This window comes from Oncorhynchus nerka, linkage group LG12 (assembly GCF_034236695.1).
Source record: "Oncorhynchus nerka isolate Pitt River linkage group LG12, Oner_Uvic_2.0, whole genome shotgun sequence".
In the NCBI taxonomy this organism is placed as follows: Eukaryota; Metazoa; Chordata; class Actinopteri; order Salmoniformes; family Salmonidae; genus Oncorhynchus; species Oncorhynchus nerka.
In genome coordinates, this window is record NC_088407.1 from 75,936,395 (window position 1) to 76,080,573 (window position 144,179).

The 144,179-nt window shown below is 43.1% G+C and overlaps 2 protein-coding genes across 2 annotated transcripts in view; both read right to left on the bottom strand.

Annotated features, from left to right (window-relative positions):
* Positions 1–52,372: 52,372 nt before the first annotated feature.
* Positions 52,373–118,347, bottom strand: LOC115138831 (dicer 1, ribonuclease type III). The gene is made up of 38 exons (XM_065025800.1): positions 118,199–118,347; positions 98,023–98,080; positions 97,815–97,882; positions 96,983–97,186; positions 96,560–96,722; positions 96,119–96,249; positions 95,613–95,747; positions 95,136–95,296; positions 94,644–94,812; positions 94,128–94,286; positions 89,981–90,294; positions 89,639–89,771; positions 89,068–89,189; positions 88,758–88,878; positions 88,333–88,487; positions 88,036–88,168; positions 87,662–87,737; positions 87,231–87,370; positions 85,778–85,957; positions 83,999–84,212; positions 82,143–82,296; positions 81,624–81,806; positions 79,545–79,650; positions 79,176–79,351; positions 76,366–77,174; positions 76,218–76,298; positions 76,087–76,149; positions 75,372–75,703; positions 74,857–75,009; positions 74,367–74,519; positions 71,307–71,456; positions 69,042–69,292; positions 59,828–60,083; positions 59,247–59,499; positions 58,756–59,024; positions 56,835–56,997; positions 56,559–56,634; positions 52,373–54,653 (listed from the first exon to the last, which is right to left on the bottom strand). Exons 4-38 carry the CDS (start codon positions 97,094–97,096, stop codon positions 54,488–54,490), a joined length of 6,414 nt encoding a protein of 2,137 aa, XP_064881872.1. The 5' UTR covers positions 97,097–97,186; positions 97,815–97,882; positions 98,023–98,080; positions 118,199–118,347; the 3' UTR covers positions 52,373–54,487.
* A 9,065-nt stretch (positions 118,348–127,412) lies between these two features.
* The window catches only part of LOC115138725 (calmin-like), a 58,962-nt gene continuing 42,195 nt past the window's right edge, over positions 127,413–144,179 (bottom strand). The window contains exons 3-13 of the mRNA XM_029675866.2: positions 143,553–143,648; positions 143,102–143,185; positions 142,458–142,550; positions 142,127–142,320; positions 141,533–141,726; positions 141,168–141,250; positions 138,446–141,043; positions 137,521–137,720; positions 136,931–137,021; positions 136,632–136,690; positions 127,413–131,614 (exon numbers count right to left, since the gene is read on the bottom strand). Of these exons, the coding sequence (XP_029531726.2) occupies positions 131,473–131,614; positions 136,632–136,690; positions 136,931–137,021; positions 137,521–137,720; positions 138,446–141,043; positions 141,168–141,250; positions 141,533–141,726; positions 142,127–142,320; positions 142,458–142,550; positions 143,102–143,185; positions 143,553–143,648 (3,834 nt within the window). The 3' untranslated portion in view covers positions 127,413–131,472. The remainder of the gene's footprint in view (positions 131,615–136,631; positions 136,691–136,930; positions 137,022–137,520; positions 137,721–138,445; positions 141,044–141,167; positions 141,251–141,532; positions 141,727–142,126; positions 142,321–142,457; positions 142,551–143,101; positions 143,186–143,552; positions 143,649–144,179) is intronic.

Genomic DNA, 144,179 nt, shown 5'->3' on the forward strand with positions numbered 1-144,179 from the left:
GTAACAACCCATACAACAGGCCCCTGTCTTTCCATGTGACAAGTACCCCTGTTTTCATCCGCCTAATAGCCTTAGCTCATTTCTAAAGATTTGTATGCTAATGAATGCGTGATTAATTAAATAAATGCTGCCTGAGCATGGTGATGGGTGGGTAAAGATGTCCAGGGGCTAGCTCAAGGTTAAAAAAGTCACTGGCAGCCAGGCTTGCTACTCCAACTCCTTCCCAGTACATCATTAGAAGGCCAGCCTGCCATACCCTCTACTCATACTGAGCAGCGAGGTCATGACAACTTCCAGAGGGTTCGTTTTCATATCATTCATCCTTTTGTTTGTTTTAAAAAATTCGGAGTATCCTTACAGTTTTACATCTTTCTAAACTCAATTCGCTTCTTAAATGCACATTTTTTCGCTTCTTGAATTGAGAGGTAGACAAACTGTAGAATCGCTCAGTTTAAATGTGACTTTAGTTTTTTTTATAGAAGCGGTTAAACTGCTGTTTAGGATGCTTTGTTTGCACTGCAGGTCTTAATTAACAATACACCAGAATGTTCTATAGGACTCCTGGCTGTCAAAGTTTAAGAGCTCCTAGGGGTTAAATCTGTCATTTTACTTTAGTTTTATAAGAGAAGCCTTGGGGGAGCTTGACACTTCAGTCCAGCCAACACACAACTCCCCAAGAAATGGGAGACTTCGTTTTTCTGGACTCCGGAGACATAATTTCCAGAGGACAACCTTCCTCTTTCCTTGATAACTCTTCCCCCAGGGACGTTGGTAGTTAAATGGTAGATACAGTACAGATGGATTCCAAGACCTTATGAGAACATAGATATCACAACCTGCCTCCGGGAATACTCCAGTAACCTTTCAGACTGGAGCCGTCTTGATGACTTAGGATGTCAAACTGATAAGATACTGTGACAGGGGAAAATATATGCCTAATATTTGTAATAGTGAAACATCATCAGGAGGGGGGGGGGGTAAAAAGTAGACCCTTCTCTATCATAAACCAGTTATTCTGCCTCTTAATCAGACGCCATTTTAAAGATTCTACTGGGACTTTTTCTTTGTCAATACATCAGCTTCATGCAATAAATTCTACCTACGTGCGACGCAGCTAGAGTAGCGGGGGGGAAAAAAGCCTAAATGTTGGACTGTGTTTTATGAAGTCCAAGTTCAGTGAGAGTGCAGGATAAACTGGGGGCCCAGCACAGTCTGGGTTTCATCTGATTTGCGGTGGCAATAAAATAAAACAAAACGTAAAGATCCCGGGCCCACATGCCGGTCGTCTCAGATGTGTTTTGGATTGAAAATAGGATTAATGTGCTAAAGTGTGATTAGAATGGTTAAACACGATTAATTGGAACGGACTCCTATCGTCAGGGGAAGCTGGGGGCCCAATTTTCTGGAAACACTCCAGCTCCACCAACCAAGTGAACAAAGCACACCAACTGTCCAGGATTTTCCATGTCTCCCTCCGCCTGTGTGTGTGTGTGTGCCTTTTCCCCCTTTCCTTTTGCCTTTTCTCATAGCCAGCTTGTCTCAGAGCAGATTAAGTACAGCTGAGAATGTTGGTGTAGGCCTGCAGCGCGCCATCCTCTGGGAAAAGGCAGGAACCGCGAGCCTGGACTTGGCTCGGCCTGTCAGTTGAAAACTGCCATGCACCCAGGGCAGAGGTCCAGGTGGATCGTCTGGGGAGAGGGGAGTAATTTGGGGTTATTTAAAATGATCTATTAAACCCTGAACTTTAATCAGGGTTGCTACTATACTGACAGCCATGATTTACTTACAAATCAGTAGGATAGGGATGGGAGGGGACGGAGAGAGGCTCAGAATAGAACATTTGATTTGAATCATTTTTGGGGCTAGGGTGGGGTGGGGTCGGGCAGTGCATTAAGAGGGTGGAGGACGAGACTGGTGGTATTGGCATAGTCAACATTCCTTTCCAATAGACCCGCCTGATCATCACCACTTAAAACCTACTATTTAGCATTAGCCCTTAACCTTGGTTTATAGAATAGGTAGAAGTAAATCACCCCCAATCACTGATACAGGGTCAGATATTTTCAATCAACCAAATGGTTAAAGCTAGGAATGAAAAATGTCCAATCTGATCCTAGATCTGTGGTTAAGGGCAAATCCAGTTCTACCTACTCCATATAATACACCAGCCCCAGTGGAGGCTATAGGAACATGTGGAGTCCAACGTGGTTTCCATGTGTTTGATACTGTTCCATTAATTCCATTCCAGCCATTACAATGAGCCCATCCTCCTATAGCTCCTCCCACGAGCCTTTTCTGACTAACCCCCTACTTTATATAATATATGCCCTATCGGCCCTGAATAAAAGTAGTGCACTATATAGGGAATAGGGGGTCATTTGTGACGCACTCGAGTAGGGGTACATCCCAATGGGCCCTGGTGGTCAAAAGTAGTGCACTATATAGGAAAAAGGGTGCCATATGAGACGCATATTCTAACCCACTCAGCATAGTGTAGTGTGTAGGTGGTGACCTAGGTAGTGTCACAGAGAGGGCCGAAGCACTCACTCAGGGAGCAGAACCACTTGTTTGAGTTATGTGTAAACACAGCTGCCCTCTGACAGACACCCAAAGTCAAACTGGTTTACCGTGGTTCCTCGGAGTCATAAAGCAGGAACCAGTGCTCACAGGTCATTAGTGCAGGCTGTCTGTCAGTCTGCCCTGGGCCCTGTCAACGGGCTTGGGGCAACACAGGAGTGTGTGATGTAATCCACAGTATGCAAAGATACATAAATGAAGAAAACAAGTACATGTGTGGATAATGAAGGAACGATTGAACAGAAATTAATTTACACAAATATATTTTTATATTAGAATTATTGATCTGGGTAGATTATTGAGAACATATTATTTTACAATAAAGACCTGGCAAAAAACATACATAAATTAGGCATAATGTAGTAGTCATCTCAGATCAATCTCTGGTAACAGTGTTCAAATTACTATATGATTATAACGATATTTTAAGTACAATGTAACAAGGACTGTCATTTCTCATTCTTCCACTGTACTTAGAGAAGTAAAAACAGTCTTAAAATAATTTTGAAAAAATGACTGGGTGTGTATATCATCACACACACACAGTATTGGGCCTCTTTATTACATTCCAGTGGATGGTTACAGTGCACCTTGAAAGGTCAGAGGTTGAGAAAAGACAAGATGACAAGTGTCCTATAAGTGTGCTGTCCTTAGCGGTTACATAACCTATAGCTTTCCTTTCCTATATAGTGCACTACTTTTGACCAGGACTCATAGTGCTCTGGTCAAAAGTAGTGCATTATATAGGGAACAGAGTGCCATTTGGGACACATCCAAAAGCCTTGACCCTCCTACGCATTCATCTGCTGCAGTAAGGAACCTGCTCTAAGGACAGGAGGAAGATCCTGACTATGTCATAAAAGTATATGGTGTCTGGCAGCTAAGGCCAATAAACGGCTGTTGAACCCCGTAAAACCTTTATGAGTTCCTGCACCGCACGGACGGGGTGAAACAACGGGAGAATGGGAGTGAAACAACCCAGAACATGAACAAGGCACAGACAAACCTGGGAGGATTAGGCTTGAACAAAAAGGGATCATATATTTACTGTCAGACTGAATCGGCTGTGTCCTCAGTCTTCTCTGGGCTATTTACTGTCAGACTGGATCGGCTGTGTCCTCAGTCTTCTCTGGGCTATTTACTGTCAGACTGGATCGGCTGTGTCCTCAGTCTTCTCTGGGCTATTTACTGTCAGACTGGATCGGCTGTGTCCTCAGTCTTCTCTGGCTATTTACTGTCAGACTGGATCGGCTGTGTCCTCAGTCTTCTCTGGGCTATTTGGTGGATGAGTGGAGATTGAAAAGTAGGGCCTACTGACCACACAGAGAAGCTGACAGACCCAACATGGGTTTTTAGAATGGCCTCTGACCCCTGATCTGAAAATAAGTGTTTCCATCAGTCAATAAGTCCATGTACGCATCCCTAATGACGCCATTTAACGTGCAGTAGTGCACTATATAGGGAATAGGACTCCATTTGGTATGCATCACGTCAAGGATCTAACCAGTTACTCGCATGAAAAGTCCAAGCCAAATACTAAAACCATCTAACTTGGCAAACAACTGTCTTGGTATAAATCATGGCTTCTTGAGCGTGTTAGCTGAATTAACTAATTGAATAGAAAACGAGAGACATGCGTACAGTACAAACAAACTGAACAATCTGTCAGATTTGCAATGCTGACACCCCTGGCTTCTCCCTCCAGCCCTAATCCTGCCGTCATCCCAAATGGCATCCTATCCTCTATATAGTGTACTACTTTTTACCAAGGCCCAAAGGGTGCCATTTGGGACACAACCCCTGACTCCACACTAAATGGACGTCGGTGCTGTATGTGTATATGAAGGGACAAGCCACAATTTAAAGCTGAGGTGTTTCTACATATTAGATTTAAAAGGTTCTGCAGTTTCCTAAAGAGCCAAGCATTAGCAAGTTATAGGCTTTGGCCCCAAAGCCAGTGGTTGCCCTGGCTTAACAGCAGAGTAATATGCTCTGTCAGGAGAATTCAGACAGGCCCTGACTTAAAGGAAGGCTCTGTTGATGCCTGTCTGTAAATGCCTGGGTCATGGCCATGGCTCCACTACAGACGACTGAGGGACTTCAAAACCTCATAAAATGAAGTATCAAGGGTATTTCTCCCACCTCTGGATTTTGTAAAAATCAAGATCTGGTTCCTACTTTTTTCTTTTCTTTCCTCTCCCTCAACAGTGGTACTTTTCATGTGAGTGAGAGCAGAGCAAGGCAAGGCTCACTCAGCACGTGGTGGGGAATGACTTTGCTAAGTATTTTTTCTGCGAGGGATCCACTAATGACCTGGCCAATGGGTCTGCTAGGGAAACGTCTTGACTAAAAGCACTACAGCCTTGGGTCTGCTAGGGAAACGTCTTGACTAAAAGCACTACAGCCTTGGGTCTGGGTCTGCCTGAGTGACTGAACTGAATGTCTTATGTAAGTGTTAATGCTAAAATGTCACATAAGTTGGCTCATTCCAGTATAGGCCACAGTATAAAATAACAGTACATAAACCTGAATGAGACTGCTCACACACACAGAGTTTGCTTCTTCACAGATATAAAGTACAATGTCTGTTTCAAACAGTACTTCTCATTTTACGAAAATTGAATTAGAAAACTGTGACAAGAACTGTGGTTTCAGGGGAAAGTCGCAGGGAACAAAACTAATTTGCAAAAACATATGAAACAAGTCAAATTATTCCAGAAACCAAGAATTTCAATGAGCTATTTGGAAATAGCCATGAAGAACATGTCTACATTTATATGATTAATGCAGGAGGTTAATGATTTTCCCCTTCCAAAGCTCAGGTTCACCAAACAATGCATGGGTTATGTCCCAAATGGCTTCCTATTCCCTACGTAGTGAACTACTTTTGACCAGAGCCCCTATGGGTCTCCCTAGCTGTTAAAGAGGATAGGACGGTGATCTCCCTAGCTGTTAAATGGGATAGGATGGTGGTCTCCCTAGCTGTTAAATGGGATAGGATGGTGGTCTCCCTAGCTGTTAAATGGGATAGGATGGTGGTCTCCCTAGCTGTTAAAGGGGATAGGACGGTGATCTCCCTAGCTGTTAAATGGGATAGGACGGTGGTCTCCCTAGCTGTTAAATGGGATAGGATGGTGGTCTCCCTAGCTGTTAAAGGGGATAGGATGGTGGTCTCCCTAGCTGTTAAAGGGGATAGGATGGTGGTCTCCCTAGCTGTTAAATGGGATAGGATGGTGGTCTCCCTAGCTGTTAAAGGGGATAGGATGGTGGTCTCCCTAGCTGTTAAAGGCGATAGGATGTTGGTCTCAAGCGGAAAGAAAGAAAGCATTCTCTTATTCACATCTGCAACACATCAAGGAAGCAGCGGGATGCAAAGTGGACATGTCTTCACTCAGTGTCAGGTGAGGCTCGGCTGGCTGGCTGGCTGGCTGGCTGGCTGGCTGAGGGCAAGAGAGAAACGGCAGCACTTTGCTCCACTGCAAGTAATTTGGATTGCAGTTGGCACCATTTACTGACGTTGATGGCGACGTGTTAAAGTCTGCATCCCAAATAGTGCCCTGTTCCCTTTTTAGACAAAAGTAGTGCATTATGTAGGGAATAGGGTGTCCTTTGGAACGCAAGCATATATGTTTGGTTAGAAAAATGTATTTGCCTCTATTTGTTATTGACTCTATTTCATCTTTCACTTTTTGTCCATAAACGTGTTTGTTTTTTGGTGTCTTAACCTGCTTTTGCTCAAATCAAGACCATATGAAGAATATACATTTTATATACAGGGACACAAAACATGTTACCATCAGTGGGTCATTGTAATGACTGTTAGTCTCTACCCACAACACTGAGAAGAAGCTGATATGGGGTGGCAGGGTAGCCTAGTGGTTAGAGCGTTGCACTAGTAACCAGAAGGTTGCAAGTTCAAACCCCTGAGCTGACAAGGTACAAATCTGTCGTTCTGCCCCTGAACAGGCAGTTAACCGACTGTTCCTAGGCTATAATTGAAAATAAGAATTTGTTCTAGTTAAATAAAAGGTCAAATATATTTTTTTAATGTAATACAAACAATCAATACGGATAGGGTTGCACCAACATGGTTTATAAGAAATCAGAGATCTGTTGCACCACTTCATTTTAAACCTGGATAAATTCATCTAAGGTTAAATCTTTAAACTATGATTAGTGACACTTGTGATAATGAATGACCATAGCATTATCACGTTTTATAACGAATGACCATAGCATTATCATGTATTATAATGAATGACCATAGCATTATCATGTATTATAATGAATGACCATAGCATTACCATGTGTCAATTAATTACCATTGCATCATCATGTGTTATAATGAATTACCATAGCATTATCATGTGTTATAATGAATTACCATAGCATTGTGTTCTAATTCTAATTCTGTACACTTCTTTCTGAGGATGACCTTGGGATTTTGTGCCGTTTGAGATGAGTGGCTTACTGAAGACAACACAGCTAATAATTTAATGACTTTCTCATGTTGTTTTGGGTATTTCGGCCGTTATTAAATGTAATCAGATTACAGATTGTCTGTTTATAAAGTCACCTTCCAAAGCAGATAGTTTGTACGCCCCAAATGGCACCGTATTCCCCAAATAGTGCACTACTTTTGACCATAGAGCTCTGGTCAAAAGTAGTGCACTATAAAGGGAATATGTTGCCGTTTGGGACCATCAGTATCTGTGTACAATGCATAAAACTAGGTGTGAAGAAGGATTTAATCCAGAGTGTGTGTTGACCACAACCAAATGAATCTAAGAGCATGCTGTGATAGTTTTACAGAATACCTATTTATTTAACACGTAAGAAGGACAATTATTAATTATGAAGAAATGTCTTTTAATTTCTCATGCAAATACCAACTTTCTTTCCCCAGATGTTTTGACTGTCTCTACCAAACCGAAACAGATCTTGATTCATAATCACTGTCGACAGACACGGTGCATACATACATTTCTACGGCTTGCAATCTTTGAGAAACGTTACAGACAAACCAAAGGCCTAGTCCCAAAGTATACAGAGTAGTACTGACCGAGACGGCCTCTTATACAAGTAATGCATCCATTTCCTTATCCCTGACCTTTGACCTTCTCAGTCTAGTGACATATCTACTGCGTGTTCAATGTTAACGCTCCCTCAAGGCTACATAGCAGTTCCATAGAGTCGCGCTTTATCAGGAACATATTAATTATTCTGATTGATTTGGAGGCTTTGCTTTCCAAACATCCTCTGTTGTGACAGTGCAGGACAAGCCTCATCCCAGACATGCAGACACTGTTACCCCTAAATGACATCTCCTAAGATGTCTTCAGCTGAGTTTTAGAGAGCACCCTTGACTTGAATATCAATCCAACAGCTATGGAACGCAAATCCACATTGCCCCTCTTCCTCCCTCCATCAGTCCGTCCATCCTTCCCCCTGCTGTTTGGTTGAAGGAATTATCCATAACCTGAGATGGGGAGATGACTTAAAATGAAAAAATGCTGGGGCCCCTACTCACTATATATTTACTCTGGTGCTGGGTCCCCAACTCACTATATATTTACTCTGGTGTCGGGGCCCCCAACTCACTATATATTTACTCTGGTGTCGGGGCCCCCAACTCACTATATATTTACTCTGCATCTGCCCCTAATAGGGAAACAAACACACATATCGCTGCTTCTTATTTTAGGACAATTGTTACAACGGGGAGGAAATGGTGCTCGCTCTCTCTTTCTCTTTCTCTAGACCCACGAGGAGGCTGGAGCGAGGCTCCTGGGTAAAGCTTGAATAACAAATGAGTGTTGCTGTGGATTTGGCTAATCATCCCGGCGGGGCCCTGCCTGCCTAGGCTGCAGCCCCCCGCACATTACGCGACTTATCGCAGAGCAGAGTCCAAGCACTTGAACTGCAGACCCCTGTCCCTAATTAACGACGGCCGCAAATGAAAAGCAGCTGGCTGTAATTACATAATTAAAGTGCCTTTGGGGGGAAAGAGGCATAATTTCTGCAGCCATCGCCATAAATCTTGTGCTGTCCAAACCTATACTTTAACATGAACTTTTCCCCAGCAGGTTACTGCATTACTCACAGAAAAAACAGTATCCCTTTGTGTTTTGGTTGGACCTGCTTAATAACAAAGAGTAGGTTGGGCAGGCGGGCGGCGGGCCGGAGAGGGAGCTCTCTTTACCCATGAACGAATCAGAGGTTCTAACGCACGGTGCACTGACACCTTCACTTAGCTCCATGTGTGAACTTTTTTTCTTCTGTTTTAACACAACTCAGGTCTGCTGTTTGACTGGGTGCGCCATGTGCACCAGAGAAAACCTCACTTCTGATAATATTGAGTTGTCTGGATAAAGCATGTTCCAAAGCTGGAACATCAGCTTCATAAAACACACATTTTATTACAGTATGCTAAGAGGAATTGTAGACTTTGGAGAAATAGATAAAACATTTTAATGTTCATAATGTTAACAAATAATGATAACTACAGCAACCATGTGTTTATAAATGTGGATATGGACTTTACCACTTCAGCATGGTTTTGTGGCACAGTCGATGCCATGCAGGGCTAACAGGCCAGAAGGTTAAAGGTTCACTGACCACCATGGACAAGCTCACTCTCCTTGCCTTTCTCATTGCACTACAATCAGAGCCGGCTGCAGACAATGATCAGCCAGGGGGAAATTTAACATTTTGGTGCTATATTTATAAATTATATAAAATATATGCAACAAATTTTCCACCAGCAGGTTTCTACACCAATACACCACACACAACCATTAAGCAACACATAACTGATAACCAATTACTGACTTTGAGCACTTATCATTGTGTGTTTAACACATCAAGTACAGTATGTCAAGCTCAACAAACAGAAAATAGATCCCTCCCTATTCAGAGTGGAGCGGGTCAGCAGGTAGCCTACAGGAGACTATTGAAGGAGCCTAAATCAGATTAAAACATTATGACTAGATGTGTTTATGCCGCACATAAAAAGGTCATACATTTTAAAACTTAAAGGACAAATATTTAGGCTATATTGAAGCGTTAGGTTCTAGGTTGAGGAATGGTCGCTCTGATCGGAAAGGAGGCAGAATGTGTGTTAAGCTTTCCTGAATAACTGGGCCTGCTGGGAGCACAGGCCTATGTGGCCACACTATATAGGACGACTTGGGAGAATGATGATCAACAGACAGCGCATCAGTATCAGAAGCAAAACTACAGCCAGGCTGGCCTGCTACTGTGCCTTTCTGTAATCTGTCCAGAGTACACCCACAACAGCCTAGAGTAGAATTGTACTCAAGTGTACTTACTTGAAAACGATAATGCAAATATTCATTGGATTGTAGTGTCGTAGGCTAATCTAGGTAGGATAATTGTATTGTCCCTAAAGGGGGGACAATACAAGGGGAGCTTTTTGAGCTGTGTGTCTTCACTGTTCTTTAATGTGTAATGACACACCTGGACTCTCATGATTGTATGTATGTTTGCTAGTTATACCTATTGCAGACCTGGACAAACATGCATAAGGGAAGTACCAAAACACCTCGATAGGAGAGGAGCCTGCAATCAGAATAGGAAATGTGGCTATAAGGTAGACATATATACTGAACAAAAATAGTAAAACCTTTAAAATGGTTTTGTGAGTTACACTTCATAGAAGAAAATCAGTCAATTGAAATAAATCCATTAGGCCCTAATCTATTGGTTTCACATGACTTGGTAGGGGTGCAGCCATGGGTGGGGGCCTTGGAGGACATACAGTGCATTCGGAAAGTATTCAGACCCTTGACTTTTTCCACATTTTGTTACGTTACAGCCTTATTCTAAAGTGTATTAAAATGTTTTCCCCTCATCTACACACAATACCCCATAATGAAAAACAAACAGTTTTCTAGAAATGTTAGCAAATTTATTAAAAACAAAAAAATATGTAATTTACATAAGTATACAGATCCTTTACTCAGTACTTTGTTGATGCACCTTTGGCAGTGACTTCAGCCTCAAGTCTTCTTGGGTATGACACTACAATCTTGGCACACCTGTATTTGCCGATTTTCTCCCATTCTTCTCTGCAGATCCTATAAAGCTCTGTCAAGTTGGATGGGGAGCATCGCTGCACAGCTATTTTCAAGTCTCTCCGGAGACGTTTGATCAGGTTCAAGTCCAGGCTCTGGCAGAGCCACTCAAGGAATTTCAGAGACTTGTCCTGTAGGAACTCCTGCGTTGTCTTAGGCTCGTTGTCCTGTTTGAAGGTGAACCCTCGCCCCAGTCGGAGGTTCTGAGGGCTATGGAGCAGGTTTTCATCAAGGATCTCTCTGTACTTTGCTCTATTCGTCTTTCCCTCGATCCTGACTAGTCTCCCAGTCCCTGCCGCTGAAAAACATCCCCACAGCATGATGCCACCCCCACCATGCTTCACTATAGGGATGGTGCCAGGTTTCCTCCAGACGGAACACTTGGCATTCAGGGCAAAAAGTTACATCTTGATTTCATCAGAAAAGAGAAACTTGTTTCACATGGTCTGAGAGTTCTTTGGGTGCTTTTGGCAAACTCCAAGCAGGCTGTCATGTGCCTTTTATTGAGGAGTGGCTTCTGACTGGCCACTCTACCATAAGGTCCTGATTGGTGGAGTGCTACAGAGATAGTTGTCCTTCTGGAAGGTTCTCCCATCTCCACAGAGGAACTCTGGAGCTCTGTCAGAGTGACCGTCGGGTTCTTGTTCACCTCCCTGCAATTTCGAGTCTCATAGCAAAGGGTATGAATACTCATCTCAATAAGGTATTTTTGTTTTAAATTTGTATAAATAAAAAGATTGCGCATATTTTCAAAGCGCGCATTGGAATTCGGTAAGAAGGACCACACATCTTTGCATCCTCGACTTGCATGTTCTGTTAATATGAATTACCATAATCGAAATGGGATTTCCTTCATTCTGTCCACCGTTGCTGGACGCCCTAATGAGGTTATGCCCCCAATGCATATGGGTAAATTAAAATGTCTAGTGCCACATTTTCCTAACAGAAACCCTAGTAGCTAGCTATGTTGTGCTAGCTAGCGAATATGCTAACGTTAGCTAGCAAAACATGGTAGTATGACTGAAGAAAAGGACCAACATTTGTTATGAAATTGATACGACTGAAGAAAGGACCGAAAAATGTGCAAAAATAAAATAAACCTCTTTTTGCTTTGTCATTATGGGGTATTATATGTAGATTGATGACAAAACATTTTTGTTAATCAATTTTAGAATAAGGCTGTAACGTTACAAAATGTGGAAAAGGGGAAGGGGTCTGAATACATTCCTGATGCACTGTAAGCCCACCCACTGGTCCAGCCAATCAGAATGAGTTTTTCCCCACAAAAGGGCTTTATTACATACAGAAATACTCTTCAGCACCCACTCAGACAATCCCGCAGGTGAAGAAGCAGGATGTGGAGGTCTTGGGCTGGCGTGGTTACATATGGTCTGCGGTTGGAGGCCGGTTGGACGTACTGCCAAATTCTCTAAAAACAACATTGGAGGCAGCTTATGGTAGAGAAATGAACATTCAATTCTCTGGCAACAGCTCTGGTGGACATTCCTGCATTCAGCATGTCAATTGCACACTCCCTCTAAAACTTGAGACATCTGTGGCATTGTGTTGTGTGATAAAAACTGCACATTTTAAAGTGGCCTTTTATTGTCCCCAGCACAAGGTGCACCTGTGTAATCACCATGCTGTTTAATAAGCTTCTTGATATGTCACACCTGTCAGGTGGATAGATTATCTTGGCAAAGGAGAAATGCTCACTAACAGGGACGTAAACAAATTTGTGCAGAACATTTTAGAGAAATAAACTTTTTGTGCATATGGAACATTTCGGAGATTTTCTATTTCAGCGCATGAAACACTTTGCAAGTAGCATTTTGTTCAGTGTAGTTAATCCTGCAAAATGGCAAATATAAATCAGGGAAAAAATGAACTACCCTCCCCAAAGCAAAACAAACTTGTTAGACAACTCTCCCGTATTTTGGACCATTTCTACGTTTTGGAGAAAAAAATATTAAAAGTTCTACCTGATGACATTATCAAAAGTTAAAACATTTTAAAAACAGTGATTTGAAAATTCAAAAAGGCACTCGCACATCTGAGCTATTTTTTTGCAGGTGCATGGTTGCAGTTGAATAACATGAGAAAAACAGTGATTTTCAAATAATATGAGATTTTTTTTCTTTTTTTTTTCACCTTTATTTAACCAGGTAAGCAAGTTGAGAACAAGTTCTCATTTACAATTGCGACCTGGCCAAGATAAAGCAAAGCAGTTCGACACATACAACGACACAGAGTTACACATGGAGTAAAACAAACATACAGTCAATAATACAGTAAAAAAAAACAAGTCTATATACAATGTGAGCAAATTAGGTGAGAAGGGAGGTAAAGGCAAAAAAGGCCATGGTGGCAAAGTAAATACAATATAGCAAGTAAAACACTGGAATGGTAGTTTTGCAATGGAAGAATGTGCAAAGTAGAAATAAAAATAATGGGGTGCAAAGGAGCAAAATAAATAAATAAATTAAATACAGTTGGGAAAGAGGTAGTTGTTTGGGCTAAATTATAGGTGGGCTATGTACAGGTGCAGTAATCTGTAAGATGCTCTGACAGTTGGTGCTTAAAGCTAGTGAGGGAGATAAGTGTTTCCAATTTAAGAGATTTTGTAGTTCGTTCCAGTCATTGGCAGCAGAGAACTGGAAGGAGAGGCGGCCAAAGAAAGAATTGGTTTTGGGGGTGACTAGAGATATACCTGCTGGAGCGTGTGCTACAGGTGGGAGATGCTATGGTGACCAGCGAGCTGAGATAAGGGGGACTTTACCTAGCAGGGTCTTGTAGATGACATGGAGCCAGTGGGTTTGGCGACGAGTATGAAGCGAGGGCCAGCCAACGAGAGCGTACAGGTCGCAATGGTGGGTAGTATATGGGGATTTGGTGACAAAACGGATTGCACTGTGATAGACTGCATCCAATTTGTTGAGTAGGGTATTGGAGGCTATTTTGTAAATGACATCGCCAAAGTCGAGGATTGGTAGGATGGTCAATTTTACAAGGGTATGTTTGGCAGCATGAGTGAAGGATGCTTTGTTGCGAAATAGGAAGCCAATTCTAGATTTAACTTTGGATTGGAGATGTTTGATATGGGTCTGGAAGGAGAGTTTACAGTCTAACCAGACACCTAAGTATTTGTAGTTGTCCACGTATTCTAAGTCAGAGCCGTCCAGAGTAGTGATGTTGGACAGGCGGGTAGGTGCAGGTAGCGATCGGTTGAAGAGCATGCATTTAGTTTTACTTGTATTTAAGAGCAATTGGAGGCCACGGAAGGAGAGTTGTATGGCATTGAAGCTTGCCTGGAGGGTTGTTAACACAGTGTCCAAAGAAGGGCCGGAAGTATACAGAATGGTGTCGTCTGCGTAGAGGTGGATCAGAGACTCACCAGCAGCAAGAGCGACCTCATTGATGTATACAGAGAAGAGAGTCGGTCCAAGAATTGAACCCTGTGGCACCCCCATAGAGACTGCCAGAGGTCCGGACAGCAGACCCTCCGATTTGACACACTGAACTCTATCAGAGAAGTAGTTGGTGAACCAGGCGAGGCAATCATTTGAGAAACCAAGGCTGTCGAGTCTGCCGATGAGGATGCAGTGGTTGACAGAGTCGAAAGCCTTGGCCAGATCAATGAATACGGCTGCAGAGTAATGTTTCTTATCGATGGCGGTTAAGATATCGTTTAGGACCTTGAGCGTGGCTGAGGTGCACCCATGACCAGCTCTGAAACCAGATTGCATAGCAGAGAAGGTATGGTGAGATTCGAAATGGTCGGTAATCTGTTTGTTGACTTGGCTTTCGAAGACCTTAGAAAGGCATGGTAGGATAGATATAGGTCTGTAACAGTTTGGGTCAAGAGTGTCCCCCTTTGAAGAGGGGATGACCGCAGCTGCTTTCAATCTTTGGGAATCTCAGATGACACGAAAGAGAGGTTGAACAGGCTAGTAATAGGGGTGGCAACAATTTCGGCAGATAATTTTAGAAAGAAAGGGTCCAGATTGTCTAGCCCGGCTGATTTGTAGGGGTCCAGATTTTCAGCTCTTTCAGAACTTCAGCTGAATGGATTTGGGAGAAGGAGAAATGGGGAAGGCTTGGGCGAGTTGCTGTTGGGGGTGCAGTGCTGTTGACCGGGGTAGGAGTAGCCAGGTGGAAAGCATGGCCAGCCGTAGAAAAATGCTTATTGAAATTCTCAATTATGGTGGATTTATCAGTGGTGACAGTGTTTCCTATCTTCAGTGCAGTGGGCAGCTGGGAGGAGGTGTTCTTATTCTCCATGGACTTTACAGTGTCCCAGAACTTTTTTGAGTTAGTGTTGCAGGAAGCAAATTTCTGCTTGAAAAAGCTAGCCTTGGCTTTTCTAACTGCCTGTGTATAACGGTTTCTAGCTTCCCTGAACAGCTGCATATCACGGGGGCTGTTCGATGCTAATGCAGAACGCCATAGGATGTTTTTGTGTTGGTTAAGGGCAGTCAGGTCTGGGGAGAACCAAGGGCTATATCTGTTCCTGGTTCTAATTTTCTTGAATGGGGCATGTTTATTTAAGATTGTTAGGAAGGCATTTAAAAAAAATATCCAGGCATCCTCTACTGACGGGATGAGATCAATATCCTTCCAGGACACCCCGGCCAGGTCGATTAGAAAGGCCTGCTCGCTGAAGTGTTTCAGGGAGCGTTTTACAGTGATGAGTGGAGGTCGTTTGACCGCTGACCCATTACGGATGCAGGCAGAGATCGCTGAGATCTTGGTTGAAGACAGCAGATGTGTATTTAGAGGGGAAGTTGGTTAGGATGATATCTATGAGGGTGCCCGTGTTTAAGGCTTTGGGGGGGTACCTGGTAGGTTCATTGATAATTTGTGTGAGATTGAGGGCATCAAGTTTAGATTGTAGGATGGCTGGGGTGTTAAGCATGTTCCAGTTTAGGTCGCCTAGCAGCACGAGCTCTGAAGATAGATGGGGGGCAATCAGTTCACATATGGTGTCCAGAGCACAGCTGGGGGCAGAGGGTGGTCTATAGCAGGCGGCAACGGTGAGAGACTTGTTTTTAGAGAGGTGGATTTTTAAAAGTAGAAGTTCAAATTGTTTGGGTACAGACCTGGATAGTAGGACAGAACTCTGCAGGCTATCTTTGCAGTAGATTGCAACACCGCCCCCTTTGGCAGTTCTATCTTGTCTGAAAATGTTGTAGTTTAGAATTTTTGGTGGTCTTCCTAAGCCAGGATTCAGACACAGCTAGAACATCCGGGTTGGCAGAGTGTGCTAAAGCAGTGAAAAGAACAAACTTAGGGAGGAGGCTTCTAATGTTAACATGCATGAAACCAAGGCTATTACGGTTACAGAAGTCATCAAAAGAGAGCGCCTGGGGAATAGGAGTGGAGCTAGGCACTGCAGGGCCTGGATTCACCTCTACATCGCCAGAGGAACATAGGAGGAGAAGAATAAGGGTACGGCTAAAAGCAATAAGAATTGGTCGTCTAGAACGTCTGGAACAGAGAGTAAAAGGAGGTTTCTGGGGGCGATAAAATAGCATCAAGGTATAATGTACAGACAAAGGTATGGTAGGATGTGAATACAGTGGAGGTAAACCTAGGTATTGAGTGATGAAGAGAGATATATTGTCTCTAGAAACATCATTGAAACCAGGAGATGTCATTGCATGTGTGGGTGGTGGAACTAATAAGTTGGATAAGGTATAGTGAGCAGGACTAGAGGCTCTACAGTGAAATAAGCCAATAAACACTAACCAGAACAGCAATGGACAAGACATATTGACATTAAGGAGAGGCATCCTTAGTCGAGTGATCAAAAGGGTCCAGGGAGTGGAGAGGTTGGTTTGGGGGTCACGGCGATTTAGACAGCTAGCCAGGACATCGGTAGCAAGCTAGCATAGGATGGAGGTCTGTTGTTCGCCACCTCTTGCGTTCCGTCAGTAGATTAGTGGAGTTCCGTGTTGTAGAGGGGATTAGTCCAAATCACACAACAACAAAAAAATAAAAACAATAGATATAGTTATAGAGGCCCAAGAAGAAACATAATAATAATAAAAATAAATAAATTGTCCGATTGTCTATTCTGAGAGCAGCCGGTATGACAGCTAACGGTTAGCAGGCCGCAGATGGGCATTCAGGTAACGTCGCGACGGAGGAGCCAGCCGGATCTCCTTCGGGTAGATAACGTCGGCAGTCCAGTTGTGAAGGCCCGGTGGGAAGCCAAGATATCTTCCCTTGCGTTAGTAACTCGTTGCATGTTTTGAAGATCACTGCTTCTCCCTGTGATGTCACGAGAGAAGCATTTAAAGACCTTTCTTATCTTTTTAAAACAGATCATAGAAACGCTCCGTTTTCACATACTGTATATATACACACACACTGGTTTGGTGCTGGAGATGATGAATAAGACAAAATGCACAATATTTTGTCAGCCTGTGTCCTGAATGATTAATAGTTATTTTTTTCAAAATTATTTTTGCGACCCAAATAATTTCATACAATGAGGGGCTACTATCTTGTAATGGACCCGTTACCATGAAAGCTTTCATTTGTTTTCGGAACACTTAAAGGGTTAGAAAAGCCACTCCACTCCCCATCATCAATCATTTGTCACTTAACAGAAGTGTTATATTATGGGCGTAATGAAAATATGCTCAACTTTAAATGGATCCAGTTGGACAGGCTCTGAATCCCTGCTTACTGTTTTCAGTGTGAAGACAATTACAAGTAGTCCTCTGGTACATGACTTGTCCAGTCAGACATGAAGGATATTATTAGCACCAAGCACAACAGTTATTATGCTAGTTCTCAGACGTATGTAATTGAAAAGGACAGTGTAGTTTCAAAAAAGAAAAACTTCTGATTTATGGTGGTTCTTATAGCTTATGTTATGTTAGCAAAGTAGTCTGAGAAGGTCCACAAATTAGACAATGCTCTTCCTCTTTTTTTTAATGAGTAAAAAGATTTTCAGAATTTTATCTGGACAATATGTTTAAGGAGCAGAGTGGATAACAAAACAAATGCGCAAATATTTCTGAACAATGGTATTCCATGGCAGAAAAATATATACAGCGAGGTGTGAAATGATTCACACCCTTTATAAAGATGAGCAAAAACTACTGTATATAAATGGTAACACTTTACACATTATGACATGGTCATAACCAGCAACTTGCTGACAAGTTGTCAGAACCTGTTATAATATGGTCATAACACTGCCATGACATATATTTAGACTTGTGAAATATAATTTAGTTATTTTATGACTGGCTACGACACCTACATTACAGTGTAAAACTGGGGGGAAAATATCCTGTTTTCAATATTGCAACCTTGTCATACACGTCGATTCAGACCATCCCAAACGTTCTCAATGGGTGACATGTCTGGTGAGTATGCAGGCCATGGAAGAAATGGGACATTTTCAGCTTCCAGTAATTGTGTGCAGATCCTTGCGACGGGGTTGTGAATTATCAAGCTGAAACATGAGGTGATGGCGGCGGATAAATGGCACAACAATGGGCCTCAGGATCTCGTCACGGTATCTGTGCATTCAAATTGCCATCGTTAAAATGCAAGTTTGTTCGTTGTCCATAGCTTACGCCTGCCCATACCATAACCCTGGCACTCTGTTCACAACGCTGACATCAGCAAACCCACGTCATACATGTGGTCTGCCATCTGCCCAGTACAGTTGAAACCAGGATTCATCCGTGAAGAGCACACATGCCAGTTAACATCGAAGGTGAGCATTCTCCCACGGAAGTTGGTTACAACGCCAAACTACAGTCAGGTAAAGACCCTGGTGAGGACGATGAGCACACGGATGAGCTTCACGGAGACGGTTTCTGACAGTTTGTGCAGAAATTCTTTGGTTGTGCAAACCCACAGTTTCATCAGCTGTCCGGGTGGCTCGTCTCAGACTATGTGGAGGTCCTGGGCTGGCGTGGGTAAACGTGGTCTGCGGTTGTAAGGCCGGTTGAACGCATTGCCAAATTCTCTAAAATGACGCTGGAGGAGGCTTATGGTAGAGAAATTAACATTCAACCATTCCTGCAGTTAGCATACCAATTGTATGCTCTCTCAAAACTGAAATACATCTGTGGCATTGTGTTGTGTGACAAAACTACACATTTTAGAGTGGCCTTTTATTGTCCACAGCACAAGGTGCACCTGTGTAGTGATCATAATGTTTACATTTGTACATGCAAGTCATTTACAGCCACATATTACAGGCATAGAAAATACATTTTTCCTCAATAACGTAGCTATCAGTAGAGTCAGAATTAGATGGCGGGGAGGTCAAGTGCAAGTGCTGGTTAATTATTCAATTTTTCGGGGGGGTTGAGGTGAGGAGGAAGATTATTTACTATACTTTTTGAAGGTAGGGTTTCAGATGTGTTCGGGAAGATGGGCAGGGACTCTGCTGTCCTAGCATCAGGTTGTAGCTGGTTCCACCATTGAGGTGTCAGGACAGAAAAGAGCTTGGACTGGGCTGAGAAGGAGCTTCCCTCGTGTAGGGGTGGGAGGGCCAAGAGACTGGAGGTGGCAGAACAGAGTGCTCGGGTTGGGGTGTAGGGTTTCAGCATAGCCTGAAGGTAGGGAGGGGCAGTTCCTCTTTATGCTCCGTAGGTAAGCACCATGGTCTTATAGTGGATATGAGCTTCGACTGGAAGCCAGTGGAGTGTGCGATAGAGCGGGGCGACACGAGAGAACTTGGGAAGGTTGAAAACCAGTCAGACTGCAGCTTTCTGGATAAGTTGCAGGGGTTTGATGGCACAAGCGTGGAGCCCAGCCAACAGCGAGTTGCAGTAGTCCAGACGGGAGATGGCTTTAGCAGTCGATACAAAGGGAGAGAAGGTAGAGAGGAGGGAGTGAAAGGATGATAGGTCCTTCAGAAGTACATTTTTTCCTCCATTTTCACACAGCTGCCTGCAGCCTTGTTCTGTAAGCACGCAATGAGTCACTCAGCCACGCAGCAGGAGGGGAGGGCCGTGGTGGCCAGAAGGAAAGAGGACAGTGTGAGTCATAGGATGCAGAAAGGGAGGAGAGTAGGGTCAAAGAGACATAATCAGGAGGGAGAAGGATTTTGCAGAAAGGAGAGATGATAGGATAGAAGAGGAGAGTAGTGGGAGGGTTGGAGGAAAGGGAGACAGAAAAGAAAAGTTATCAGAGACCTGGACGGGGGTTGCAGTTTAATCAGCTTCTTGATGTCACATCTGTCAGGTGGATCGATTATATTGGCAAAGGAGAAATGCTAAGTAACAGGGATTCAGTATAATTCCATTTGATATTATTTCTCTCTCTACTTACAATTTTAAGTTCTTGCAAAAACTTGCTACATGGCTCCCTTTTTAGAGGATTGTGGGTCATGTTAAGCAGTTTGTTGTGCCAAGAGGTGTAATGGATAATGAACAGATATCAAAATCGTCAGGCAAATTTATGTTCAATGATGATACCATCCATTCCCAACAACAAGGCAAATGCAGCACCATGCAATACTTGCAGTTTGTCTCCAGTTACTGCTGGTGGATTAAGCACTGTGCTCAACAAAGTGGGCTTAAATGGAAAATTATGAAATACATTACACAATGTCATGATACACTATTTTGGCTTTAAAAAATATTTGTGATACATTAACTCATATTATCCAGAAATTCAAATACCTTATTCAACGTTTTATTTTGCTTAATACATCTGCTTAATAATATTGTGTGTACATTTGTTGCCTTAATTTTATTAAGTAGATTCAACACTTCCTTTTTTACAGTGCAGATTCAAAATGCTTGTCAGCTGACTTTGAGCCAATCAGAGAGCATGAACCCCCAAATGGAGAGCCAACAGGAGTGACAACTAAAAAGGAATAAAGAGAGAGCATTTTCTCCGTCAATCCACGGTTAAATGTCATGTGCAAGTCACACTTCATATATGCTATGATGGCGATGGGATGGTAGCTAGCTAAGTGCACAGATGCAATGCACACAACACTAAATACTTGCTCCAAGCTAGCCAACCACTGTAGCTAGTATTGACATTATAATTAAATCACAATGGATTAGTTCCATGAAACTGCTGCATGTGTTAGATGTCCTTAGCTAGCTAGCAGGATTTCCGTTAGCCGGCAATAACCAGCAATTGGCCGATATTTTTTTTTTAAAGCCGATAAATACAATTGGCGCTGGCCATTTGTCAGAGAGAATAAGAAAAAAAATCCCATTGAGAAATAATACTTTTTAGCTTATTAATTGATGGAAATACCAGTCGGTGTAAATACATGACTGGTCAAGTTATTAGTCTATTAGTCAATTTGCATAATTTATGAAATTAAATTTGCTCCTGTATATTTGTTATGTATTTTATTTATCACACACGTACAGCATACAGATATAGGAGCTTTGAGCGGAAAACCTGCCAGACAGCCGCTTTGCAGTGAGCTGGAGGCTGTAAGCATTTTGAAAACATATACTTAATTGTTTGAAACCTGAACGTTTTACTATATATGAGGCATGTCTTACCTTGCTTCAAAGTAGCCTAGCCAAAATCAGACCATTGTCACGCCTGCTCCCGCTCTCCCTGCCTGGCTCTCGAGGGTGCCAGGCTGCCGTGCATTATGCACTCCTGACACCATCATTACGCACACCTGCTTCCCTCGTCACGGGCATCAGCGATTCATTGCACTCACCTGGACTCAATCACTTGTCTTATTTCCTCCCCTATATCTGTCTGTTCTCCAGCTCTGTTCCCGGCTTCAGCATTAATTGTCATGTGTCCGTTGTATTACCCAGTTCTGACGCTGTTCCTGTCCTGTTCCATGTCTGTGTAAATGAAATGTTCACTCTCTGTACCTGCTTCTAATCTCCAGTGTCGGTTCTTACAACCATATCCTTGGGAGGTCATTATTTTATATGGACTTTCTTTCATTGTCCGGTAGCCAAAGGCACAATCCTAGTCATATTAGCAACCCATGTCCCTGAATCTGTTTGGAATAGGCCATTTCTTTTAAAACAAGCTGACCAATAGAAAAGGTCAACTTTTCAACAATGGGGGATAGTAGATTGACAAACTGTAGGGTCGTGGTTTTGTTTGTTACTCGTCTTGTTGGCTGAGGAAAAGTAAATTGTTGGCAGTTATTCTAATATTTTCAAAGTGCGCATTAGAATTCGGTAAGAAGGACCACACATTGTTGCATCCTCGACTTGCATATTCTGTTAATATGAATTACCATAATCGAAATGTGATTTCCTTCATTCTGAGCACCGTTGGTGGACGCCCTAATCAGGTTATGCACCCAATGCATATGGGTAAATTAAAATGTCTAGTGCCACATTTTCCTAACAGAAACCCTAGTAGCTAGTTAGTGAATATGCTAACGTTAGCTAGCGAGAAAAGTAAGGACCCACATTTGTATTGAAATTGACACAACTGAAGAAAAGTAAGGACCCACTTTTATGAAATTGATACGACTGAAGAAAAGTTGGCTACTTTTGAGGTGTGGTGTGGTGACTCCAGAATCGTCCAATTCGCCATGTACTGATTTTTTTCGAATATTGAAAATGGCCCCATTAGCCATTTCTAAACACACAGATAAATAGGCTGAACATATTCAGAAGGAAAGTACATCTCTGGGAAAAGACGTGAGGTAAACGGTGTGCAGTTCGAGGGATTATGAGAATCGTAACTGTTCAAGGTTTTAACTCTGCTCTCATCTATGACCAAAACAAGGGCAAATGGTGGTCCCATTTTCTGCGTTCCAATTTTTTTGTAATTTAGGAGGCGCTCTTATCCAGAGCGACTTACATGAGTGATTAGAGTAAAGTGCCCCGGCAGATTTTACACCTAGTCGGTTAGGGGATTCGAGCCAGCGACCTTTCAGTTACTGTGCCCAGGAATAGAGTACCTTCTGGGACAACGTCACTGATTTCCTTTGGCTCTTCATTGAACTGTTCTCTGTGTGTTTTCTTTCCCCTCATCAGTCATACCCACAATTCTAGGTGATGTTATTTCTATTGGAAGCAGTTCAAAAAGGTGGCTCAGTCAAGTACAATGCTATGAGGGGATCCTACATAACGGTATCCATGGTGGCAAGGGCCAAATGCGAAGCAGATTTCCACTTATTTATGTTACGTTACTTTGTGACTTTAAACAGCGCCAGCCCAATTACAAGCCCAGTGCACGTTCTCCCGTATGGAACGGTTCGGTGCTGCGCCTGAACGCCGCCCGCTCGGGTCTCTATCTCCTGGACTGACGGTGTATTGTAAATGTGTTTTCTCTGGTTAAGGTAGTGCTGTTTTTGTAACCACGCTTGTTGACACATCAGCGTGCTGCTATGCGGAGGACCTGATTGGGACCATGAGTGTTCCATCGACGGCGGTCGTTTCAGAGGCCTGAGAGACTTCAGGGAAGATGTTCTGAATTAGATTTGAATTACAACCACTAAATGCCCCTGTCACAGCTCGTTATGGTTGACACTGCCCATGTGCATTTAGCTGACTCGGGTCTTATAGGAAGGCCCACAGCTTAAACAAATTCCTACTCCAAAGGCATAGCCCCTGAAATTGTCACTGTGTAAAAGGGTAATAGAGAGCTATTTCTCAGCTCACAATCCTAATCCTCACACAGCTTTATCTTGTAAAATAGGCCCTACAATCCTGGTGGAACATTTGTAATTTTTTTTAAAGATAAAAGAAAATGGAATTAGTTTGATTTTGACAAAATAAAATCTGTTTTGATTTTAAAGAACAGTATTTTATTTTATTAAATTTTTAAACATTTGAATGTTCTTTTCCATTGAATACGAGACGGGTACTTTTCTTTTGATCTTAGTACACAAAAGAGGGGAAGAGGGAAATAACATGTCTTTAGTATAATCAAAAACATATTAGTTGATTTAATGAAAACTGCACACACAAGAAAACAAAACAAAATGGCCTTCATTTGACCGATATCAACAAAGTTAAACAATTATTTAAATGATAGATTAAATAATAACAAAAATCAGAACCATCATTTTGCCAGACTGGGACAACTTGTCCCCTTCATCTTCATGTCCTGACATGATGAGAAACTACCTCGCTCTGTGACACAGAGCAACACACAACTCTCTCAAAGCAAAGATCTTTCAAGATGGAGCTAAATCACTCTGCCTCGGCTCTACTCAGCATCTAGCTACAAATGTTTAATCTCCAGCTCCATGACAACTTAATTGACCCAGGGCTATACACTATGGGGGAAGAAGCAGGTATCCTAAACAGTCAAAGTCTCCCAGAAAAATGAAAGGTCAAAGAAATACATTAAAATTCTTGTGTGAAATGGTGAAAATAAACAATGTGCCTGAGCAGGGATCAACAATCCCAGAGCGGACTCTGCAGATTATCATGCCTCTGGACTCCCAACAGAGACACAGTTTAGACCCGTTCTCCCTCTCATGTTCCCTCCATCGCTAGTGACAGCCCAGGTGTTCCTCTTTGGCAAGAAGACATCTGCTCTCTCTGATGTGGGCGTACCCAAACAACAGAATGATGTGGGCGTACCCAAACAACAGAATGATGTGGGCGTACCCAAACAACAGAATGATGTGGGCGTACCCAAACAACAGAATGGTGTGGGCGTACCCAAACAACAGAATGATGTGGGCGTACCCAAACAACAGAATGATGTGGGCGTACCCAAACAACAGAATGGTGTGGGCGTACCCAAACAACAGAATGATGTGGGCGTACCCAAACAACAAAATGATGTGGGCGTACCCAAACAACAGAATGATGTGGGCGTACCCAAACAACAGAATGGTGTGGGCGTACCCAAACAACAGAATGGTGTGGGCGTACCCAAACAACAGAATGGTGTGGGCGTATACCGGTCATTACAAATATTAATGTGCGTCAACCACTGATTGGCCTGCTCATCCTCCTCTATGAGGAAATAGGAAGCATTTTTGAAATGTCAGAGTTTGAGGTGGGGTTTTTGAAGGGTTTCCCCCTCCAATTTATGCTTTGGCCACAAATAAGATTATAGGATGTGTCAACATTATTTTTACAATATGAACTTTTAAAAGTTTTCACTGGACCGTTACTTTAAAGTATGCCTTTTAAAGGGGGACTGCACTTCACTGGACAGTTACTTTAAAGTATGCCTTTTAAAGGGGGACTGCACTTCCTGATTTGGCCATGACTGATGCGAAGAGAGAGTTGTCTTGGGGTTGTGGTTTGATGTGGGTGTTATGTTCGCATATCGTACCCTGGCAGGTGCTGTTGTTTTTCCCTCTTGAGTCACCATAGCAACAACATAGCCACTTCCTCAAAATAGTCACTTCCTTAAAGTCAGAATGAATCTAAGATAAATCAAGAAATCTGTCATATTTTGGCTGCACGCTCAGGACTGATTTCTGAGAACAATAATGTCTACATCAGCGGTACTCAACTCCTACGCTATGAGGTCCGGAGCCTGCTGGTTTTCTGTTCTACCTGATAATTAATTGCACACACCTGGGATCCCAGGTCTAAATCAGTCCCTGATTAGATGGGAACGATGAAAAAATGCAGGGAAACTGTCTTCAAGGTCCAGAGTTGAGTTTGAGTGGTCTATTATGTTATCATCTGCAAGCTGTCAAACTATCGTAAAACAAGCAGAAGTTACACGCTGTTTATCAGTGCCCAAAATCATTCGCTAGCTAGCGGAGATCCAACTCGGTGTTTGTCAATGAAGCTAGCTAGCAGGCACATTGAGCAGCCAGGGCACAATTAGCTTATCAAGTCACTGGGTGGGACACAAGATGCCTGTGAATGGGTTTTGGAATATTGACAAGTTGCAGTTGGGATACAAGTGCGCTCTGATTGCCACTTTTTTTTTGACAAAATGAGAATTGAGACAGATTTGAGTGATTGACAGCATCAAACACACCAGTAGGTTGTCACTCCATAAAGGGCTTAGGGCCAATTGATTGTCGTAACAAATAAAATAAATAGAAATTTGTACAAAATTATTAGCGGACCGATATAGCCGCCTGCAGCGTTGGAAAAGTAGTGCACTGGGCCTTTACTACTCCTGTATTAGTGGACCGATACGGCTGTCAATGAAAAATTCGCAACACCCACAAACAAGTTCCACATGGCTATGGGCCAAGGGTTATTCAACATAACACTGGCGACATGTTGTCTTATCTAAACTAGTCTGAGGCGCTGCGTAATTGGCAGGTCTGTCTCACTGTCGGGAGGTTGTGGATGCTATGATTGGATAGAGAATGCACAGCTGATAGAACGCAATCAGCACTGCTGCTTCTCTCGTGTTAGTGAGCACTGGGCAAGATCGTAATCCATAACCAACTGTCCAGTAAATCGTGACGAACTCACTCACAAATCAAAATGATCCTATTTACACTTTGTAGCACAATGTTTCTATCGATGCCACATAGGCCATTTAAAACCAGAGAAGTTGGTTCTAAGGAGCAGTTGACCTTTAAAGGATCTGTCCTACTGGGTCACCAGCTCAGAAACAGAGGAGTTCTATACACACTAAAGGAGAGCCAATCTTACTGTAGCCAAATTACCAGTTGGGAATAAGAACTGCAATAACATAATTATGTGCTTTCCTTGTTTGATTGGCGTTGCGTGGCAAGAATACAACTAAAATGTTCCTTATCATTGCCAATAGGACAGTAAAAGTGGGTATGAAATAGACAGTGTATATATGCAGTTTCATAAGGCTTTATAAGAGATATTGGGTTTCCATAATTCAGTTTATTGTGTTTATAACAGCTCTCAAGAGTTCTGATGTAATTCAAGTCTAAAATACGGCTCCAGCAACACCTCTTTACTACCTCAGGTAACCCTCCGTTTAAACCTGCACCCCCTAAAACTAACCCTACCCCCGAACCCTGACCCTAACCCAAAACCTTGTAACTATCTCAGGTAACCCTCCCTTTAACCTTCTCTAAACCTAAACTCCTCTAACCCCAAACTCCTCTAACCCTAAACTCCTCTAACCCTAAACTCCTCTAACCCAAACCTCCACTAACCCTAACCTCCACTAACCCTAAACTCTTCTAACCTTCTATAAATCTAACCTACTCTAACCCTAAACTCCTCTAACCCTAAACTCCTCTAACCCTAAACTCCTCTAACCCAAACCTCCACTAACCCTAACCTCCACTAACCCTAAATTCTTCTAACCCTAACACTAACCTTCTATAAATCTAACCTACTCTAACCCTAAACTCCTCTAACCCTAAACTCCTCTAACCCAAACCTCCACTAACCCTAACCTCCACTAACCCTAAACTCTTCTAACCCTAAACCTAACACTAACCTTCTATAAATCTAACCTACTCTAACCCTAAACTCATCTAACCCTAAACTCCTCTAACCCAAACCTCCACTAACCCTAACCTCCTCTAACCCTAAACTCTTCTAACCCTAAACCTAACACTAACCTTCTCTAAACCTAACCTCCTCTAAACCTAACACCAATCTCTGTCCATAACTTCCTCTAACACTAACCTCCTCTAACCCTAACCTCTTCTAACACTAACCTCCTCTAACCCTAACCTCCTCTAACCCTAACCTCCTCTAACCCTAACCTCTTCTAACCCTAACCTCCTCTAACCCTAACCTCCTCTAACACTAACCTCTCACCCTAACCTCTTCTAACCCTAACCTCCTCCAACCCTAACCTCCTCCAACCCTAACCTCCTCCAACCCTAACCTCCTCCAACCCTAACCTCCTCCATCCCTAACCTCCTTTAACCCTAAACACCTCTAACCCTAACCTCCTCTAACCCTAATCTCCTCTAACCCTAATCTCCTCTAACCCTAACCTCCTCTAACCCTAACCTCCTCTAACCCTAACCTCCTCTAACCCTAACCTCCTCAAACCCTAACCTCCTCTAACCCTAAACTCCTCTAACCCTAACCTCCTCTAACCCTAACCTCCTCTAACCCTAACCTCCTCTAACCCTGAGACAACTACCTCAAATCAAATCAAATGTATTTGTCACATACACATGGTTAGTAGATGTTAATGCGAGTGTAGCGAAATGCTTGTGCTTCTAGTTCTGACAATGCAGTAATAACCAACGAGTAATCTAACTAACAATTCCAAAACTACTACCTTATACACACAAGTGTAAAGGGATAAAGAATATGTACATAAAGATATATGAATGAGTGATGGTACAGAGCGGCATAGGCAAGATGCAGAAGATGGTATCGAGTACAGTATATACATATGAGATTTTTTTATTTACCTTTATTTAACCAGGTAGGCAAGTTGAGAACAAGTTCTCATTTACAATTGCGACCTGGCCAAGATAAAGCAAAGCAGTTCGACAGATACAACGACACAGAGTTACACATGGAGTAAAACAAACATACAGTCAATAATACAGTATAAACAAGTCTATATACAATGTGAGCAAATGAGGTGAGAAGGGAGGTAAAGGCAAAAAAGGCCATGGTGGCAAAGTAAATACAATTGGAATGGTAGTTTTGCAATGGAAGAATGTGCAAAGTAGAAATAAAAATAATGGAGTGCAAAGGAGCAAAATAAATAAATAAATTAAATACAGTTGGGAAAGAGGTAGTTGTTTGGGCTAAATTATAGGTGGGCTATGTACAGGTGCAGTAATCTGTGAGCTGCTCTGACAGTTGGTGCTTAAAGCTAGTGAGGGAGATAAGTGTTTCCAGTTTCAGAGATTTTTGTAGTTTGTTCCAGTCATTGGCAGCAGAGAACTGGAAGGAGAGGCGGCCAAAGAAATAATTGGTTTTGGGGGTGACTAGAGAGATATACCTGCTGGAGCGTCTGCTACAGGTGGGAGATGCTATGGTGACCAGCGAGCTGAGATAAGAGGGGACTTTACCTAGCAGGGTCTTGTAGAGACCATGGAGCCAGTGGGTTTGGCGACGAGTATGAAGCGAGGGCCAGCCAACGAGAGCATACAGGTCGCAATGGTGGGTAGTATATGGGGCTTTGGTGACAAAACGGATTGCACTGTGATAGACTGCATCCAATTTGTTGAGTAGGGTATTGGAGGCTATTTTGTAAATGACATCGCCAAAGTCGAGGATTGGTAGGATGGTCAGTTTTACAAGGGTATGTTTGGCAGCATGAGTGAAGGATGCTTTGTTGCGAAATAGGAAGCCAATTCTAGATTTAACTTTGGATTGGAGATGTTTGATATGGGTCTGGAAGGAGAGTTTACAGTCTAACCAGACACCTAAGTATTTGTAGTTGTCCACGTATTCTAAGTCAGAGCCATCAAGAGTAGTGATGTTGGACAGGCGGGTAGGTGCAGGTAGCGATCGGTTGAAGAGCATGCATTTAGTTTTACTTGTATTTAAGAGCAATTGGAGGCCACGGAAGGAGAGTTGTATGGCATTGAAGCTTGCCTGGAGGGTTGTTAACATAGTGTCCAAAGAAGGGCCGGAAGTATACAGAATGGTGTCGTCTGCGTAGAGGTGGATCAGAGACTCACCAGCAGCAAGAGCGACCTCATTGATGTATACAGAGAAGAGAGTCGGTCCAAGAATTGAACCCTGTGGCACCCCCATAGAGACTGCCAGAGGTCCGGACAGCAGACCCTCCGATTTGACACACTGAACTCTATCAGAGAAGTAGTTGGTGAACCAGGCGAGGCAATCATTTGAGAAACCAAGGCTGTCGAGTCTGCCGATGAGGATGTGGTGAATGACAGAGTCGAAAGCCTTGGCCAGATCAATGAATACGGCTGCACAGTAATGTTTCTTATCGATGGCGGTTAAAGATATCGTTTATGACCTTGAGCGTGGCTGAGGTGCACCCATGACCAGCTCTGAAACCAGATTGCATAGCAGAGAAGGTATGGTGAGATTCGAAATGGTCGGTAATCTGTTTGTTGACTTGGCTTTCGAAGACCTTAGAAAGGCATGGTAGGATAGATATAGGTCTGTAGCAGTTTGGGTCAAGAGTGTCTCCCCCTTTGAAGAGGGGGATGACCGCAGCTGCTTTCCAATCTTTGGGAATCTCAGACGACACGAAAGAGAGGTTGAACAGGCTAGTAATAGGGGTGGCAACAATTTCGGCAGATAATTTTAGAAAGAAAGGGTCCAGATTGTCTAGCCCGGCTGATTTGTAGGGGTCCAGATTTTGCAGCTCTTTCAGAACATCAGCTGAATGGATTTGGGAGAAGGAGAAATGGGGAAGGCTTGGGCGAGTTGCTGTTGGGGGTGCAGTGCTGTTGACCGGGGTAGGAGTAGCCAGGTGGAAAGCATGGCCAGCCGTAGAAAAATGCTTATTGAAATGCTCAATTATGGTGGATTTATCAGTGGTGACAGTGTTTCCTTTCCTATCCTCAGTGCAGTGGGCAGCTGGGAGGAGGTGTTCTTATTCTCCATGGACTTTACAGTGTCCCAGAACTTTTTTGAGTTAGTGTTGCAGGAAGCACATTTCTGCTTGAAAAAGCTAGCCTTGGCTTTTCTAACTGCCTGTGTATAATGGTTTCTAGCTTCCCTGAACAGCTGCATATCACAGGGGCTGTTCGATGCTAATGCAGAACGCCATAGGATGTTTTTGTGTTGGTTAAGGGCAGTCAGGTCTGGGGAGAACCAAGGGCTATATCTGTTCCTGGTTCTAAATTTCTTGAATGGGGCATGTTTATTTAAGATGGTTAAGGAAGGCATTTAAAAAAAATATCCAGGCATCCTCTACTGACGGGATGAGATCAATATCCTTCCAGGATACCCCGGCCAGGTCGATTAGAAAGTCCTGCTCGCTGAAGTGTTTCAGGGAGCGTTTTACAGTGATGAGTGGAGGTCGTTTGACCGCTGACCAATTACGGATGCAGGCAATGATCGCTGAGATCTTGGTTGAAGACAGCAGAGGTGTATTTAGAGGGGAAGTTGGTTAGGATGATATCTATGAGGGTGCCCGTGTTTAAGGCTTTGGGGAGGTACCTGGTAGGTTCATTGATAATTTGTGTGAGATTGAGGGCATCAAGTTTAGATTGTAGGATGGCTGGGGTGTTTAGCATGTTCCAGTTTAGGTCGCTTAGCAGCACGAGCTCTGAAGATAGATGGGGGGCAATCAGTTCACATATGGTGTCCAGAGCACAGCTGGGGGCAGAGGGTGGTCTATAGCAGGCGGCAACTTTGAGAGGTGGATTTTTAAAAGTAGAAGTTCAAATTGTTTGGGTACAGACCTGGATAGTAGGACAGAACTCTGCAGGCTATCTTTGCAGTAGATTGCAACACCGCCCCCTTTGGCAGTTCTATCTTGTCTGAAAATGTTGTAGTTTGGAATTAAAATTTCTGAATTTTTGGTGGTCTTCCTAAGCCAGGATTCAGACACAGCTAGAACATCCAGGTTGGCAGAGTGTGCTAAAGCAGTGAATAGAACAAACTTAAGGAGGAGGCTTCTAATGTTAACATGCATGAAACCAAGGCTATTACGGTTACAGAAGTCGTCAAAAGAGAGCGCCTGGGGAATAGGAGTGGAGCTAGGCACTGCAGGGTCTGGATTCACCTCTACATCGCCAGAGGAACATAGGAGGAGTAGAATAAGGGTGCGGCTAAAAGCAATAAGAATTGGTCGTCTAGAACGTCTGGAACAGAGAGTAAAAGGAGGTTTCTGGGGGCGATAAAATAGCATCAAGGTATAATGTACAGACAAAGGTGTGGTAGGATGTGAATACAGTGGAGGTAAACCTAGGTATTGAGTGATGAAGAGAGAGATATTGTCTCTAGAAACATCATTGAAACCAGGAGATGTCATTGCATGTGTGGGTGGTGGAACTAATAGGTTGGATAAGGTATAGTGAGCAGGACTAGAGGCTCTACAGTGAAATAAGCTAATAAACACTAACCAGAACAGCAATGGACAAGACATATTGACATTAAGGAGAGGCATGCTTAGTCGAGTGATCAAAAGGGTCCAGTGAGTGGAGAGGTTGGTTGGGGGTCACGGCAATTTAGACAGCTAGCCAGGCCATCGGTAGCAAGCTAGCATAGGATGGAGGTCTGTTGTTAGCCACCTCTTGCGTTCCGTCAGTAGATTAGTGGGGTTCCGTGTGGTAGAGGGGATTATTCCAAATCACACAACAACAACAAAAATAAAAACAATAGATATAGTTATAGAGGCCCAAGAAGAAAACATAATAATAATAAAAATAAATCAATTGTCCGATTGTCTATTCAGATAGCAGCCGGTAAGACAGCTAACGGTTAGCAGGCCACAGATGGGCATTCAGGTAACGTCGCGACGGAGGAGCCAGCCGGATCTCCTTCGGGTAGATAATGTCGGCAGTCCAGTTGTGAAGGCCCGGTGGGGCTCCGCGTAGGCAGTAAAACGGGTCCGGATAGGTGACTGCAGCCCAGGAGTGATTGATGGAACTCAGGAGTGATTGACGGAGCTGGCTAGCTCCGGAATAATTATGTTTGCTCCGGAATCGACGAAAGCCGATAGTCACACGGATAGCAGCTAGCTAGCTGTGAGATCCGGGTATGAATGTCCAGAGAGCAGTTGAAATCCGGTATGTTCCGTTCCGAGCCGCGCTGCGCCGTACAAAACTGGCGATAGATTTTCGAGCTAAAGGATAGATGATACCACAAACCGTGGTTAGCTGAATACTAACGATTTGCCAGGAAAGAAGCTAACTAGCTTCTGAACTAGCTTCTGATTAGCTTCTGGACTAGCTTCTGGGCTAGCTTCTGGCTAGCTTCTGGCTAGTTTCTGGCTAGCTTCTTGGAGTTTCTGGCTAGCTTCTTGGAGGATTACAGATTTGAGGTAAATAATACTTTTTTATAAATATAAATTGGTGAGGCGGGTTGCAGGAGAGTGTTTTGAAGATGAGTTGATGGAAAATAAAAATAAAATGTATGTGAAAAAAGTTGTAAATATATATATACACGACACGACAAGACGAGGACAAAAGACGTCTGAACTGCTATGCCATCTTGGTTTGTAATGGAACGTGTGTATGTGTGTGGTGAGTATGTAAACAAAGTGGCATAGTTTAAAGTGGCTAGTGATACATGTATTCCATAAAGATGCAGTAGATATATAGAGTACAGTATATACATATACATATGAGATCAATAATATAGGGTATGTAAACATTATATTAGGTAGCATTGTTTAAAGTGGCTAGTGATATATTTTACATAATTTCCCATCCATTCCCATTATTAAAGTGGCTGGAGTTGAGTCAGTGTGTTGGCAGCAGCCACTCAATGTTAGTGGTGGCTGTTTAACAGTCTGATGGCCTTGAGATAGAAGCTGTTTTTCAGTCTCTCGGTCCCAGCTTTGATGCACCTGTACTGACCTCGCCTTCTGGATGATAGCGGGGTGAACAGGCAGTGGCTCGGGTGGTTGTTGTCCTTGATGATCTTTATGGCCTTCCTGTGACATCGGGTGGTGTAGGTGTCCTGGAGGGCAGGTAGTTTGCCCCCGGTGATGCGTTGTGCAGACCTCACTACCCTCTGGAGAGCCTTACGGTTGTGGGCAGAGCAGTTGCCGTACCAGGCGGTGATACAGCCCGACAGGATGCTCTCGATTGTGCATCTGTAGAAGTTTGTGAGTGCTTTTGGTGACAAGCCAAATTTCTTCAGCCTCCTGAGGTTGAAGAGGCACTGCTGCGCCTTCTTCACGATGCTGTCTGTGTGGGTGGACCAATTCAGTTTGTCTGTGATGGGTAAGCCGAGGAACTTAAAACTTACTACCCTGTCCACTACTGTCCCATCGATGTGGATAGGGGGGTGTTCCCTCTGCTGTTTCCTGAAGTCCACAATCATCTCCTTAGTTTTGTTGACGTTGAGTGTGAGGTTATTTTCCTGACACCACACTCCGAGTATAAGTATACATTAAATACAGCATGTGCAAATTAGATTACTCAGTAATATACACAGAGCGATGGCCTTGTTGGTTCCTCGCCAGCCCTGGTGAAAAATGTTTAACAAAACAGTTACTGAATTTAACGCACAGCTGAATTATCAGGGGCAGCATTAGCCCGGGGTTGAGCCAGCCATTAATATCGCACAACTTCATTAAAACACCACAGAGGACAACACTGTACCATAACACACAGCACAATGGACGAGACAGTCCAAGTTAAAGAAGGTGTGTGTGTGCGTGTGAAACACATGGCTTAGTTAATACTCTTATTCTTTATTTGGGGAGCAGTAGGTTGTAGTGAGCCATGAGCTGGTTCCAAAAAGCAGCCTATTCCCTATATTTTCACCTAATAGTGCACTATAATAAATAACTGGGTGCCATTTGGAGTGCAGATGTGGTAGTGGTGGTGTTCAGTATGGGTGTTGTATGGGGACCATTGAGTTTCAGGGCTACAAAGCCATCCCATCTGAAAACACTTCATTAATGCCTCCCTGAGCCACGTCAGCCGTGCTTCCCCCATTCCCCCTATGGCCGCTCCAAACAGGCCTTAAACAGTTGAAGTCGTGAGCTGAGCCGAGAGGCCCCAGAGTCTAGTGGGGTGAGTGAATTTGCTGAAAGTGGGTCTGATTTGGCTTGTTTGTGCCTGATAATCAACTAGTGCACTCTCAGCTTACATTGTTGTTGGTGAGCAGCGGTCAGCCAAATGAGCTTTGATACAGTTTAGGAGTATTGTATCAACAACCAATTGGGAGTTTAGAGGGATTAACTGAAAAGGCCAAACGAGGCCTGCTGTTTTGAAAACTCAAAGTTGGTTTGAGCTCTGAGGATTGAAAAAACATACTATAGTTTGAGGGAAAATGCTTTAAATTGGTATTATGTTTTTGTTGTTACAGTGTACAATATCCTTTTCAAATGAATGTTTGTAATAATGTATGTGTAAACTCAGAATAGTATCTTCTTTCATATTCAAATCCCTGCCACTGCAGGCACTTTTCAATCCCCCAAAAGCTCTATAATTATGATTATTGTACTAAACATTTCTGCTGGACTCATTCTTAGTTCTAGTAATTCTGAACTCCACTTTGATTCATCAAATTAGCAGAAATAATGGAACAAATTCCTACCCTGAGTGATGATCTAACCTGCATAGCAACAATCAGAGACCTCACGCAAGTGCTGCACCCACCCACAGCAACTCAATCCAATATCCCAGTGTGTGTGGGCCAACATGGAACACTCTACAGTAGGGAAAATGTCACTTTAATAATACTGTCATTTTATACATGGAAATATCTTTCTTTCAAATAATGCATATGTGGTGTTAGGCTCCCCCAGTGAGGGTACTTGAATGTGTATCTGTGTCTGGCTGGCACACAGACACTCCTAAATCTATCCCAGGTTGGGTCGCTCTACTCTCTCCCACAAAAATGCATGGTTGTTAAAGAGAAAAATACATAGACGAGAGGCTAGGATATCAGATTAACATCAAGTAGCACCAGATTCCCTGGTATTTTGTTATTATTGAGATTTTGGTATTAAATCGCCGCTTCAAAGTAGCTAATTACACTAAGTCCTGATTTCATGGTCACAGCTGTATTGCATTACCAATCACAACAACTATACTTAGACAGCGGTGGTTTTCTCCCTCTGCTTGCCAGGGAGGAGATGTTGTGGCTTATCACTGTGGTATCCATGTCACTGAAGCCCAGGCTCCATCCCAAATGGTACCCTATTCCATACATAGCGTACTACTTTTCCTAAAGTAGTGCCATATTTAGGGAATAGGGTGTCATTTGGAATACAGTCCAGAAACCCTGGGCAGAACCTTCCAGACTAACTGATCACCATCCCAAATGATGGACTGCCAGCTCCAGTCAAAGTCAAATAAAACAGACAAGGCAGGGCCACGTTGTTTTGTTCCATCCCTGCATGGATTGGTTTCAGAACAGGAGGATGACAATTGAAAACTGCCTTCTGGCAATTGCTTTCTATACCTCTCGAGATATTCTGAATATTGTAGAGTTCCCAGGAGTGGTTGATCATACCACCCCTGACCTTCCCCTCACACCCAAGTACCCCTCCCCCTCTCAGATCCAATCACAATGACTTGGGCTTTATACCAAACTGCACCCTATACACTATTTTTGACCAGAGCACTGTGTAGGGAACAGGATGCCATTTGGGATGCATCCCAGGTGTGTTATGAACCTCTCTTAACCACAGAGGCTTGATGTTAGGCATTAATGCTGATCCATTCCAGCAACAGTAGGACACAGGTTGGTAGTTCTGTGTGTGTGTATATTCTCTCAACACTGGACACTATGAGAGAGAAGGGATGAAGGACATGAAAGGATAACATCTTCAAGAAAATAAACTCCTTTCCATTCATCATTCATCTCAATTGGACTTCCTGGATTTAATAAAGGTTTAATTGTGCAGCTCTGTTCAGACCTTTGCATCTCTCTATAGACAATAGACAATCAGTCAGTTAGATTTTCTGGCATTGGATTTTCAACTGTGGGCTGTTCAGTGTCACAAATTATCAGACTACAAGCAATAAAAAGTCTGCACTGGTTTCAAACACCTTACAAACTATTCATGTACCCAAGTGTTAGGTGTAGCCTTTTCACAATTGAGCATACACAGTAAGATATGTCTGAAGGGAATGCAAGGCTCAAAACACACACACACACCAGTGAATATGAATGCAAATCTCCATCTCCATCAGCCAAACAGATTTCATCATTTTAAACTGTGTTATTCACTAACCAGTCAAATGAGAGAGACATGTCATGTCTCAGGCCATCTTAAAACACTAACTGCAAATTGAAATAAGGCAACCAAAGGCAAAATGTGTTTATTTATTATTTTGTGCCTCTCTCTCCTTCATCTCTACATTTCAAAAAGCCAAAAAGGGAAGGGAAGAGGGGAGCGAGGGGGGGGGAACAGGGCAGCGAAGGAAGGGAAGAGGGGGGGAGCGAGGGGAAGGGGGAACAGGGCAGCGAGGGAAGGGAAGAGGGAGGGCGAGGGGAAGGGGGACAGGGCAGCGAGGAAGGGAAGAGGTGAGCGAGGAGGGGGGGAACAGGGCAGCGAAGGGAAGGGGGAAAGAGGAGGGGGGGACAGGGCAGCGAGGAAGGGAAGAGGTGAGCGAGGAGGGGGGGAACAGGGCAGCGAGGGAAGGAAAGAGGTGAGGGAAGGAAAGAGGTGAGCGAGGAGGGGGGAACAGGGCAGCGAGGGAAGGGAAGAGGTGAGCGAGGAGGGGGGGGGGATGAATGAGGGAGAGATGTAAGGGGTATTGGTTGTCTTCAAACAAACCAACTGTGATACTAAACAAATCACCAGCTGCTGAGGCCTCACTAACAGACTACATTATCTCCTAAACACAGTCAGCAACCTCATTCTCTCATTTACTAACTACAGTAACAACCTCATTCTCTCATTTACTAGCTACAGTCAGCAACCTCATTCTCTCATTTACTAACTACAGTAACGACCTCATTCTCTCATTTACTAGCTACAGTAACAACCTCATTCTCTCATTTACTAACTACAGTAACAACCTCATTCTCTCATTTACTAACTACAGTAACAACCTCATTCTCTCATTTACTAACTACAGTAACAACCTCATTCTCTCATTTACTAACTACAGTAACAACCTCATTCTCTCATTTACTAACTACAGTAACAACCTCATTCTCTCATTTACTAACTACAGTAACAACCTCATTCTCTCATTTACTAACTACAGTAACAACCTCATTCTCTCATTTACTAACTACAGTAACAACCTCATTCTCTCATTTACTAACTACAGTAACAACCTCATTCTCTCATTTACTAACTACAGTAACAACCTCATTCTCTCATTTACTAGCTACAGTAACAACCTCATTCTCTCATTTACTAGCTACAGTAACAACCTCATTCTCTCATTTACTAGCTACAGTAACAACCTCATTCTCTCATTTACTAGCTACAGTAACAACCTCATTCTCTCATTTACTAACTACAGTAACAACCTCATTCTCTCATTTACTAGCTACAGTAACAACCTCATTCTCTCATTTACTAGCTACAGTAACACTAATTAAGGCTTCGGTTACATAGTTTATTCTCATACCTCAGCATTTTCTTTTCTTAGACGATTATTATTACTGTAGGTAAGTGCGTACAGTCGATTAGGGATGGTTCACTCCAGTTCTCGGGGACGTGGTTAATTATCACACTATTTCCCCATCCCTTTAGCGAACACACCTGACTAAACAAATTGCATTCTAAACTGAAGGCCATGATCAGTTGATCACTTAGGTGTGTTAGCAGAGGCTGGGGCAAAAGTGTCACCGGACTTCTAGTGACCATCTCTGACGTAGACAGAAAGGAAGAGATGAAGCGAGAGGTTTTACTCAGCCCAAAATCTGTCCACGAAAAGAAGCCCACAAAGTGAGGAAGTTTTGGTAAAGGTCAATGAGACAGTCTCGAATTAGGTCATGTTTTTGTATTGGTCATTTGATTGAATAGAAGTTTCGTAATGGTTACATTGTTATGGAGTAGCCTAGTGGGTAGCCTAGTGGTTAGAGTGTTGGACTAGTAACCAAAAGGTTGCAAGTTTGAATCCCCGAGCTGACAAGGTACAAATCTGTCGTTCTGCCCCTGAACAGGCAGTTAACCCACTGTTCCTAGGCCGTCATTGAAAATAAGAATTTGTTCTTAACTGACTTGCCTAGTAAAATAAAGGTAAAAAAAAAAAAAATGAATGCACTGATATGTGGATGAATGCGGCATTTCGTCAACTTAAAATGTTTTCAGAAAAACATATCAGAGTTGTGCCTGTTGTCAGAGATAAGAGGACTCATCATGGGTATAATCTGTTTTAGCATGGACATAGCCATTGAGGGCTTCCTCCATTTTAAAGTAGTCAACTGGGTAGAGATTTGTATGAGTTGGGAGCAAACAGCCAATGAAGAAGAACATTAACTACTTTAAAATGGAGATAGCCTCAATGGCACTGCCCATGCTGTCACAGATATTAAGAGTCCTCTATCTATACTTGACACCTTTGTAGAGTCCATGCCCCGACGAACTGAGGCTGTTCCGAGGGCAAAAGGAGAACCCTTTATTTCTAAGAGTGTAGAAGTCCCTCCCTTCCAGTCACAATCTAAAGCCACAATGACACCCAATCTTCAAACACATTGTCTGTGTTCCAAATGACACCCTAGTGCACTGTAAAATAAGGTGCCGTTTGGAACACAACCATTGAAATGAAGACAATTCTATTAGCTGGCTTCAAGATTTTCTACAGATTGTAACTCCCCCTCCCCCAAACACAGTACGCACAGCTACCCCTGAACTGATTGGCCAACTAATGACATCTCATGGGCATCTTTTTAATTGAGGTTCTAACCAGTTATAAGAGCACAGTATGAAGCTGCTCAACACGCTGTTCTCCAATCCCGTGTATATCTTTACGTGTCACTCAACATGAGGTTGTCTAATGATAGATCATGCTGTTATTATAGGACAACAAACAGTGTGTGTTGTTGATTGATAGGCTGATTGGATCAATAACAAACTAAACCAATCACAGAACAGATGGTGGGATGACAGTACTGTTGAGAGGCTGATCTCTTGCCTGCCCCCTAGACCCACGCAAACACACCCACGCACACACACACAGAGAGAGAGAGAGAGAAACACACATGTCTGGATGTGGTTAGCAGTGAGGAAGGCCAGACCTACTATAACTGAAGGGCCATCAGTAAGCCTAGGAATTAACAACCCATTGCTGGTATGTGCATTGTATTTGTCAGACTGCGATTTACTGTTTTCCTCCAAAGAGAGTGAAACAAAGACAGAAAAATGAGCAAGGCTGTCCTGTCTGTGTTTATTCATATCTATTTAATGTATATGTGTACAGTGTGTATGTTGGAGCCGTTCTTGCATACAGTTGTCGCAGCACAACCTCAGCCTTTGACGAGGAGAGAAAAACAAGATGCCGGGGTCGGGAGGGCAAGTTGTGCAAAGCGCGTGCTCGCTGAGTGACACAGTTCAGCACTAGCAAGGGGCCCGCGTTGCAGAGGTCAGAGCAAGGTTTTGGAAAAGGAGCGGGCGTAGAAACAATGCACGCCCCCCTCCGAACCCCTCCTGCATATTTATTCCTCATCTGGTTTTACAGAGTAAAGTATAAATGGGTCAGATGACGCGGCGAGAGCCTGCACATTGTCAACACAGGTAATAAGTCTCTATAACCCTCTCATTCCCACACACAGCCCTTTCAACAAATCACACTGCCCTTGGATAACACCACAGAGTAGACTGCAGCATAGAGACGTAGCCTATCGTGAGTCTTAAATGACACCCATAGGGCTCTGTAGGGCATTATATGGGGAATAGGGTGCAATTTGGGACTGACTCCTGACACTGAAAATAAACAACATATACACTCCAAAACGACAAGTATGGATGTTAAATCCACGGCAGTATTTCAGACATTTTAAAAAGCTGTGCTCCAATTCCACTTCCAATGAACCAGGACACCCAAACGTTCCTGACGAGTCTCCTCGCGCACTCCATCCACAGAGGCATATTATTCGTTCCTTTCCTTTGCCTGATACCTCGTTCTGCAGTACACACCCTTCAGGCTTATGCAGAGATCAGTGAGTGCATCTCAAATGGCACCCTATTCCCTATGGGCCCTAGTTAAAAGTAGTGCACTATATAGGGAATAGGGTGCAATTTGAGACTTATTCAGTACCCTGTGGCCTCTGCATTCAACCTCTGCTCCGAGGTTTAGGGCTGTAGTAAATAGTGTCAGCAGGCACCTCAGCTACGCCTCACGGCCCAGGGAGGGTAGACTGTACAATATACAGGGTGCTAGTGACGAGCCTCAGGCCGGTGTGAGAGAGTGACGTCAGCACATCAAGCAGGCCGGAGGGAAGGAAAGGTAGAGGAGGGAGGACAGGATAAAGAGGGCCCTTTAAAAAGAGGCAATCTGGGATTGGTTCATACATTTTTAGCAGTTAGAAGGCTTTGTTGTTTGAAAAAACAGATTGTCCCTTTAATCTGCTGTAAACGCAGAGCATCAAGGTTAGGTGAACGAGGTCTGGATTCTGTCCTGCATAATTGCATCATGCCTCAAATAGAAGACCCTCAATAGGGATAGACACAGGAAATGGTGGGCTTAGAAAAGTATCTAAAGTGCCTTCAGAAAGTATTCATACCCCTTGATTTATTCCACATCTTGTTTTGTTACAGCCTGAATTCAAAATATCTACACACAATACCACCTAATGACAAAGTGAGAAAAAAAATTGTTGACATTTTTGCAAATGTATTGAAAATTAAATACAGAAATCTGATTTACACAAGTATTCACACCCGAGTCAATACTTTGTAGAAGCACCTTTAGTGGTGATTATAGCTGTGTCTACACCTTGATTGTACAATATTTGCACATTATTCTTTTTTAAATTATTCAAGCTCTATCAAGTTGATTGTTGATAATTGCTAGACAGACATTTACAAGTCTTGCCGTAGATTTTCAAGCCGATTTAAGTCAAAACTGTAGGTCTCTAAGCAACATTCAATGTCGTCTCGGTAAGCAACTCCAATGTAAATTTGGCCTTGTGTTTTAGGATATTGTCATGCTGAAAGCTGAATTAGTCTCCCAGTGTCTGTTAGAAAGCAGACAACCAGGTGTTTCTCTAGGATTTTGCCTGTGCCTATAGCTGTATTCTGTTTTTTTTATCCCCCCCAAAAAAGAACACTCTAGTCCTTGCCAATGACAAGCATACCCATAACATGATGCAGCCAACCCCGTGCTTTAAAATATTTTGAGTGGTATTCAGTGAAGTGATGGATTTGCCCTAAACATAACGCTTTGTATTCAGGACAAAAAGTAAATTACACATTTTTGCAGTATTGCTTAATTAACTGCCTTGTTGCAAATAAGATGCATGTTTTGGAATATTTTTTATTTTGTACAGGCTTCCTTCTTTTTACTCTGTCATTTAGGTTAGTATTATGGCTTAACTACAATGTTGTTGATCCATCCTCAGTTTTTTCCTACCACAGCCATTAAACTCTGTAACTGTTTTAAAGTCACCATTGGCCTCATGGTGAAATCCCTGAGCACTTTCATTCCTCTCCGGCAACTGAGTTAGGTTGACGCCTGTATCTTTGTAGTGACTGGGTGTATTGACACACTATCCAAAGCCTAATTAATAACTTCTCCATGTTCAAAGCGATATTGAGCGCCTTTTTTTAACACATTTACCAATCGGTGCCCTTCTTCGCGGGGCATTGAAAAACATCCCTGGACTTTGTGGTTGAATCTGCGCTTGAAATTCACTACTCGATTGGAACCTTGGAAATAATTGCACGTGTGGGGTGCAGAGATTGTGTAGTCATTCAAAAATTATGTTAACCACTATTACTCAACACGGAATGACTCCATGCAACTTATGTGATTTATTAAGCACATTTCTACTCCTGAACTTATTTAGGCTTGCCATAGCAAAATGGTTTAATATCGACAAGACATTTCAGCCTTTAATTTATTATTAATTTCTAATATTTTCTAAAAACAAAATTCCACTTTGACTTTATGGGGTATTGTGTGTAGATCAGTGACACTTACATTTTAAATTCAGGCTGTAACACAAAATGTGGAAAACGTCAAGGGGTGTGAATATTTTCTAAAGGCACTGCCTTGAAATGGGAGATCTGGCTCTTCAAGAGCCATGTTCTTAAGACAACCCTTAAACATTTGATCTGATGTTACGTTAAACAAAAAGTGCATTGCTGTGGAGCGAGAGAATGTAACTCCAAAGCTATAACCGCTCAGTTAAAAATACAATTCTGAGAGTAAACGTAAGATATATATCTTGGATTAATACTGTGCAGGTGCAATAAAGTGTTTATCAAAATATCTGGTGAGACGTCTGTACATGAGGTCATTTCTCTCCTCACCAAGCAGGAAAAACACTTTTTCCCTGCGCTTGGCAAGCAGGATCACATTGTAAGCACAAAAACTGAACACAACCCCATAAAGAGGCCAGAGAAAGTGTAAAAGTAAACAGAGACTCACTAGCCTGTTTATTAGGTACACCACCCCATTCACGAAAATGGATCGCTCCTACAGTGAGTCACATGGCCGTGGCTTGCTACATAAAGCAGGGAGAGGTGTTCGATTGAGCGTTAGAATGGGCAAAAGCGATTGACATTACATTACATTACATTTAAGTCATTTAGCAGACGCTCTTATCCAGAGCGACTTACAAATTGGTGCGTTCACCTTAAGACATCCAGTGGAACAGCCACTTTACAATAGTGCATCTAAATCTTTTAAGGGGGGTGAGAAGGATTACTTTATCCTATCCTAGGTATTCCTGAAAGAGGTGGGGTTTCAGGTGTCTCCGGAAGGTGGTGATTGACTCCGCTGTCCTGGCGTCGTGAGGGAGTTTGTTCCACCATTGGGGGGCCAGAGCAGCGAACAGTTTTGACTGGGCTGCGCGGGAACTGTACTTCCTCAGTGGTAGGGAGGCGAGCAGGCCAGAGGTGGATGAACGCAGTGCCCTTGTTTGGGTGTAGGGCCTGATCAGAGCCTGGAGGTACTGAGGTGCCGTTCCCCTCACAGCTCCGTAGGCAAGCACCATGGTCTTGTAGCGGATGCGAGCTTCAACTGGAAGCCAGTGGAGAGAGCGGAGGAGCGGGGTGACGTGAGAGAACTTGGGAAGGTTGAACACCAGATGGGCTGCGGCGTTCTGGATGAGTTGTAGGGGTTTAATGGCACAGGCAGGGAGCCCAGCCAACAGCGAGTTGCAGTAATCCAGACGGGGAGATGACAAGTGCCTGGATTAGGACCTGCGCTGCTTCCTGTGTGAGGCAGGGTCGTACTCTGCGGATGTTGTAGAGCATGAACCTACAAGAACGGGCCACCGCCTTGATGTTAGTTGAGAACGACAGGGTGTTGTCCAGGATCACGCCAAGGTTCTTAGCGCTCTGGGAGGAGGACACAATGGAGTTGTCAACCGTGATGGCGAGATCATGGAGCGGGCAGTCCTTCCCGGGAGGAAGAGCAGCTCCGTCTTGCCGAGGTTCAGCTTGAGGTGGTGATCCGTCATCCACACTGATATGTCTGCCAGACATGCAGAGATGCGATTCGCCACCTGGTCATCAGAAGGGGGAAAGGAGAAGATTAATTGTGTGTCGTCTGCATAGCAATGATAGGAGAGACCATGTGAGGTTATGACAGAGCCAAGTGACTTGGTGTATAGCGAGAATAGGAGAGGGCCTAGAACAGAGCCCTGGGGGACGCCAGTGGTGAGAGCGCGTGGTGAGGAGACAGATTCTCGCCACGCCACCTGGTAGGAGCGACCTGTCAGGTAGGACGCAATCCAAGCGTGGGCCGCGCCGGAGATGCCCAACTCGGGCTGAAAATTGACCTGAGCAACTTTGATGGTGGTATGATCGTCGGTGACAGGCGCTCCAGATCCAGTATCTCAGAAACAGCCGCCATCCTGGGCTTTTTACACACAAGTGTCTAGGGTTTACCGATAATGACGCAACAAATTTAAAAAAAACTCCAGTTAGTGGCAGTCCTGTGGTTGAAAACTGCTTGTTGAAGGAGAATGACAAGAATGGTGCAAGCTAACAGGCGGGCTGCAGACAGACAGATAACAGTGCAGTACAACAGGGGTGTGCAGAACGGGCAATTGCAGCAGACGACCACACCGGGTTCCACTCCTATCAGCTAAAAACAAGACGAGGCTCCAGTGGACACACGGTCACCAACACTAGACAATTGAGGAGTGGAAAAGCATTGCCTGGAACATGACAGTGAGTTCAGTTGACTTGACCGGCCTGGTCAGTCCCCAGACCTCAACCCAATAGAACATGTTTGAGATGAGATGGAACGGGCTGTTCACATGAATGTACCGCCATCCATTCTGCAACAACTGCGTGATGCCATCGCGTCAGCATGAACCAACATACCCGTGGAACGTTTCCGACACCTTATAGAACGCCCTGAATAATGCAGGCTGTTCTGGAGGTAAAGGGGGGTCCGACCCAGTGCGAGATGGGTGTACCCAATGAACTGTCCGGTGAGTGTATAGTTAATAGCTACCTCATCTATTCCATAGGCTCTGATGTGATAAACTGGGGAAGGTGGGGTGTTTGGGAGCTGGCCTGACTGAAGCCTCACAGCATCCATAAAGAGTAGACAGAACAGTTCCCAGAACGGGGTTGTAGTCCTGAGGTCAGCTGCGCACACTAACACACAAACACAGAGCAACACGCACACATACAGTCACCTGGAATTGATTTCAATTAAAAGGTGCGCCTTGTTAAATGTTAATTTGTGGAATTTCTTTCCTTTTAATTTGTTTGAGCCAATCAGTTATGTTGAGCCAATCAGGTATACAGAAGACAGCCCAACTTGGTAAAAGACCAAGTCCAAATTATGGTAAGAACAGCTCAAATAAGCAAAGAGAAATGACAATCCATCGGTACTTTAAGACATGAAGGTCAGTCAATCCGGAAAATGTCAAGAACTTTGAACGTTTCTTCAAGTGCAGTTGCAAAAACATTACGCGCTATGATGAAGCTGGCTCTCATGAGGACCACCACAGGAAAGACCCAGAGTTACTTCTGCTGCAGAGGATACGTTCATTGGAGTTAACTGGCTCTCATGAGGACCACCACAGGAAAGACCCAGAGTTACCTCTGCTGCAGAGGGCTCTCATGAGGACCACCACAGGAAAGACCCAGTTCCTCTGCTGCAGATTTCATTAGAGTTAACTGGCTCTCATGAGGACCACCACAGGAAAGACCCAGAGTTACTTCTGCTGCAGAGGATCACGTTCATTAGAGTTAACTGGCTCTCATGAGGACCACCACAGGAAAGACCCAGAGTTACTTCTGCTGCAGAGGATACGTTTCTTAGTTACCAGCCTCAGAAATTGCAGCCCAAATAAATGCTTCACTTAGTTCAAGTAACAGACACATCAACTGTTCACTATGTGAATCAGGCCTACATGGTTGAATTTCTGCAAAGAAACCACTACTAAAGGACACCAATAAGAACAAGAGTAGGTGAACGGATTATCTCCACATGCGTGGTTCCCACCGTGAAGCATGAAGGAGGAGGTGTGACGGTGCTTTGCTGGTGACACCGTGTGATTTATTTAGAATTCAAGGTACACATAACCAGTGGCTACCACAGCATTCTGCAGCAATACTCCATCCAATCTGGTTTGCGCTTAGTGGGACTATCATTTGTTTTCTAAAAGGACAATAACCCAACACACCTCCAGGCTGTGTAAGGGCTATTTGACCAAGAGGGAGAGTGATGGAGTGCTGCATCAGATGACTTGGCCTCCACAATCAACCAACCTCAACCCAATTGAGATGGTGTGGGATGAGTTGGACCACAGAGTTAAGGAAAAGCAGCCAACAAGTGCTTAGCATTTGTGGGAACTCCTTCAAGACGGTTGGAAAAGCATTCCAGGTGAAGCTGGTTGAGAGAATGCCAGGAGTGTGCAAAGCTGTCATCAAGGCAAAGGGTGGCTACTTTGAAGAAGGATTTGTTTAACACTTTTTTGATTACTACATGATTCCAAGTGTTATTTCATAGTTTTGATGTCTTCACAATTACTGTAAAATTTAGAAAATAGTTAAAATAAAGAAAAACCCTTATAGGTGTGGCCAAACTTGACTGGTAATGTACATATATATTTATTTACATTTCGGACTCTGACATTGCACGTTCTAATATCTTAATTTCTTGTTATTTTTCATGTATTTTAAAAAAACTTTTGGATTAGGTGTGCGTCATTGTTTTGCTGCATTGTTTGAGCTAGAAACAAGCATTTCCCTGCACCTGTGATAACATCTACAAAACTATGTACGCGACCAATTAACTTATTTGATCTGAATCATGAAACTGACTTGACTTAAAGGGAAACGCCACAACTTTTTCATTAGTCCAGTGTTGATACAATCCACAAATATTTTGCATGTCAGCAGTCAACTTTTCAAAATATTGGACTTTCAAGAAGCAAAGTGTCACCGGAAACATCATGATGCAAAATACACAGGACAAAATACATCATGCAAAAAACAACAAACATTTAAAGCATCACAGAGGGAAACTCACTAATAACAACAACAAAACTGAATGAACAACCATACCATAACTTTATTGTAGATAATCTCAGCTACAATTATTACAAAAGAGAACCAAAACAAAAAATGAATATTAAAGGTAATTGTGATCCATAAGGTGCAGACCTCAACCCACTGCAGCATGATATTACAGCATGAGTGAAGGTTTTTTCTTTTCCATGTCCCTTCAAATTGCGCTGCAGGTTGTAATGGCCCATATTTCCCCATACTGAAATCAGTGCATCAACAAGTGTTCCACTCCATTCCGTTCAATTCTGCTGGTGTTCCGCTGTTTGGTGACAATGACATTCTCACAAGTTCATTCCCAAAAGCCCCTGCCGGTCCAGACTATCCACCGGCTTCGCTACGCACCAGCAAGCAACTTGCTGCTATAAAGAGTGCATTTGATTTATTTCATTTAATGTACATTTTGTCATCCAAGAAGTTATATATTTTTTTCTTTTAACAAAAAAACAACACTTTACTCCTTGTCCAATATACCAGCCCTTGTTAAAAATGTATAGGGTCTGGAAAATGGTAGTGTTTTTAGATTGAAATCATAATAGTACATTACGCAAAATAAAACATGTGGAGTAGGGGTACCTTTCTATTGGACATGCACTAAACCATGTGGAGTAGGGGTACCTTTCTATTGGACATGCACTAAACCATGTGGATCTAGTCAAACATAATCTAGCTGGGGGGGATAGTGGACTAAACATAATTCAAGTCATGCCTATCAGAGGACATGGTAGTTTATGGGTTACATTACAATTCAATATTCAAATAATTACATTTAAGGTATACACAACACATACGTTTTAGCCCCTGATCTATTGTAGATATCTTTTACTACAGTGCTTTCATCAGATGGTATCCTGCTGTAGGCACATTGTATAATTCTCATTCATTGCCTCTTAAATACAATTGTAAAATACCAGCAAAGCCTAAACCACAAGTTATCCCTCCTCGTCACACAACCATGATATATAACTTACACTTTTCATTTTTTCAACTCTTTCTCTGACATGAGGTAAAGTATGGCGCCCAAGTGCAATGCTCAATTGTGCTACATGTACAAAAAGAAAAAGAAAAATGATTATCCGTTGCCAGTTTGCAATTGATTGAGGCCAATTTTATAACTACACTTCCATAACACACCTTTACTAAGACTCAGGTTGGAGGCAATGCATCATGCTGCAACATTTAGCTTGAATTAGCACTTCTTAAAGGTGTAAATTCATCCGTGACAAAAAAAAGCGGTGTGGTTGTGGCACCATATGAGTGATTTCACATTCTTGTTAAGTAATCTCCCCCACATGAAACATTGTGTGCGCACTTTGAAATTCCACATTTTGGGAACAAATTTTTATAAACTAAAAATATACACATGATAATAATAATGATAATAATTTAAAAAGATATATAAAAAAAAAAGATATAGAAGAATGTTACATTTGCTGTTGTAGTTCGGGGTCACACAACTGTTGCTTGAGAGCGTGAATCCAGATTGCACTCTATACGACGTCAAACTATATGATATAAAACAAAAACTGTCAGAATATCTACCACTGTAGTTTTAGTAAAAACCTCCCCCTTTAAGTCACACGTGAGTGGAATGATGTTGTCAATAAAGTATACATTTAGCAAGTATAGTATATTTTCACATATTTACATGGCTACACCAAAGTTCAGAAACCAAATGATGTATGGCACCAGGTTAATAGTAATGCATACATACACATACCTACTATGAACAAACAGTGCTTGGCTCGTTGCAGCTACTGTAGGCAAGTTTTCTGAACCTTCGAGACAATAGTTGCAGTATTCGCTTGATTAGGATACGATAAGTTGAAAGGCACCATTTTAGTTTGCGTTATTTGTCTGTCAAAGATATACGTCATCAAATAGATACAAGTAACTGAGGGAATGTTGTTTATCAGTGCAAATAATTACGATATAGATATATATATCGTATATATTTATATATATACACATACAATGTTCAAAAGTTTGGGGTTGTTTTTTAAAGAAAAGCACATTTTCTGTCCTTTCAAATAACATCAAATTGATCTGAAATACAGTGTAGACATTGTTAATGTTGTAAATGACTATTGTAGCTGGAAACAGATTTTTTATGGAATATCTACATCGGCGTACAGAGGCCTATTATCAGCAACCATCACTCCTGTGTTCCAATGGCATGTTGTGTTCGCTAATCCAAGTTAATCATTTTATGTTAGCACAGCTGAAAACTGAGAAATGAAGGCTATTCCATGTAAAAAATTGCCAAGAAATTGAAGATCTCGTACAACACTGTACTACTCCCTTCACAGAACAGAGCAAACGGGCTCTAACCAGAATAGAAAGAGGAGTGGGAGGCCCCAGTGCACAACTGAGCAAGAGGACAAGTACATTAGTGTCTAGTTTGAGAAACAGATGCTTCATAAGTCCTCAACTGGCAGCTTCAGTAAATTGTACACGCAAAACACCAGTCTCAACGTCAACAGTGAAGAGGCGACTCTGGGATGCTGGCCTTCTCGGCAGAGTTGCAAAGAAAATGCCATATCCCAGACTGGCCAATAAAAAGAAAAGATTAAGATGGGCAAAAGAGCACAGACAATTGGACAGAGGAACTCTGCCTAGAAGGCCATCATCCCGGAGTCATCTCTATACTCAACTAGTCTAAAGAAGGCCAGGTTTATTGCTTCTTTAAGCAGTACAACAGTTTTCAGCTGTGTTAACATAATTGCAAAAGGGTTTTCTAATGATCAATTAGTATTTTAGAATGACAAACTTGGTTTAGCTAACACAAAGTGCCATTGGAACGCAGGAGTGAAAGTTGCTCAAAATGGACCTCTGTATGCCTATGTACATATTCCATTACAAATCTGCCGTTTCCAGCTACAATAGTAATTTACAACATTAACTATGTCTACACTGTATTTCTGATCAATTTGATGTTATTTGAAAGGGCAAAAAAAAAGAAGCTTTTCTTTCAACAACAAGGACATTTCTAAGTGATCCCACATTTTTGAACGCTAGTGTATATTAGATTGCTCTAAGTACAGATGTCACAGTAAAAAGACTTAAGCATATATGTCACTGCCATAGATATTCATCAAATTGGTCTTGTCCAAAAAAAAAAAAAGTTTATTTGTACTGATATACAGTATATTTAAATAAGACATAGGGCCTGGCAATGAGCAGAGTGCAGTGTCTTCTGAGGTAGTTTACCTATGGTAGGATTTTATGAGTTGCCATGCTGACGGAAAGCCTCAGAGGCATACATGAGATGTACAGTTAAAGTCGGAAGTTTACATGCACCTTAGCCAAATACATTTAAACTCAGTTTTTCACAATTCCTGATCCTTGTAAAAAATTCCCTGTCTAAGGTCAGTTAGTATCACCACTTTATTTTAAGAATGTGAAATGTCAGAATAATAGTAGAGAGAATGATTCATGTCAGCTTTTATTTCTTTCATCACATTCTCAGTGGGTCAGAAGTTTACATTCACTCGATCAGTATTTGGTAGCATTGCCTTTAAATGGTTTAACTTGGGTCAAATGTTTTGGTGGAGCCTTACACAAGCTTCCCACAATAAGTTGGGTGAATTTTGGCCCATTCCTCCTGACAGAGCTGGTGTAACTGAGTCAGGTTTGTAGGCCTCCTTGTTCACACACGCTTTTTCAGTTCTGCCCACAAATTTTCTATAGGATTGAGGTCAGGGCTTTGTGATGGCCACTCCAATACCTTGACTTTGTTGTCCTTTTTGCCACAACTTTGGAAGTATTCTTGGGGTCATTGTCCATTTGGAAGACCCATTTGCGACCAAGCTTTAACTTCCTGACTGATGTCTTGAGATGTTGCTTCAATATATCCACATAATTTTCCATCCTCATGATGCCATCCATTTTGTGAAGTGCACCAGTCCCTCCTGCAGAAAAGCACACCCACAACATGATGATGCCACCCCCATGCTTCACGGCTGGGATGTTGTTCTTCGGCTTGCAAGCATCCCCTTTTTCCTCCAAACATAACAATGGTTATTATGGCCAAACAGTTCTATTTTTGTTTCATCAGACCGGAGGACATTTCTCCAAAAAGCACAATCTTTGTCCCCATGTGCAGTTGCAAACCGTAGTCTGCTTTTTTTATGGCGGTTTTGGAGCAGTGGCTTCTTCCTTGCTGAGCAGCCTTTCAGGTTATGTCGATATAGGACTCGTTTTACTGTGGATATATACTTTTGTACCCGTTTCCTCCAGCATCTTCACAACATCCTTTGCTGTTGTTCTGGGATTGATTTGCACTTTTCGCACCAATGTACGTTCAACTCTAGGAGACAGAACGAGTCTCCTTCCTGAGTGGTATGACGGCCGCGTGGTCCCATGGTGTTTATACTTGCGTACTATTGTTTGTACAGATGAACGTGGTACCTTGAGGCGTTTGGAAATTGATCCCAAGGATGAACCAGACATGTGGAGGTCTCCAAAAATGTTTTTGATGGTTTTGCTGATTTCTTTTGATTTTCCCATGATGCCAAGCAAAGAGGCACTGAATTTGAAGTTAGGCCTTGAAACACATCCACAGGTACACCTCCAATTGACTAAAATTATGTCAATTAGCCTATCAGAAGCTTCTAAAGCCATGACATAATTTTCTGGAATTTTCCAAGCTGTTTAAAGGCACAGTCAACTTAGTGTATGTAAACTTCTGACCCACTGGAATTGTGATACAGTGAATTATAAGTGAAATAATAAGTCTAACAATTGTTGGAAAAATTACTTGTGTCATGCACAAAGTAGATGTCCTTACCGACATGCCAAAACTATAGTTGGTTAACAAGAAATGTGTGGAGTGGTTGAAAAATGAGTTTTAATGACTCCAACCTAAGTGTATGTAAACTTCCGACTTCAACTGTATATCTATTAAATATAACACCATATAATCCTCTTCAAACCTAATTCATTCATCAACTTTAGGAACCATTAATTATTTAATTCCGTTTCTTGCACACCCACTGTTTTAGGACAACACAGGTGTACAGGATAAATAATGAAACATCTGTGAGGAATGCCATTTTCAAGTGAGAAAGAATCTTAGAATCTTAAGCCCCCCACAGACTGTACAAATCCAGCCGTTTTAAGCCACAATTTTGCTGTTCCAGACATTTTCACACCGCGGGCAAATTTGTAGGTTGTAAACGATTGTCGGACGGCTTGGCTTGTTCAGTATGACAGGTCTGCCGATTAAGTACCGCTACGTGCTGACGGTCGTAGGCTCGGTGTAGAGTGGCTGGTGGTACGAGCTGATTCCGGTAACTGACCAATAGGAACACGGCACAAAATAATACGATTATTGTGAATAGTCAGATTACTATAACAGTTCAATTTAAACATTTATATGCTGTGTAAGAAGAATGATATTCTTGTTAACATGACAAGGCTGAAATCGGGCTACCTGATGGGAATTTGATAAATGCACCAAATCGCCAATCAAAATAAACGTTCTACCACAGAGACCACGCTATTTTGGGGAAGCAGATTTGATTTGAGTGGAAATATAAAGGTTGCTTGTTAAAACTATGCATACTTTCAGTTTTTACACTGCTGTAGTTGACGTAGCCTCAAGTCAAATCGCAGAATGTGACGACAGAACTGAAGAAAATCTTACAATCTGACAAGGTTTATATCAAGATTTTAATTTGGTAACATCGCACAGTGTGACATGTGACAATCGTAAAAGGCTGAATCCGAAGTAGTCTTGCAAAGGCCTTCGACATACACTAAGACTGCGCTGGCCACACACGGTAAGAGATATAGAGTGCAATCGGTTTACTTCAACAAGCTACAGTACAGGAGGCCCCCTCCATCTGATCATGGCCAATTCATGTCTTCTTCCTTTGAAGAGGACTGATGCTCAACAGAGGCGGAAGACATTCGTTTAGGCCCATGTATGTGCAGAATGAGAATACCCTCTGGATTTACCCCACCAAATCATCAAGCATTAAATCAATTGGGCAGGGAGAGAAGAAAAACAAAGAAAACACCGATGCAACTGAACCACAACAGCTTGAAGGCTGCTAGAACAGGACAACCAACCCAACTGACAGATTTCAAAAAGGTCAAAGAAAGAGGTATTATAGTTACAGTGCAAAAAGGATGAGAAATTCAAGCTTAATACAACACAAAACATAGCACCAAAAACAAATGCATGCAATCAACTGAGGTATTCAAGTGAAGAGGGCTTATTGATACTATTGAGAGAAAATAAAAGACATTTAGTCTAAGAGGCTATGTAGTCACATAACGTGGACGCTACGTCACAATGTGTTTGAAGTAAATAATGAAACAAAAAGGCTGGTGTGCATATCCCTAGGAACTGACTTCACATGTGCAACCCTGTAGAGTCACATCTGTATTAGCTTTGGTAAAGTGAAGGGATGTGTGAACCACGATTCTGTTGAAAAAGAAGAACAACCTGTGTCCTAAAGACTGTACTCAAAAGGTGCTCTGAGTCTTACAAAATGACCAACAAAATAAAGATGATCAATCTTGGTATCAAAAGACATTACTTGAGACTAAAGTTGTCGACTTATGTCATAATAATAAACATTTAATATCTCTTTCCCTCTAGATATATTGATAGATTTATAAATGTTTATATAAGCCATCCAGTTGCCATGGTTATTAATACATAAGCTACACGAACATGCATCCTCGAGTGCTGTTTAAAAACTATTTTTTAAATTTACAGTAAGCGGGAATGTTGAATTCCTATTCTTTTTTTCAGGATACGAGGGAGGGCCTTAGTATGTAAGGCAAATAATATTTATATTTCATCATAAATGTATATATATATTTTTGTTACATATAGGATTTTGTTGTCCAATCCGACCACACAATTCTGAACATAACAGACCCTAATGGAATAAGTGCAATAATGATTGAGGGTACATCCCAAATGGCACCCTATTCCCTATATAGTCCACTACTTTTGACCAGGGCCATAGGGTCCTATATAGGGGATAGGGTGCCATTTTAGACGCATCCTAAGAATAGCATCTCAAGACAGAGTTCAGACAGAGGTGGGCCACACTGGTCGTCTTCACTGGTGGTCTGGCCTCTGCTTGCCATTTCCTTAGCAATAGCATTTTAAAAACCGCTTTAAAACTGGCACTAGTGCACAGACTGAGGAGTATAGCGTTTTTAGATTTACACCTTTGATTTGAACTATGTACAAATCTAATACTACTCATAATACGCATACGCCTAACATCTCACTGACACAAAGCAAAGGTTAAACAAACAAAAAGTAAAATAAAAAAAAATAAAAAAAGTGAGAAATTAACAAAGCAACACCTGACCTTTTTTTCTTCTTTTTAACACTTTGCTATACGTTAATAAAGCACTCTTGTGATTACACAAAGCAGAGAACAGAAGGAAAGGAAAGATTGTGTTTGCAAAAAATGTAAAATAAAATGTGAAATCCGTTACAACTAGATCAGCTCTCGTTGTGACTTCCCCATGTCTCCACAGAACGTTCCCTGGCTGCCTTGGTTGTGCCATTGAGGGCTGAAGATACAGGACTAATGCTGCACTGTGTTGGTAGCTAGCATCAGTTGCTAGCACTGGTAGCTACTGGTTAGCGTCAGTAGTTAGCATCAGTGGCGACTAGCTAACATCAGTAGCAAGCTAGCATCAATGGCTACTGGCTAGCGACAGTTGTAGGTAGATAGCGTCAGTTGCTAGCATCAGTAGCTAGCATCTGTAGCTAGCTAGTTAGCGTGTGAAGCTCAGTTGTTTGGGACCTGAGGTTGGTTGGCTTTGAGGCTGCGCAGGGCCCGGCGCGCGGCAGCAGACTTGGCGATCCGGTAGCTGCGGCCCACGCCTTTGAACTTGCCCTTGCCCACGACCTCCACTGTCACACGGACCTTCCCGTCGTACGTCCGCTCCGCAGGGCTGAGAAAGGGGGCATTGAATTACATACAGGACAATAAAGTGAAGTGGCATCCTAGCAACATGGTCAGGAAAGCTTCCATTCTAGAAACTAATTAAATATTGTACAATGCATATAGATTCTATAATATGTGAATTATAGAATATATATGGGGTAGGGGGTGAGTTAATGGAAAAGAGAATATAATAATTGCAATCAAGTAAGTAAGCAAGCCAGCTAAAACGGTAAAAAAAATATACACAGTAACAGTCAAATGCTTGGACACCTTGTCATTCAATGTTTAAAAAAATATATATATATTTTAATTTTCCACATTGTAGAATAATAGTGAAGAAATCAAAACTACAATATAAAACATAAGGAATCATGTAGTAACCAGAAAAGTGATTTATATTTTATATTGGAGACTTTTCAAATAGCCACCCTTTGCCTTGATTACAGCTTTGCACACTCTTGGCATTCTCTCAACCAGCTTCATGTGGTAGTCACATGGAATGCATTTCAAATAACAGGTGTGCCTTGTTAAAAGTTCATTTGTGGAATTTATTTCCTTCTTAATGCGTTTGAGCCCATCAGTTGTGTTGTGACATGGTAGTGGTGGTATACAGAAGTCCATACTATGGCAAGAACAGCTCAAATAAGCAAAGAGAAATGACAGTCCATCATTACTTTAAGACATGAAGGTCAGTCAATGCGGAAAATGTCAAGAATTTGAAGGTTTCTTCAAGTATAGTCTACAATGTAGAAAATAGTAAAAATAAAGAAAAACCATTGCATGAGTAGGTGTCCAATCTTTTGACTGGTACCACACACACACACACACAAGTATTCAGATCCTTTCACATGTTGTTACTTTATAGCCTTATTCATTTGGAACCACCAAGACTCTTCCTAGAGCTAAGGAATTGGGGGAGATGATCAGGAACCCAATGGTCACTCTGACAGAGCTCCAAAGTTCCTCTGTGGAGACGGGAGAACCTTCCAGAAGGACAACCATCTCTGCAGCACTCCACCAATCAGGCCTTTACGGTAGAGTGCCAGACAGAAGCCACTCCTCAATTAAAGGCACATGACAGCCCACTTGGAGTTTGCCAAAAGGCACCTAAAGGACTCTCAGACCATGAGAAACAAGATTCTCTGGTCTGAAGAAACAAAGATTGAAGTCTTTGGCCTGAATGCCAAGCGTCATGTCTGGAGGACATGGCACCATCTCTACGGTGAAGCATGGTGGTGGCAGCATCATGCTACAAGGATGTTTTTCAGCGACAGGGACTGGGAGGTTAAACAGGATCGAGGGAAAGATGAACAGAGCAAAGTACAGAGAGATCCTTGATGAAAACCTGCTCTAGAGCGCTCAGGACCTCAGACTGTGGCAAAGGTTCACCTTCCAACAGGACAACAACCCTAAGCACACAGCCAAGACAGCACAGGAGCGGCTTCAGGACAAGTCTCTGAATGTCCTTGAGTGGCCCAGCCAGAGTCTGGACTTGAACCCAATCTAACATCTCTGGGGACACTTGAAAATAGCTGTGCAGCGATGCTCCCCATCCAACCTGACAGAGCCTGAGAGGATCTGCAGAGAAGAATGGGAGAAACTCCCCAAATACAGGTGACAAGCTTGTAGCCTCATACTCAAAAAGACTCGAGGCTGTAATCGCTGACAAAAGGTGCTTCAACAAAGTACTGAGTAAAGGGTCAGAACACTTACGTAAATATTTTACCTGTTTTTTTATTTTGAAACCTGTTTTACATTGTCATTATGGGGTATTGTGTGTAGATTGATGAGGAAAATTTAAAATGTAATCAATTTTAGACTAAGGCTGTAACGTAACAAAATGTGGAAAAAACCAAGGGGTCTGAATACTTCCCGAATGCACTGTATACACACACAACAGAAATCCTCCTACCTGAACTTGGCTGTCTCAGGCTCCATCTCCAATAGCTCCCGCACCGGAGAGCGAGGGACATTAGCCGAGAATTTCTCTGCGGGGGAAAAGAAAAACATTATAACATCAACCCTCATCTTTTTAACTCCTCAATATGATGATCACTGGGACAGACATATGAGAACATTAATAGTTAGTAAATCATTGAAACTAAAAGCCTCCCTGCATTAACTGCCAAACAATCAGAAAAGAGAAAATCAAAACGTGGAAGAAGTAGTTTCTCGCTCTCCTCCTTACCTATAAGTGGCCTCATCATTGGATAATACACTTGCCACACTGTCTCCAGTGACATTCTGCTATCCATGTAAATTGCTCCGGCTAGTGACTCAAATATGTCTCCCATTGCCTTGGGGACCTCAATGTCCTCCTCTTTCGCCTCGTCTTCCTCTGAGCGCCGAAGCTGAAGGAAAGGGGGAATAACAGATGTCGTAAAAGTAGTTTTTGTTAAGGTGGAAAAAAAGATGTTCTCACGAGTGTATTGAATGTTGTTTTTTTGGTCTGTGCTCTAGTACAGCATCTTTCTAATAACTCAGACTGAACACTCCCATGTGATATCATATTCATATCTACTAACAAATGTGCTAAGAAAAAAGCTGATGTTTGCTATAGAGTGAATTGAGCATTTTCCTTTGGAAAATGAATATCTGAGGATCATTTTAGTTTGGTAGTTACAGTCCCCCGAAGAAGCCGCACTGCTTCTTGACACACTGCTAGCTTAACCTGGAAGCCAGCCAATGTGTCAGAGGAGAAACAGTCCAACTAGCGACCGTGTCAGTGTGCATGCGCCCGGCCCGCCACAGGAGTCGCTGGAGTGCGACGGGACAAGGACACCTCGGCCGGCCAAATCCTCCCCTATCCCGGACGACGCTGCCTCATGGGTCTCCCGGTCGTGACACAGCCCGGGATCTAAACCGGATCTGTAGTGACGCTTCTAGCACTGCAGCCTTAGACCGCTGCGCCACTTGGGAGGCCAAGTGTTAAATTCAAGTAATACAAGTATTGAACTGTATTTAATGTCCAATGCAACTGTTTTTACCTCAATATTAAATTGTTTCTGGTTAACAATTAAGTACCTTACAGTGAATGTTTTAAAATAAAATGGTATAAAATGAAACAAAACTTAGCTTCAAAGAGCAATTTCTCAAGAAAGGAGTGGCCTGAGTGAAAGGGGAATCTGAAAATTTGCTGTTATTGGCAGAGAGGTTTGGAACTATTTCTTATTGGTCTATTAACTAACTTACCACCGGGTGATGTCACCAAAACTCCATCTCACCAAAACAAGCTGAAATTTCACATGATCTTTTCAAACAGCTCTTACACTAAAAGGGCTTAATTGTAATTTTCAATTTCACAGTATTGTTCCAAACTCAGTGTGGAAATGTATATAAAACACAGGCAAATCACATTTTTTACTGCACTGTGCCTTTAAAGTTATTACTGTATTAAGTTTAATAGCAAATACAAAGTCAGCTGTACCCTCACACACACTGGAGACCCAGAGACCCTGCCGTCCAGTTGAGCTATTAAGGGGAAATATTTACACATTTTCCTAAATTAGTTTTTCTTCTTTAAAATGTTTTAATGTTATCCCTTTGGCATAAAACAAGCTCTGCTCAAACGAGATCCGATTCACTGCCAAGATAGGCACTTAAAAATAAATTAAATCCAACTGGATTTAATATAAATGTAATTTTATACTGAACATTCCAAAATCTAAATCTAAAACAGATTCATATGAACTGACAGCCTATGTTTTGGGACTTTTATGTTAGGGGCAGAAAAAAACATGAGTATGTCCCACAAAACATGTTTAAATGTTAGTAATTATCAACAAGGCCAAAAGCTATCATTAGGTCTCTGCAAAGATTTCTTGGTAGAAATATACACTGGGGTATGCTGGGAAAATGTGGAACAATAGAACAAGAGTACAACAGATGTACACCCACAACAACAAACAAACACCCCAGAACACACATAACTTTTGTTCCACATCCATAAAGTACAAGTAAATACACTACCACAACAAAACACCACACTTCTTCAACAAGGATGCATCCCAAATGGCACCCTGTTCCCTATATAGTGCACCACTTACAGGGAGCCATTCGAGATGCAATCAAACTTTACAATTGCGGGGATGGGACCACCCTAAACCCACCTCAGAGTCCATGCCTTGCATTTCGTTCTTCTCCAGCTGGAATTGCACAAAGTCGTCGATGACATGAAACAGCTCGGGCGACACAGCCTTGAAGTACTTGTGGAAGTCGTACTGGACGGCCAGGGAGGCGAAGATAGTGTTGTTGACCAACGCCGAGCGCAGGTCTGTGAGCACGCCAGGAGAGTGTTGGCGCGGGTCTTCATAAAGGTGCTTCGTTATGAGGTAGTCTAAAATTGCATCGCCAAGAAACTCTAGTCGCTGGTAACAATCTGGGAAAGAGAGAAAAGGAGGGAGGGAGAATGGAGAGGAAGTATGAGGGAGAGGAAGTGTCAATCAATCTACAATGGAACAAAATTATATTAAAGGCACACTACAGAACGTGCTGGAATTACTACAACATTTTAGAAACAATGCAATCTTATGCAATATGTGCATTCCTTCATTAGGATTCATCCATTTTGAAATAGATTCCGTAGGAAACTCATGCTTACCAGTAATGGTGTTGTAATGGTAGGAGGCGTGTGTGAAGGCTTGCAACAGGTAGGCCTTGTTCTGGAAGGTGTAGCTGATCTTCCTCTCAAAATTCTCAAAGCCGGAGATGAGGTGGTTGAGGGTGAGCTCGGCGTCCGGGTGGTCAAATATGCAGCGGGGTGGGATCTTCAGCCAGCCATACTGGAGGTCAAGGTTCACGACCTCTATGACCCCGCCCTTCTCCTTCAGCCTCCTCCTCTCAACTGGTAACACCTGGTTCATGATAGTGATAGGTTGTATTATTAAGTCATGCTTCATGTGATGGCTCAGGAATGTAACTTGTACATTTGATTTTCCCATAGGTCACATAGTTGCTTTGGATAAAAGCATCTGCTATTTATAATAAACATTATCCCAGGCATCAATTACCTTGAGGAACATTATAACTAGAGTGAACATTAACACAATAGTAGAGGTAGTTTAATATATTAGTCTACATTAACACAACAGTAGAGTTACTTTAATAGATTAGAGTCTACCTTAACACAAGAGTAACAGCAGAGGTAGACGATAGAGAGAGGTGGTGTATCTAAGGCCATACCTTGAGTCCCAGTGAGCAGAGGAACATCTGAGCAGCCCTCTCCCCACAGCTGGTGAGGTAGCAGCCCAGCAATGCCTCCACACAGTCAGCGATGCTCTTGTCAGCGATGCATTGCTCTGTGTGCAGGTCATAGGAGATAGACTGTTTCCCCAACTCCGCCCCACAGTTCTCCTCCGACGGGTTCCAGAAACCCACCACGAAATCATCCTCCTCCCCTGCCTTGCTAGGGTCCAGGTAACACATGGCATCCCACGAGCTGGAATAATTCACAATCATTTGATATGTCTACTTATTAATTAAGTGATATGCCAAATCAGTCAGTAATGCACTGTCCATACATTTAGGTAGAATATACAGTACCAGTCAAAAGTTTGAACACACCTACTCATTCAAGGGTTTTTATTTATTTCTACTATTTTATACAGTGTAGAATAATTGTGAAAACACCAAAACTATGAAATAACACATATGGGATCATGTAGTAATCAAAAGTGTTAAACAAAGATTCTTCAAAGTAGCCACCCCTGTGGAATTTCTTTCCTTCTTAATGCGTTTGAGCCAATCAGTTGTGTTATGACAAGGTAGGGGTGGTATACAGAAGATAGCCCTATTTGGTAAAAGACCAAGTCCATATTATGGCAAGAACAGCTCAAATAAGCAAAGAGAAACGACAGTCCATCATTACTTTAAGACATGAAGGTCAGTCAATCTGGAAAACTCGTGCAGTCTCAAAAAACATCAAGCGCTATGATCAAACTGGCTCTCATGAAGACCGCCACAGGAAAGGAAGACCCAGAGTTACCTCTGCTGCAGAGGAAAGGTTCATTAGAGTTACCAACCTCAGAAATTGCAGCCCAAATAAATGCTTCACAGAGTTCAAGTAACAGACACATCTCAACATCAACTGTTCAGCGGAGACTATGTGAATCAGGCCTTCATGGTCAAATTACTGCAAAGAAACCACTACTAAAGGACAGCAAAAATAAGATAAGACTTGCTTGGGCCAAGAAACACGAGCAATGGACATTAGACCAGTGGAAATCTGTCAAAATTTGAGATTTTTGGTTCCAACCGCCGTGTCTTTGTGAGACGCAGAGTAGGTGAACAGATGATCTCCCCCTGTGTGGTTCCCACCATGAAGCATGGAGGAGGAAGTGTGATGGTCTGTGATTTATTTAGAATTCAAGGCACACTTTACCAGCATGGCTACCACCGCATTCTGCAGCAATACGCCATCCCATCGGGTTTGCGCTTAGTGGGGATATCATTTGTTTTTCAACAGGACAATGACCCAACACACACCTCCAGGCTGTGTAAGGGCTCCTTCTTGGTCAAATAGATTGATGGAGTGCTGCATCAGATGACCTGGCCTCCACAATAACCTGACCTCAACCCAATTGAGATGGTTTGGGATGAGTTGGACCACAGAGTGAAGAAAAAGCAGCCAAGAAGTGCTCAGCAAACATGGGAACTCCTTCAAGACTGTTGGAAAAGCATTCCTCATGAAACTGGTTGAGAGAATGCCAAGAGTGGCTACTTTGAAGAATCTCTAATATATTTGGATTTGTTTAACAGTTTTTTGGTTACTACGTGATTCCATGTGTTATTTCATAGTTTTGATCTCTTCACAATTATTGTAAAATTTAGAAAATAGTTCAAATAAAGAAAAAACGTTGAATGTGTAGATGTATCCAAACTTGACTGGTACTGTATATTTTTACCTCTTTTTTATATATTGTATGACATATCATTTTATGTATGATTCTGCATATGTACCAAGTTGTTCAAATAAACAATCGATTGTATTATAATAGTTTGAGCCCTGAATGCTGATTGGCTGAAAGCCATGGTATATCAGACCGTATACCACGGGTATGACAAAACATTTATTTTTACTGCTACAATTGCAGTGGTAATCTATGCATAGTCACCTTACATGTACAAATAACCTCGACTAACCTGTTTCCCCGCACATTGACTCGGTACCAGTACCCCCTGAATATAGCCTCGTTATTGTTACATTTTATTTATTTATTTTATTTTATTTTATTTCACCTTTATTTAACCAGGTAAGCAAGTTGAGAACAAGTTCTCATTTACAATTGCGACCTGGCCAAGATAAAGCAAAGCAGTTCGACACATACAACGACACAGAGTTACACATGGAGTAAAACAAACATACAGTCAATAATACAGTAAAAAAAAACAAGTCTATATACAATGTGAGCAAATTAGGTGAAATAATAATGTTAACATAATGTTATAGTGTTACTTTTTATTCTATTATTTATTTATTGAAATGCATTGTTGTTTAGGAGCTTGTAAGTTAGCATTTAACGGTAAGGCCAATTTGATTTTAACCAGTTTATAATAGCAATAAGCCACCTCTGGGGTTTGCGGTATATTGCCAATATACCACGGCTAAAGACTGTATCCAGGCACTCTGCTTTGTGTCATGCTTAAGAACAAATTAAATAAATTGTATTAGTCACATGCGCCGAATGCAACAGTTTTCACCTTACAGTGAAACGCTTATTTACGAGCCCATCACCAACAACGCAGTTAAAAAAAATATGGATAAGAATAAGAAATAAAAGTAACAAGTAATTAAAGAGCAGCAGTACAATAACCATAGCGAGACTATACACAGGGGGGTACCTGCTCTACTACAGCCCCGTCGATGAGAAAGGGGGTGTGCTCGGTCCTCTTTTTCCTGTAGTCCATAATCATCTCCTTTGTCTTGATCACATTAAGGGAGAGGTAGTTGTCCTGGCACCACACGGCCAGGTCTCTGACCTCCTCAATATAGGCTGTCTCGTCGTTGTCGGTGATCAGGACTACCACTGTTGTGTCATCAGCAAACTTAATGATGGTGTTGGAATCGTGCCTGGCCGTGCAGTCATGAGGGAGTACAGTAGGGGACTGAGCACCCACACGAGGGGCAACCCTGTGTTGAGGCTCAGCGTGGCGGATGTGTTGTTACCTACCCTTACCACTTCCATCAGGAAGTCCAGGATCCAGTTGCAGAGGGAGGTGTTTAGTCCCAGGGTCCTTAGCTCATCGATGAGCTTTGAGGACACTATGGTGTTGAACGCTGAGCTGTAGTCAATGAAAAACATTCTCACATAGGTGTTCCTTTTGTCCAGGTGAGAAAGGTCAGTGTAGAGTGCAATAGAGATTGTATCATCTTTGGATCTGTTGGGGCGGAATGCAAATTGGAGTGGGTCTAGGGTTTCTGGGATAATGGTGTTGATGTGAGCCATGACCAGCCTTTGAAAGAACTTCATGGCTACAGATGTGAGTGCTACGGGTCGGAAGTCATTTAGGCAGGTTACCTTAGTGTTCTTGGGCACAGGCACTATGGTGGTCTGCTTAAAACATGTTGATATTACAGACTCGGACAGGGAGAAGTTGAAATGTCAGTAAAGACACATGCCAGTCGGTCAGCGCATGCTCGCAGTACACATCCTGGTAATCCATCTGGCCCTGCTGCCTTGTGAATGTTAACCTGTTTAAAGGTCTTACTCACATCAGCTGCGGAGAGCATGATCACAGTCGTCCAGAACAGCTGGTGCTCTCATGCATGTTTCAGTGTTATTTGGCTCGAAGCGAGCATAAAAGTAGTTTAGCTCGTCTGCTAGGCTCGTGTCACTGGGCAGCACTCGGCTGTGCTTCCCTTTGTAGTCTGTAATGGTTTGCAAGCCCTGCCACATCCGACGAGCGTCAAAGCCGGTGTAGTATGATTCTATCTTAGTCCTGTATTGACACTTTGCCTGTTTGATGGTTTGTCGGAGGCCATAGCAGGATTTCTTATAAACTTCCGGGTTGAAAGCGGTAGCTCTAGCCTTTAGCTCAGTGCGGATGCTGCCTGTAATCCATGGTTTCTGGTTGGGGTATGTACGTACAGTCACTGTGGGGATGACGTCATCGATGCACTTATTGATGAAGCCCATGACTAATGTGGTGTACTCCTCAATGTCATCGGGGGAATCCCGGAACATATTCCAGTCTGTGCTAACAAAACAGTCCTGTAGCTTAGCATCTGCTTCATCTGACCACTTTTTTACTGAACTAGTCACGGGTGCTTCCTGCTTTCATTTTTGCTTCTAAGCAGGAATCGGGAGGATAGAATTATGGTCAGATTTGCCAAATGGAGGGCGAGGGAGATTTTTGTATGTGTCTCAGTGTGTGGAGTAAAGGTGGTCCAGTTTTTTTCCCTCGCTGGTTGCACATTTAACATATTTTTAGAAATTTGGTAAAACGGATTTAAGTTTCCCCGCATTAAAGTCCCCGGCTACTAGGAGCACCACCTCTGGGTGAGCGTTTTCTTGTTTGCTTATGGGGGAATAAAGCTCATTCACTGCTGTTTTAGTGCCAGCATCAGTCTGTGGTGGTATGTAAACAGCTACGAAAAATACAGATGAAAACTCTCTAGGTAGATAGTGTGGTCTACAGCTTAGCCTACTCAATCACCTTTTAGAGCTACTGTTTACAGGCCTCCTGGGCCATATACAGTGTTCCTCATTGAGTTACCTGAATTCCTATCAGACCTTGTAGTCGTAGCAGATAATATTCTAATCTTTGCTGACTTTAATATCAAATCAAATTTTATTTGTCACATACACATGGTTAGCAGATGTTAATGCGAGTGTAGCGAAATGCTTGTGCTTCTAGTTCCGACAATGCAGTAATAACCAACAAGTAATCTAGCTAACAATTCCAAAACTACTACCTTATAGACAGAAGTGTAAGGGGATAAAGAATATGTACATAAAGATATATGAATGAGTGATGGTACAGAGCGGCATAGGCAAGATACAGTAGATGGTATTGAGTGCAGTATATACATATGAGATGAGTATGTAAACAAAGTGGCATAGTTAAAGTGGCTAGTGATACATGTATTACATAAGGATGCAGTAGATGATATAGAGTACAGTATATACGTATACATATGAGATGAATAATGTAGGGTATGTAAACATTATATTAGGTAGCATTGTTTAAAGTGGCTAGTGATATATTTTACATCATTTCCCATCAATTCCCATTATTAAAGTGGCTGGAGTTGAGTCAGTGTGTTGGCAGCAGCCACTCAATGTTAGTGGTGGCTGTTTAACAGTCTGATGGCCTTGAGATAGAAGCTGGAAAAGTGCACATGGAAAAGTCCACAGATCCACTCCAAAAGGCTTTCGGAGCCATCATCGACTCAGTGGGTTTTGTCCAACATGTCTCTGGACCCACTCACTGTCATACTCTGGACCTAGTTTTGCCCCATGGAATAAATGTTGTGGATGTTAATGTTTTTCCTCATAATCCTAGACTATCGGACCACCATTTTATTACGTTTGCAATTGCAACAAATAATCTGCTCAGACCCCAACCAAGGAACATCAAAAGTTGTGCTATAAATTCACAGACAACACAAAGATTCCTTGATGTCCTTCCAGACTCCCTCTGTCTACCCAAGGGTGCCAGAGGACAAAAATCAGTTAACCACCTAACAGAGGAACTCAATTTAACCTTGTGCAATACCCTAGATGCAGTTGCACCCCTAAAAACTAAAAACATTTCTCATAAGAAACTAGCTCCCTGGTACACAGAAAATACCCGAGCTCTGAAGCAAGCTTCCAGAAAATTGGAACGGAAATGGCGCCACACCAAACTGGAAGTCTTCCGACTAGCTTGGAAAGACAGTACCGTGCAGTATCGAAGAGCCCTTACTGCTGCTCGATCATCTTATTTTTCCAACTTAATTGAGGAAAATAAGAACAATCCGAAATTCCTTTTTGATACGGTCGCAAAGCTAACTAAAAAGCAGCATTCCCCAAGAGAGGATGGCTTTCACTTCAGCAGTAATAAATTCATGAACTTCTTTGAGGAAAAGATCATGATTATTAGAAAGCAAATTACAGACTCCTCTTTAAATCTGGGTATTCCTTCAAAGCTCAGTTGTCCTGAGTCTGCACAACTCTGACAGGACCTAGGATCAAGAGAGACGTTCAAGTGTTTTTGTACCTATATCTCTTGACAAAATGATGAAAATAATCATGGCCTCTAAACCTTCAAGCTGCATACTGGACCCTATTCCAACTAAACTACTGAAAGAGCTGCTTCCTGTGCTTGGCCCTCCTATGTTGAACATAATAAACGGCTCTCTATCCACCGGATGTGTACCAAACTCACTAAAAGTGGCAGTAATAAAGCCTCTCTTGAAAAAGCCAAACCTTGACCCAGAAAACCTGATCCATTCCTCTCATTTTTTTTTAGAAAAGGCTGTTGCGCAGCAACTCACTGCCTTCCTGAAGACAAACAATGTATATGAAATGCTTCAGTCTGGTTTTAGACCCCATCATAGCACTGAGACTGCACTTGTGAAGGTGGTAAATTACCTTTTAATGGCATCAGACCGAGGCTCTGTATCTGTCCTCGTGCTCCTAGACCTCAGTGCTGCTTTTGATACCATCGATCACCACATTCTTTTGGAGAGATTGGAAACCCAAATTGGTCTACACGGACAAGTTCTGGCCTGGTTTAGATCTTATCTGTCGGTAATATATCAGTTTGTCTCTGTGAATGGTTTGTCCTCTGACAAATCAACTGTAAATGTCGGTGTTCCTCAAGGTTCCGTTTTACGACCACTATTGTTTTCACAATATATTTTACCTCTTGGTGATATCATTCGGACACATAATGTTAACTTTCACTGTTATGCGGATGACACACAGCTGTACATTTCAATGAAACATGGTGAAGCCCCAAAATTGCCCTCGCTAAAGCATGTGTTTCAGACATAAGGAAGTGGATGGCTGCAAACTTTCTACTTTTAAATTCGGACAAAACAGAGATGCTTGTTCTAGGTCCCAAGAAACAAAGAGATCTTCTGTTGAATCTGACAATTAATCTTAATGGTTGTACAGTCGTCTCAAATAAAACTGTGAAGGACCTCGGCGTTACTCTGGACCCTGATCTCTCTTTTGAAGAACATATCAAGACTGTTTCAAGGACAGCTTTTTTTCCATCTACGCAACATTGCAAAAATCAGAAACTTTCTGTCCAAAAATTATGCAGAAAAATTAATCCATGCTTTTGTCACTTCTAGGTTAGACTACTGCAATGCTCTACTTTCCGGGTTACCCGAATAAAGCACTAAATAAACTTCAGTTAGTGCTAAATACGGCTGATAGAATCCTGACTAGAACCAACAAATTTGATCATATTACTCCAGTGCTAGCCTCCCTACACTGGCTTCCTGTCAAGGCAAGGGCTGATTTCAAGGTTTTACTGCTAACCTACAAAGCATTACATAGGCTTGCTCCTACCCATCTCTCTGATTTGGTCCTGCCGTACATACCTACACGTACGCTACGGTCACAAGACGCAGGCCTCCTAATTGTCCCTAGAATTTCTAAGCAAACAGCTGGAGGCAGGGCTTTCTCCTATAGAGCTCCATTTTTATGGAATGGTCTACCTACCCATGTGAGAGACGCAAACTCGGTCTCAACCTTTAAGTGTTTACTGAAGACTCATCTCTTCAGTGGGTCATATGATTGAGTGTAGTCTGGCCCAGGAGTGTGAAGGTGAACGGAAAGGCTCTGGAGCAACGAACCGCCCTTGCTGTCTCTGCCTGGCCGGTTCCCCTCTTTCCACTGGGATTCTCTGCCTCTAACCCTATTACAGGGGCTGAGTCACTGGCTTACTAGGGCTCTTTCATACCGTCCCTAGGAGGGTGCGTCACTGATGAGTGGGTTGAGTCACTGATGTGATCTTCCTGTCTTCCTGTTTGGCCCTGTCCGGCATCGGATGGGGCCACAGCTCCCCCCTCCTGTCTCAGCCTGTTTATGTCGGGGGCTAGGGTCAGTTTGTTATATCTGGAGTACTTCTCCTGTCCTATCCAGTGTCCTGTGTGAATTTAAGTATGCTCTCTCTAATTCTCTCTTTCTTTCTCTCTCTCGGAGGACCTGAGCCCTAGGACCATGCCTCAGGACTACCTGACATGATGACTCCTTGCTGTCCCCAGTCCACCTGGCCGTGCTGCTGCTCCAGTTTCAACTGTTCTACCTGTGATTATTATTATTTGACCATGCTGGTCATTTATGAACATTTGAACATCTTGGCCATGTTCTGTTATAATCTCCACCCGGCACAGCCAGAAGAGGACTGGCCACCCCACATAGCCTGGTTCCTCTCTAGGTTTCTTCCTAGGTATTGCCCTTTCTAGAAAGTTTTTCCTAGCCACCGTGCTTCTACACCGGCATTGCTTGCTGTTTGGGGTTTTAGGCTGGGTTTCTGTACAGCACTTTGAGATATCAGCTGATATACGAAGGGCTCTATAAATAAATTTGATTTGATTTTATCATGAGATACTCTACCTCAGGCGAGCAATAGCTCGAGACTTCCTTAGATATCGTGCACCAGCTGTTATTTACAAAAATACATTGTCCTCCGCCCCTTGTCTTACCAGACACCGCTGTTCTATCCTGCCGGTACAGCGTATAACCAGCCAGCTGTATGTTGATAGTGTTGTCATTCAGGCACAACTCCGTGAAGCATAAGACATTACAGTTTTGAATGTCCCGTTGGTAGTTTAATCTTCCACATAGGTTATCGATTTTATTGTCCAAAGATTGCACGTTTGCTAGCAGAATGGAAGGAAGTGGGGGTTTATTCGATCGCCTGCGAATTTGCATAAGGCAGCCTGCCCTCTGGCCCCTTTTCTCCTCTTCACGTAAATCAAGGGGATCTGGGCCTGTTCCCGAGAAAGCAGTATATAATTTGCGTCGGGCTCGTCAGACTCATTAAAGGAAAAAAAGGAGTCTGCTAGTCTGTGGTGAGTAAACACAGTCCTGATGTCCAGAAGTTATTTTCGATCATAAGAGACGGTAGTGGTAACATTATGTACAAAATAAGTCAAAACAAACAACGCAAATAAACAAAAAAACCTATCTGTTGGGGACACGTAGAACATCAGCCTTCTTCTCCGGCGCCATTTTACTACTAAAACAGCCCGTAGCCATGGTATATTGGCTAAGGGCTGGTATGGCCTAGGTAGGCTGTCATTGTAACTAAGAATTTGTTCTTAAAACTGACTTGCCAAGTTAAATAAAGGTTAAATAAAAAAATACCACACCCCGTCGGGCCTTACTGCTCAAATATAGCGCTTTGCCTCCTAGGTGCTCAGGTACAACATCACATGGGATTGGGGGAAACTCACCTGTAGTCAAACTCATCTGCTGAGCCACTACCGCTAGGCTCTGAGGGGTAGTGGGGGGTGGGGACCGGGCCAGGTTTCTTGGGCGGTTTCCACTCCCCGTAGCTGGGCTCGGCTGCAGGGGAGGAGGAACGGGCGGAGGGGCTGGGACTTGGGCCAGGGGTGGCGGGGGCAGGGGGGAAGGTACCGAGGGAAATCTTCTTGCCGAAGGCACCGGAGCCAATGAGCATGTTGTCGATGAACTTGATGTGCTCCTGGTAGTAGGAATGAGTTAATCAATTAGTCGATCGAAGACATCCTTATCGATTAGAAATTAACACATTTAAATTACATTTTCCATAGCTGAAAATAAAAATGTGTTTAAATAAATTACATTGTGTTTTGATACAGCATTTCCCACTGTAATTGATAAGCAAGCATGTGTCTGGTATGCAGGCATTCATACCTCTTACTATATAGAGTAATTACATGGAGACTTGTATTGGTCTACACACCACATACAGTGCCTTCAGAAAGTATTCAGACCCCTGGACTTTATCCACATTTTGTTACGTTACAGCCTTATTCTAAAATGGATTAAATTAAACAATTTCCTCAGCAATCTACACACAATACCCCATAATGACAAAGCAAAAACAGGTTTGAGACATTTTTGCAAATGTATTAAAATAAAAAACAAAGATACCTTATTTACACAAGTATTCATTCTCTTTATTATGAGATGCGAAATTGAGCTCAGGTATATCCTGTTTCCACTGATTATCCTTGAGATGTTTCTACAACTTGATTGGAGTCCACCTGCGATAAATTCAAATGATTGGACATGATTTGGAAAGGCACACACCTGTCTATATAAGGTCTCACAGTTGACAGTGCATGTCAGAGCAAAAACCAAGCCATGAGGTTGAAGGAATTGTCCGTAGAGCTCCGAGACAGGATCGTGTCGAGGGACAGATCTGGGGAAGGGTACCAAAAAATGTCTGCAGCATTTAAGGTCCTCTTCCTAGAGCTGGCTGCCCGGCCAAACTGAGCATTCGGGGGAGAAGGGCCTTGGTCAGGGAGGTGACCAAAAACCCGATGGTCACTCTGACAGAGCTCCTCTGTGGAGATAGGAGAACCTTCCAGAAGGACAAACATCTCTGCAGCACTCCACCAATCAGGCCTTTATGATAGAGTGGCCAGGCGGAAGCCACTCATCAGTAAAAGGCACATGACAGCCCGCTTGGAGTAAAAGGCAGCCAATGTCTCTGAGAAACAAGATTCTCTGGTCTGATGAAACCAAGATTGAACTCTTTGGTCTGAATGTCAAGAGTCACGTCTGGAGGAAACCTGGCAACATCCCTACGGTGAAGCATGGTGGTGGCAGCATCATGCTGCAAGGATGTATTTCAGCGGCAGGGACTGGGAGACTAGTCAGGATCGAGGCAAAGATGAACGGAGCAAAGTACAGAGAGATCCTTGATGAAAACCTGCTCTAGAGCGCTCAGGACCTCAGACTGTGGCAAAGGTTCACCTTTCCAACAGGACAACGACACTAAGCAGACGGGCTTCGGCACAAGTCTCTGAATGTCCTTGAGTGGCCCAGCCAGAGCCCGGACTTGAACCCGATCTAACATGTTTGGAGAGACCTGAAAATAGCTCTCATCCAACCTGACAAAGCTTGAGAGGATCTGCAGAGAAGAATGGGAGATCTTCACAAATACAGGTGTGCCAACCTTGTAGCGTCATTCATACCCAAGAAGACTCCAGGCTGTAATCGCTGCCAAAGGTTCTCAAACAAAGTACTGCGTAATGGGTCTGAATACTTATGTAAATGTGATATTTTAGGGGATTTTTAAAAATATAAATTAGCAGGGGGGAAAAAGTGTCATTATGGGGTATTGTGTGTAGATTGATAGTGAAAAAAAACGATTTGATCAATTTTAGAATGAGGCTGTAACCTAACAGAATGTGGAAAAAGTCAAGGTGTCTGAATACTGTATAGTATTTGTTGAATATAAAACTCAAATCAAATCATATTTCGTCACATACACAGTGTGCTAGCTGTGCTAGCTCCCTCAAAGCAGAACATCAATCAATATCAATATTAACAATACAAGAGTCAACTTTCGATTAATCACCCCTAAGAACCATCAACCAATCCCAAACAGCACCATATTCCTTATGTAGTGCACTACTTTTGACCAGCGCTCTACGAGCCCAGGTCTAAAGTAGTGCACTATATAGGATATAGGGTGCCATTTGTGGTCGTCTTGAACTCCTCCCTACCTGGTAGTACTCCAGGTCGTCCTCCACGTTGACCTCGTCTTTAGGCTCCTTCCACATCAGATCTTCATCCTCCTCCAGAACCTCCTCCCCTAGTTCCTCCACACACAACTCCTCTCCAGCACTACCGTTGGCCAGGAGCTCCTCTTTGGCCTGAGAGAGAGCAAGCGAGAGGGTGACGAGAGAAAGAAAGCCAAGGGAGAGGTTAGGAGGAGAGACAAAGAGGGAAAGGAGAAAAAGTGGATGGATTACTATGTGAATTGTTTTAATGTCTTATTATTAATCCAGTAGTGCCTCCAGGCCTGTAGTTGACTCCTGGAGCTGTGGTCAAATCCCACAATAGGATTAATACAGATTATCGTCTCAAAGTTTTACTCTCAACGCAGCATTAGATTAGCTTTGGATGTGAGACGGTAGGCAGCCCTATCCAACTCAATGACTTACAGACCTAATGTAATTCAATATCTGACAAGCTTCGTCCTGAATAGTACATTTATAAATCATTAATAACCCATGAAGTTTACCATGTGGGAAGTTATCTATGCATATTCATTAAATGCTAATTGTCTGACATGTAACATAATAATAGTCAGACCGTGATGCTGAAAATGGCCCTGAGCACACACCACTCACTCTCTTATGCACATATGCACACACTCACTCTCTGTTGCACACACCACTCACTCTCTTATGCACACCAGTAATGTATACCAGTTGATGTATACCAGTATTGTATAGGCCTACCAGTAATGTATAGGTCTACCAGTATTTTATTATTATTATTTTAAATTTTACCCCTTTTTCTCCCCAATTTCGTGTATTCAATTGTTTAGTAGCTACTATCTTGTCTCATTGCTACAACTCCCGTACGGGCTCGGGAGAGACGAAGGTTGAAAGTCATGCGTCCTCCGATACACAACCCAAGCAAGCCGCACTGCTTCTTAACACAGCGCATCCAACCCGGATATACATTACCAGTAATGTATAGGTATACCAGTTGATGTATACCAGTAATGTATAGGCCTACCAGTAATGTATAGGTCTACCAGTTGATGTATACCAGTAATGTATACCAGTAATGAATGTATAGGCCTACCAGTAATGTATAGGTCTACCAGTTGATGTATACCAGTAATGTATAGGCCTACCAGTAATGTATAGGTCTACCAGTTGATGTATACCAGTAATGTATACCAGTAATGTATACCAGTAATGTATAGGCCTACCAGTAATGTATACCAGTAATGTATAGGCCTACCAGTAATGTATAGGTCTACCAGTTGATGTATACCAGTAATGTATACCAGTAATGTATAGGTATACCAGTTGATGTATACCAGTAAAGTATAGGTCTACCAATTGATGTAAACCAGTATAGGCCTACCAGTTGATGTATAGGTATACCAGTTGATGTATACCAGTAAAGTATAGGTCTACCAGTAATGTATAGGTCTACCAGTTGATGTAAACCAGTAATGTATAGGCCTACTAGTTGATGTATACCAGTAAAGTATAGGTCTACCAGTAAAGTATAGGTCTACCAGTAATGTATAGGTCTACCAGCTGATGTAAACCAGTAATGTATAGGCCTACTAGTTGATGTATACCAGTAAGACAGGTGGCCTCGTTTCACTGCCAAAAATAAAATTAAACCATCTAGTATTCAGCGAAATAACAACACAATGTCAAATACAGGTAGCCTAGTCAAATAATTAACATTCAATCACATTAACTGCTACTGTCTCGCAGGAATTCCACAATGTGCTGGGAGCACTGGTTGGTCGGCCCAATTGAGGTAGTATGTATATGAATGTATAGTTAAAGTGACTATGCATATACGATAAACAGAGAGTAGCAGCAGCGTAAAAATGCCCTTTGCAACCACATACCTATGTGAGAGTGGATTCTCAGCCCTTACTAGCATGAAATCTAAATACAGGCACAGACTGTGTGGAAAATGATTTAAGACGGAGACTCTCTCCAATACAACCCAACATTGCAGAGTTGTGTGTTTTTACCCCCAAGCCATTTACCCCCCCCCAAACCCCTCTTTTACGCTGCTACTACTCTCTGTTTATCATATATGCATGGTCACTTTAACTATACATTCATATACATACTACCTCAATTGGGCCGACCAACCAGTGCTCCCGCACATTGTCTAACCGGGCTATCTGCATTGTGTCCCACCACCCGCCAACCCCTCTTTTTACGCTACTGCCACTCTCTGTTTATCATATATGCATAGTCACTTTAACCATCTACATGTACATACTACCTCAATCAGCCTGACTAACCTGTGTCTGTATGTAGCCTCGCTACTTTTATAGCCTCGCTACTGTATATAGCCTCGCTACTGTTATTTTTCACTGTCTTCTTACTGTTGTTTTATTTCTTTACCTACCTATTATTCACCTAATACATTTTTTGCACTATTGGTTCGAGCCTGTAAGTAAGCATTTCACTGTAAGGTTTCAGCGCACGTGACAAATTAACTTTGATTTGATGCGCATCCTTTCAAGCTCACCCTTCTCATTAACCTGTGGTGAGTTATTCACCATTTTTGATGAACAAATGAAGTTTTATATGTAAGATGGCTAAATAAAGAGCAAAATTATAGATTATTATAATATTATTATTTGTGCCCTGGTCCTATAAGAGCTCTTTGTCACTTCCCACGAGCCGGGTTGTGACAAAAACTCACTCATTCTTATGTTTAATAAATGTATTGTATAGTGTGTATGTGGCAGGCTTACAATGATGGCAAAAAAACAACATTTGAGAGTGCGCTGACCCTGGTGCTAGAGGGGGTACGCAGCTGGAGGTTGAATGTTTGAAGGGGTACAGGACTATAAAAAGTTTGGGAACCACTGCAATAAGGTATAGGCCTGCCCTCTAGTGGCCAAATCAGGAGAGGAGCAGAGAAGATTAGACAGTGAGTGATGAAACAGGCTAGGAAGGCTCATGTAAGACTAACTTCACAAGGCAAATGAACAAACACACACAAACATGAGCACAAACACACACACACACACACACACACACACACACTGCATCACGTACCTCATCCTCGTCCCATTTGTCTTCGCTGCTCTTGTCCTGGTTGACCACGTAGCCAGGAGGCAGCCAGTTGACCGGTGGGTCAAAGATGGACACCACCATCCTGCAAGGCAGACCTTTCTTCTTTCCCAGACGATACAGGTTACAGTTGCTCACCTGTTAAACACAAAATAACTATTCAATTCACACCATTCCACACATACATCATATGCAAACTTCCTAAGAATGCATTAGGTGAAATGTAGGCCTACGTGACAAAATGTACAGTAAAACAAAGAACCACAAACAAACTCTCATACAAATAGGCAAACAAAGCATTCCACTGACAAACATTCAACCCCAACCCCCGGGATGCGTACCAAATGGCACCCTATTCCCTATATAGTGCGCCACTTTTAACCAGAGCCCTAATGTAGGCCCTGATCAAAAGTAGTGCACTATAAAGGCTATTGCAAAAAGTCAGTCGTTCCCCTCGCCCCTCCCCTAGGCTCACCTTCTTGCTCCTCATGTAGGAGAGTCGTCCCTCGTGTGCATCGGGGTAGGTACAGAACAGGTAGGTGGTGATGGCGTGCTTCAGGAAGGAGTCTCCCAGCATCTCCAGACGCTCCAGGTTGAAGCCGTCACTGGCGTTGGACAGGGTCAGGGCCTTCAGAAACAAACAAAGATTCAGGTGATTGCTGGTCTTTTTTTTCCATTTTTGACTGAATCACTTTTTGTTGAGGGCTCGAAGGTAGGAATCAAACAATGAAAACACATGTAAGTGATATTTTTAATTGCTGAACAGAGATTTAAGTCAAATAAACAAGAGGACAAGAGGGATGTGTTGATTCTAAATATTTGTGGTTTTTCTCCCCCACAACAGACAAGAAAGAATATGTCTAGTATGCATGTGAATATCTAAGTATATTTTGATAGAAAATCTGATATTTATTAGTTAAAACAATCAAAACTTCAATTAAACGACCCAAGTAACCATCAACTAACGCTGAAAAACTTGTTGAACCATACCTGAAGGATGAGCCCAGGGTTGGGACCCAGGGTCTTGGAGCAGGGACCAAGGGTATCCCCCACTACAGAGCTGCTGGTGGTGATCTCCTGGGTCTCTGAGGGGTCAGGTAAAGGTGTTGTGGTGATGGGAGCTGTGCCGGCGGGCCCCGTCATCGTTGCTGGGCTGCAGCAGTCTGAGGTAGCTTGATTCACGTGGTGTCCGTCGCCCTCACGGAGCTCTGAGGTCCTCCCTGGTCTACATTCATCGCTAGGCTGGGGCTGGGGGGGTGGAAGCTGGGTCCCTGGCTGGGAATGAGGGGGTGGAGGCTGGGTCCCTGGCTGGTGCTGGGGGGTGGAAGCTGGGTCCCTGGCTGGGGCTGAGGGGGTGGAGGCTGGGTCCCTGGCTGGTGCTGGGGGTGGAAGCTGGGTCCCTGGCTGGGGCTGAGGGGTGGAGGCTGGGTCCCTGGCTGGGGCTGAGGGGGTGGAAGCTGGGTACCTGGCTGGGGCTGAGGGGTGGAGGTTGGGTCCCTGGCTGGGGCTGAGAAGGTAGAGGAGCTGGAGGATGGGTCCCGGGCTGAGGGGTTGAGGCTGGGTACCTGGCTGGGGCTGAGGGGGTAAAGGATGGATCCCTGGCTGGGGCTGAGAGGGTGGAGGAGGTGGAGGCTGGGTCCCGGGCTGAGGGGTGGAGGCTGGGTCCCTGGCTGGGGCTGAGGGGGTAGAGGCTGGGTCCCTGGCAGGGGCTGAGAGGGTGGAGGAGGTGGAGGCTGGGTCCCGGGCTGAGGGGGTGGAGGCTGGGTCCCTGCCTGGGGCTGAGGGGTGGAGGCTGGGTCCCTGGCTGGTGCTGGGGGTGGAAGCTGGGTCCCTGGCTGGGGCTGAGGGGTGGAGGCTGGGTCCCTGGCTGGGGCTGAGGGGGTGGAAGCTGGGTACCTGGCTGGGGCTGAGGGGTGGAGGTTGGGTCCCTGGCTGGGGCTGAGAAGGTAGAGGAGCTGGAGGATGGGTCCCGGGCTGAGGGGTTGAGGCTGGGTACCTGGCTGGGGCTGAGGGGGTAAAGGATGGGTCCCTGGCTGGGGCTGAGAGGGTGGAGGAGGTGGAGGCTGGGTCCCGGGCTGAGGGGGTGGAGGCTGGGTCCCTGGCTGGGGCTGAGGGGGTAGAGGCTGGGTCCCTGGCAGGGGCTGAGAGGGTGGAGGAGGTGGAGGCTGGGTCCCGGGCTGAGGGGGTGGAGGCTGGGTCCCTGCCTGGGGGTGAGGGGGTGGAGGCTGGGTCCCTGGCTGGGGGTAAGGGGGTGGAGACTGGGTCCCTGGCTGGGGCTGGGGGGGTGTTGGGGTTAGATTCTGGTTCTCGATGCTAAGAGAGGGCTGCACAGGAAGAACTGAGGTAGTGGTTTGTGTTGTTGATACTTCTTTTTCGTTCTCCAGTGGAAAACCAGAACCAGCCGGGAGACATTGGCAGTTGTCACGTCCGTCGTGGAGGTGTGAATGGTCGCCGTGGTCACCGTTGTCATTGGCAATGGGGGCAGTGCCGTTAGCGAGGATGCTAGTGCAGGAGGCAGAGTCTGGCTGCCGGGTCTCCTCGTCCTCTGGTCTGTCATCTTCGGGGCGTTGGTGGACGTCGCACCCCTCAGGCCGAGAAGAGACATGACAGTCACTACAGGGTTGCTGGGAAACAGCAGCAAGTCCAGGGTCAGGGGCTACAGTCTGGCCCTGCTGTTTACAGTTATCATCACCGCTGTCCTCTTCCTCCTCCTCTTCCTCATCCTCATCATGCAGACAGATGAATGACTTGCTATCGATGGACTTCTTCCATCCAAAGTCCAGGTTTGGATACCTATAAAGACCGATACCGTGTGAGATTTAGGGACATTATGTAGTGTTGGAGTGCAGCCAAACATCAAGTAGCAATTAAGATTTAAAAGGATAGTTCTAGGGCTGTCCGACAAAAAAATATATTTGTCAACTGAGAGTTGTCCTGTTATTTCAACCAATCGATTATTTTTCCATATTAGACAGACACCGCGTGTTTGAATAAAACCAACTACATATGCACTGAGCTTGTCTGATGCTTTAAGCATACAGCTTGACAAAAACATTAAGAAACAGAAATTACTCAAAAAAGAGCCCGATGGTCATCCTGTGTTAAAACAAAATGACAGTGAGTGCCTGTGTGACTGGCGCACGTTGTCTCGCACTTCTCCCTAACACAGAGAAAAGGCACCAGAGCACAGGAAGTGTTTATTGCGCTGTCCGTGCTGAAGCTGCAACAAAATTCAGCAATTTAGTTTCTTACTTGTTTCTGACTGAAAAGTTGTTAAAGAAATCCCTAATTTGTTTAGGAAAAACATTCCCTATTCCCTGAAACCTTACTCTCTTTACGTAAAACATGTAAGCATCTATTGCGTGACCAATAGGGCCTGAGCTATAGCCGATCATAATCACATCAATACATTGGTTATAACTAACTCCGAACATAGTAATGTCGACAGTAAAACTGATGTGGAGGATGTGAAAAAGACACTGGAAACGGGTTAATGTTTACTGGTTGCTCAGGAGGGAAAGGGGAAGTCAGATGTGTGGAAGACATTGACTTCAAAAGCTCCCTTTGTTATTTAATTTTAAAACTAAAATGCTTGATTGCATTTCAAAGCATGAATGATTGATTGATAGATACAGTAGCCTAAATATTGAATTATAGACCTAAATCAGTTACGGTATTAAGACTAAACAGGATTCGCTCTTAGGTCTACAGCTCGATGGTGGTTATACAAGGAAACTATACTAAGACTACTAATGATAATGACATTACTTATTATTATAATGAGGATCATAATAATAATAATAACAATAAGGAGATAAAGAAGAGGAGGGTATAGGAGGGAGAGCTGCGTGTATACTAGAGGTCGACCGATTATGATTTTTCTACGCCGATACCGATTATTGGAGGACCCAAAAAGCAGATACCGATTAATCGGACACTTTTTTAAATGTATTTGTAATAATAACAATTACAACAATACTGAATGAACACTTATTTTAACTTAATATAATACATCAATAAAATCAATTTAGCCTCAAATAAGTAATGAAACATGTTCAATTTGATTTAAATAATGCAAAAACAAAGTGTTGGAGAAGAAAGTAAAAGTGCAATATGTGCCATAAGTGTATGTAAACTTCCGACTTCAACTGTATATCTATTAAATATAACACCAGACAATCCTCTTCAAACCACCTAATTCATTCATCAACTTTAGGAACCATTAATTATTTAATTCCGTTTCTTGCACACCCACTGTTTTAGGACAACACAGGTGTACAGGATAAATAATGAAACATCTGTGAGGAATGCCATTTTCAAGTGAGAAAGAATCTTAGAATCTTAAGCCCCCCACAACTGTAGCAACACAGGGAAAGGTGCCAATTCTACGGCACACTGAAGATTATGTTTCAGGACAGCGACCGAAAGCGCACTTGTTATAAAATATTAGATTATATTATTTAAAAAATAATGAGCAATCATACACCATGTCAATATCACATGTCTTAGAGTGATGGAATGTGCCATCTCCGTGTCCTCCACAATGGATCAGTCCACTGAGACAGGCACCAATCAGACAGGTGTCTTAAACCCCAAAAATGTTTTGGTGACTGATCGACAACATCTGACCAAATGTCAACCAAACAACCGACCAGTCGACTAAATGGGGTCAGCCCTAGATAGTTCATCCAAGTCCAGTCCGGTTTATTTCACACGGTGAGCCGCCACACACTTTATTTACACCATTAAAAAAAAGGAGTGAAATCCAGGAGTGAAAATGGAGATGAGACGTACCTGAAGTCAGAGGGCAGGGTCTGGGCTCCTACTCCAGCGTCGCTGGCTGTCTGGGCCCTCAGCTCCTCGGCTGTGAGCAGACAGTGAAGGCGATACAGGATACTGGGGAGACATACAGCCTTCCTCCACAGAGAGGCTGGGATGGGGTGGATGGCACACAGCTCTGGGACCAGGATCTGGAGGGGAGGAGAGTGAGGAAAGTTAGACATTGGTTAAGTCCCAAATGAGACCCTTTTACCCATACAGTGCACTGTTTGACCAGGGCCCTAGGAGTACAGCTGTTCTCCAACATATTCTAATCTAGTTCATTTTCAGAGCTTCAGCCATAAACCGGTATAGAGCTATGGCTCTGTGTGTACACTAAATCACCTGTTTGTTCTGTAGACTCTCCCACTTGGCCTTCCTCTTCTCTGCACTGCTGAGGGGCAGGGCTTTCCCCTTCTGGTTCAGGTGACGAGGGGTTAACAGGTTCAAGCTACAGGGAGATGTCAGAGGTCAAACACTGGGTGAGTTTAACAGTAGCTCTCAGATACAGTAACCTGTATAGGTGTCAAGGAACAGACAAAGGGTTCTCCCCATATCTTTACTAATTTTGATGTTGGCTATGCTCCCCACACTAGCCACTAGACAGAGGTCATCCTTATGATGGCAGAGTTGATTAAGATACATTTTCTTCTCCCTCCCTCTCGTCCTCTCCCCCTCTCCCCCCCTCCATCCCCCTACCCCTCTCCCCTCCCCTAAATACTCACCCGTTCTCTCGTCCTCTACTCCTCTCCCTCTTGTCCCCTCCCCCAAACTCTCCCTCTCGTCCTCCCCCTCTCTTGTCCTCTCCCCTAAGTCCTCACCCGTTCTCTAGTCCTCTCCCCCTTCTCCCTCTCCCTCTAAGTCCTCTCCCTCCTCATCCTCTTCACCCCTCTATCTCTAGTCATCTCCCTCCCTTTCTTGTCTGCTCCCTCTCTCCCATCCTCCCTCTCTCCCCCGTCCTCTCCCTCCCTCTTTCTCTTGTCCTCTCCCTCGTGTCCCTCTCCTCTCCCTCCCCTCTCTCATCCAGGCTCTCTCTCTCCCTCCCGTCCTCTTCCTCTCTCATCCTCTCTCTCTCGTCCTCCCTCTCTCATCCTCCCTCTCTTTCTTGTTATCTCCCCCCTCCCATCCTCTCCCTCTCTCATCCTCTCCCGTCCTCGCTCTCCCTCGTGTCCTCCCCCTCTCCCTCTCTCGTCCTCCCCCTCTCCCTCTCTCGCCCTCTCTTCCAGGCTCTCTTGTCATCTCCCTCTCTTTCTCGTCCTCCCTCTCTCATCCACTCTCCCCCTCTCATCCTCTCTCTTTCTTGTCCTCTCCCTCTCTCATCCTCTCCCTCTTGACCTCATCCTCTCTTTCTTGTCCTCTCCCTCCCGTCCTCTCTCTCTCATCCTCTCTTTCTCGTCCTCTCTCTCCCATCCTCCCTCCCCCTCGTCCTCCCTCTCTCTCATGCTCTCCCTCGTGTCCTCTCTCGTCCTCTCCCTCATCCTCTCTCTTTCTTGTCCTCTCCCTCTCTCTCCCATCCTCCCTCTCTCCCCATCCTCTCCCTCCCTATTGTCTTCTCCCTCCCTCTTCCTCTTGTCCTCTCCCTCTCTCGTGCTCTCCCTCGTGTCCTCTCTCTCGTCCTCTCCCTCCAGTCTTCTCTCTCTCTCGCCCTCTCTCATCCTCTCTCTTTCTTGTCCTCTCCCACTTTCCTTGTCCTCCCTCTCCCGTCCTCCCTCTCCCGTCCTCCCTCTCCCATCCTCCCTCTCCCATCCTCCCTCTCCCATCCTCCCTCTCCCATCCTCCCTCTCTCCCATCCTCCATCTCTCCCATCCTCCATCTATCTCTCTCTCCCGTCCTCTATCTCTCGTCCTCTCCCTCTCTCCCGTCCTCTTCCTCTCTCCCTCTCGTCCCGTCCCCTCGCTTGTCCTCTCTCTCTCTCATCCTCTTCCTCTCGTCCTCGTCCTCTCTCTCTCGTCCTCTCTCTCTCGTCCTCTCTCTCTCGTCCTCTCTCTCTCGTCCTCTCTCCCTCTCGTCCTCTCTCCCTCTCGTCCTCTCTCTCTCTCGTCCTCTCCCTCTCGTCCTCTCTCCCTCTCGTCCTCTCTCCCTCTCGTCCTCTCTCCCTCTCGTCCCTCTCTCCCTCTCGTCCTCCCTCTCGTCCCCTCCCTCTCGTCCCCTCCTCTCTCGTCCCCTCCTCTCTCGTCCCCTCCCTCTCTCTCGTCCCCTCCCTCTCTCTCTCGCCCTCCCTCTCTCCCCCTCTCTCTCGCCCCCTCCTCTCTCGTCTCTCCCTCTCTCGTACTCTCCCGTCCTCATCCTCTCTCCCTCTCTCGTCCTCTCTCATCCTCTCTCCCTCTCTCGTCCTCATCCTCTCTCGTCCTCATCCTCTCTCGTCCTCATCCTCTCTCGTCCTCATCCTCTCTCGTCCTCCCTCTCTCTCTCTCGTCTTCTCACCGTGAGGAGGTGTGGTCTACGTCCAGTAGTGGCTGGTTTACGTTGGACAGGTCCAGGTTGTACTTGGTTTTGTAGTACTCAGCAAACGTCTGGTACTCCGGTGACGGGAACCTGCTGAGAGGTGTGAGGTCTGTGTAAACGTCAGCCACGTAGAAACGGTGAGGCTGGTCAAAGTTACGATACCTGAGAGAGAGAGAGACAGCGGTTAGAGAGACAGGGGTCAAGGTTTGGCATAATGGAACAGTGAAGATATACTTTAAATTCGCCACTCAAAACTTGCGAGATGTTTACATCCAAATCTGCACCATGCTAGTTTCAGTTTTTGAAATAATCTTATTATCGTGTGGGTCATATGAAATGTATTGGATGTTGCTTCAAGAAAGTGAAGATGTGTCCCAAATGGCATCCTATTCCCTATGGACCCTGGGCAAAAGAAGTGCACTATATAGGGAATAGGGTGTTATTTGGAACCTAAAACTCCATTGGCTCCTCCGTCAGAGAGGGTAGTGAGCAGCGTACCGTGGAATGATGACAGCGTCCTGGTAGTCTTCCAGTTTGAAGGTGAAGGGGTTCTGCTTGGTGTACTGGGTGGTAGGAATGCCAACACGAGCCTCAGACTTCTCTATGTCCTCCATGAATTTAAAATCCAAATCTAGAGTGTTGGAATCCTCAACTGAAAGAGGAGACAGTGTGTTATTGATCTTATATGACGAGGGAATCATTAGTTACGGCATGAAGGATTAAAGGACAAAACACGCCATGCCGACGAAACGTTAAGAACAGCGGGTAGCAGTACTATTGACTGACAACATGGGCTGACAATTTTTGTTAATTTACCAACAATTCTACATACGGAATCACCACCGTTGCAGTGTATTTTGTCCTTAAAAAACAGGGCCTACAGTATTATGTGTAATGTTGGGGTCTCACTGACCTACATTGAGAAGTAGAACGCAGTAGGATGAACTAACTCACCGAACAACATTAAGGTAGAATGCATTGGTTAACTAACTCACCAACATTGAGAGGTAGAACGCAGTAGGTTAACTAACTCACCTACATTGAGAGGTAGAACGCAGTAGGTTAACTAACTCACCTACATTGAGAGGTAGAACGCAGTAGGTTAACCAACTCACCTACATTGAGAGGTAGAACGCAGTAGGTTAACCAACTCACCTACATTGAGAGGTATAACGCAGTAGGTTAACCAACTCACCAACATTGAGAGGTAGAACGCAGTAGGTTAACCAACTCACCAACACAGAGGTAGAACGCAGTAGGTTAACCTGTTGCTTCTACTCGGGACGCTTGCGTCCCAACTAGAGCTCTGGAAATGCAAATGCGCTACGCTAAATGCTAATAGTATTAGTTAAAACTCAAAAGTTCATTAAAATACACATGCAGGGTATCGAATTAAAGCTACACTCGTTGTGAATCCAGGCAACAAGTCAGATTTTTAAAATGCTTTTCGGCGAAAGCATGAGAAGCTATTATCTGATAGCATGCAACACCCCAAAAGACCCACAGGGGACGTAAACAAAATAATTAGCATTTCGGCGTTACACAAACCGCACAATAAAATAGAAAACATTCATTACCTTTCACCATCTTCTTTGTTGGCACTCCTAGATGTCCCATAAACACTATTTGGGTCTTTATTTCGATTAAATCGGTCCATATAAAGCCTAGATATCGTTATATGTAGACTGTGTAATAAACTAAAAAAACATCGTTTCAAAACGTAACGTCATTTTTTAAAATTCAAAAAGTCGACGATAAACTTTCACAAAACACTTCGAAATACGTTTGTAATGCAACTTTAGGTATTAGTAAACGTTAATAAGCGATAAAATTCATCAGGAGGCGATGTAAAGATCATTAGCTGTCCGTCTGGAAAAATGTCCGGCTAGAAACTCAACGAAAATATTCGGTCCTAGACCGGATTAGATACGGTGTCCTGTATGTGTTTGACCAAGAAAAAACTCGAAGGGAAATGACAAGACTCTAGACACCCTGTGGAAGCTGTAGGTACTGCAACCTCAGGCAATTAATTGTGGTTCACGTTTATCAATGGGTTCAAGTAGCGCATGGATATATTTTCCCCATTTTCAGTGATCAGTTTTTCCTGTGCTTTTCGATGTAAATGCCGTTCTGGTAAAGCCACAGCAGTGATTTAACCAGTTTTTTAAACGTCTGAGTGTTTTCTATCCACACAGACTAAGCAAATGCATATACTATATTCCTGGCATGAGTAGCAGGGCGCTGAAATGTTGCGCGATTTTTAACAGAATGTTCAAAAAAGTAGAGGGTCGACTGAAGAGGTTAACTAACTCACCAACATTGAGAGGAAGAACGCAGTAGGTTAACTAACTCACCAACATTGAGAGGTAGAACGCAGTAGGCCGAGTCGGCCTGCGTGGGATTGAACTCTAAAGCAGGTTTCTCCAGGCGGAGGATGTGAGAGAAGATGTACTGGTGTAGTCTGGTGATCAGGTCCAGCTGGACAGCACTCAGAGTGAACCCAGCCTTCTGGAGCTCCATGGAGATGGTCACCTCACCAGACCGCGTGTACACAGGAAAGTGGGGGATCTGGGGAGAGGGAGGAGGACGGGGTTAGGTGTAGAGGTCGACCGATTAATCGGAATGGCTGATTAATTAGGGCCGATTTCAAGTTTTCATAACAATCGGAAATCGGTATTTTTGGGCGCCGATTTGCCAATTTTATATATATTTTTTAATATACCTTTATTTAACTAGGCAAGTCAGTTAAGAACACATTCTTATTTTCAATGACGGCCTAGGAACGGTGGGCTAACTGCCTCGTTCAGGGGCCGAACGACAGATTTTCACCTTGTCAGCTCGAGGGATCCAATCTTGCAACCTAACAGTTAACTAGTCCAGCACAATAACGACCTCTCTCTCGTTGCACTCCACAAGGACACTACCTGTTACGCGAATGCAGTAAGCCAAGGTAAGTTGCTAGTTAGCATTAAACTTATCTTATAAAAAACAATCAATCATAATCACTAGTTAACTACACATGGTTGATGATATTACTAGATATTATCTAGCGTGTCCTGCGTTGCATATAATCTGACTGAGCATACAAGCATCTGACTGAGCGGTGGTAGGCAGAAGCAGGCACGTAAACATTAATTCAAACAGCACTTTAGTGCGTTTTGCCAGCAGCTCTTCGTTGTGCGTCAAGCATTGCGCTGTTTATGACTTCAAGCCTATCAACTCCCGAGATGAGGCTGGTGTAACCGAAGTGAAATGGCTAGCTAGTTAGCGCGCACTAATAGCGTTTCAAATGTCACTCGCTCTGAGCCTTCTAGTAGTTGTTCCCCTTGCTCTGCATGGGTAACGCTGCTTCGATGGTGGCTGTTGTCGATGTGTTGCTGGTTCGAGCCCAGGGAGGAGCGAGGAGAGGGACGGAAGCTATACTGTTACACTGGCAATACTAAAGTGCCTATAAGAACATCTAATAGTCAAAGGTTATTGAAATACAAATGGTATAGAGGGAAATAGTCCTATAATTCCTATAATAACTACAACCTAAAACTTCTTACCTGGGAATATTAAAGACTCATGTTAAATGGAACCACCAGCTTTCATATGTTCTCATGTTCTGAGCAAGGAACTGAAACGTTAGCTTTCTAACATAGCACATATTGCACTTTTACTTTCTTCTCCAACACTTTGTTTTTGCATTATTTAAACCAATCTGGCCCTCAAACCATCACGGTCACCTAATAATCCCCAGTTTAAAATGGGCTCTTTCATCCCCCTCCTTTCCCCTGTAACTATTCCCCAGGTCATTGCTGCAAATGAGAATGTGTTCTCAGTCAACTTACCTGGTAAAATAACGGATTAATAATTACAGATAAAAAAATTGGCCGATTAATCGGTATCGGCGTTGAACAATCATAATCGGTCGACCTCTAGTTAGGTGAGTATCACAGTAAACTTAAATAAAAGGGCATGCTAACTGTGGAAAAGCAAGGTGGGCCCTACTGTCTAGCTGTTGCCTCCTAGAAAAAAATATATTCTCTATCAGTTTCAATAGAAATGGAATTGCTTGTTTGCATCCCTAAATATTTGATTTGTTTCGTGGCAGGTCCTCAATGGGAAACTGAAATAGGTGTGTTCCTTACCCGAGGTATAGGTTTGGCAGTCAGGATGCCGAAGCACCTGGTAGTGTCTTCTGGAGGGTAGAGCTTCCTGCGGCGGAAGTTGAGTTCGTCAGGCAGAGGGGTGGTGAGGACCATGCCAATCACATACAGGTAGTAAGACTGCTCCGGTACAGGGTAACTGTCCCGAAGACACTCTGGTATCTGGACAGGAGAGAGAGACAGAGGTCATCTAGCTGTTAGATGCTCCAGAAGGAACAGTCAGATCTGACGGCCCATAGGGCTCTTGTCAAAGTAGTCCATTGTTGTATCAAAGTAATAGGGTGCCATTAGGGAAGCATCCAGTGTAGAGATATCTAACCGCTTTAGGGTAGCATCCAGTGTAGAGATATCTCACAGCTTTAGGGTAGCATCCAGTGTAGAGATATCTAACAGCTTTAGGGAAGCATCCAGTGTAGAGATATCTCACAGCTTTAGGGAAGCATCCAGTGTAGAGATATCTAACAGCTTTAGGGAAGCATCCAGTGTAGAGATATCTCACAGCTTTAGGGAAGCATCCAGTGTAGAGATATCTCACAGCGTTAGGGAAGCATCCAGTGTAGAGATATCTCACAGCTTTAGGGAAGCATCCAGTGTAGAGATATCTAACAGCTTTAGGGAAGCATCCAGTGTAGAGATATCTAACAGCTTTAGGGAAGCATCCAGTGTAGAGATATCTAACAGCGTTAGGGAAGCATCCAGTGTAGAGATATCTCACAGCTTTAGAGAAGCATCCAGTGTAGAGATATCTAACAGCTTTAGGGAAGCATCCAGTGTAGAGATATCTAACAGCTTTAGGGAAGCATCCAGTGTAGAGATATCTAACAGCTTTAGGGAAGCATCCAGTGTAGAGATATCTAACAGCTTTAGGGAAGCATCCAGTGTAGAGATATCTAACAGCGTTAGGGTAGCATTCAGTGTGGTGACAACTCACAGCTTTAGGGTAGTATTCAGTGTGGTGACAACTCACAGCTTTAGGGTAGCATTCAGTGTGGTGACAACTCACAGCTTTAGGGTAGCATTCAGTGTGGTGACAACTCACAGCGTTAGGGTAGCATTCAGTGTGGTGACAACTCACAGCTTTAGGGTAGCATCCAGTGTAGAGATATCTCACAACGTTAGGGTAGCATTCAGTGTGGTGACAACTCACAGCGTTAGGGTAGCATTCAGTGTGGTGACAACTCACAGCTTTAGGGTAGCATTCAGTGTGGTGACAACTCACAGCTTTAGGGTAGCATTCAGTGTGGTGACAACTCACAGCTTTAGGGTAGCATTCAGTGTGGTGACAACTCACAGCTTTAGGGTAGCATTCAGTGTGGTGACAACTCACAGCTTTAGGGTAGCATTCAGTGTGGTGACAACTCACAGCTTTAGGGTAGCATTCAGTGTGGTGACAACTCACAGCGTTAGGGTAGCATTCAGTGTGGTGACAACTCACAGCTTTAGGGTAGCACTGCCTCCTCTTGGTGGATCCTGGTCTGCCTGGAACACTGGTCTCCTCCTCGTCATGGAGATCCAGCTCCTCCTCATACTTCACGGTCTCTTTCCCCACAGGCATCAAGTGGTCATCCAACTCACCTGGAGAAGAGAAAGGCAGAACCATTTAACTACCGTAGAAGTATAGCAAAAAATATGCCCAAAAAGTTAAATATGTCACTGCACAGCAGTTAATACCAGGTCCCCCTTAATACTGAACCCCCCTCACACCCCAGCAAATTCAGTTACATTCCCACAAGCTTGAAGAGAGAGAGAGAGAGAGAGGGAGGGAGATTTGAGGGAGGGTGACAGAAAGAGAGCGATACAATCAGGGATCTGCAGAGAGTACTGCATGATGAAGGATATTCTAACAAATAGTTTAATTTTATTGACCTTTTTTGTGAAGATTTTCACAACAAAGTAGTGCCACTGCCTTCTCTGCCAGTCGTGCACAGTTCATGATTGGCCCCTGCAATGACAAAAAAAAGTGTACATAGGTCTCAAAGACATCCAAAAAACACACTGAATCTTGACGTCTCAAATGGAAAAAGTGGATGCTACACATTGGCGGTGGATGAGGTGAGGTTCACCCCCATGTAGCCTACTATAGCCATTTGTGCACCTGGAAGCACTGTATAAGTGTCCCAAAAGGCACCCTTTTCCCTATATAGTGCACTACTTTTGACCAGAGCTAGAATATATAGGCAATACGGCCATTTGTGAATCAGACCTACAAATCAAATCAATGAGGAAAGCCTGAGACTCACAGCGACGGGCACCCGTAGAGGGGAATTGATGGGCAAGTAGAGGGTTGACTGGTAGCGCCCATCCTTCAGCTCCTTGGTCTTACACTTAGGTGCCAGGTGGGTAAACGGGTCACTGGGCAGACGGGCACAGTATCTGGAGAGAGGGTCATTAGCACACCAGACCATCCACAGCCAAATTAAAACAAAATCAAACATATTTTGTTCTCAGTACATTTAGAGCCTCGTTTCCAATGAGAACCATTTTAAAACTGTATATATCTTTCAGACTCAAAGCAGGGCTGGCGGTTCTCTCTTTACCTGTTGATGTGTCCGATAGCCGTGTTGATGGTGACGCGGGGCCCTCCTTCCTCAGAGCGGAGCACGTAGGGAGGCAGGATGTTGTCATCATCCTGCACCGGTTCCACCTCAAAGTCACCGACCCCCGCTGCCTTGGAACACTTGTTTCTCAGGATCTGAAGACATCAAGAGAAGAACTACAGTCATCAGTATTAGGGTTGTCACAATACGAGCAGAGAAACAGCAAGGACCTCTCATATCATCCAAGGACGGGCCTTGTGGACAGACACACAAATCAATTAAACAGGCAGATAGTTCCCTATACAGTACAGTGCACTACGCTATAGGGTGCCATTTGGGATGCATCCTTAAACAAATCTCTGAGAATCCCTGTGTTCCTCAGACAGACACAATGGGGCCTTGAGGACAGGCTCTGAAAACCACACCTTCTCTATGGCCTTGTAGGTCTTCAGGTCTTCCTCGAAGGTCTTGGTCCTCTCACTTTCAGCCAGCATGATGTAGTTGGAGACAGGGGCTCTGGCTCGGCCTTTAGACTGAACGTAGGACCTACAGTCAAGTCAAAGTTTATTGAAAGTGTATTTACCAGGGGTCACAACACACTTTATATGCTTAAAAAAAGAGGAACAAAATGTAGAACGGGAACAATATCAACAATATAAAACACAACAAAAAGAGAAGCCAATAGTCCATTGAGCAAGAAGCAACAAGGTAGTGGATGGACAAGCAGTGCTGTACCTGTACTCAGTGGGCAGGTCAAACCTCACCACCAGGTTACACTTGGGAATATCTACCCCTTCCTCCACAATGCTGGTCGCTATGAGCAGGTTGGTCTCGTGGGCACGGAACTTACGCAGAACCTGAGAGATAATGAGGAAATATGGTTATGTCTGAATGGAAGGAGGGGAGAGAGAGAGGCAGAAAGAGAGAGGCAGAGAGTGAGAGAGAGGCAGAGAGTGAGAGAGAGAGAGGCAGAGAGAGAGTGAGAGAGAGGCAGAGAGAGAGAGAGAGAGAGGCAGAGAGTGAGAGAGAGGCAGAGAGTGAGAGAGAGGCAGAGAGTGAGAGAGAGGCAGAGAGTGAGAGAGAGGCAGAGAGAGAGAGAGAGGCAGAGAGAGAGAGAGAGAGAGAGAGAGAGGCAGAGAGAGAGAGAGAGGCAGAGAGAGAGAGAGAGAGAGAGAGAGAGAGAGAGAGAGAGAGAGAGAGAGAGAGAGAGAGAGAGAGAGAGGCAGAGACACACTAATGTAGGGGTAGGTCAATTTCAATGTAAACAGATGGGATAATGTCACAATCCAAGATGTTGTGTTCCCACCTCTTCCTGTTTCCTGAACTCCACCTCCATCTGCTTGTTGCGTGGCTGGTTCTTTCCGATGCTGTGTCCCGTGATGAAGTTACTGCTGATATAGGCCAGCTCCGGGTCCTGTTTCCCTGCCTCCTTTATTAGCCTGACACAGAGAGACAGTAATCATGGAAATGGTATTTAGACAACCGAAATCCTCCCCCCAAAATATACTGCTAAATCACAAAGTTAGATCAATACAATTCATTCATTCTTCTAGTCTTTTGAGCAGTGTACAAGAAACATCCCAAGGAGGCAGTGTAGCAGAGGTATCACACAATTGAGCCAAAATGGCATTGAACACCAGATGCGTACCGGTTGAGGACGACGGCCGTGTAGCGCCTCTCTACGAAGATGATCCCACACAGGATGTTGGTGAACGGCGAGGGGAAGTTAGCCTCGGGTTTCTCCTTCACCTCCACCTCCTCATCCTCGTCTTCGTCTTCCGAGTCACTCCACGACACGTAGTTGTCCTCGTTGCGGTTGTTGTACCACTCCACACTCTCAAACTGTTGCCTCTCAAAGGGCTTGTACTCATGGAGGATCTCCAGGAGACGGATGACCTTCGGGGTCACAAACTTCAGGTCCAGAGAGGCCGGGGAGAAGAGTTCCTCACACAGGGCGTGGACCTAGGACACCAGGAAGAAATAACTTCATAATAAACCCTGTGGACCTAAGACACCAGGAAGAAATAACTTCATAATAAACCCTGTGGACCTAGGACACCAGGAAGAAATAACATAATAAACCCTGTGGACCTAGGACACCAGGAAGAAATAACTTCATAATAAACCCTGTGGACCTAAGACACCAGGAAGAAATAACTTCATAATAAACCCTGTGGACCTAGGACACCAGGAAGAAATAACATAATAAACCCTGTGGACCTAGGACACCAGGAAGAAATAACTTCATAATAAACCCTGTGGACCTAGGACACCAGGAAGAAATAACTTCATAATAAACCCTGTGGACCTAGGACACCAGGAAGAAATAACTTCATAATAAACCCTGTGGACCTAGGACACCAGGAAGAAATAACTTCATAATAAACCCTGTGGACTTATCCTGTACCAAGAGGGGAAATGCCCTTGCCCTTACACACACACACACAAAATACTAAAAGCAATCAATACCATGTATGTCATGTAGCCAAATCAAATCAAACCTTGTCACATGCGCCGGTATACAACAAGTGTAGACCTTACCGTGAAATGCTTCCTTACAAGCCCTTAACCAACAGTGCAGTTCAAGAATAGTTAAGATAATATTTACTAAATAAACTAAAGTAAAAAATAATCAAAAGTAACACAATAACGAGGCTTTATACAGGGGGAAACCAGTACCGAGTCAGTGTGCGGGGGTACAGGTTAGTCGAGGTCATTTGTACATGTAGGTAGGGGTGAAGTGACTATGCATAGATAATAAACAGCGAGTAGCAGCAGTGTACAAAACAAATGGGGGGGAGTCAATGTAATTGTCAATGGCCATTTGATTAATTGTTCAGCAGCATTCTTATGGCTTGGGGGTAGAAGCTGTTAAGGAGCCTTTTGGTCTGAGACCTGGCACTCCAGAAAATAGTCTATGACTGGAGTCTCTGACAATTTTATGGGCTTTCACCTGACACCGCCTGGTATATAGGTCCTGGATGGCAGGAAGCTTGGCCCCAGTGATGTACACACTACCCTCTGTAGCGCCTTATGGTCAGATGCAGAGCAGTTGCCATACCAGGCGGTGATGCAGCTGGTCAGAATGCTCTCGATGGTGCAGCTGTAGAACTTTTTGAGGATCTGGGGACCCATGCCAAATATTTTCAGTTTCCAGAGGGGGGAAAGTTTTTGTTGTGCCCTCTTCACGACTGTCTTGGTGTGTTTGGACTAGAGGTCGACCGATTATGATTTTTCAACGCCGATACCGATTATTGGAGGACCAAAAAAAGCCGATACCAATTAATCGGACGATTTTTCAAATGTATTTGTAATAATGACAATTACAACAATACTGAATGAACACTTATTTTAACTTAAAATAATAGATCAATAAAATCAATTTAGCCTCAAATAAATAATGAAACATGTTCAATTTGGTTTAAATAATGCAAAAAGTAAAAGTGCAAAAGTAAAAGTGCAATATGTGCTATGTAAGAAAGCTAATGTTTAAGTTCCTTGCTCAGAAGATGAGAACATATGAAAGCTGGTGGTTCCTTTTAACATGAGTCTTCAATATTCCCAGGTAAGAAGTTTTAGGTTGTAGTTATTGTAGGAATTATAGGACTATTTCTCTCTATACCATTTGTATTTCATTAACCTTTGACTATTGGATGTTCTTATAGGCACTTTAGTATTGCCAGTGTAACAGTATAGATTCTGTCTCTCCTCGCTCCTCCATGGGCTGGAACCAGGAACACAACAACAACAGCCACCCTCGAAGCAGCGTTACCCATGCAGAGCAAGGGGAACAACCACTCCAAGTCTCAGAGCGAGTGACGTTTGAAACGCTATTAGCGCGCACCCCGCTAACTAGCTAGCCATTTCACATCGGTTACACCAGTTGATAGGCTTGAAGTCATAAACAGCGCAATGCTTGATGCACAACGAAGAGCTGCTGGCAAAATGCACGTAAGTGCTGTTTGCATGAATGCTTACGAGCCTGCTGCTGCCTACCACCGCTCAGTCAGACTGCTCTATCAAATCATAGACTTAGTTATAACATAATAACACACAGAAATACGAGCCTTAGGTCATTAATATGGTCGAATCCGGAAACTATCATCTCGAAAACAAGACGTTTATTCTTTCAGTGAAATATGGAACCGTTCCGTATTTTATCTAAGGGGTGGCATCCATTAGTCTAAATATTCCTGTTACATTGCACAACCTTCAATGTTATGTCATAATTAGGCAACCCAAACTGTTGCATATACACTGACTCTGCACGCAATGAACGCAAGAGAAGTGACACAATTTCACCTGGTTAATATTGCCTGCTAACCTGGATTTCTTTTAGCTAAATATGCAGGTTTAAAAATATATACTTCTGTGTATTGATTTTAAGAAAGGCATTGATGTTCATGGTTAGGTACACATTGGAGCAACGATACATACCACATCGATTATATGCAACGCAGGACACGCTAGATAAACTAGTAATATCATCAACCATGTGTAGTTAACTAGTGATTATGATTGATTGATTGTTTTTTATAAGATAAGTTTAATGCTAGCTAGCAACTTACCTTGGCTTACTGCATTCGCGTAACAGGCAGTCTCCCCGTGGAGTGCAATGAGAGGCAGGTGGTTAGAGCTTTGGACTATAAGGTTGCAAGATTGAATCCCCGAGCTAACAAGGTGAAAATCTGTTGTTCTGCCCCTGAACGAGGCAGTTAACCCACCGTTCCTAGGCCATCATTGAAAATAAGAATGTGTTCTTAACTGACTTGCCTAGTTAAATAAAGACTAAATAAAGGTGTAAAAAAAAAAAACGGCCAAATCGGTGTCCAACAATACCGATTTCCAATTGTTATAAAAACTTTCCGATTAATCGGTCAACCTCTAGTTTGGACCATGATAGTTTGTTGGTGATGTGGACATCAAGGAACTTGAAACTCTCGATCAGCTTCACTACAGCCACGTCAATGTAAATGTGCCTTTTCCTGTAGTCCACGATCAACTCCTTTGTCTTGATCACGTTGAGGGAGAGGTTGTTGTCCTGGCACCAGACTGCCAGTTCTCTGACCTCCTCCCTATAGGCTGTCTCATTGTTGTTGGTGATCAAGCCTACCACTGCTGTGTCGTCAGCAAACTTAATGATGGTGTTGGAGTCGTGGGTGAACAGGGAGTACAGGAGGAGACTAAGTACACACCCCTGAGGGGCCCCAGTGTTGAGGATCAGCGTGGCGGATGTGTTGTTGCCTACCCTTACCACCTGGGGGCGGCCCGTCAGGAAGTCCAGGATCCAGTTGCAGAGGGAGGTGTTTAGTCCCAGGGTCCTTAGCTTAGTGATGGGCTTCATGGGCACTATGGTGTTGAACGCTGAGCTGTAGTCAATGAGCGGCATTCTGACATAGGTTTTCCTTTTGTCCATGTGATAAAGGGCAGTGTGGAGTGCTATTGAGATTGTGTCATCTGTGGATCTGTTGGGGCGGTATGCGAATTGGAGTGGGTCTAGGGTATCTGGGAGGATGCTGTTGATGTGAGCCATGACCAGAATTTCAAAGCACTTCATGGTTACTAACGGGTGGTAATCATTTAGGCAGGTTGCCTTCGCTTCCTTGAGCACAGGGACTATGGTGGTCTGCTTCTAACATGTAGGTACAACAATGGATGCCATGCCCTTATTACAGCAATGGATGTCACGCAAGCGCTTTACAGAACTCAGCTAGGCCTACATAGCAAGACAGGAGACCAAACTCAACGGGAATCACACAAAGAACATACACAAGAGTAAGTCGTTACACGCATACCTTCCTCAGGATGGTGTCGGTGAAGAGCAGGAACTTCCTGTTGATCTCTTCCTGTTCGTGTTTGATGTACTTCTGCAGCTCCCTCACCATGATGCCAGCCACCTTGTCGGCACACCACGGTCCCAGCACCAACAGCACCGCCCGACAGTCACTCAGCACCTGGGGAAGGAGATCATTCAATGAGGATCTTTGAGAATGTTTTAATCCTAAAAAACATGTGTGTAGTAGCCTACATGTTGTTTGAGGTACAGTAGGCCAACATAGCTCCTGTAATAGGTCAAAGCTGTATGCCAGAAAACATTTGTAGTGCATGGGTGAAGTTAGGCCTTGTGGTGCTCATGTGAATTTCCGTTCTTTTTTTAAGCTTCAGACCAGCCTCACTTCTCCCTTAAAACATACTTTTGCTATTCAATACTCTCTGGTGTAGATTAGGACTATGCACACATTCTCATTAGCAGACCTGCTTGGATATGAAGGTGGGGTCAGACCTGCTTGGATATGAAGGTGGGGTCAGACCTGCTTGGATATGAAGGTGGGGTCTCTGTCCTCTCGAGGCACAGGTATGTTGCAGTCGTTGAGGAAGTGGAGAGCCTCGTCCAGCTCGCTCAGTAGATGCTCTGAAAGGCCGCTCTTGTCCAGGTAGGGTCCACAGTCCAGTACCACCTCTCTGGGCTGGGAGGCATATCTGGGACACACACAACACACAGTTAAATGTTCCATTTTCAATCATAATAAGTAAGGGCTCGATTCAATCGGTACCCAGAAGTTCAGTGCATTTTAAATCTAAAGGCAATGTTCCCACATTAGCCAAGATTGTATTCATGGTAACCGCTGCATATGTCGGCTCAATCTGAAATTACCTTAACATTTCAATCGCGCTATACAGCTGAACTTACACGATACGGATTGAATCGAGCCCTTAGATTATGTGCACAGGAGGTACCTGATCCCAGATCAGCAGTCCCACTGAGACGCTTTGTGAATACAGGCCATGATGTGTAGAATTACCTGTCAAGGACAACAAGGTCAGTAGCTGTCTCTGCATTGCTCCGCAGGATCCGCTCCAAGTTCTGGATCTTCTGTTCCAGTTCAGACGGGTCACATTTACCATTCAAAATTGATGCAGTGAGGCCCAGGATCCGAGGGCTGCACGGACAGCCCTCACATAGCTGAAACAGGAGATAGACACAGCCCACACATTACTGAAACAGAGGAGAGATAGACGAAACAGAGAAATGGGAGACAGGAATACTGAGCCAGCCTAAAACAAGGAAACTCCAAAAACATTGACCAGCCTCCAATGGGGTCCAATAATGAAGGCTGACTGACCACACTTTTCTCATCTACAAAATGGGGAACAATATAATGAATAATCTCCAATCTCCATAAGGCCTTGGCTTTCTCCATACAGGGAAGGAAGAGTACGTGCTTGGCTTTCAAGCGACAGTTGAATGCATAGCTACGTAGAACAGATTGTAAATGTACCTTCATTATCTCCCGGTAGGGATGGTCCGTGATTGCCAGGTGACACTCATCAAACACCACCAGGTTGAGTTTCCATAGTGGCAGCACTCCACTCTTCAGCACATGCAGGAAGATATGGCACGTCATAACGAGCACCTAGAACAGAAACGATGGATAGAGTGAGTGGAGGATGGCATATTGCCTCGAAGAATAGATTATAGTTGTGAGACAGTATTCTGTGATGGACACAATAACTTCTCCCCTTTGGACAAAACACTGAGGGTAATCAGTGTTCTTTTTCTAAGTTGTTGGAATTGAGGGGAGAAAACTTTGGTAATGTTTTATTTTGTAGAATTACCATTGGTATTTATCATGAAAGAACTCTAACAATTGGTACTTTAATCTGGCAATTGCTTAGAATTATATGAAAATGGATGACAATTGGTACTTTATTCTGGTGATTGCTTAGAATTATATGAAAATTGATAACTGGTAATTTTCCAGAAAGTTGGTTCAATGAACGGCACCTGATTTTCAATCATTTCTTGGCTCCACTTTTCCCTGGACCATGATGAGGTCTTCTCCACACACATGTATTCTCCAACCTGGAGATCAGAGTGGGTCCTAACACTAGCTGCTTGCTGAATCACAGACGATGCTTTATTTACCATGGAACAGACAGAAGAGGGGAAAACAGAAGAATCATGGTCTCAATCATATTGATGTCCACTTATTAGAAGTTGATACTTATAAAAAGGCTGCATTGTGACTCTCCACCCTTCCCCTTAAAGAGTGCACTTCCACTCTGCCTGAAATGGATTTAACTATGGTGAAACTCCAACCAATGCTCACACCAATGTAATGCTTTTAAATCCATGACAGGGAGTGCATGTGCACACTTTGGGAAAAGTGTGAAGAAATGGGATGCACCAAATAGTACATTTATCTGCGTCTTTAAATGTAGCTACCTGCATTCACCAGGAAAACTGTCCTCTTCCCCTGTTCGACTAAATCTCCCCGGATTTGGTGGGAGAGCTCTTTAGTTAGGAGTACTGCAATAAAAGTCTTCCCTGAGCCAGTATTTAAGCAGACAATAGTATTGTGTTCAAGAGCTGCTTCAAGAAGTTCAACCTGGCAGGACAGATGAGGTCACAGTCATTAGTTTCAAACGTTGTGTACTATAACTGGTTACAAATAAATGCACTGGTGGTTACAAATGAATAAACCTTGTGAAATAAAAGATAGATGCTGCACACTGACGAATGTTTGCAGTTTATTGAGCGAAAGATCAATGGTGATGAATGTACCAATGTCTACATACATCACAATGCACTCTCCTCAATGCACTCTCCTCTCTCAATTGTTAGCTGGACTACTTGCTCATTCCTCACCTGATATTTCCTAGGCGTGTAGATGTTGTCGTGGATGGCCTCCTGTTGCCACGGGAGACCAAAGAAAGGCCCCATGGGATTGGAGGCGGGGGTGACCAGCTGGAGTCCTGCCATGCTGCTTTTGGGGGATGCTGGGGGGTGCGGTCCTCCACTCTTCCACTTTATTTTTTATCTAATTTCATCATTCCTCTCCTCTAAAGCTTACTGGTTCAGAAATAAACGGACAACATGCAGACATGATGTTACTAATAATACAAGAATTGCTAATATTATTGAATGACATGATCAATAATAAATAATTGAATCAATCTCCCCTCTAAAGCTAACTGGTTCAGAAAGAAACAGACAGCATGCAGGCATGATGTTGATAATTATGGGCAATTCCACAGTAACAGTGATGCAGACTCAGTGCAGATGAAAACTTCGGTAACAGAATGACGGTTGGTGCTGTTTGTGCCATCATTCTGTTAGCAAACTTTGCATCTGCACTGTTCTTCAAGTAAACGTGTTTTTGTAAAAATGTCAGTGGAAATTGTTAAAAGTGGTCTTTGTGCATAGAGTTGTATGGTTTGTTAAACTTTACATCGTATAATGAAAAAGCTGAGTCTCAGCATCACTGTCACCATGGAATTACCCTAATACAATAATTGCTTCATATATTGGATGACATGACCAATAATAAATCATTTAATATTTCTCTCCCTCTAAAGCTAACTGGTTCAGGAAGCAACCGACAGCATGATGTTACCAGTAATACAATAATTACTAATATTATTGACAAGACATGATCAATAATAAACATGATATTCACACAAGTGAAATGTATACTTACAGGTAGCGGCATAGACTCTGTGATGGGCCAGGCAGGACTTCTTCTAGGCTTCATCTCAACTAGAGGAGCTGTACAGAGAAACACACAACACAATCCCCTTAACATTAAAACCATTGACAGACCTATTGCACAAAAGCAAATGAAACTGTTGTTTCCTAGATTAAGGCTAACTATCATATGTCAGGCTTATGGTAAAATGTATTTTTACCTCTATGCAGTTGACTGGCTGTAATGGCAGGGCTTGAGAAGCTGAAGATTTTTCCTTACTAAAAAGAAATCACAGACAGAAGGGGACATTAGAAGGGAGCACAGACATCTTGATGGGAGGAAATGGGAGAGTTCTGGTGTGGGCCGGAGGGGAGTGGAGGAGGGAGGGCGGGCGGTGGAATGGGAGGGTAATCTAAATTCTGGATGGCCACTAGCTTTTCAACACATTGTTGCCGCCCTAAAATCAAGACCCCACGTCTGCCCCGACTACCGCAGCTCAACACAGCTGCAACCAATACCAGCAGTCATTTCAGCTCAGCCAGCACAAGCCCTCATTTTTATTGAGTGATCACATTTGCTGCTGGTTATAAGGCGGTTGACTGCCTCTCGCTGACTGCATCACAAATGGCACTCTATTCCATATATACTGCACTACTTTTGACCAGAGCCCCCATGGGCCCTGGTCAAAGGTAGTACACTACTTAGGGAATGGGATGGTGTGCCAGTCCCTCTGACGCCATGCCGAGAGAGAACATACATGCATATATAAATAAAATACAAACCATTATATTAGGCCTAACCCCAATTAGTCAACTGGTCGATTGTTTGGTCCATTGGCTGTTGGTCGACCAATATCTTTTTAGTCGAGCAGTAGCATATTTTTATATATATATATATATATATATATATATATTTGCACCCATCTCAGTGAATTAATCTGAAAAAGGTTATGGTCATTTATGTTAATGCTTTCAATATATTATTATTCCAGTCTTACCGTTCTCATTCTCGGAATTGACACATTGTTCGCAGAGCGCACAACCTATGCTAAACTTGTGAGAAACAAGTTTTTGTTTATTTCAGTCCATTTCTGAGTTTTGTCAATTCAATTCAATTTAGTCATTGTCTTTTGTTTGGAGTACTCCTGTCAATGTTGAGTAAGGACGCGCACCTGATTACGCATAAGTACACTACCGGTCAAAAGTTTGAGAACACCGACTCATTCAAGGGTTTTTCTTTGTTTTTACTATTTTCTACATTGTAGAGTAGTGAAGACATCAAAACTATGAAATAATCACATATGGAATCATGTAGTAACCAAAAAAAAGTGTTAAACAAATCAAAATATATTTTATATATTTGAGATTCATCAAAGTAGCCACCCTTTACCTTGGATGACACCTTTGCATATAAAATGTGTCAATTTGGGTATCTGATAGTATTTTTGATTGGCTTAATGTACCACACCAATGGTACGTTAAGCTGTGGAGCTTCTCAAAGTCATGTTTTCTTCACCTCAAAAAGCAAACAATGTTTTTATATCCGTTGAGAATGACAATAGTACCTCAATTTATTGGAGAAATCTTTCCAGGCCTCTCCCTTTCCATAACCACTCAGCGTGATCCAGTGGAAACGTAATAAAACAAGCCTACCCGATTACTTCTTATCAGTGCTTGACTTGGGTGATGGTATATATATATATATATATATATATATATAGGTGTAGGAGGTCCACAATACTTCTGTGCTAATATTCTATAAGAGGAACAGGAGCTCAAACATGAGATGCTCCACTCTGGTGAGCCCTTGCCAATGTCAAGCTCTGCTTCTAGTCCCTTGTGCAAATAGCCTACAGCTGTGTCTGTCCCGAGCTCACTGGAGCAGGAAACTGTGAGGGCCCAGGATACTTTATACAATGATGGAAGTTTGCTAGTGCAAGCTTGAGGCCGACTGAAGTTGATCGTTGATACAACGTTTCAAGTTCCTTGCACACAGGCCATGTGTAGCCAATGTTATTTATAGGATTTTTTAAAAGTAACTATCAGGATATTTTGTACAATGTTTTTATTTGTTGCCTTTTTGTAGGCTATTTTTACATATTTACTTTTTAGGTTTATAATTTTCAGTTAGATTTGGAGAGAAATTTGATTAACCACGTGACATTGATTTTGAGACAAGACATTATAAATTAAATTAAACTGTTCCACAAAAATGTGCATATGAAAACCAGAACTGGCACGCAGATCGGTAGAAATGTTAATATCAATTGGCATTCCACATGACAAAGGTTGCCGACTCCCCGTATAGCCTATTACCGGCAACTTCAGGAGAGTAATGGCAGAACCTGCGAAAGCCAGCAGGAGGAGAATGGTTGGGTCAGGGTACGTTATTTTTTCTTTCTTCTGGTTATCTAGATCTCTGGCTCCCTCGAGTCATGTGTGTTATTTCATCAAACAGTAAGCTGATAGAACCAGGCATCCTGTGGCGTACTGCATCAGCGTTGAATATCCCCCGCGATATGCAACTTTTCAGGGAAGTCAGGAACCAATATACAGTCAGTTAGGAAAGCGAAGGCTAGCTTTTTCAAACAGAAATTTGAATCCTGCAGCACTAATTCCAAAACGTTTTGGGACACAAGTCCATGGAGAATAAGAGCACCTCCTCCCGGCTGCACACTGCATGAGGCTAGGAAACACTGTCACCAACGATAAATCTACGATAATCGAGAATTACAATAAGCATTTTTCTTACGGCCGGCCATGCTTTCCAGCTGGCTACCCCTATCCAGGCCAACAGCGCTGCACCCACCAGTAGCAACCTGCCGAAGCAATCTGGTTTCTGAGCTGGTCATGGGTGCACCTCAGCCACGCTTAAGGTCCTAAACAATATCATAACCGCCATCGGTTATGACCGACCTGGCCAAGGCTTTCGACTTTGTCAATCACCGCATTCTTATCGGCAGACTCAACGGCCATGTTTTCTCAAATGACTGCTTCGCCTGGTTCACCAACTACTTCTCAGATAGAGTTCCTCTGGCAGTCTCTATGGGGGCGCCAGTGTTCTATTCTCGGACCGACTCTTTTCTCTGTATACATCAATGACGTCGCTCTTGCTGCTGTTGATTCTCTTTTTTTTTATTTATTATTATTTTTAACCCCTTTTTCTCCCCAATTTCGTGGGGTCCAATTGTTAGTAGCTACTATCTTGTCTCATCGCTACAACTCCCGTACGGGCTCGGGAGAGACGAAGGTTGAAAGTCACTTGTCCTCCGATACACAACCCACACTGCTTCTTAACACAGCGCGCATCCAACCCGGAAGCCAGCCGCACCAATGTGTCGGAGGAAACACCGTGCACCTGGCAACCTTGGCTAGCGCGCACTGCACCCGGCCCGCCACAGGAGTCGCTGGTGCGCGATGAGACAAGGATATCCCTACTGCCCAAACCCTCCCTAACCCAGACGACGCTAGGCCAATTGTGCGTCGCCCCACGGACCTTCCGGTTGCGGCCGGTTACGACAGAGCCTGGGCGCGAACCCAGAGTCTCTGGTGGCACAGCTGGCGCTGTAACCACTGCGCCACCCGGGAGGACCGCTGCTGGTGATTCCCTGATTCACCTCTACGCAGACGACACCATTCTGTATACATCTGGCCCTTCTTTGAACACTGTGTTAAACCTACAAACGAGCTTCAATGCCATACAACACTCCTTCCGTGGCCTCCAGCTGCTCTTAAATGCTAGTAAAACTAAATACATGCTCTTCAACTGATCACTGCCGCCCGCCCGACTAGCATCACTACTCTGGATGGTTCTGACTTAGAATATGTGAACAACTACAAATACAGTGGTTTCTCCTTTAAAAAGTTGCGAGCTTACGCTGCGGGACTTAGAGGTACCCAGCGTCATTGCTTCATTGCTCCAGACCTCCACAAGGGGGAGTTAGAGCACTCATTATGCATTTGGGTCCCAAGGTTTTTATATGACCAATCATATTGAGTGATTCCAATGACGAATTACACACAGAGCCACCCCTCCCAGGGGGCTTTCTTCAGCATAGATGGCAGACAAAACATTACGGGGAGGCAAATGTAAGCAGTTATAACGGCATAACGAGTAAAGCAAAAATTGTACAATTGAGAGGAATATGTTAGTTAATGTACTGTAGAGACAAACGATTGTGCATTTTTTTTGTCATGAAGTTAATTTACAAAAAGTTTTTTTCTGTCATATCCAATACCAGGTGTTTTTATTTGATTATTTCACCTTTAATTAACCAGGTAGGCTAGTTGAGAACCAGTTCTCATTTACAACTGCGACCTGGCCAAGATAAAGCAAAACAGTTCGACACATACAACAGCCCAGAGTTACACATGGAATAAACAAACATACAGTCAATAATACAGTAGAAAAAGTCTATACACAGTGTGTGCAAATGAGGTAGGATAAGGGAGGTAAGGCAATAAATAGGCCATGGTGGCGAAGTAATTACAATATACCAATTAAACACGGGAATGGTAGATGTGCAGAAGATGAATGTGCAAGTAGAGATACTGGGGTGCAAAGGAGCAAGATAAATAAATAAATACAGTATGGGGATGAGGTAGTTGGATGGGCTATTTACAGATGGGCTATGTACAGGAGCAGTGATCTGTGAGCTGCTCTGACAGCTGGTGCTTAAAGCTGGTGAGGTAGATATGAGTCTCCAGCTTCAGTGATTTTTGCAGTTCGTTCCAGTCAGCAGAGAACTGGAAGGAAAGGCCGGCCAAAGGAAGAATTGGCTTTGGTAGTGACCATTGAGATGTACCTGCTGGTTCGCGTGCTACGGGTGGGTGCTGCTATGGTGACCAGTGTATCAAACTCCATTCTGTGAATGGTGCTGTGTCTGCATGTATGTACTACAATTATACACTTCAACAGTGTTTACCACTCCTGCTCCTGGGACATCAATGATTACACATTGTAGCTATGCAATAGACTAGAAACATGACTTTGTAATTCATATATACAGAATAAAACAACAGTACATCCTGCCAGCACGCTCACAAGCATGCTGAATGACACATGGAAGAGAGCGAGAAGTCCATCACGCTATCAACTGTGCCCGAAGGTATTAACTGGGTTTGGGGCCGATTGTGCTAAAAACACTATCTATTGGAATCTTTAACATGTGGAAAGGGGGAAAAGTATTATCATTCGTTATTCACAAGCATAGCAGGAGGGCTATTAGCTGAACAATAGACTATTCAACCTTTACTAAAGAATTGTCTAATAGCCAAGCAAGGTGTGATCCCCCTCAGCTTGTGACAAATAATTGGTGTCCATCTTTCCACAACTACCTACACACGGTTATTGTTATGAACAACAAAAAAATATTTATAGAAATATAGTTTGAATTCAGGCTGTATCACATCCGACCGTGATTTGGAGTGCCATAGGGCAGCGCACAATTGGCCCAGCGGGTTTGGCCGGGGTAGGCCTTCATTGGCCGGGGTAGGCTGGTGCTGAAAATATAGCTAGCTTGTTATGCAAGTGTTTGCACACCAACAAATGGCGAAAACCTACACCAGTCGAGCAATTCATTTTAATTTGACTTTACAAACACCAAGTGTGCTTAATTAGAGTCTATTTCTTCAGAGCCTAGACCTATATAAAATAACTTCACTGGCTGAGGGAGGCTATGAGGCTTTATTAGGCCTACTTAGAATTGGTCAAAAATGTAGCATCCTACGTGAAACAATAATTTCAAGAAAAAAAAGCCTGTATATAGATTTTTTCTACTGTATTTTTTGACTTTGTCAGTTTATTCCATGTGTAACTCTGTGTTGTGGTATGTGTCAAACTGCTTCGCTTTATTCTTGGACAGGTCGCAGTTGTAAATGAGAACGTGTTCTCAACTAGCCTACCTGGTTAAATAAAGGTGAAATAAATAAATAAATATATTAAAAAGCGCACATTTGTAAATCCCAAACTCTAAAAGTAATTGGAAAGGTAGATACAAATTATGTGTGACACAATAAAGAATGTAAACCAAATGTGTTTTTATTTACAGTAGTGATGGACAACCGGAGGCATTTTGAAAACAGGTTTGCAAACACTTGTTTTTCACAACTGTAGCAGGTGAAGCCCATCATGCTAATGTTTCTTATTAGCAGAACAATATACTTTTTGTATAACCCAGCTACTGTTGTGAAAATCCCTCAAAGTATGATGCTTAAGTACTCTAAAGTGTTACATTTCTAACTAACAGCAGTACCATATTTATTCAGCAACATCTTTATGCTTTTGTTAATAAAATAAAATAAACGAGAAAAAGACATTCAAATGCGGATGTTTATATAAACTCCATTTTAGTCGCACTTCCACCCAGCTCCAAAACCACAGGTAAAACCTTGCTGAGATTATCAATGTATTTGTTGCATTGTTGTATCGTCAATTTCTCAAGTTAAAACATCTTGATGGCCTTGACCAGTTCATCTGTGCTTGTCGGCTTGGCAGAGTTACGGATAACTGTTTTCAGTTGATGCCAAACAAGTTTGATCGGGTTTAAAAATCAGGAGACCTACATGTAGAGATGAAAAATATATTTTTTAGATATACTGTAGGCCTACCGAAGGTGTTGTAGGTCTTATTTCTACATTTTTATTTAACCTTTATTTTACTACATAAAGGTCTACTTACTCTGCTGGCGTCCCGACCCAGTTTATGCCCTTATTTGCAATGCAAACCCAAGCGGCAGTGTGTTTTGGGTAGTCTGCATTTGGAGAAGAAAAAAAGACCAGCCTAACAGCCAAAATTAGGTACAATAATAGAAATACACATGTAAATAGGCCTAAATGTAATTAAAAACGGCTATAATCCTACTTTGAAAGAAACGATGTGGTCCCAGAAACACCTCTCTGACACAGGGTCCAGCATATCTCCTAAGGATTTCTTCCTCAAAGAAAGAAAAATAAATCTTGAGCCATACCTGAAAAAGGAGGCAAGGTGAATTATTGTGGAACACTGAGTTGTAGCCTACAATATTTGATTTACCTTTTGCTTTGTAAATAGCCAAACTCACCATCAAAAGTCAAATATGGGCCTGGTCCCTGGCGAGAAATTGCCCCCCACACATGGAGTTTGAGCAGATGCTTGGGACTCGGCTCGTTTGATCTTCCTTTTTTTTGTAGCAATTTTGAGCAAATTGCTCAAGGGCCACTGTTGATTAGTCTGTGACGATGACATTATTGAACGTCTCGCCAGCTTTGATCCATGCCTGGGCCTGCAGAGCGCAAAGTTCTTTGTCAGGCGAATCATTGGGTCGAAACTACAGAACAGTACAAAACAAGCGAACACACCTGGTTAATGTTCTGATAATTTAAAAAAAATATATATATAATTTCTTACTAAGCCTTTCTGTAAGTCCACCCAAGTTTCTTCTTCATAAATAAGCCACACATGTCTATAAGCCACAGGTGCCTACCGGTACATTGAAACAAATGAACTTTACACAGCCTTTAAACGAAACACGGCTTGAAACAAAAATAAATAGGCATTTAAACGAAACACGGCTTGTAACAAAAAATAATAATAATAGCAGTAAACAGTAGCCTACCAAGAAAGTCATTGGTCACTATCTTCCTCCTCCTGTGCACTGAAACCACTGAAGCCATCTCCTTCGGTGTCGGAGTTAAATAGCCTCAGAATTGCTTCATCCGATGTTGGATCGCTGCCCTCTTCAAAACGCAGCAGTCCAGCCTTTCGAAACCCGTTGATGATAGTGGATTTTTTGACAATGCTCCACGCTGTCAGCAGCTCTATTTCCTTTTCCAACAGCCAGATCGATCGCCTTCAACTTGAAAGCTGCATCATATGCATTTCTCCGTGTCTTTGCCATGATGAGGGTGACAAAATGACTACAGTAATCAGAATGATGGGAAGTTTGAGCGCGCTCGATTTATGTCACATTATGTGACGGTGCTCAGTTTATTGGCGGCATGAATCTTGTGAAAGCGGGAAAAATCCATAAATTAGCCGCGGCATTGTACAAACCGCGAGGTTCAAAGCGTGGGAAAAAAGTAGCGGCTTATAGTCCGGAAATTACAGTACTGTATTCTATGTTTATTTGTCAGACTGCACAGTAGCCTAAAAAACAAATGCAGCTGGCTTATATCTTCAAAATGCTTTTACTATCCATACTTATTTTTTAATTTACCTTTATTTAACTAGGCAAGTCAGTTAAGAACAAATTCTTATTTTCAATGACGGCCTAAGAACAGTGCCCCTGTTCAGGGGCAGAACGACAGATTTGTACCTTGTCAGCTTGGGGGTTTGAACTTGCAACCTTCCGGTTACTAGTCCAACGCTCTAACCACTAGGCTACCCTGCCACCCCAATACTGTACAGTATTGTATTTCTTCATCAGCAACTATGCTTTCGTAAATAGAATAATGATAAAAATACTCTTTCAAATGCTGATGTTTATTTAGTTTTGGATCCATAACGAATTACTTGTTCAAATATGCCATATTCCTGAGATGTGTGTTGACTGCTCACTCTAGGTTAAATGAAAACAAACTCTCCTAAATATCATTACCCTTTAAAGTGATTATTATAATAAATTAATTTAGAATTATATAAAAGACCCTTAGATATTGTCAGATATTCTCACAGATCCTAACGGAAAAAGCCCCTCTAAATGTAATTATTGGCGGAGAGTCGCGGCATTTAATTCTTTTTTTTCAATATACTGTAGGCCTACCATAGGCGAAATGAGTCTCACGAGTGTTGATTAATGTCTAATGTATAATTCTGTAGTAGACATCACAACTATGTTGTGAAGACATCACAACAATGAAATAACACATATGGAATCATATTGTAGGACGCCATATTTTCCTCTCCATTCTTACAGAAACCCAGAGGGTTTTTGTTTTTTCATGGAATAGAAACACCATAATATTAATCAAATTAAATAAGCAAGTACCAGTCAAAAGTTCGGACTCACCTACTCATTCCAGGATTTTTCTTTATTTTTACTATTTTCTACATTGCAGAATAATAGTGAAGACATCACTATGAACTATGAAATAATGCATGCCCTGCATTCTGTATTACAGACATGGCCTGCTCTCCCTTATGTAAGGAATTAGGCACTTTCCCATGTTTACTACAGTATTTATTGTCGACTGCACAGTAGCCTAATAAACAAAAACACATTTTGTTAAAAAAATTATGATTTAAAAAAAATCCTCTTTCAAAATGCAGATGTTGATTTAGTTATGGATCCATTCCATAAAGAATTACTATGGGAATAAATATCACTGATTTACAGAAATATTGGAACAAAGTTGGCTAATGAAGGCAAACTATTTAGAATCCTCCTGACATCACATTGTACAGCGCCATAGAAACCGTGAGGGTTTCGATTTTCTCTGAATAGAAACATAATATTAATCAAATGAATTAAGCAAAATTTCTTAAAATCAATCCCATATACTATGTTATTACAAAAAAGGTCTTAAATTCTCTGGTAATGTCAATACGGAATACTATCAAATACTTCTCAAAGATGCCTCTGGTGGTCAAACTAGCAATAACTTACAATAACAGAAGAAAATGGGTGAGAATTAAATGACGTGCCACAGAATGCCAAGGCAGCACGCAAGGTGTGCCGCAGTATGACAACTTTTAAAGGAGGAACCACTGTACCTAGGTGTCTGGCTGGACTGTAAACTCTCCTTCCAGACTCACATTAAGCATCTCCAATCCAAAATTACATCTAGAACCGGCTTCCTATTTCGAAACAAAGCCTCCTTCGCTTATGCTGCCAAACATACCCTCGTAAAACTGACTATCCTACCGATCCTTGACTTCGGCGATGTCATTTACAAAATAGCCTCCAACTCCGAAAATTGGATGTAGTCAATCATAGTGCCATTTGTTTTGTCACTAAAGCCCCATATACTACCCACCACTGCGACCTGTATGCTCTCGTTGGCTGGCCCTCACTACATATCCGTCGTCAAACCCACTGGCTCCAGGTCATCTATAAAAGTCTTTGCTAGGTAAAGCTCTGCCTTATCTTAGCCCACTGGTCACCATAGCTACACCCACCCGTAGCACACTCCAGGTATATTTCACTGGTCATCCCAAAGCCAACACCTCCTTCGGCCGCCTTTCCTTCCAGTTCTCTGCTGCCAATGACAAACAAATTGCAAAAATCACTGAAGCTGCAGACATATCTCCCTCACTAACTATAAGCATCAGCTATCAGAGCAGCTTACCGATTACTGCACCTGTACACAGCCCATCTGTAAATAGCCCACCCAACTACCTCATCCCAATATTGTTATTTTATTTTTTATTTGTTTTGCTCTTTTGCACCCCAGTATCTTTACTTGCACATCATGCTTAGGGTCATTGTCCTGCTGGAAGGAGAAGCTCCATCCCAGTCTCAAATCTCTGGAAGACAAACAGGTTTCCCTCAAGAATTTCCCTGTATTTAGCGCCATCCATCATTCCTTCAATTCTGACCAGTTTCCCAGTCCCTGCCAATGAAAAATATGGTCTTCTCGGGGTGATGGAGGTGTTGGGTTTGCGCCATACATAACATTTTCCTTGATGGCCAAAAAGCTCAATTTTAGTCTCATCTGACCAGAGTACCTTCTTCCATATGTTTGGAGTCTTCCACATGCCTTTTGGCGAACACCAAACGTGTTTTCTTATTTTTTTCTTTAAGCAATGGCTTTTTTCTGTCCACTCTTCCGTAAAGCCCAGCTCTGTGGAGTGCACGGCCTAAAGTGGTCCTATGGACAGACACGCCAATCTCCACTGTGGAGCTTTGCAGCTCCTTCAGGGTTATCTTTAGTCTCTTTGTTGCCTCTCTGATTAATGCCCTCCTTGCCTGGTCTGTGAGTTTGTGGGTGGCCCTCTCTTGGCAGGCTTGGTGCCATATTCTTTCCATGTATTATTAATGGATTTAATGGTGCTCCGTGGGATGTTCAAAGTTTCAGATATTTTTTATAACCCAACCCTGATCTGTACATCTCCACAACTTTGTCCCTGACATGTTTGGAGAGCTCCTAGGTCCTAGGTCTTCATGGTGCCGCTTGCTTGGCGGTGCCCCTTGCTTAGTGGTGTTGAAGACTCTGGGGCCTTTCAGAACTGGTGTATATATACTGAGATAATGTGACAGATTGCACACAGGTGGACTTTAAACTAATTATGTGACTTCTGAAGGTAATTGGTTGCACCAGCTCTTATTTAGGGGCTTCTTAGCAAAGGGGGCGAACACATATGCACACACCACTCTTTTTTTTCCATGTCAATTCACCAATTTGGACTATTTTGTGTATGTCCATTACATGTAATCCAAATAAAAATCCATTTAAATTTCATCTTGTAATGCAACAAAATAGGAAAAACGCCAAGGGGGATGAAAACTTTTGCAAGGCACTGTATACACTCCTTTCATGAAACTATCTTATCGCCTAGCTGAAACCTGGGCGTCCTACTTTACTCTTAACATTACTGTTCTTCACTTTCGTAAAAAAAATATCTTTAAACTTTGCCATGATCGTCAGAATTTTATAGATTGGGGGAATGGTTTGAAAGTTGCGCGCTCACTATTAGTAAGGGGAGACGGGGGGGAATGGTTTGAAAGTTGCGCGCTCACTATTAGTAAGGGGAGACGGGGGGATTGTTTGAAAGTTGCACGCTCGCTATTAGTAAGGGGAGACGGGGGGATTGTTTGAAAGTTGCTCGCTCACTATTAGTAAGGGGAGACGGGGGGAATTGTTTGAAAGTTGCACGCTCACTATTAGTAAGGGGAGACGGGGGGATTGTTTGAAAGTTGCACGCTTGCTATTAGTAAGGGAGACGGGGGAGTGGGGGGAATGGTTTGAAAGTTGCGCGCTCTCTATTAGTAAGGGGAGACGGGGAGGAATGGTTTGAAAGTTACACGCTCACTATTAGTAAGGGGAAACAGGGGTGGGGGGTTGTTTGAAAGTTACACGCTCACTATTAGTAAGGGGAGACGGGGGTGGGGGGTGTTTGAAAGTTACACGCTCACTATTGGTAAGGGGGGACGGGATTATAACAGTCTTTATATCTATTATAGACATGTTTGCTCAGTGGTGAACCGTGGCCTTCAGTGGGGGAAAAAATATTCCAACAAGTTGTACCAAACTCAAAAATAGCAAATATAAAGAGCTCGACATCAGCGCTTGTCTGTTTTCCGGGGGGGGGGGGGGGGAATGTAAATTCTCGGACAACAAAAATATAGTTTTAAATTGCCAGAATCCCAATATCAAACAATTAGGTTACTCCAATCCAAATTGAATCAGTGTCTTCCGGATGCAATGTGTTGCACACTGTCCTCCCAATCTCTACAGAGCGTATGGAGTAGAATTATTGTAGGCCTGCATTGACAGGCACAAGCGCTCTTTCAATCATGCAGTTGCTAGACACGTTTTTGAGATCAAAGCATCATTTGTTGATATTCATTGCTAGCTAGCGAGTTACTTGCACAGTTATAGCTCATTTTTGAGCAGCAATGAAAATCCTGGAAAAGTCATGGTGTGTGCATCACCTGCATGTACCAGTAGGCCGTTGCCGGTGGGGGAGAGAGAGAGGCAGCGAGAAAGAGAGATATTGCACAGTAGGTATAATAATGACATTCAAACTAACTAGATAGCCAATTGAAAACATAGTGTAGTTTGGCTGGTTCTCTCGCTAGTTAACTATTAGCATGTATTAATGTCATTGTCATGTCCCATGTGGTAAAATAACTTTCCACCGGTACTCGTGTATAACCGGAAAACAGCCAACGCAGTTGATACAGGTGCAAAGTTGATGAAACCAATGCTGCATACTCCGGATGTAAAACGCTCAAAATTGGTTAGGATTCTCCTCTATTCAATACTTGCCATGACATTCTGACAAAGTTAAAAAATATATATGTTCTTAGAATAGCCTAATTGACAAGTAACTCCTACGCTGTCAAGATCTCCCCCGAACACTGAATATTTTAACCTTACAAAAGTAGATAAACATCTCAGATGAATTACCTTGCAAACAGTAGCCATTTGATCTCTGGTTCATTGAATGAGGGAATATATTTTATAAAGACATTAAAAAAAACATGTGGTTGTAATTGTAATGTTGCAGGGTAGCCAACCATCCTCCAGGAGAGCTACTGGGCATGCAGGGTAGCCAACCATCCTCCAGGAGATTCCAGGAGAGCTACTGGGCATGCAGGGTAGCCAACCATCCTCCAGGAGATTCCAGGAGAGCTACTGGGCGTGCAGGTTAGCCAACCATCCTCCAGGAGAGCTACTGGGCGTGCAGGTTAGCCAACCATCCTCCAGGAGATTCCAGGAGAGCTACTGGGCGTGCAGGTTAGCCAACCATCCTCCAGGAGATTCCAGGAGAGCTACTGGGCGTGCAGGTTAGCCAACCATCCTCCAGGAGAGCTACTGGGTGTGCAGGTTAGCCAACCATCCTCCAGGAGATTCCAGGAGAGCTACTGGGCATGCAGGGTAGCCAACCATCCTCCAGGAGAGCTACTGGGCATGCAGGGTAGCCAACCATCCTCCAGGAGATTCCAGGAGAGCTACTGGGCATGCAGGGTAGCCAACCATCCTCCAGGAGATTCCAGGAGAGCTACTGGGCGTGCAGGTTAGCCAACCATCCTCCAGGAGATTCCAGGAGAGCTACTGGGCATGCAGGGTAGCCAACCATCCTCCAGGAGATTCCAGGAGAGCTACTGGGCGTGCAGGGTAGCCAACCATCCTCCAGGAGATTCCAGGAGAGCTACTGGACATGCAGGGTAGCCAACCATCCTCCAGGAGATTCCAGGAGAGCTACTGGGCGTGCAGGGTAGCCAACCATCCTCCAGGAGATTCCAGGCAAAAGATACTGTATAACACATGGGATCAGACAGCAGCAGCCATCCTTTGTCAATACCAATGATAATAATTTATGTTGTTTTGTGAAGTGATTTCTTGCATCACACAACACCATTTTCAGTCTCCTTTTTGACTTGTCAGTCCTATATGTCTGAAGGACAAGTGGCAAAAAAATGTCAAGCCCTGACATAGCATAACTTAAATGCACTCAAATGAAACAAACAGGACTGAGACTGAGACGAGCTTCAGGTTGCCACTCACATCAATAGCACTCACACAGATAACACTACCAACGACAACAACCACACTGACACCTATGGTAGCCTAACAGCATCACCATCACACTATGAGTGACACATCAAAATGATGTGTGTGACAAGCTTGTGACTCTGAAAGGACAGCGACTGTAATACCAGCGCACTCTATGTTGGAGACTGCACTTTTTGTAAAACACATAGGGCTGATAGAAAGACAGCCATCACACACAGCATGATGTTAAAGGATAATCAGCCCATTCACTCAGACATACAAGGCCAGCCGGTCCCAATCATAAGAACACAAAAACACAACCATTAGGCTAAGCATTTCCCAATCGAAATGTACAACTATTACTTCCCATTGCAACAAAAAAAACTATCACATTAATTTAAACTTTAGGTGATCTAAACCAACAAGTTATTTTGGAAGAGATAGCTAACAGTAAGCGAGCTGCAATAAAAAAAAAGCAGTCCTACTCACCAGATGATGATCACTTGAAGCTAACAAATTGGCAACAACATCTAACACCTGCTGCAGCTGGAGCAAACTAGACTACAACAAAAGCTAGCTAGCAAAACCGTGGTAAAACTCCTGCTCGCTATTGCGCAGTGACCTATTGGCCTTCGAGAAGAGAAGTTTCTATACGTTTTTGTAAAAACATTCCCACAAATGACAAGTCAAAATGTGATTGGTTGATTCCACTGTCACTCAAAAATATGACTAAATACAGTTGAATGGCAATTGCCTTATATCTATGCCTACTTGCCCTACTTTTCTAAATGTCTAAAGAATCCATATGTTCTTCTGACATATGACCACAGAAGTACTGGACATTTTGAACTCTTATTATGATAGCAATTTGACAAAATTACAATCATGGTCTTGAATTGGACTCGCATTTTTCTGGTCTTGGTCATGACTCTTGGTCTCGAACCCATCGCCTCCCCTCCGGTCTTGACTGACTCAATTCGCTCTGGTCTTGAATTGGTCTCGCTTTAGGTTTAGGTGGTCTCACTTTAGGTGGTCTCAAACACAACACTGCAGTTACATTTCGGGATATTATTTTTGACTGTATCGTATCATTTTGACAATATATGATAATGATTTTTGCGCTAGTTGGCAATACCCTGCACCAAAACTCCAGTATTTAGCCTTGATAGCTTTTTCTCCATCTTTTTAAATGGGTTTGATTTTTTACTTTGATCACGAGTAAATTCATGAAGTGTATTATATGTTTTCTTACAGTTTTGAACCAAACTAGAAATTGTCCAATGGTGTGACTGTCTGAGGTAAAGGTATGGAACTTTGAACTTAAGTAAATTCATGAAAAAATGAATAACACTTCCCTTTACCTATGCTTTTAGTGAATACACAGAAGTTTATTTCAAAAAAACAATAGTCCAAGTCTATTCATGACATTTCCAAATAGTTTTGATTGATTACATTTTGTCCCTAAAGCAAAGTCCACTTGGTGGGACAATTATGGGATTAGATAACGATCCAGCATTTGGACACCATTGCGCTGGGGAGGGTTCTCTTGCAATGAGGAAGTACAGAAGACATGGCTGGAGCACATGGCCTGAACAGATTGTATCTGAAACATGTACCAAAATATTGCACTTTTCTGCCATTGCCATAGAAGGTGTCAGTTTCTTAGTTCTTTGGTGTGATGCTTTTTGAATGTATATATGAAAACAATATTTGTTGACAATTAAAGTATAAAAAGCAACAAAAACATGTGGTGAAATCATACTGAAGGCCTACTGTTAACAATAAGGCCCAAACTGGACCATACAGCCTGAGATTTCCAACAGTGTGACAGCTTTATTTCCCTTGGTGTGACATGAAGACCGTGTCACACCAGAGGAAATACAAGACACCTGTCTGATTCTCGCCTGTCTGAGTGGACTGATCCAACGTGGAGGCCGTGGGGATGACACTGTCCATCACCCTAAAACATGTGTTTCTGAAATTGTATATGGTTATATTACATAACAATGGTGCAACACTAATAAAAAATAATATTATAACAAACGCGCTTTCTCCCGCATTGGATAGCGGTCACTGTCCGAGGTTCTGAAACACATTAGTGCGCTGTTGAATTGATGCCTTTGCCTAGACCATGTTGCCATGTGCATAATAACAAAGTTAACCAGCATATTGTTGAGAACAATGCGGCGGAGATCGCAGTAGAATAAGGAGAACTTGTCTTATTGTCTAAGACAATTGAGGAGAGAAAACCCCAACTTATGTCTAATCAATAGCTTAACTGTTAAATGTATCTGGCTTTAGAAATCAACCATATATATATATATATAAATAGTTGACATCTGAAGTTTACATACACTTAGGTTGGAGTCATTAACACTTGTTTTTCAATCACTCCACAAATGTCTTGTTAACAAACTATAGTTTTGGCAAGAGGGTTAGGACATCTACATTGTGCATGACACAAGTCATTTTACCAACAATTGTTTACAAACAGATTATTTCACTTATAATTCACTGTATCACAATTCCAGTGGGTCAGAAGTTTACATACACTAAGTTGACTGTGCCTTTAAACAGCTTGGAAAATTCCAGACAATTATGTCATGGCTTTAGAAGCTTCTGATAGGCTAATTGACATAATTTGAGTCAATTGGAGGTGTACCTGTGGATGTCTTTCAAGGCCTCCCTTCAAACTCAGTGCCTCTTTGCTTGACATCAGTTGAAAAGCAAAATAAATCAGCAAAGACCTCAAAAAAAAAATGTAGAGTCTGTTTCATCCTTGGGAGCCATTTTCAAACACCTGAAGGTACCACACCGCAAGTGTAAACCCCATGGGACCACACAGCAATCATACCACTCAGGAAGGAGATCTGTTCTGTCTCCTAGAAATGAGCGTACATTGGTGCGAAAAGTGCAAATCAATCCCAGAACACCAGCAAAGGACCTTGTGAAGATGGAGGAAACAGGTACAAATGTATCTATATCCAGGGTACAACAAGTCCTATATCAACATAACCTGAAAGGCCGCTCAGCAAGGAAGAAGCCACTGCTCCAAAACTGCCATAAAAAAGCCAGGTTACAGCTTGCAACTGCACTTGGGGACAAAGACAGTGCTTTTTGGAGAAATATCCTCTGGTCTGATGAAACAAAAATAGAACTGTTTGGCTATAATGACCATCGTTATGTTTGGAGGAAAAAGGGGGAGGCTTGCAAGCCGAAGAACACCATCTCAACCGTGAAGCACGGAGGGACTTGTGCACTTCACAAAATAGATGGCATCATGAGAAGGAAAATTATATTGCTAAATTGAAGCAACATCTCAAGACATCAGTCAGGAAGTTAAAGCTTGGTCGCAAATGAGTCTTCCAAATGGACAATGACCCCAAGCATACTTCCAAAGTAGTGGAAAAGGACAACAAAGTTGAGGTATTGGAGTGGCCATCACAAAGCCCTGACCTCAATCCCATAGAAAAAAATGTGTAGGCAGAACTGAAAAAGCGTGTGCGAGCAAGGAGGCCTGACTCAGTTACACCAGCTCTGTCAGGAGGAATGGGCCACAATACACCCAACTTATTGTGGGAAGGCTACCCAACACGTTTGACCCAAGTTAAACAATTTAAAGGCAATGCTACCAAATACTGATTGAGTGTATGTAAACTTCTGACCCACTGGGAATATGATGAAAGAAATAAAAGCTGAAATAAATCACTCTACTATTATTCTGACATTTCACATTCTTAAAATAAAGTGGTGATCCTAACTGACCTAAGACAGGGAATTTTTACACAGACATACGACATATCCCGCTTCTGTGGCCTGTTTGAGTGTGTGTTTAATAGCTTAGTGATTCCGTGTCATTTAAAAATATATAATATATATTTATAATAATAACCCTCCTTTTTATTGATCTACTTATTGTTATTACATCAATTATTTTGTTCATTATAATAGTACATGTCATTATCATTAATCGGCTTCGTATAGCAGCCTAGTATAATCACCATTGAGCTGTAGGCCTAAGAGTGCATCCTGTTTAGTCTTAATACCGTAACTTAGGCCTATATTTCAATACTTATATAGGCTACTGTATCAATCATTCGTTTATGTAATCACACAGCCTAATAGTCATTCATGATTTGAAATGCAATCAAGCATTATGTTTTAAAATAAAGCGAGTCTTGAATAATTAGCTTACACAATAAATAAACCGTTCCATTATGTAATTCCATTCAACAAAAAAACATTACAACAGACTCTGGTACACTTATAATTGATTTGGTGTTGTTTACATTGTCCCAAACGGTCATAAAAATTATATTGTAATCTAACAGCACCTGTTTCGATTGGTCAAGAAGAAGAAGACCTGATTTTTTCTTCTTCTCGGGGCCAGCCCTAAATTTGAATGAGTACACTTCAAATGATTAAATGAGTACACTTCAAATGATTTAATGAGGATCCATTACTGATGTTTAGAACTGATGTTTAGAAGCATTTTTACAGTGGTCAGAAACTTCTGAAAGTGTCATTAATTATTGTTAAGCATGGGGCAGGTAACATAATACACAAGTATGATAATTGTTTTTTTATCGAGGTTTAGTTTAATGCCAGTGAATCTTAATGTAATTGTGAGACACTTGGTTATCATCATTATTATCCAATGAAATGTTTTTCATTTTAAATGCAATAATATAATTAATGATATAAAATACATAACTAAATAATGTGTAAAAATAATTCTCTAGTCTATATGGGAATCATTAAAACTTGATATTAACAATTGTTGTGTCACACCAGAGGCCAAATTCAAGGCTCTAATATATGAAATGGTTCCTTAAATTGGATATAAATTCTAAATTGAAGGTGGCCATGTAACATTTTGAATTGTTGAGACAGTTTGTGACTAAATGTAGTTTGTTGTGTTTTCACTTTAATTTTAGAGGAAATTATTTTTTCACTTTTGTTTTGGCCATATGGCAACTACCAACATATGGTATTGGTACCTAAGTACCCTGGGAAAGCTCATCCCTACCCAATGGGGCCTGGTCAAAAGTTACTCTGCCGAAACTCACATTTGGGGTTAGTGACAGAGAGAACAGTTGTATGTGAAGAAACATTTGCTAAGCACATGTGGGGAAATGGTGACGTGACAACCCCCTCCACCTCAAAACCCGCTTTCACATTCGGGAACATAGGCTAATATTGAAACTGAGCAGGGGTGGGTGGGTATAGGCCTGTGGTATATAAAATTGACTTTAAACAAGTCAAATTCACATGAGCAACTGAACTCTTTGATCAGACAGTGAAACCAAATATACTGGTAACTAGCTCTGTGGTGAAACGACTTGATTCGGTGTTACTCAATGCCACAACCCCAGCTAGTCATACTGTGGCAATATGACTGGGGACATTTTTATCAATGAATGAGCCATCATAACCAGTCCACTGATTTTCCAAAAGTTAACTGATCAACATAAGTGTACATAGCACATAGTTAGCTACATTTACGCACAATTAACTAGCAACTGACGACTTTCGTTTAGAATCATCAACCAACACATTCCAAACTACCACTAGAAATTAGGGAAATAATTTGGAAAAACACTAGCGAACGAGCTATTCTAAATTAGGCCTCAAGGCGACCTTGGCCTTTCATTGAAAGGAAATAGCTAACTGGCAAGTGAATGATAACAAAACTGTCTGTTGCAGTAGCATTTAGCAAGCTAGCTAAGCACAGGTGGCTACTGGCTAACTAGCTAGCTACAACAAGCTGGTGGCAAACAACCACGTCCACGAGAACACGTGTATACATTGGGAAATGTCTAAATACATGGTAAATCATACAATATATTTATTATTTGATCGTTTGATAACTAGTAAAGGAGTTGATAGCTGATGCAATGGCGTTCTAGTCAAACAAAACGTCAAAATCCCACGCGTGCAACTAGCTAACTTTGCTACCGAACTTGACACAGGCTAGCGAAGTAGCTAGTAACTGGCTGATTGACTAGATATAATCAATATAGATACAGTACAGATAAGTGTATACAATTGTTTTGTCTGACACGTCTAATGGAGATGGCTACATGCAAAGTTGCAATAATCATGTGGAAACAAAGTTAGCCATGCTAACTAGCTAGTTTGCTAACATTATTGACTAGCTTAGCTTGCTAGTTAACATAGTTGGATGTGACAAGGCATGCACATAGCCACCAGTAAGGAATAGCATGCATTCAGGGTGTTTCGGTTAAACTTCCTCACCTATAAAATATTTGTATTGGGCCGTCTTGATAGGAAATGGTCCTGTTATTTCGTCTGATACCCCTTTCCACCATTCCCTCCTGCTGCTGCTGTCAGGAACTAATCCACCACCGTCAAGACTTCCTTCCACCTGGGCCTTCGAAATGCAACACTTTTGCGTAAAGTAGCTAGCTACGTAAAAAATGTATTTTCCATAGCCTGGATGACATGCGAGTGGTGGTCGAGAATACAAATCCCCTCAAAACCAGAGTAACTACGCAAATAAAACGACCCCCCCACTCCCAACATTGGCCCCTCATGTTAAAGTAAGTAAATGTCAAATTCTGATTTGTGCATAACAAAGAAACAGGGAAAATAGCTATAACATTGACTGAAACTGTAAGAGCTGTCCAACTTTATTCGTGTTATTTTGTTTCCACAACTTTGTAGCCTGCTTGAAACAAATGTTTTGAAGCAAAAGGACAACAGCAGTGTTCCACCTAGGGACATTTGGAGATTCAGTGTTTAATAGTCACATATACCGGGTTGCAGTTGTGATTGCAGGGTACAGTGAAAATCATTCAAGGACTAAGTGAAATAAAATCATGAAAATAGTAATAAAAAAATACCAATAGAAATAGCACTATATACATTATAACTGTATCAGTGGTTTGACAAGATGAGATGTGTGACCATCAAGACCTGAAGAGGAACTGACTTATTTCTTAAACAATTTAAATATATCCATCAACTGAGTATCACATAAATCCAAACTTGTTTTTGCGTGTTTTTTGTGTTTTTTTTACACCTATACTGTATGAGTATGCCAGTCCATGAAATAGGTAGTGTAACAGGGTAAAGGTGCATCTATTAAATGAATATTATTTATGGTAGCCAATAAGCTGATTAGTCCATTTTAATTAATAGGTGTTGCTCTGGATAATGCACCACACATCTGTTTCCACTGCCATGCTGGTTAATTTTCGTGCCAGGAGATGGAGAGACAGGACAGAGCACCTGCTGTCTCCATAGTCCCACACCAATAGCAGTGTGCCTTCACAGTTATCTATCAAGTCTCTGTGTTGTGTTAATGTGTTGATTGGAGACAGGAGTGCAACGTTGGTATTAGAAGTATTCTTTTTTCCGGTCAAACACTCCAAACAGCCTACCTGCCACTCGGAGGCGTCCACATGATCCTAAGCCACACCATTGCCTCATGTTGTATCACATTCCAAGTATAAAACTGACAACCATCTAATTTCAGAATGTGGGGTGTGTGTCCCCCCCACCCACAGTGAAAGTTGCACCACTGATTGTAGGTATCCCGAGTACAACCACCTGTGTCGTCCACCTCTCAAAAGCAGAAGTTCCAATGCACATTTAATACATTTTCATTGAGTGGTGTGATTGATAAATCTGGTCTTGTCCCATTACTCAGCATACTGCGACTGGCTTATTGAAACAGACAGGTACTTTCATTTTTAATTTAAAATATTTAGTTTTTGTTCACCAGATTGTTTTCACTTACATAAACTCACAATAATGACCATTTAGTAACTGTTCTTACCTGATTAATATGCTCATTATTTAGCCATTTACTGTGTATCACAGGAGGTAGGTGACATCTTCATTGGGGAAGACGGGCTTGTGATAATGGATGGAGCGGAATGGTATCAAATATACGGTTTCCATGCATTTGCAATTGCAGTCACTCCAGCCATTATTATAAGCTGTCCTCCCCTCAAAAGCCTCCACTGCTGTGTATGTATCTGTATGCACACCGCATGTTGTAGGTGACTTGCCGATGACCCCTCTGTTTGGGGTTTTAGGCTGGGTTTCTGTACAGCATTTTGAGATATCAGCTGATGTACAAAGGGCTATATAAATACATTTTATTTGATGATGTCAAGCACCCTGGAGTAGACGTGACACCTATATAAGGCATTACTTTTGAGTAGAACCCTATGAGTCCTGGTCAAACATTGTGCACTAAATGGGGAATATGGTGCCATTTGGGACATAACCTAGTAGTAAAGTTCATAACGTTCGTACTTTATGGTCCAGTAGAGAGCCCCAGCAGGATGGTCTGGGAGTACGACATGAGTTCCGTCGACCAACACAACCTGGAGGAAGCAGGGTCAAGCACACCTACACCCTGAGAATAATCCATCTTGAAGACATGGTACGTCCTGTAACCATGGTTATGGCAACTTATTTTCTTTGTTGTACTCTACGTTTGACCGGAGCCTTAGTCAAAAGTAGGGCACTACGTAGGAAATAGGATACCATTTACAGTACCAGTTAAGTTCACAGCTACTCATTCCAGGGTTTCTTTATTGTACAATATTCAAGACAAAGCTATGAAATATCACATATGGAATCATGTAGTAAGTGTTCCACAAATCAATATATTTGAGATTCTTCTAAATTCCCACCTTATGCCTTGACATGCTCTCAACCAGCTTCATGAGGTAGTCACCTGGAATGCATTTCAATTAACAGGTGTGCCACAAATTATCCGTTTGAGCCAATCAGTTATGACAAGGTAGGAGTGGTAGAGAAAATAGCCCTATTTGGTAAAAGACCAAGTCCATAATATGGCAAGAACAGCTCAAATAAGGAAAGAGAAAATGGCAGTCCATTAACTTAAGACATGAAGGTCAGTCAATTCAGAAAATTAAGAACTTTGAAAGTTTCTTCAAGTGCAGTCACAGAAACCAAGTGCTATGATGTAACTGGCTCTCATGAGGTGCTCCACAAGAAAGGAAGACCCAGAGTTACCTCTGCAGAGGATAAATTAGTTACCAACCTCAAATTGCAGCACAAATAAATGCTTCAGAGTACTACTTACATATTCTTACTACCTGGCGCGCCAACCAAAGTACAGGGGGTGAACCGCCCAGCTCTAACCTAGTGTGCATAGACAGAGTACATACTACAGGTATCTTGCCTAAACACTCCCAAGGTGCCTTCCCCCCTGGGAACAAAAACAGAATAACTACTAACATAAAATTAACAATTTCAATACTCAAAAACAGTCCTTCTGAAATAAACATACCTCTGCAGGACCAGCTACAAAATACTTTACAACAAACCAACACACAAATAAGCTCTCTCTTAACAAAGGAACACTAGCTTTTCAAGCTGCAGAAGGAGTAGGTAATTGCAGACAGCTGTATCCCCTGACGAGAGGGCGGGGTCAAAGCTCCAATCTGCAATGGGACCGACCAATCGGCTGTTTAGAATCCAAGAAGCCATTTCCTGAAATACACACATACAAACCCAAAACATCACAGAAATTGGGGAACGTAACATCAAGTAACAGACACATCTCAACATCAACTGTTCAGAGGAGACTGCGTGAATCTGGCCCTCATGGTCAAATTGCTGCAAAATAACACTACTAAAGGACACCAATAAGAAGAAAAGACTTGCTTGGGCCAAGAAACACAACAAATTGACATTAGACCAGTGAAAATCTGTCCGTAGGTCTGATGAGATTTTTAGTTCCAACTGCCGTGTCTTTGTGAGATGCAGAGTAGGTGAACAGATGATCTCCACATGCGTGGTTCCCACCGTGAAGCATGGAGGAGGAGGTGTGATGGTGTGGGGGAGCCTTGCTGGTGACACTGTCTGTGATTTAGTTAGAATTCAAGGCACACTTAACCAGCATGGCTACCACAGCATTCTGCAGCGATACTAAAATCCAATCTGATTTGCACTTAGTGGGACTATCATTTGTTTTTCAACAGGACAATGGTCCAACACACCTCCAGGCTGTGTAAGGGCTATTTGACCAAGAAGGAGAGTGATGGAGTGCTGCATCAGATGACCTGGCCTCCACAATCACCTGCCCTCAACCCAATTGAGATGGTTTGGGATGAGTTGGACCTTAGAATTAAGGAAAAGCATCCAAAAAGTGCTAAGCATTTTTGGGATTTCCTTCAAGACTGTTGGGGAAGCATTCCAGGTGAAGCTGGTTGAGAGAATGCCAAGAGCGTGCAAAGCTGTCAAGGCAAATGTGGCTACTTTGAAGACTTTTTTGGTTACTGCATGATGATTTCATAGTTTTGATGTCTTCATTATTAGAAAATAGTAAAAATAAAGAAAAACCCTTGAATGAGTAGGTGTGTCCAAACTTTTGACTGGTACTGTATGTACTTAGGTTGTTACACTATAATAACTGCATTGATTACCATGTAAATACTCAGATATTACATGTATTAGTGCCACAATATAGAGTGGGACTTATTTGAAATTATTACATAATTGTAGGCTATATTACAAACAGGCTCCTGCAAAAAAAAAGCATTGAAAAAATGTGTTATTGGATAATTTCATAGTTATTATTTGATAGTACTTTGTTTTCTCTCCCACACATTTAGACACACATAGAGTACAATGCCATGCTGCCTGTTGTGGCTGAGAATCAGCGCGGCTTTGAAGAGATCCCCCTCTGAGTGGAACGCGACTGCCAAAGTCACATCATCATGAAACTGGCGTACACACAGATATGTGACAAACATGAAGAACTAGGTTAGAAGAACACATATTTTCTTCATCTCATCTTCACGGACTCACAATACTTCCTTTATATATCTTATAAGGGTAACCTTCCAAGACTCCATCCCCTTTATTTGCTCTAGCTTTAAAGATGAGAGGGAATTGAAGATTGACACATGCACTACAAAATGTGGTCATCCACTGTGTGTGCCTTTGGGTGTTGGGTATGGCAGACGCAACATGGACCACTGGATTGTGAAGAACAGGTCAGTCACCAAAATATCATGAAACATTTCATGCAAATTATATACACGTTTTGTAATGTTGTCAGGGTGAAGTTTGTTGTCATGACATTAGTATCAGAGACAGGTATAGCATGATGGAAACGTTATGTTAAATTTGTGTTTTATTTTTTTACAAGAAATTCCATGAAGCAAAATCAGTGACAAGCAAATACTATTCAGCTGATTATCGGGTAGCTTCATTGTGTTGTAATTGAAGTCTGTTTTGTTATCTCCTCATTGCTAGAGGGTACAACCAGTGTGGAATCGCAGGTCGTTCCATCTGCCCTCTCATGTGAAAAACTTTCCTCTGCAGAATCGGTGTCAATCCCATTTCTATTCCAAACCGTTAAATAAAGGCAAGGTTATAAACCATAAAAATACAATTACATGTCTGAAAAAATTTGAAATGAAACTGGCACCAACTCTGGTAGGGTAAAAACTATTCAACTTGTTGCATATTGACAACTTCAAAGATAGCCTACCATTGCTAATTCCTGTGGTGTTGCTGATAATGGAAGGTTGTCACAATACGACTTAGAAGACAAAAATAGACAAAGCATTTGATTGAAACTTTGATTATTCTAATATAATTTATAATTTAGAAAATATGTCCCCCTTTCACTAAGCTTGTGACCAGTAGACCACCCTGTTTTTTCTCTTGTGACAGTGTGGATTTACAATAATTCATCTGTTTAGTTTGAGAGAGTTCATTTTGACTTTGACTATGCCACCATCCACTGGACACAATGTGTTAGTCTGTCATCAGAGACATTGAATTCCTTGCATTCTTCTTATATTTCAGTAAAGCATAATTCAAAGACTTTTGTGTGGACCCCAGGAAGAGTAGCTGCGGCTTTCATAACAGCTAATGGGGATCCTAATAAAATACCACATTTGTGACTCCTGTCTACCTTTCTGATGGTTTCAGAAAGGACATTCTGATGCCTCTATAAGCAATACAAAAAGAAGATGTAATCAGCAAACAGAAGTGCCAGTGAGATCCAAAAGTAAAGTATTTACAGTGCCTTGCGAAAGTATTCGGCCCCCTTGAACTTTGCGACCTTTTGCCACATTTCAGGGTTCAAACATAAAGATAAAAAACTGTATTTTTTTGTGAAGAATCAACAACAAGTGGGACACAATCATGAAGTGGAACGACATTTATTGGATATTTCAAACTTTTTTAACAAATCAAAAACTGAAAAATTGGGCGTGCAAAATTATTCAGCCCCTTTACTTTCAGTGCAGCAAACTCTCTCCAGAAGTTCAGTGAGGATCTCTGAATGATCCAATGTTGACCTAAATTACCAATGATGATAAATACAATCCACCTGTGTGTAATCAAGTCTCCGTATAAATGCACCTGCACTGTGATAGTCTCAGAGGTCTGTTAAAAGCACAGAGAGCATCATGAAGAACAAGGAACACACCAGGCAGGTCCGAGATACTGTTGTGAAGAAGTTTAAAGCCGGATTTGGATACAAAAAGATTTCCCAAGCTTTAAACATCCCAAGGAGCACTGTGCAAGCGATAATATTGAAATGGAAGGAGTATCAGACCACTGCAAATCAACCAAGACCTGGCCGTCCCTCTAAACTTTCAGCTCATACAAGGAGAAGACTGATCAGAGATGCAGCCAAGAGGCCCATGATCACTCTGGATGAACTGCAGAGATCTACAGCTGAGGTGGGAGACTCTGTCCATAGGACAACAATCCGTCGTATATTGCACAAATCTGGCCTTTATGGAAGAGTGGCAAGAAGAAAGCCATTTCTTAAAGATATCCATAAAAAGTGTTGTTTAAAGTTTGCCACAAGCCACCTGGGAGACACACCAAACATGTGGAAGAAGGTGCTCTGGTCAGATGAAACCAAAATGGAACTTTTTGGCAACAATGCAAAATGTTATGTTTTGCGTAAAAGCAACACAGCTCATCACCCTGAACACACCATCCCCACTGTCAAACATGGTGGTGGCAGCATCATGGTTTGGGCCTGCTTTTCTTCAGCAGGGACAGGGAAGATGGTTAAAATTGATGGGAAGATGGATGGAGCCAAATGCAGGACCATTCTGGAAGAAAACCTGATGGAGTCTGCAAAAGACCTGAGACTGGGACGGAGATTTGTCTTCCAACAAGACAATGATCCAAAACATAAAGCAAAATCTACAATGGAATGGTTCAAAAATAAACATATCCAGGTGTTAGAATGGCCAAGTCAAAGTCCAGACCTGAATCCAATCGAGAATCTGTGGAAAGAACTGAAAACTGCTGTTCACAAATGCTCTCCATCCAACCTCACTGAGCTCGAGCTGTTTTGCAAGGAGGAATGGGAAAAAATGTCAGTCTCTCGATGTGCAAAACTGATAGAGACATACCCCAAGCGACTTACAGCTGTAATCGCAGCAAAAGGTGGCGCTACAAAGTATTAACTTAAGGGGGCTGAATAATTTTGCACGCCCAAAATTTCAGTTTTTGATTTGTTAAAAAAGTTTGAAATATCCAATAAATGTCGTTCCACTTCATGATTGTGTCCCACTTGTTGTTTATTCTTCACAAAAAAATACAGTTTTATATCTTTATGTTTGAAGCCTGAAATGTGGCAAAAGGTCGCAAAGTTCAAGGGGGCCGAATACTTTCGCAAGGCACTGTATACATTAACTAATGTTTTGTTGATTTGGTTGTGTACTAAACTATCATGCCCCCTCCCCGCCTCAAAAACCCCCGCTAACCTCCCATGTTATTGGTAATGGTGAGAGGTTAGCATGTCTTGCAGGTATGATCTTTGTGCATCTAACTTTCTCACTTATAATGATTCACGATTCTTTCAGGATTATCCGTAATCATGGTAGCATCCACATTAATGTAGAAGTATTCAGAAATACACTGAATATACAAAATATTATTCAACCGGGAGCTTTTTTCCAACTTTCGCCTAAAATGACATACCCAAATCTAACTGCCTGTAGATCAGGACCTGAAGCAAGGATATGCATATTCTTGATACCATTTGAAAGGAAACTTTGAAGTTTGTGGAAATGTGAAATTATTGTAGGAGAATATAGTGCATTAGATCTGGTCAAATATAATACAAAGAAAAAACATGCTTTAATTTTTTTTCTTCTGTACCATCATCTTTGAAATGCAAGAGAAAGGCCATAATGTATTATTCCAGCCTAGGAGCAAATTAGATTTTGGCCACTAGATGGCAGCAGTGTATGTGCAAAGTTTTAGACTGATCCAATGAATCATTGCATTTCTGTTCAAAATGTTGAATCAAGACTGCTCAAATGTGCCTAATTGGTTTATGAATACCTTTTCAAGTTCATAACTATGCACTCTCCTCATACAATAGCATGGTATTCATTCACTGTAATAGCTACTGTAAATAGGACAGTCCAGTTAGATTAACAAGAATTTATGCTTTCTGCCAATATCAGATATGTCTATGTCCTGGGAAATTTTCATGTTACTTACAACCTCACGCAAATGACATTAGCCTACCTTAGCTCAACCGTCCCGCGGGGAACCCACCGATCCTGTCAGTCTGTCTTTCCATGATGTAGACTGACCAGGTGAATCCAGGTGAAAGCTATGATCCCTTATTGATGTCACTTGTTAAATCCACTTCAATCAGTGTAGACAATTGAGACATGGATGTGTGCCATTCAGAGAGTGAATGGGCAAGACAAAATATTTAAGTGCCTTTGAACAAGGTATGGTAGTAAGTTCTGGGCGCACCGGTTTGTGTCAAGAACTGCAATGCTGCCCGGTTTCCCAAAGGACATCCATCCAACTTTACACAACTGTGGGAAGCATTGCAGTCAACATGGGCCAGCATCCCTGTGGACACCTTGTAGGGGTGCAAGGGGTTCCTAATGTTTGGTACACAGTGTATATTCTATTCGTATTTACAATAATAGTGACTCTAAAATGACACAATACATTATTTACTATTAATTTCTATTAGGCACAAAATAATCTGAAACACAACCAAAACAAACTGCAAATGCATCCAACAAGTTTGTAGAGTCACAAGCTTGATGTAATTATTTTGTGCTAGGAATATAGGACCAAATACTAAACTTTTGACTACTTTAGTACACATATAAGTGAAATTGTCCAAATACTTTTGGTTCCCTAAAATGAACGGACTATATACAAAAAGTGCTGTAATTTCTAAACGGTTCACCCGAAACGGATGAAAATACCCTCAAATTAAAGCACCAATCCAAGCCAAAACAACAACAAATGTGTCACTGTGAAATTACTTTTGGACCTCACTGTACATGTACACCAAAAATGTAGGCTTAGTGAAATGCATTCTGTTTGTGTCAAGTCATCTGATTATGCTGTCCTCTAGATGGCAGAATACACAAGGTTACTGAGGCCAGGGGCCGTATGTATTAAGCATCTGAGTAGGAGTACTGATCTGGGATCAGTTCACCCCTGTCAATGTAATCCTATTCATTGTGATCTAAAAGGCTAAACTGATCATAAATCAGCAGTCCTACTATGAGACGTGATACACACGGACCCAGATAATTTCTTGCAACCGATGGCAATTTATGTTATTACATTAGTATGAACCGGAAATGATTGACACCTCATCCTAGATTTACTCTGATTATATTGAATTACAAAAAGGACTTATCTGACAGCAGGAGGTTCGCAATCAGCTTCAAGGGAAGGCAAAAGGCACTGCAGGCCTTTTTAAGTTCAGGGGCATTGACTAGAATGTTCCCAAACACACTTCCAACGTATATCTGAACATGCGAATACACGCCATAAGCTACAATGAAATGCTGTGAGCTGTGACTTCTACTCATGCGTTATGCATTAAAAACGTCTTGATCAAATAAATCACACAACAGACAAAAGGGCAAGACGTCCTTTATTGCACTTGACAGACTGGGTTCCGATACAAAAGTACGACGCCCTCTCTGAGGCCTTCCCAGGTCACTTCATTCACAAGGAAGTATGTATTGTGTCCCTTGATCATGCAGACCTCCACACAACCCATCTAGATCTCATGCAATGTCTGTATAGGCAACCTATTTAATCAAAATGCACATATAAGGCTGTTAAAATCCCCTTTTGTACAGGAAGTCCTATATGTATCATGTGGCTTTTACACATAGCCTACACACGCGTTATAAATTCACCCTTCTGTTGGTGAAAGTGTTCCTACACACTCACACAACTACACTGACACCAACGCACGCACGCATGCACACACACACACTGACACCGCACACACACACACATATTGACACCGCATACACACTCACACATACACACACTTTCACTCTTTGCATACATTGCTGCTACTCTGTTTATTATCTATCCTGATTGCCTTGTCACTTTTACCCTTACCTACATGTGCATAATTACCTCAATTACCTCGTATCCCTGCATATTGACTCGGTACCGGTAGTCCTTGTTTATGGTCTCGTTATTATTATTTTATTGTGTTACTATTTCCTTTTTTTATTTAGCACATTTTTTTGTACTTTTTAACTCTGTATTGTTGGGAAAGGGATCGTAATTAAGCATTTCATGGTATAGTCTACACCTGTTGTATTCGGCGCATGTGACAAATACAATCTTATTTCATAGGAATTCTGTGCTAGTTGGAGGAATTATTTTGAAGATTCAGGTGGCCGTAAAAACAAAAGCAGATTTAAATAAAATGTTTATCATGGTACATTACTTAATTACAGACATTGCTAAAAAAACATTTCTAAAGAAATATTTCATCATAAACCATTCTCGTTTTATTAAAAGGAACTTTTACAAGCTCAAGCACAGCTGAATCAATCACAGCAGTTTAAAAAACAACCCACAGGCATAGAAACATAACTATTTAACGGAATGAATCATTAAACTTCAAAAATGCCTTAATATACTGTACTTCCAACGTATCCTTAGACATGACAAAGAGTGATATGATTCAGCATTCTTAAAATCCTTAAAATATAAGACCAACATATTATTAGTAAACCAATATTGTCACTTCATAACTAGTTCCTCTGTGTGTTAACTTATAGTGGTGAGTTGACTATTCTATATTCAGCATTCCAAACACTGTATCTTTGGCAGTTCACACACTGTGTTTCAAAAAGTTCAACTGACACCCTCCAAGCCTCTCAACTGACACACTCCACGCCTCACAACTGACACACTCCACGCCTCACAACTGACACACTCCACGCCTCACAACTGACACACTCCACGCCTCACAACTGACACCCTCCAAGCCTCTCAACTGACACCCTCCAAGCCTCTCAACTGACACACTCCACGCCTCACAACTGACACCCTCCAAGCCTCTCAACTGACACACTCCACGCCTCACAACTGACACACTCCACGCCTCACAACTGACACACTCCACGCCTCACAACTGACACACTCCAAGCCTCTCAACTGACACCGTCCAAGCCTCTCAACTGACACCCTCCAAGCCTCACAACTGACACCCTCTCAAACCTCTGCAGAATCCACTGAGAGATTCTTGTAAGACAAGTAGTACCTTCTAGAGGTTCATCGTCCAATGAAATTTGTGCTTTATCTCAAATGTGTAAATACAGTGAGCTCCAAAAGTATTGGGACAGTGACATTTTTTGTTGTTGTTTTGGCTCTGTAGTCCAGCACTTTGGATTTGAAATTATACAATTACTATGAGGTTAAGGTGCAGACTGTCAGCTTTAATTTGAGCATTTTTATCCATACTGGGTGAACCGTTTAGAAATTACAGCACTTTTTTTTACATAGTACCCCCATTTTAGGGGACCAAAAGTATTGGGACAAATGTACTTATATGTGTATTAAAGTAGTCAAAAGTTTAGTATTTGGTCCCATATTCCTAGCACACAGTGATTACATCAAGCATTTTCTGTTTGTTTTGGTTGTGTTTCAGATTACTTTGCACCCAATAGAAATGAATGGTAAATAATGTGTTGTGTCATTTGGAGTCACTTTTATTGTAAATCATTACAGAATATGTTTCTAAACACTTCTACATTAATGTGGATGCTACCATGATTACAGATAGTCTTGAATGAATTGTGAATAATGATGAGTGAGAAAGTTACAGACGCACAAATATCATACCCCCCAGAAAATGCTAATCTACCTTGCTATTGTAATGGTGAGAGGTTAGCATGTCTTGGAGGTATGATAGAAAATGCTAATCTACCTTGCTATTGTAATGGTGAGAGGTTAGCATGTCTTGGAGGTATGATAGAAAATGCTAACCTACCTTGCTATTGTAATGGTGAGAGGTTAGCATGTCTTGGAGGTATGATAGAAAATGCTAACCTACTTTGCTATTGTAATGGTGAGAGGTTAGCATGTCTTGGAGGTATGATAGAAAATGCTAACCTACCTTGCTATTGTAATGGTGAGAGGTTAGCATGTCTTGGAGGTATGATAGAAAATGCTAACCTACTTTGCTATTGTAATGGTGAGAGGTTAGCATGTCTTGGAGGTATGATAGAAAATGCTAACCTACTTTGCTATTGTAATGGTGAGAGGTTAGCATGTCTTGGAGGTATGATAGAAAATGCTAACCTACCTTGCTATTGTAATGGTGAGAGGTTAGCATGTCTTGGAGGTATGATAGAAAATGCTAATCTACCTTGCTATTGTAATGGTGAGAGGTTAGCATGTCTTGGAGGTATGATAGAAAATGCTAACCTACCTTGCTATTGTAATGGTGAGAGGTTAGCATGTCTTGGAGGTATGATAGAAAATGCTAATCTACCTTGCTATTGTAATGGTGAGAGGTTAGCATGTCTTGGATGTGATATTTGTGCGTCTGTGAAATACCACACATTTTCTTATTTTTTCTTATCAAACGGTGTGTAAATTCTAAAATGACATAAAGGGATGAATCTGAAACATGTTTTTCCACAACATTTACATAAATGGGCCCACTGCAAAGCTTCATAAACTGTATTCAAACTCTTTGCAGAAAACAAAACATTTAAAATAATGTGTTCTGTACAATCCTACAGACTCTTACAAGACTTCTCTCTTTGTACATCAATAAACTCAGAGAAACATACAGAGTTATAGCTTTGTCTTTACAATGTAAGCATATCAGTTCAAGCCACATTAAAAGCCAAAGAGCAGAATCTTTAAAAACCTTTAAATTATTCTGGAATAAAAAAAAAGCCTTAATTTGCTGTCGATATGAAATGTGTTGAAAGGAAAAGGTTAAGGGCCGATATGAATGAGGGACAATGTTGACTGGAGAAGATAGCAAAGTGTGTGTGTGCATGCCTGTGAGAATGAGTGTGTGTGTGTGTGTGTATGCATGCCTGTGAGAATGAGTGTGTGTATGCATGCCTGTGAGAATGAGTGTGTGTATGTGTGTGTATGCATGCCTGTGAGAATGAGTGTGTGTATGCATGCCTGTGAGAATGAGTGTGTGTATGTGTGTACGTGCTTGTGTATGTGTCGTGTGTGTGACATGTACATGACGTGTGTGTGTGTGTGTGTGTTCATTTGCCCAGGTTGAGCAGAAGGCGTGGCAGGTCTCTGTAGTGGATCTGTGGCAGCACCAACAGACAGTAGAGGACCAGCCACAGCAGCAGGAGAACGTAGTACTCTGTCAATGACGTTGGAATCTGTATCTTCTTCCAGCTACACACACACACACACACACACACACACACACACACACACACACACACACACACACACACACACACACACACACACACACACACACAGAGAGAACAGGGTTTAGCAGAAGGTCAACAGAACTAAACAGACTTGAGAGTTGATCTCTTTATGTCAACATCAACAGCAGAGCTACTATTCATGGTTGTAAAAGGGGTCAGAGGTTAAATAAAAAGGGTTTAGAATATAAAAAGCTGCTCGGCTTCTTTAATGATACCAAAACAAAAGCCCATGATGGATTTCATTTATCCAGCCCGTAGAACAGCTGTCCGTAACATTTTCCTTTAAGTGTTTCCCCTGCCATAACCCCTCACACTAGACTACTGCAACAGTGTTTCCCCTGCCATAACCCCTCACACTAGACTACTGCAACACCGTTTCCCCTGCCCCCCTCACACTAGACTACTGCAACACTGTAACCCCTCACACTAGACTACTGCAACACCGTTTCCCCTGCCATAACCCCTCACACTAGACTACTGCAACACCGTTTCCCCTGCCATAACCCCTCACACTAGACTACTGCAACACCGTTTCCCCTGCCATAACCCCTCACACTAGACTACTGCAACACTGTTTACTGCAACACCGTTTCCCCTGTCATAACCCCTCACAGTAGACTACTGCAACACCGTTTCCCCTGCCATAACCCCTCACACTAGACTACTGCAACACCGTTTCCACTGTCATAACCCCTCACACTAGACTACTGCAACACCGTTTCCCCTGCCATAACCCCTCACACTAGACTACTGCAACACCGTTTCCCCTGCCATAACCCCTCACACTAGACTACTGCAACACCGTTTCCCCTGTCATAACCCCTCACACTAGACTACTGCAACACCGTTTCCCCTGCCATAATCCCTCACACTAGACTACTGCAACACCGTTTCCCCTGCCATAACCCCTCACACTACTGCACTACCCCTCACACTAGCTACTGCAACACCGTTTCCCCTGCTACATAAACCCCTCACACTAGACTACTGCAACACTACTGCAACACCGTTTCCCCTGCCATAACCCCTCACAGTAGACTACTGCAACACCGTTTCCCCTAACCCCTCATAACCCAACAGTCCCCTCACTGCTAGACTACTGCAACACTAGACTACTGCAACACCGTTTCCCTGCCATAACCCCTCACACTAGACTACTGCAACACTGTTTCCCCTGTCATAACCCCTCACACTAGACTACTGCAACACCGTTTCCCTGTCATAACCCCTCACACTAGACTACTGCAACACCGTTTCCCCTGTCATAACCCCTCACACTAGACTACTGCAACACCGTTTCCCCTGCATAACCCTCACACTAGACTACTGCAACACCGTTTCCCCTGCCAAACCCCTCACACTAGACTACTGCAACACCGTTTCCCCTGCCATAACCCCTCACACTAGACTACTGCAACACCGTTTCTACTGCAACACCGTTTCCCCTGCCATAACCCCTCACAGTAGACTACTGCAACACCGTTTCCCCTGCCATAACCCCTCACAGTAGACTACTGCAACACCCTCACACTAGACTACTGCAACACCGTTAACCTGCAACACCGTTTCCCATCCCTCACACTAGACTACTGCAACACCGTTTCCCCTGCCACCCCTCACAGTAGACTACTGCAACACCGTTTCCCCTCACACTGCCATAACCCCCATCACACTAGACTACTGCAACACCGTTTCCCCTGCCATAACCCCTCACAGTAGACTACTGCAACACCGTTTCCCCTGCCATAACCCCTCACAGTAGACTATAACCCCTCACACTAGACAACACCGTTTCCCCTGCCATAACCCCTCACAGTAGACTACTGCAACACCGTTTCCCCATAACCCCTCACAGCCATAACCCCTCACACTAGACTACTGCAACACCGTTTCCCCTGTCATAACCCCTCACACTAGACTACTGCAACACCGTTTCCCCTGCCATAACCCCTCACAGTAGACTACTGCAACACCGTTTCCCCTGCCATAACCCCTCACAGTAGACTACTGCAACACCGTTTCCCCTGCCATAACCCCTCACACTAGACTACTGCAACACCGTTTCCCCTGCCATAACCCCTCACACTAGACTACTGCAACACCGTTTCCCTGTCATAACCCCTCACACTAGACTACTGCAACACCGTTTCCCCTGCCATAACCCCTCACAGTAGACTACTGCAACACCGTTTCCCCTGCCATAACCCCTCACAGTAGACTACCCCTGACTAAACACCGTTTCCCCTGCCATAACCCCTCACACTAGACTACTGCAACACCGTTTCCCCTGTCATAACCCCTCACACTAGACTACTGCAACACCGTTTCCCCTGTCATAACCCCTCACACTAGACTACTGCAACAGTGTTTCCCCTGCCATAACCCTACTCACAGTGCCAGACTACTGCAACACCGTTTCCCCTGCCATAACCCCTCACACTAGACTACTGCAACACCCCTCACACTAGACTACTGCAACACCGTTTCCCCTGTCATAACCCCTCACTGCACTTTCCCTGCCAGACTACTGCAACACCGTTTCACACTAGACTACTGCAACACCGTTTCCCCTGCCATAACCCCTCACACTAGACTACTGCAACACCGTTTCCCCTGCCATAACCCCTCACAGTAGACTACTGCAACACCGTTTCCCCTGCCATAACCCCTCTCACAGACTACTGACTACTGCCCTCAACACTACTGCAACACCGTTTCCCCTGCCATAACCCCTCACAGTAGACTACTGCAACACCGTTTCCCCTGCCATAACCCCTCACACTAGACTACTGCAACACCGTTTCCCCTGCCATAACCCCTCACAGTAGACTACTGCAACACCGTTTCCCCTGCCATAACCCCTCACAGTAGACTACTGCAACACCGTTTCCCCTGCCATAACCCCTCACAGTAGACTACTGCAACACCGTTTCCCCTGCCATAACCCCTCACACTACTGCAGACTACTGCAACACACGTTTCCCCTGCCATAACCCCTCACACTAGACTACTGCAACACCGTTTCCCCTGCCATAACCCCTCACAGTAGACTACTGCAACACCGTTTCCCCTGCCATAACCCCTCACAGTAGACTACTGCAACACCGTTTCCCCTGCCATAACCCCTCACACTAGACTACTGCAACACCGTTTCCCCTGCCATAACCCCTCACACTAGACTACTGCAACACCGTTTCCCCTGTCATAACCCCTCACACTAGACTACTGCAACACCGTTTCCCCTGCCATAACCCCTCACAGTAGACTACTGCAACACCGTTTCCCCTGCCATAACCCCTCACAGTAGACTACTGCAACACCGTTTCCCCTGCCATAACCCCTCACACTAGACTACTGCAACACCGTTTCCCCTGTCATAACCCCTCACACTAGACTACTGCAACACCGTTTCCCCTGTCATAACCCCTCACACTAGACTACTGCAACAGTGTTTCCCCTGCCATAACCCCTCACACTAGACTACTGCAACACCATTTCCATTGGTGCCACAAAAGAGAAAAGATGATATGCAGAATAAAATGTGTGCTGTTTTGTTTATAATGATTAGCGATTGTCAAGGATGCACAGAAATTCCTAAATATTTTTAGTTTTTAGTTCAGATTATTTGTTTGCGATATGTGATCTATAGGCTGAGAGCACTTCAGAAGCTGTTTATTTTATTGGGGTTTGAATAGTGTGAGAAGACAATATATCTGGTGAGAACCACAACATAGGGTACAACATCTATTCTAGCTCTTAAAGGGCCAGTAGCCTAAATTCGGTATACAATTGTCAATTACAGCATTATTTAATCTGCAGTTATTTCTTCTTATTTCTTCTGTAACCAATAATATTTACATGTTAATAGTATATTCTGATTACAATTATTGTCTCATATTTTAACTAAACATAATCTATCAGCTTCCAAAATGTCAGTAGGTACACTACATGACCAAAAGTATGTGGACACCCAGCTGCCGCTTGGCATTGCGCATGGTGGTCTTAGGCTTGTGTGCGGCTGCTCGGCCATGGAAACACATTTCATGAAGCTCCCGACAAACAGTTATTGTGATGACCTTGCTTCCAGAGGCAGTTTGGAAGTCGATAGTAAGTGTTGCAACTGAGGACAGACGATTTTTATACTCTTCAGTCCTCGGCAGTCCCATTCTGTGAGCTTGTGTGGCTTTACAATTTGCGGCTGAGCCGTTGTTGCTCTTAGACGTTTCCACGTCAAAGTAACAGCCCTTACAGTTGATTGGAGCAGCTGGTGTGGCTGAAATAGCCAAATCCACTAATTTGAAGGGGTGTCCACATAATTGTGTATATATAGTGTATATCTAGCTGTCTGATAACACATTCTGATGGAATGGCTTGTCCTGCACATGGTAAAAATCCAGAGTGCACTGAGTGAATGTTGGGAAAAGATCTTGTTTCCTTTCTAAACATAGCAATGTGATTGCAAAGAGGACTCGGATCACAAAATAGGTGAAGTGAACTGGCAAAAGAGTTGAGTCCTCAAGGGCAGTGTGAATACAAAGAGAACTGAGTTCTTTCACTTTTTTTTACCCCAGAGTTCACTTTAAAGAGGACTGAGATCAGTTATTTTAAAGAGAACTGAGTTCTTTCACCTTTTTTTTACCCCAGAGTTCACTTTAAAGAGGACTGAGATCAGTTATTTTAAAGAGGACTGAGTTCTTTCACCTTTTTTACCCCAGAGTTCACTTTAAAGAGGACTGAGATCAGTTATTTTAAAGAGGACTATATTTGAAACCACCCTCAGACTCCTGTGATGCCTCAACACTCACACAAGAGGGTTGTCATGGCAACAACTAGATGACGAGCCACACCCCACCCAGTGACAAAAGAGGAAGAGGGCAACGGTTCGTGCAACAAACCGCTGTTTTGCAGTGAAGAGCCTACAACTGCCATGCACCACCCAGCCCTTCAGGGCTAGAGACCTACTGACTTATTCATACCTGGTGTCAGACTTGGTACAGTGAGTTCGGCTGGATGCCAAACTTTTCTGATTGTCGTTCTATGGGACAGAGGGTTGAGTATTACAATCCATAACACATGAGTAACGATGACAAAATAACAGGTAACTCCTCGAATGGTACATTTAACATTTAAGTCATTTAGCAGACGCTCTTATCCAGAGCGACTTACAAATTGGTGCATTCACCTTATGACATCCAGTGGAACAGTAGTGGTAAAATAATTATACAGGTAACAATTCTATTTCCTTACAAAATATCTGAGATGTTTTGCCACAAACCTCATTGGAGCCATTGTTCTTCCTCTTGTGGAGAGGAGTAGAACACATAGAACACTGATCATCTAGGGCTCCATCACTGTCAGCGTTCCTTCTGTTCAGAAAGAGAGTGAAAGACAGCGAGAGAGAGTGACAGAGAGTTTATTCTATGTTTATGTTTCTGCTAGATTAAAAATGTATGAACGCTCTCATTCAGAACAAAGACAACATCATGTTTCTACAGCTATTGTTTGCGCAACGACATGCAGTAAGTAACATACAGTACATTTCCCTCATTAAAGCCAAGAAGAAAAAGACCCTTGAGTGTTATTATAAAACGTTTCAGAATCAGTCCTTGCTTGAATTGCTTGGAGCCTCTACTGATTTCTATGACCAGCCAGAGTACTTTTAAGGCAATTTGCTCTAACAGTCATGTCCTTCACTGCTGTAATTTTGTTGAGTTTCTCAGGCTGTGCCCCAAATGAAACCTACTGTATTTTTATCATAGTGCACTAGTTTTGGGCAGAGCCTTGGTCAAAAGTAGTACACTATAAGAGGGTGCCGTTTGGGACGAAGCCTCTTCTGAACCAGGGGGGCTAAGAATAGCCTCCTACCTCACGGTCTCGTAGCTTTCTCTGGCAGCAGCAGCAGAGCCAGGCCTCTCCTTGTCAGTCATGGTGAGATCACTGCTCTCAGCAGACCCACGGTGGGTCTCCACCTCCACCACAGCACCGTCTCCCGCCGTCTGCTCACCCAGCATGGAGCACCGTTCCTGGGGGTCTGATCCACCAGAGCCCCCTCTCACCTCAATCTCCTGGTAATGTGGATGGTGTTGGGATAAAGGAGACTTGTAGAGTAGAGTAGCATAAACATATCACTAATTCTCTAACACCTAACTACTCTATAAGTCGTTAACTCATTGATCACGTTCTAATGATTGATTCACTGGCCCAAGCGTACAAAATGACTGATAAATATATGAGCTTGGTATGCAGATGGTGTGATCTAGATTCAGAGGGTATATCACGGCGCAGCGCTCTCTAAATACACCATCTATCTTCCTCTGCTCCTCTGGCCTATCAATCATTCATGGTGGTTGACATCTGGGTCAGAACATACAGCAACAAACACTACATACATTATCAAACTCCCAGAAAAACTAGATGACACAGGGATGCATCCCAAATAGCATCCAGTTCCCTTTATAGTGGACTACTTTTGACCCGGGCCCCATACGTCATAATCTCTCTGCGTCTCAGATGGAAGTAGTTCACCATATAGGGAATCCGAGACAGACTATCACAATGGAATTATATGGAGACAGTGACCTGACCTACTGTGTATGTGAGAAATGTCACAGCGTTTTGATGTTGTCTGGTGTTGCTTGGATCACCATGTACATACACAAGGTCAGGTCACTGCACAAAGACACACACACACACACACACACACACACACACACACACACACACACACACACACACACACACACACACACACACACAGATCTGTCCTTGCCTTCCATAAAAACTGGATTACCTTATCCTGCTCCTGTGTGGTTGACACCTCGCAAAGTTCCTCTTGATACAGCGTGTTGTGTGTGTGTGAGTCTGTGTGTGTCTGTGTGTGTGTCTCTAGCAGTGGTTCTGGTTCTGAGGATGGTGCTGGTTGTAGCGCTGCCACACTGAAGGTTGAGGGCCAGGTCTCTACTGACTTGCTGAAGGAGGAGGACCACGGCGAGGTCTCCACATCGTTCTCTGCTTCCTCTACAGGGCCACAATCATCTGTATCCGGGTAGAACAGATCCATTGGCTCCAGAGTGTCGCTCACTGTCATTGGCTCCTCAAGGGCTGATCTAGAACTCTCGCCAGCATCACTGTCTGTATAGAACAAGTCCATTGGTTCACTTTCAGACTCCAAAGCACTTCTCCTCTCAGTGTTTGTATAGGTCATATTCACAGGCTTGGTTTCACTCTGTTCTGTGTCGGCAATTTTGTCCCCTGTCTCTTCCACAGCAGAGGCCTCTGTCTCACTATGACCGCCATCAGTATGATCCCCTGTGTCCTTCTCTGAGTCTCTCTCCTCCTGGCTATGCAGTACAGCCTGGCTCTGGGTGTTTGTGTCAAAGAGAGGAGACTGAGGAACCAGCCCAGTGAGCACCGATCCAGGGTTAGGCTCCATAAAAGCCTCGATCACCTGGGAGATGGGGACGTCATAGTGGGGGTAGTACACCATGTCAAGGGGTATAATGGAAACTGGCGTGCACTGATGGGGGACCTCCACTACGGTCTCTGTGTTGTCTGTGGTCCCAGACCCATCCACCCAGTCATGTTCCTTTTCTGCGACTCTCTTCTCCTCAGGAGCTACTACATTCACGTCAGCATCTCCAACACAAGAGGCTCTCTCACACTTTCCAGTCCTCTCAACCAAGCAACCTCCAGGGTGTCCACACATGTCTTCATCCCCAGCCTCCGCTTCTATCTCTGGGCTCAGGATCCCTTCCTTACCGGCCTCTGTTAGGAGTGTGGAACTCTGCCCACCATCTGTGCAGGCAGGAGTTGTCCCAGTATGGCTCTGCTCCACCGGGTCCAGACATTGTTCTGAGGTGCCCCCCAGGATGGTCCGACTCTGGTCCATTTCCATATACGGTTGTGGATGCGTTGACTCTGTGACATCATCAACCTGTGTCGTAGTGTTCTCCTGTGACTCTACGTGGCTGTTCTGAACATCTGTTATCTTCTCTTGTGTTTCAGACTCTTCTGTGACCTGCTTGTGCCTTTCCTCTGACCCCTCCAGGGACCGCTCCCCATCGCTGTCCCTCTCTGACAGAGAAGTAGTCTGTCTGTGTTCCGTCTCCACTCTGTCAGTCACATCACTTTGACCCTCTGCTTTATCAGAACGTTCCTTAGCTAACTCTTCCTCAGGGTTTCCAGCCTTCCTGGAATCTCTAGATGGTTCCGCCGTTTCCTTCTTGGCACATTCTGATGTCCTGTCTGTTGTCTCCGGGACAGTGTCCCGTTGATTGGGCTCTTCTTGCAGGTCGGGGATCTCCTGATGTGTGATGTCAGAGCCCTGCTTTGATTGGCTGATTTTCTCATGTTGTGGAGAACACACAGCTCCTCCTCTCTCACCCTCACACACACTCTCACCCCCACACACACTCTCACCCTCACACACACTCTCACCCTCACACACACTCTCCCCCTTCTGGTCAGAGTCAGTTTCCTGAGGCTCTTCAGAGAGCTCTAAAGATGGCCACCCCTGCTCCTTGTTAACGCTGTTACTCTGACCTGTACTTGACCTGTACTTGTTATTTCCTTCTCTTTGATCAGGCTCCTGCTTAACTGCCTTGTCCTCACTCAGGTCCAGAATGTAGTTATACTCCTCCTCCTCTCTCTCCCCCCCGTCCTCCTCTTTCTCCCCCCCGTCCTCCTCTCTCTCCCACCCGTCCTCCTCTCTCTCCCCCCCGTCCTCCTCTTTCTTTGGGCGTGTTCTGGATCTGTACTGTGTGCTCACCAACGAGTTTAGAGAGTAGTTTTCCTCGTCAACAAACATCTCCCCATCCTGGGGTTTCCCTGTCAGCCCCATAACCGAGGGCAACGGTTCCTCCAGGTCAGGCGTGACCCCGTGGGGGGTAGAGGGAGGGATGCTCATGTCCCAGGATAGCCCGCTGTCGCATAGCGACCCATCGCTACGGCTCTCCACGAACCTGTCTGGAGTCACTGCCTCGTTTGGATGGCCCTCCCAGCAGGAGTCTGGTGAACCGATGACAGAGTCACTGATTGGTGAGTCGCAAGACACAGAGCCGATGACCGAGTCGACGAAGGAGGGCTGCGGGGAGCTGGAGGTGGAGACAGTGAAGACAGGGCTGGGGGTGGACCCAACCGACGAGCCCTCATTGACCCAGGAGCGCTCCACTGCGACCGGGGAAGTAGGAGACTTGAGATCCTCAGAGACGGAGGAGATTAAGATTTTGGGCGGAGGCTGGACCCAGTCTCTCCGGACCACGTAGGGCCTCTCTCTGTCCCGGCTCCGGTGGACGCCGTTCCTCAGGTCGTGGGAGGAGTCGTTGACACGACAGCTGAGTCTGCCCGACGACACACTCCTCTGTATCACATCAGATGCATTTTCCTGGGGCTGAGAGAGAGAGAGAGAGAGAGAGAGAGAGAGAATGTCACCTATGGTTTGTTTATACTACATATCCCTATATGGTGTACTACTTTTGGCCAGACCCCTATGCACTCTATGCAGCCTCTCTCACCTCCTCCATCCCAGGAAAGTGCTCGAGGAACTGGGACACATAGGTCATGATGGACTGCTCGTCTGGAGGGTTGATGGTCACGTCTATGCAAATTTTAAAGTGAGAATTATAACAGAAGGACAACAGACTAGTGGAAAATGTACACTGCTTGTCCAGCATAATTGTAGCCCGGATCCAGATCTGCTTGTGCTGTCTTGTCAACTGATATCTATGACCACTGTCATGTCAAACAGTTTGCCATGACAACAGCCATAGGAGTTGGCTATACAGCACAAACTGATCTGTGACCAGGCTAGTATATTTGCCCCTTGTGGGAATGAATAAAGTCTTATTTAATTGAACTGAGTTGGAATTGAATAGTTTACCCTCTGGATCCAGTATTCTGGGTATGCCCAGGCTATAGTGGGCTGTCCTGAAGGCATCCTCTAGGTTCTCCCTGGCTGTCCTCAGCAGAGCTCTCCTCATGTCCACCAGGCTGGGGTCTATAGACTTAATGACAGCCAGGAAGGCCAGCCCACTGGTCCAGCTCTTCCCAAAGTCCTGCACCGCCACACCATACCTGACAGACAGACAGACAGACAGACAGACAGACAGACAGACAGACAGACAGACAGACAGACAGACAGACAGACAGACAGACAGACAGACAGACAGACAGACAGACAGACAGACAGACAGACAGACAGACAGACAGGACTCAGCAAGTCAGCAACAACTGACAACACTTAAACACGATGTCTGGAAAAACTGCATTGCAATCAAACTTTCAAACTTGTGTGTATGTATATTACTGTATTTACTGTATATTACTGTATTTACTGTATATTACTGTATTTACTGTATATTACTGTATTTACTGTTGCCTGTACTGGATTTTCAGGCTAATCAAATAAACTATCCAATTTGTGAGATCATCTCTTATGAACTTGATATATGATTGCTGTCCAATCACCACTCACTTCCGGGTTCGTCTCTGGACCCACTGCAGGAGCGTCTTGATGGGCTTCCCATGATCCCTCATGGCGATGGACCGCGGTCTCTCGAAGGAGGGCGTGCTGGAGTGGGAGGTGTCGGAGTCTGAGCTGGTCGGGAGCGAGGAGAGGCTAGAGGACGAGGGGAACTGACTCTTAATGTTCCCTGTCAGCTCCTTGATCTGAGAGACAGAGGAGGAGGAGGCCCTTATTTCATGATTTGAATATCTTCTAGAGAGAGGGCGAGAGAGCGAGCAGTGGAAAGACAAGAGGTAAGAAGAGCAAGAGAAAGAGAAGGAAAGAGAGAGAGAGAGTTTACCTGGAAAAACAGGATGATATTCCAGATGAGTCCAAGAACGATGGAAGAGTTGCCATCGGCAACATCTGCAGCGTCAATACTGACCAGCTTCACCTGTGCAGGTAAACACACCCAGGTAAACAATCCAACCAATCAACAGGAGGTTTAGACAGTTGTGGTATGCTAGTCAGTCCTTTCGGGATTTCGCAATTTTGCGATTGCACATTTTTGGGGAAAATCAACAATTCCTGCATATTATGAGAGGGCCTGCAAATTTAACCTATCATTGCACTGTTTCTGCATAAAACAGTAAAATCATCACGATATTATCACATCAAATTAACCCATCACCGCCGAAACCTTTTTACTCGTCAGCGCATTTTCGCGACAAATTGGCCCAAACCATTTCATATTGCCATGCAAAATGTCAGAATTGCCGCAGCAATATCAAGCATTATTACCCATAAATATCACAAAAATCCCTGCGAAATTCTGGTGGGACTGGCTAGTGCTTTAAGCAAGATTTCAAAAATTGCCTTGTGATATTCATAGGTGATTGGCTGTGATATTCATAGGTGATTGGCTGCGATATTCATAGGTGATTGGCTGCGATATTCATAGGTGATTGGCTGTGATATTCATAGGTGATTGGCTGTGATACTCACATTTCTCTCCTCCAGGAAGGTAAGGACTTTAGCGATGTTGTTCAGTCTGAAGATACGATGTGAGGACTGCTTCCATCCATGAAGCTGGTGGAGGACATCAACCATACAATGATCAACAGGTGTGTTGTTAGCTACTGATAACAAACTCAAACACAATCTTTAACACACGACTTCTCCATATCTAGCATATCCATGGCTTGCCTCACAAATTGCACCTTATTCCATATATAGTGCACTACTTTTAACCAGGGCCCACAGGGCTTTGGTTAGGTAATAGGGTAATAGGGTGCAATTTGTGACACACCCCAGTCATTAATCAGCACTACCTCCCTACATAGTGCCCATAGGGAATAGGGTGCAATTTGGAATGCATACACATGAATCAACAAACCACCACTAACATCTGAATACACTCTGGATGGTGTAATATTGTTTAAAAGGGAAATCTCACCAGCTTGCATCCAGACAGTTCCTCCAGCAGGGCCATGAGTATCCTTCCATCCTGGATATCTCTGAACAGGTCATTCACCTCCATCGGAGGAGTGCACTGAGGAGAGGAGAGGAGAGTTCATCTTTCAACAGCCCTGATGATGTAAAAATGTAAACACATTTCAGTCTTCCTTTGATGATGCTCAACAGCTAAAGTGAGTTTGTCTGATGTCTGATGACTGATGTCTGACGTCTGATGTCTGATGACTGATGACTGACGTCTGATGTCTGATGACTGATGACTGATGTCTGATGACTGATGTCTGATGACTGATGTCTGATGTATGATGACTGATGACTGATGTCTGATGACTGATGACTGATGTATGATGTCTGATGTCTGATGACTGATGTCTGATGACTGATGTCTGATGACTGATGACTGATGACTGATGTCTGACGTCTGACGACTGACGACTGATGATGATGTATGATGTATGATGACTGATGTCTGATGACTGATGACTGATGTATGATGTCTAGGGTGTCGCATGTATGATGTATGATGTCTGATGACTGATGTCTGATGTCTGATGTATGATGACTGATGACTGATGTATGATGTCTGATGACTGATGACTGATGTCTG

Excerpts from the sequence above, each read along its gene's own strand:
- LOC115138831 (XM_065025800.1), bottom strand. The coding sequence starts at position 97,096 with ATGGCAGGACTCCAGCTGGTCACCCCCGCCTCCAATCCCATGGGGCCT. Across the intron at positions 88,488-88,757 it reads CCTACAAGGCCATAGAGAAG|ATCCTGAGAAACAAGTGTTC; the intron begins GTGTGGTTTTCA and ends TGATGTCTTCAG. Across the intron at positions 56,998-58,755 it reads TGCAAGGCATGGACTCTGAG|CTTCGGCGCTCAGAGGAAGA; the intron begins GTGGGTTTAGGG and ends CCTTTCCTTCAG.